The following is a 144179-nucleotide window of genomic DNA, read 5'->3' as shown; positions in this document are numbered from 1 at the left end:
TAAATAAGTAAATTAATTTGGGTAGGATTGTCATTTTTATTATGTTAGCTCGTCCCACCCATGAGCAATCAATGTTTTTTCCAATTTTTTCGATCTAGTTTTAACTGTGTGGAAAGTGTTTTGTAGTTGTGTTCATATAGTTCCTGCATTTGTCTCGGCAGATAGATTCTATAAGCATTTTCTAAAGACACCCCTGGATGGATTTGATTTCGAGAATAGAGATAACTAAGTCAGACTTGAAACATGCAAAGGAATAGGGCTATTCTGTAGACTTAAACTGCAGTTTAATACCCTTCTATTGCTAGGTCTCAATTAATGGGGGGGAAAATGAACCCTATGAAGTGGTTACATGTATTCTAATTTTCACTATTTGAATTTAAGCCCATGTAAAATTAGATCATTGGTTCCAGCAAAATGTAAATATGCAGTACAAATTCAAATAATGAGACCATTTCAGAAGATTCATTATACCCATTAATAGTAACCTAGAAGACACTGTGTATGAAGAGAGAAAATATGGCATAGTGGATAGAATCTTGACTTGAAATCAGTCAGACTTGGATTTGAACTCTGCTTCAAATACTTGCCAGCTAAGTGACAAGCTAATTCACACAATCTCCTTAAGCCTATTTCCTCATCTGTAAAATTGGATTCAGACAGCTAGGTAGATCGGTGGATAGAATATCAGGCCTAGGATAAGGAAGACTCATCTTCCCAAGTTCAAATCTGGCCTCAAACACTAGTGGTGTAACCCAAGACAAGTCACTATTTGCCTTAGTTTCCTCACCTTTAAAATGAGCTAGAGAAGGAAATGGCAAACCACTCCAGTATCTCTGCCAAAGACCCCAAATGGGGTTAAAAAGAATTGGACATGAGTGAAAAATGACTTAACAACAATAAAATGTAATTAATAATAGCACCTAGCTCACAGAGTTGTTTTGAGAATTAATTTTGCAGACCTTAAATTGTTATGTAAACATGAGCTTTTGTTATCATTGTACAGAAATCAGTTTATAAATTGGAAGTTCTTGGTTTCTACCATGAGTATAGGCTACAGCTATTTGTCTGTTTCAGAATGTATATGTTTATATCTATAGCTAAGCTCAGGAAGTGAGGAAATTAAAAGATGATAGGAAAGAGAAGCAAAATGGAGAAGGTGACAAAAAAAAATACAGAGTGGTAAAGAGTCTTGAAAGAGAGAAGTCTTGATATGGAAGACAATGAGAATCTGAAAGATGCCAGGGTGGATTTTTAAATATTGTGAAAACAGACAAGGATCACACAAGATAAAAAGATATGAAAGGTTTGCAAACTACACCACTGCTAGGCATACCCAGATATATGAACTCACAGATCTATTTATTAATGAATAAATTCTGTAGTAATACCAGTTATATAATTGTAATATCTAGTAATAAAGTTTAATTTGGGCTTTGTTTTCAGGTGTGTGATGCTTGTATATTGTCACTAGTTTTAGCAGGTAATAATTAAAATAGTGGAAGAACTAAACTGTAAGAGTTAAAATAGTTTATGGCTGATCACGAAGTTGGTGAAAAAACCCTCAAAAGACTTCTGTGAAATCTCTTTCCTTTATCTCATTGCTTTATTACTTGCCTTTTTTTCTGTTTTAACTTGGCTTCAAAATTACAGCTGCAAGAACAGGTGAGTAAAAAACCTTTTTTGATTCGCCTTAAATTTAAGCTGTCTTGGATCTTAGCAACAGGGCCCTAAAGTCCTGGCTAGGAGAACTTTTTCTAAATCCTTTCCTTTAGGGAACAACTGCCTAAATTAAGATTAAGACAAACCTGGGAAGGATTTTGGCCTTGTTCTGCTTCCCACATGTTTACTTTAGAAATATGGAGTCACAGACAGTTCAGAACTTAGTTAACAACTGGCATTTCAGTAAATACTTTGTTCTTTTCTTAGTACAAAAGCATTGGTCTTCAGCTTACTTAACAGCTGGCTCATCAGCCCCATGACCAATCTTATAAATACAGAATTCCTTGTTTCTCTGAAAGGGCTCATCCCATGGAACTTATGGCAAAATCTAATTGACATACTACTTTCCATTGAGTTTTTGATTGTTGTAATTTTAATATTGTATTTCCTTGAAGAACTCAATTCTCAGACAAACCAACCAATTGCTCCCTCTAATATTCAACAAATTGAAGAACTAAATACTTGACAGGAGCTTATAGAGGAAAGTCAGGGAGAGATCATAACTTTTATAAGAAGCATTAACAGAGAGTTAAGAACATTATCAGAATCCCTGTCCCCCCCCCCTGCTTCTAATGAACACACCCCTGCCCCTGCCCCCTCAGCCTCAGAAAACCCACCCACTCCTCCCACTGCTCATGCTTCAACTCTAAGTTCACACCCCACCCAGGCTTCCGACCCAACACAATCAACTCTAAATTCACACCCAACCCATACTTCTGATCTTAATCCCTCTACTTCACACCTTACTGATTCCTCCAATCCAAACACCTCTGTATCCTTTCACACTTCTTCCTTGGCTCCTCCTTCTCATCCTACACAATCCACTTTAAGTTCACATTCCAACCTAAATTCACACCCTACCTCTGAATTTTCTGGCACCATGGGACAACAACAAACCCTTCCTTTTAATGTGCCCAACTCTTCTATTTCTCAGACTTACCCAATTGAAAATGGAGCAGGAAGCCTAGAAACAGGAGTACCAAATAACTTAGATAGCTTATTTCCTTTAAGGGAAGTACCCACTTTTAATAAAAATGGAAACTTGGTATCTGTAAGACATCATACACCTTTTACCCCTGAGGATTTAAAAATTGAATAAAAAAATTGAAGGAAGATATGCCATCATTTGAGGATGAACCAATATTAATTATAAAAAAAAATAGAGAACATATTCAGAACTTTTGACCCCACTTGGTTGGATGTTGAGAATATATTAGAAGCATTATTGACAAAGAGAGAGAAAAATAATATCGTCTCTCTGGCTAATGAAAAACAAGGTAGAAGAGGACATTATTGGCCAACTGAAGATCCACATTGGAACCCCAAAGTTGAACTAGATTACACAAAACTAAACCAGGCCAGAGAAGCGTTATTGACAGCCATGAGAGCTTTCTCTGATAGACCTGAAAAATGGTCAAAATTTGAAAAAACCCAATAACATATTGATGAAACACCCTCCCAGTTTATGGACAGACTTATTGACGAAGGGAATACATATATGGACCTTGATTTATCCAGAGAAAGAGACATTAGACAAATGCGTAGACAATTTGCTAAGAATTGTTGTTCATTGCTAAAAGACTACTTTAGAACTAGCTGTCCTAATTGGGACTCTATGGACCTCGAAGAATTGAGGAAAGTAGCAACCTATGTTTATAAAGGTCGTGTAAAAAGACCTGAGGAAGACCATACACCAGTGGAAGATTTAAAGAAAGAAATTGAAATGTTAAAGAGACAATTAAAAAATAAGGGAGAGACTATAGCCCCTTTGCGGGAATTCACAAATAAATCAGTAACTTGCCACTTCTGTGAGAAGAAGGGCCACAAGATGATGGAATGTAGAACCTTTCTTAAGATGACTGGAAGGAATATGCAGTTTAATAATAGCTTTAGAAATAATAACTATAGAAATTATGATAAGGGTCATAGAAACCAGAACAACTATAATGAAGATAATGGTCATAGAAACCAGAATTTTAGAAATTTTAGAAATTATAATAATGACTATGGAAATAACTATAATGAATATAGAAATAAGAACTCTAGAAACCAGAATTATAGAAATAGGAATTGGGAAAATGACAATGCTCCAAATGAAGAAAATGATAATACCCAACAACAAAATATAAGAAATGGAGCTCGTCCAAAAAATAGTCGAGGTGCCCTTCAGGGGGGTGCCCAAGGAATATCTCAAACACAATGATGTAGTCTGGGAGGGCTGGGGCACAGGAATCAGAGGATACAACCTTTGATTTTTTGGACCCTGATGTCCTACTACCCTTTGTCCCTATCCACTGCCCTCCCCATACTAATGAACCCCATGTTACCTTAAAGTTGGGTAACACTTATTATGATTGTCTATTAGACACTGGAGCTACCAGGTCTGTATTGAAGAATGTACCAGATTTAAATTCTTTTTCCGTTGATTCACAAAGTGTAATAGGGGTATCAGGAATACCCCAAAGAGTTGAAAAACTTGCCCCTAGAATGGTGTCTGTAGGACCCCTAGATGTACAACATTCCTTTCTTTTGATGCTTGACTCCCCTTTAAATTTGCTGGGGAGAGACCTTCTATGCAAACTCAGAGCCACAATAACTTGTTAACCAGATGGTTCTTTATCATTGGAAGTACCAGAGGAATCTTTAAATTTATTCCCTGTACTTCTCTCGGAAAACCAGGAGGCAAAAGAGCCTTCCATTTTTGAAATGCCTAAGGATATACTGGAGTCTCTTTGGGCCACATCTTCTTCCGATGTAGGCTTATTTAAATCTGCTGTTCCTGTGCAGATAAAAACTAAATCTAGCCCACCTCCTTCCATCCCTCAGTATCCCCTCTCAAATGAGGCAATTGAGGGTATTACACCAGTTATTAACTCATTAATAGAACAGGGAATAATAATCCCTTGCAAATATGAATACAACATGCCCATCCTGCCAGTTAAACAACCAAAAAGAGGGCCCGATGGCAAGTACCTCTATAGATTCGTACAGGATCTCAGGGCAGTGAATAATCATGTTATAAAGAGACACTCTGTAGTTTCTAACATAAATACTATTATTTCCTCTATTCCTAGCAGAGCTTCATACTTTATAGTAGTAGACTTGTGTTCAGCTTTCTTTTCCATACCTATACATGAGAACTCCAGGCATATATTTGCTTTTACCTGGAAGGGCTCAAGATATTCATGGAGTCAACTGTGGATTATGTGGAAAGTCCGAATTTATTTGAGCAAATTTTGAGCCAAGACACAGACAATATAACATTTAAAAATAGCAAATTAATCAAATATGTAGATGATCTACTCTTGGCTTCAACAGACACAGAAACATGTCAAGAAGATAGAAAACACCTTCTTTTGGAATTGTACAAAAGAGGACATAAAATCTCGAAGGATAAAGTTCAGTGGTGTCTCCCTAAAGTAGAACATTTGGGATTCATCCTGACTCCGGGTGCTCATTATATTTCTCCAAAACAAATTGACAATATTCAAAATTTAAGTGCTCCTACTACTAAGAAATAGTTGAGAGCAATTTTAGGAGCAACAGGGTTTTGCAGACAATGGATTTCTTGCTATGGGGAAATTACTAAACCCCTTATAGCATTAACAAAGATTTGGTTCCTGAACCCCTAAAATTAGAGCCTGAACACTTGTCACCTCTATCAGATCTCAAAAAGGCTATCATGTCTGCCCCTGCTCTAGGCATCCCAGATTACAACAAGCCATTTACTTTGTATGTGCATGAGCAAAGAGGAGTAGCTTCTGGTGTGTTAACTCAGACTTTGGGACTTCTCAGCGCCCAATTGCTTATTATTCTGCTCAACTGGACCCAGCAGCAGCAGGAGCACCACCATGTCTTAGAGGAGTAGCTGCTACAGCCTTACTAGTAACAAAAACTCTTGATTTAGTATTGGGATGTCCATTAATAATAATGTGCCCACATGAGGTAGAAGCATTGTTGATAAAACATAGGACACAGGCATTCTCGGATCAGAGAATTACAAGATATGAAATAACCTTATTAAATAGTGAAAACATTACTTTAAAACGTTGTACTACTCTTAACCCTGCCACCTTGCTTCCAGATTTACCAACTTCAGGAGAATCATTACACAATTGTGAAAAATTAGTGTCCATGGCAGAAAAGCCTCGAGATAATCTCTTGGACACTCCCTTAGACAATGAAGATCTGATTTTATTTACCGATGGTTCCTCTTTTATGAGGGATGGCATACATTACACTGGAGCTGCCAGAGTCTCAGAATTTGCCACTGAATGGTCAGCTTCACTACCTTCTAACATTAGTGCTCAAGGAGCAGAACTCATAGCTCTGAAGCAAGCTTGTATAATTGCCAAGGATAAAAAGGCAACAATTTATACGGATTCTAGATATGCTTTTGGCATTTGTCACTCAGTCAGAATGTTATGGCTCCAGAGAGGATTTTTAACCTCAGCTGGAAAATCTTTAGCTAATGCAGAAATTATTAATGAAGTTCTTTCTGCTCTCCAGCTTCCTGAAGCCCTAGCTGTAGTTCATTGTTCTGCCCATACAGGTGGCACTGACCCTGTCGCTAGAGGAAATGATCGAGCAGATGCCGCTGCAAAGCTACCAGCCATAGAAGGACCAGAATTAATTTTAACATTAACAACCACTAATGATTTAAATCTACCACTTTCCTATAATGAAAAGGAAGTGGAAAATGGAAACAAAAATTTAAAGCAAAACAGATTAATGGAGTATGGGTGTCATCTGAAAGAAAACCCCTGCTCCCTAGAAGTTTCGATAACCAAATTTGCCAATCTATTCATAAAAATAGTCATTTTGGCACCCAGGGCATCATGGACCCTGTCAAGAGAGTATGGATAGCCCCTGGTATAACTACTATAGCCTCTAAAGTATGTTCAGCCTGCTCTACCTGCCAGGCATATAACCAACATGCATTTCATGGAAAAGCCTTTGGTGGACATCCTCTGGCTTATACACCTTTTGAACATCTACAGATGGATTTCATAACAATGCCAAAGGCTGGACTTTATAAATTTTGTCTAGTAATTGTAGATCAACTAACCAGATGGCCGGAAGCATTTCCTACGACCCGAGCCACGACGGATTTTGTTGCAAAGATACTTTTAAAGGAAATTATTCCTAGCTTTGGACTACCAGCACATATTGATTCAGATAGAGGAAGTCATTTTACTGATTCTGTCCTAAATCAGATATATTCTTGCTTGGGAATAACTCCCAAATTTCATGTTCCATATCACCCCCAGAGCTCAGGCCCAGTTGAAAGGATGAATAAAGAACTTAAAACTATGATTGGAAAATTATGCACTGAGACACATTTAAAATGGCCTGAAATCCTACCTCTGGCCCTATTTAACTTAGAAGCAAGCCTAGAGGAAACTTACACATCTCACCATTTGAGATGCTTTTTGGACATCCGCCTATACAGGCTAAACCTTTTCCCCCTGCATATACATCAGTATTAGGGGGAGATACTACTATTGCTTCCTATATACAGGAGTTACAGCACAAACTACGTGAACTACATGAATCCGGAGCTGCAGTATAAGCTGGACCACTAGACTTTTCTCTGCATGACTTGAACCCAGGAGATAAAGTTTATATTAAAAATTTCAAGTGAACTAGAGCAACTCAACCTTCATGGGAAGGACCATTGTTAACTACTCCAACATCTATAAAGATTGGAGAAAAAGACTCTTGGATTCATTGCTCACATGTGAAGAAAGCATCTTCTGCTGAGACTGATTGACTGTAACCTATCACATGAATTGGAGATAATAATCCATAGACAAATGGATGCTGTTTTTTTTGAGAACACATTGAATTATTGATTTTTTCCTTATTTTTTATTATTTCTTTTCTTTATTTTGATTAGAATAATTGATTTTTTCTCATTTTTTTACTAAAGGTACACATAATTAATATTAATATTTTTCTGCAGTAATACAAGTTAATATATATATATATTCTTGCTATAATGTCAATGCACAAGCTTTAAACTATGGGAACCTGCCATTTATTGATAAAATATTATAGGACTGTGATTAATGTTTGAATCTGATTCCAGAAAAAGGGATAAAAAACAAGGAGCACAGACTTAACCTGAATAGTGCCAAAAAGAGCACACAAGAAATACTAATGTGAGACTCGAGGTTGCGACACTTGACATACGTTAAGTCATAGGACTTCCTTGTATCTACACTCTTTGTGAAGTACTCATACAAGTACAAAATTTGACTATCATGCTGGCTCCCTATATCCCTGAGAATAGAAAAAAAAATCAGACAAGGGAATGACGCTTCCCTATCAAAATAGAATTGTAATTCTTTTCTTCTTATATTATGGCAACTTCCTGTAGTCTTAGCTACAAATGATTAAGTGAATTATTACTGCATTCTGTCCTACATACTTGTGGGATAGAAATTATTTTATATTGGACCTATACAAGGGCCTATTTTGAATTTTTTTCCTTATGTTTTTGATTGTTTTTTTTCTTTTCTTTTGATAATTGACTCATACACCCCCATAACTGAACATTGCATTCTGAGCTAAACTTGATGTTTTTTAACACCTACTTCAGGGGGGATTGTATTTTAACTTAAAATCTAAGAATTTTTGAATTTTTTTTTGTTTGAGATTGTATTTTTATAAAAATCCAAGAATTTTGATTTTTTGTTTAAGATTGTACTTTTATAAAAATCCAAGAATTTTTATTTTGTTCAAGAAAAGATCTTCAAAAAAGAAGCTTGAAACTTTTATATCCAGAGAATGAACTGTTGCAGAAAGATGCCGGAAAACCTACACTTCATCAAGAAGATCAAGAATGAACTTTGGACATGGTTGATTGAACTGAACTTTGATTGAACATTTATTGTAAATGTACACATTTATGCCAAAAAGGGACTGCCCCTAATTTGGCTTTCTGTCAATGCGCCCAGCAAAACATTGGTTTTGCTTTCTTCCTTTTCTATTTCCTCCCTCCCTACTCTATTTTCCTCTTAGAAATTTGAATATTGTGTATATTCATAGTTAAAAGTGCATTTAGGATTACAAATTGATTATGTTAAATGGTCAATGGGGAGACTAGTCTCCCAATGATCATCAGGGGGGATTGTAAATCTTGAAGTTTCTCAGACTTGTGAATGTTAAAAATTTCCACATTGAGAAATCCTCCATTGGAACAAATTCCCTACTGGAAACATTCCCCATTTTGATGTGAGAACTCACCAGGATCAGAAATGGGAGGACCTCTACTCCACCTGTACTTAATACTGCTTTAGGGGAGAAAACTCCTTGCTAAACAATGAAAGTACTTAGATCCATGCTTATGATGAGGCAGGGAGTTCTTTGAGCCATGCTTGTTTTTAGAATTGATACAATGGGATGCTAGGTACCTGAAAGGTTTGGGCAAATTTTCTCTTAATGAGATTAGTCGACTCAGCTGTGTTTTCTCTGGTTCAGATTTACTGAGGGGATTAGTTGACACAGAAGCATTTTTTCTGGTTCAGACTTACTGAGGAGATTAGTTGACTTAGCAGGAATTCAGATGGGCTGTCCTTTAGGAAACATCTACGGTGATTGGTAGATGGAAGAACTTAGGGGAGGTGACATAGGAAAAAAAAAACCCTATATAAGAAAAGGTATCTCTTGAGCAAGAGAGGCTTAGATCCTGAGAGGCTTGGAGATCCTTGGATCCTTGGAGATAGATCCTTTTGGAGGAGGCCCTTTGAAGATCTCTTGAGAAGAAGTCCCTTGGGAGGCTGACTCTGGCTGGAACTCCTTCTGGGGAGACTCTGTTCCCCAGACATCCTTGCTTAAGACAAATCTTGTGGTGAGTGATAAAAGACTGACTGACTGATCTCTCTCTCTTAAGACTCAGGTCTAGGCCATGTTGGCTTAAGGTCCTTCATACTTATTTCCTTTTTCTCTCTTTCCTTTAATTACTCATTATATTATTAATTAAATTCTCTATAAAACCCAGTTGACTTGGGCATATTCATAATTTGGGAATATATTCCCTGGCGACCACCTTATATTTGATTTAAAAACCAAGACACTGTAGTGAAACATATTTTCAGAGGTCAAATTTACTCACCCTCTCTTATATCTATCACAATTTATATCTTCCACCTTTTTAACTCACTACAGTTTACAACTTCTAACCATTTTAAAGCCACAGTTTATGGCTTCACTATTTTAAATCTTACAAGCATGACCCACAGTCCATCAAATATAGATGTTTAAGCTATACAGTTCTCCCTATTCTAGTGAAGCTGTATAAATTAATTGTTCCAATATAACCTATGTTGGAGGGAAGGAGAATACTTAATAAGGTGAATCAACAAGCATTTATTAAGTACTTAATATGTTCAAGGTATTTAGGTAATATGTTCAAGGTGCTTATTATAATAAGCACCAAGAATATAAATTCAAGCAAAACAAAATTCCTTGCCCTCATGGAACTTACAATATGTTTGGGAAGTGGTAGGCATAGGAAGCGTAGAGAAAAAAGTCAAGAGACATAAATTGAGCCCAAAGAATAATAAAGAAGAGATCATAGTTGTCCTGAGTCCTTTCTAAAAATAGAAGTTACAAAAGGAACTTAATAACTAAGATGAATTTAAATGTATTGTTTTAAATGCTGTATATTAGAAACATGAACAAAAATTCTGTCAATGTCATATCACAAAAACTATATAGTACATATATCTCTGAAGGATATACATATATCTTAGTTATAGTCTCCCTTGCACTATAATAATTTTCCCTATTAGCTATCATTCAACCTTTTATTACCTCACTTATTTTTCTTGAGTATCTTTCAGACAATGGCATTTTTCTCCTAAAATTTTGCCTCTTTATCAGTAGATGATCTCATCCATTTTTCTGATTTTCAGTAGGATCTCAATACATGTGTTCTAAAATCTTTTTTGTACCACTTACTATCCCCAGTGTCTGCTATTTCAATTATTCTACTCCCTTTTAACTCTTTCTTCCAAAATATAACATTGTGATTTTAAATGTAACACGAGAGAAAACTAGCTCATTATATTACCTCCTCAAATTTCAAAGTGACCTCTTTTTTAGTGTCTCTTTACTGTCTTCTTTTCTGAAACTCAAATTCATAATGTGTTTCTTTTTCTTTTTCTTCCTTATTTCAGGATTTTCCTCAGTTCAAGAAAAATTTTCCTCCATAAATTCTACAAAATTGTTTCCTTCCCTTTTCCCTCTCAGTTAAAATCTTTGTTTAAGACTAACAATTCCTGGGTAGCTAGGTAACTCAGTGGATACAGTGCAAAACCTGTATTTGAGAGGACCTGGGTTCAAATCTGACCTCAGACACTTCCTAGGCAAGTCATTTAAACCTGATTGTGTAGCCCTTGCCACAGTTCTGTATTAGAATTAAGGTAAGGGTTTTTTTTTTTTTTTAAGAAAAAGATTAGGTGCAGCTTGAGTGGCTCAGTGGATTGAGAGCCAGGCCTAGAGATGGGGAGTCCTAGGTTCAAATTTGGCCTCAGATACTTCCTAGCCATGTGATCCTGGGCAAGTCACTTAAACCCCACTGCCTAACCCTTACCACTCTTCTGTCACAGTATTGATTCCAAGACAGAAGGTAAGGATTTAAAAAAAAAAAGATTCATGATTCCTAAGCCTAGTTTTTTTCAATACATCAAAGCAATTAAATATTTAATAGGGTAACAGGAAATATCCAAAAATTCTAAATGTAGCTAAGTCCTAAGGGTAGAAAGGTCTACTTCTGGTAAAGGTTCAAAATGACACAGAATAGATATCTCAAGTCTCTTTCTTTTCCATGCTCCCCCTTTTTCAAAGGAAAACTCATTCCTACCAGTAGGGGAAACAGGAGGTTTGTGCCAGATGCTTGGATACTCTGCTCTCTTAAATATTATTCATCAAGGGGATATGATCAGGTTTATGGCTAACTTCTGATTGATTGTCATTATTGGAGGGAAATGAGGCCCTCTTCTCTACCAAATACCAGTTCCACAATGAGCACACATATTAAATCGCAAAGAAAATCCATTTATCCAATTCAATAACAAAATAGGAATCAGAGAGAAAATGTGATATATGATTTGGGATATCTTTCTATGGCTAGGGGATATATATCAGGCAATATGGAGTAAAGGAACTCTTCCGCTAGGTGAAAGATAACACAACCAAGAGAGGGAGAGAATTCTGTGTCTCATTTAAGGGGTAACTTCCCAAAGTCTCTAATGCAGCTAGCTGGGAATAGCAACATGATGAAAACTTCTAGTTCCTTTCATGTCAGCTTCTTCTGAGTCTTTTCCTTCAGCAATCTGAAGTGGGATTAGCCTCTGTCATCTTCTAGAACGACCTGAAGAGGCTCAAAGCTTGAAGAATTTCTAAGAACTGTAGAAGGATGGAGCTTTTCAGCTCTTAACAATGTTGCTCCACCAATGAAGAAAGTTCCATTCACATGGGCTTCAGGGCAAAAGTTACATTCCTCTCCTGGACCAAAATTCTTTGCAGTCACTGGCAAAAATCAGATGAGGAAAATCCCAAACCTATAAGTACATAGTATAAACACAAACATCAGCATTTTAAAACAACAGGGATGATTTTCCAGGCATCTATGATAACCAACTTTCAGTACCATGAAAAATAAAATAGAACAAATGTGCTGAAGACATGGCATTATCACCTGTAGGGATACTGTAGACACACACACACACACACACACACACACACACACACACACACACACATATATATATATAATATACATATATATATACACATATATATAGAGAATATATATGCTTCACTACATATAGGATATAATGCATGCATATTTCAAAAGCATACATATATCCATAATACCCAGAAATCAAACAAAAATGATAAGCATGGCTAACAAGGCAAAACTAGCTATAACAATAACACCATCAATAAGCTTATATACAAAATATAATCAACTACAAACAGTTGTAATTTTCTTTTTTCCTACAACTATTATATTTTGTCTTAGTATCCATTTTAGGAGAGAAGAGTAGCAAGAGCTAGGCAACTGGGGTTGAGTGACTTGCCAAGGGTCACACAGCTAGGAGATGTCTGAGGCCAGATATGAACCCAGATCCTTCCAACTTCAGGTCTGTCACTCTATCCATTAGGCTACCTAACTATCCCTCAATTATTGTTTTCAAAAAAATGACATCACAGGTTGATTTAGATTTAAATGAGGCAGAGATGCACAAAATCATTAACCTTGCTCCCTCTTCCAGAGTCGCTGAAGTCTGGCAATTGTCAGGATGATTGGGAATGGTCAGGATACAGACCTTGGCATCTTCAGTGTCTGACCGAGCTCAAAGCATATGCCTTAGCTGTCTTTAGGGTCATTGGAGCAAAATTTTCTGATCTGCCCATTCTACCAGGAGGCTACATGCTTGGGGTAGATATCATGTCTAATTAACTGACAAGTTTGAGGCCCATCAGTTACCCTCTACCTAGTGTAGCCTGTCTATCATGACAGAGTGTAGCTGCAGCTCATGATATAGCTTCTTAGAACTACAGGTAAGAGTTAGGTGACAGATGGACACTAAAGTTGGATGAACAGCCTTGGAAAGAGCTCAGCACATCCTCACACTAAAGATACTAGTCCCTTGCTGAACACCCAATATGCCTCATATACATAGTAGACACATCAGCAAACAGATATTTCTATAGCATAGACATAATACAAAACAGTCAAAAACAAAACAGAAGGGAAAAAAGCAAATGCAAACATGCAGTAATTTACATGCATAGCAGTAAGCCTATATAATTATAAGCAAGGCAGTTTTCACATGAACTATCTCCAGTATTGTCACCTAAGGACATGTGTGACTATATCTTCAGGTGTATCTATAAAATCATAAGTTAGTCAAGCAACTGATTTAACAAACCTAGTTCTGCTGCCTGATTTCTCTGCTACTATACCAGAGCTGGCCACTTCAGAATATTATAGACTTGTGTGTCTACAACTGGGTCAACAACTACTCCAAATTGACTATCAGCATTTTTTAATTCTGAGGGTTGAATTGTGGGTCTCATATCCTATGAATCTCTCCAGCAATGTTGGGCAGGAAAGGAGTTGCCTCTGAGTTCATTTCTTCTACCCTGTAATAATATGCACAGTTTTCTTCACTAGGTACACTTTGTACAGCTGTCTGTCTCTATTCCTAGGTGAGTGTCCTTCAATTCTCTCTACTTGCTCATTAGAAAATCCAACTAACTCTCTATGGGCAATAGGTGGTTGCAATGAATAGTCCTGACAGAGCCCCCTCTATTCTTTGGAGCTATTTTGTAAAAAGGCAAGCTGCCAAGTCTCTCGATTACCTTGTATGGGTTAGCTTTCCAGCAACCAGCCAATTAATAAGTCCCTGGATAGATGAAAGCAGTCTTTTCTTTGTCTTCTCAGACATAAGAATCTGGTAGTATCCACAGCACCTGTCTAAGTCTGAAAACTGACTGCCTAAGAAACTATTCAGGGCTATGGTACAGTGGACTGGCTCATTTTAATCCTTTTATACAATATCAATCAATATTGAGCAATCAATGATCAATCAATCAATCAAGAATCAATAAAATGCATATGTTTCCATTTTTCTTAGGTATCATTAATATGAGAGAGGCACGGGTTTCTGAGATTATACATAAGAAGTAAAGGAATCCTCCTAGATTTTTATGTGAATGGATGGAAATCAGTGAGCTGGAATCTGTGGGGTGCACCCTGAGCAAACACTTTGATATGTATTTGATGCCAAAGATGCATATGAAGTAATGCAAAACACATTTCCATATTAGCCATGTTTCAAAAAATCACATTTCACTCATGAAACGAAAAAATACCTGTCCTTTTGCTGAGTTCCAGCCTCCACTCATGCTTTTACTTTTATAACACAGTAGAGTCCCCCAAAGTGAAATTTCTCAGGATCCTGCATAGTAGATGAACTGTTGTGGCTTTAGTGGTGTTCACTAGAACTTCTTATCTATTTCCTCTTATAAGCCACTGCAGAGACTGCATGGATGGTCAAAGTGTGTAAATGCTGAGTTTCAGCTTTTCACTTATAGTATCCTACTAGGATTTTGAAGACGAGAATTAGTTCCAAATAGTACTGAGACTCAAATCAATATTGGAGGGACTAGACACACTAGAGCCAGTGTCCACTTTTCCAACTTTCTTGGAAAATGTCACACTCACTTGAATGTGTTCCAGGTGTGGCTAGTCTTTATCACTCAAGCCATCTGTCATAAACTTAAAGATATTTTATCCAAATACCTATCATAAAAAAACTGAGGAAATGATGATACATGATAGCATTGCAGTCCCCATTCTCAATTTTTACCATCATTTCAGCACAAAGTCCTATGAATCCAAGATTAATAGACCCATAGGGAATTTTCAAAAATTATTTTTATTAACTATCTCCCAAATTTTTAGTTCTCATGGGTTTTTTTAAGATTTTGAATTCCAAATTCTCTTCCTCCTTCCCACCCTTTGAGAAGGTAAACTATTTGATGTTAATATTACATATGAAGTCATGCAAAACATTTATTTCCAAATTAGCCATGTAGCAAAAGAAAACACAAAGTTAAACAATAAAAATAAAGAACATGAAAAAGTATGCTTCACTCTGCATTCACAGTTTATTAGTTCTCTGGAAGTAGATAGCATCTACCATCATGGGTCCTTTGGAATTAATTATGGATTATTGTCTTGGTCAGAGTAGCTAACTGTTCTTCATGTTTGATCATTCTTACAATATTGCTGTTACTGTGTACAATGTTGTCCTGACTGTGTTCTCTTCACTTTGCATAAGTTCATGTCTTTTCAGATTTTTCTAAAATCATCCTACTCATTATTTCTTATCGTATAAATAGTATTTCATGGCAATCATATACCACAACTTGTTTAGCCATTCCCCAACTGATGGACATCCCCTTGATTTCTAATTCTTTGCTACCACAAAAAGAGCTGCTATAAATATTTTAAATACAAATAGGTCCTTTTCCCTTTTCTTTGATCTCTTTAGGATGCAAAAGCAGTATATTGCTTTTGTAAGTAAAAATAGCAGTGATATTGCTAAGCCAAAAGATATGTAGAGTTTTATAGCGCATTGGACATAGTTCCAAATTCCTTTCTAGAATAGTTGGACTAGTTCACAACTCTACCAGCAGTGAATTAGTGTCCCAGTTTTCCTTTTGTGTCATATTAGTCAGCCTGATGGGTGTGAGGTGCTATCACAGACTTGATTTAATTTATATTTCTTTAATAACTGATGATTTAGAGTATCTTTCATGTTACTATTGTTAACTTTGATATCTTCATCTGAAGGCTGACCATTTATATTCTTTTGACCATTTATCAACAAGGAAATGGATCTTATTTTTATAAATTTGGATTCATTGCCTATATATTTGAGAAATGAGGCCTTTATCAGAGAAACTTGCTATAAAAATTTTTCCCAATTTCCTGCTTTCCTACTTATTTGGACTGCATTAATTTTGTTTGTGCAAAAGCTTTTAAATTTCGTGTCATTAAAATTATCTATTTAACTTCATGTAATCTTTTCTTTTTCTCATTTGGTTATAAACTCTTCCTTTATCAAAAGAACTGATATTTTTCTTCTAACTTACTTATGATATCACTATTTATGACTAAATTATGACTAAATTTATCCAGTTTGACCTTATTTTGTTAGACAGTATGAGATATTGGTCTATGCTTACTTTGTGCCATACTGCTTTCCAGTTTTCTCAGCAGTTTTTGTCAAATGGTAAATTCTTACTCCAAAAAGCTTTCATTTTGGGGTTTATCAAAACCTAGAATACTATGGGCATTTACTATTATATATTGTGTATCTAAACTATTCCACTGATCCAACACTATTTCTTGATCAATACCACATTCTTTTGATGATTATTGACTTGTAATATTGTTTGAGAACTGTTAGGCTACAATCCTTACCTTTTTAAAAAATTGATTCTCTTAATATTCTAGACCTTTTCAGATAAATTTTGTTATTATTTTTTCTACTTCTATGATACAATTCTTTGGTACTTTGATTAGTATGACACTGAATAAATAAAGTAACTTACATAGCATGTTATTTTTATTATATTGGTTCAATCCACCCATGTGCCATTAATATTTTTCCAATTATTTAGATCTATATTTGTATGGAAAGTATTTTGTGGTTGTGTTCATGTAATTTCTGAGTTTTTCTTGGCAGATATATTCTCAAGTATTTTATATTATCTGCAGTTATTTTAAGTGGAATTTCTTTTTCTATCTCTTGCTGCTCTTTTCTGTTGTTGTTACTACATAGAAATACTGATGCTTTATGTGGACTTATTTTATCTCCTGAAATTTTGCTTAAATTGTTAATTGTTTCAACCAGTTTTTTAGTTGATTTCTAGGGTTCTAGAAGTTTAACATCATATATATCATCTGCAAGGAGTGACAGTTTTGTTTATTCATTGCCTAGTTTTATTCCTTTAATTGTTTTTCTTGTCATTGATATGGCTAACAATTCTAATATAATACTGAATGATAGTCATGATGATATTGATCTTCTTCGATGATTTATTTTCTTTCATGACTGTAAGGATAAATTTAGGGTTGAAACTGAATATAAATTTAATTGGTCATGAGGGATTTAATTCAAATCTCTAATAAAATATTCAAGTCAATTTGGAAATTTTATGGTGGTTTAATTAATATAGAGGGAAGGAATTAAGAAGAAGAGAGAGGGAAAAGGGTATAGGATTTCTCCAGCCTAGCCTGAGCGAAGAGGAGTTCAGAGACCTTCCAGCCACAAGGCCTCCTCCAAGAAGAGGGCCCTCCTAAGAGGATGGCATTTTTAGGAGGTAAAGGAAAAAAAAAGAATCAACCTAAACTCCAAGAGAGCTCAATGAAGATGCCTCACCTGAACTAGGTTACTAAGCTTCTCCCATTATTGTATCAAGGATGCTCACCATCAAACCTGGACAATAGCTGCAGCCACGCCAAGATGCCAAGACACTCAGCACCATTAGTCACCTCTCCACCACAAGAGCCAGAGCCACCTCTCCACAAAAAAAGCCCCGAGAGAAGAAGTGATGCAAAATATATAGACCATTTTTACATTACTTCCTGCATCTCACATGTACCAATGGTAGCTGAAGCTTGACTTAGGACAGATTGTCAGTTGTTCCTGATTTGTCACTTCCTAGCACATGTCTGTCATAGGCCATCCTTCTCAACACTTAATCCTTAAGTAGGGGTGTAGGCATTCCTGTTTTGTTAGACTAAGCAGGGCAGAGTAAATCTAAAATTCACAGCTCCAAATTGTAGGTATTTCACAAAAACATTTTTAACCTTGTCTCTAGTTTCACCTAGCCCCGTGGATGTGCTCAACATGAAACTGCCAGAGAAAAGGACAATTCCCTTCTCCACATTTATGGAACCATTCTTACCATCTAGAGAGCTACATTCAAGAGCATACCATCTGGAAACTTCCTCTTCTTCTAACAGAGGTAATACTTTCCCTCCCCTGTTGCTATCATGGGACAGCAAGATAAACAAAAGATTATTCACCATCTTTCATGTCATATTATATATAAAAGCCCTTTAACAATGGGCTTTAACATGACCAGAAGCAGCCAAGAAGTCTGTCATCCTCAAAGGTCAGATCCTTGAGTCAATATATTCTTGGAATTTCTAAAAACTTCAAAGGGAACTCTAGTCATGTGCTCCCTGACCTCTATAGGTTCATTCAGCCTCACCAAATCTCCCCATTTCTGCCAACTGAAATTCTCTATCTTCAGGACTCCTTTATTTAATTATTAATAGAATTTATTCACAAGTGCCCTAGTGGCTCCCTACCACCCCTGCATCTTTTTGACCAGGAGACCAACATGTCCATACAAATTAAGTCTTCCATGTTTTCCCTTTAAGTCTTCTCTATGGAGGTAACATTCACAATTTATTTTCCTGGTATTAACACTGTGACTGTGTATAATGTTCTCTTGATTCTATTCATTTCACTCTTCATTATCATATGTAGTTCTTTCCAGGTTTTGTTTTTTTAATTAGCCTGCTCATCACTTCTTATGGTATAGTAGTATTCCATCACAATCACATTCCCCAATTTGTTCAGCCATTCCCCTGTTGATGGGCATTCCCTCCATTTCCAATTTTTTGCCACCACAAAGAATGCTGCTAAAAATATTTTTCGAACATATGGATTCTTTTCTTTTTCCCATGATTTCCTTGAGAAACCCATTAATGGCATTGCTGGGTCTAAGTGTATACACAGTTTTATAACTCTGGGTGTAATTCCAAATTTCTCTCCAAAATGACTGGATGAGCTCACAGCAATACCAACCATGTTTTTTCCTATACCCATATATGGCTTTGATTTCTTCATCTGAAAGTTGTCTGTTCATATATTTTGCCCATTTGTCAATTGGGAGATGGCTCTTATTCTTATAAATATGACAAAGTTTTCTACATGTTTTAGATATGAAACTTCTATCTGAGAAGCTGTCTTTAAATTCAGGCCTACTTTAGATGCCACTACTTTAATGAAGCCATACATGATTCCCCAGATTGAAAGTAATCTCTGTCCTCATAATCCTTATCACATTTTTATATCTTTCCCAGCTTTTATCATACTATAACTTGTATCTTTTTCATTTGTATTCATTTCCTAGGGAAAACAATAAGAACAATAAGAATCCATTTTTCAATTATATAAGGGACTCCCAGGTAAAGAAATTCTCTGTAACAATGCAGATTGGCACTATATTTGAAACATAATTGAGGGGTAGCTATGTGGCACAGTGGATAGTGCCAGGCCTGGAGTCAGGAGAATCAGGGTTCATATCTGCTTTCAGAATCTTCCTAATTTTGTGATCCTGAGCAAGTCACTTAACTTCTACTTGCCTAGCCCTTGTGGCATTTAAAAGAGTGGGAGCCATAAACTGTAGTAATTAAAATGGTTGAGGTTATAAATTGTGATAGATATAAAGAGTGGATGAGTAAATTTGTGACCGCAGGAAATATGTTTTCATTTACAGTGTTTTGTTTTAAATCAAATATAAGGTGGTTGCCAGGGAAATATTCCCAATTATGAATATACCCAAGTCAACTGGGTTTTATAGAGACTTTAATTAATAATACAATGAGGAATTAAAGAAAGAGAGAAAGAGAGAAAAAGGAAATAAATGAGAAAAGAATAGGCTGGCCCTGGCCAACCCAGGCCTAAGCCCTAAAAGAAAAGATCAGTCAGTCCTTAATCACTCACCATAAGATCTGTTAAGCGAGGATTCAGGGGGACAGAGTCTCCCCAGAGGGAGTTCCAGCCAGAGTCAGCCTCCCTTGAGAGACTTCCTTAGAGATTGTCCTTTTCTCAACAACCTCGTTAGAGACTCTTTCTCAGGAGACCTTTTTTTTTCAACAGACAGTCCTTTTCTTATATAGGAGGTTTTCTCCTATGTCACCTCCCCTAAGTTCTTCCATCTACCAATCACAGTAGATATTTTCCAAAGGACAGCCCATTCTGAATTCACACCTGAGTAGACTAATCCTTTTAGTAATCCACACCTGGGTAGGCTAGAATCTCTGAGTAATTTTTTTTTTCCTTTTTGCTCCTTGTAAGTTCACAAGTTGCCTGACCTTTATAGGTACTTAGCATCCCTTTGTATTAATTCTAAAAATAGGCATGGCTTAAGTATGGGTTTAAGTATTTTTCATTGTTCAGAAAGGAGTTTTCACCCCTAAAGCAGGCTTAAGTACAGGTGGAGTAGAGGTCTCCACATTTTTGATCTAAGTAGAGTTCTCAATGTCCAAATGGAGAATGTTCCCAATAGGGAATTGTCCCAATGGGGAATTTTTTTAACATTCACAAGTCTGAGAAACTTCAAGATTCACAATCCCCCCTGATGATCATTGGGAGACTAGTCTCCCCATTGACCATTTAACATAATCAATTTGTAATCCTAAATGCACTTCTAACTATGGATATACACAATATTCAAATTTATAAGAGGAAAATAGAGTAGCGAGGGAGGAAATAGAAAAGAAAGAAAGCAAAACCAATGTTTTGCTGGGCGCATTGACAGAAAGCCAAATTAGGGGCAGTCCCTTTTGGCATAAATGTGTACATTTACAATAAATGTTCAATCAAAGTTCAGTTCAATCAACCATATCCAAAGTTCATTCTTGATCTTCTTGATGTAGTGTGGGTTTTCCAGCATCTTTGCAACAATTCATTCTCTGGATATAGGAGTTTCAAACTTCTTTCTTGAAGATATTTTCTCAAACAAAATCAAAATTCTTGGATTTTCATAAAAATACAATCTCAAACAAAAAATCAAAATTCTTAGATTTTAAATTAAAATACACCCTCCACCTTCTGTCTTGGAGTTGTTACTGAGACATACATAATCTTAAAACATAATCTTAAGAAATTACTTAGACCACTAAGGGATTAAATTATTTGCCCAAGAAAACAAAGAAGATATATGTGAGAGTCAAGACTTAAGTCAGATCTTCCTGACATATGTATTATATGCTTGTTAAGAGTGAGAACTGGGTTGTCTATCATCTTTGTATCCCCAGTCATTTATTGATATTAATGTTTATTGAATGTAATGGGAAATGTAAGTATATTCAAAGTATTTAAAGCTTTAAAAGATCATAAAATGTTACATATGCATTATTTGATATTAGGCAAAGAGAAAGACTAAAACTAATGATACTATTAGAAATTTAAAATAATTAACCACGTTTTCCTTTGATTCCTAGAATCTCTCCTATAGCTTCTAGATATATAGGTCCTTAACCAGAGGTCCATACACTTGTGGGGTTTTAAAATATATTTTAATAACCAAATTTCAGTATAACTGGTTTCCTATGAAATACTATGTATTTAATTATTTTTTAAATTTATTTGTTTATTTTATTTGGTCAATTTCAAACATTATTCCTTGGTTACAAAAATCATATTCTATTCCTCCCTTCCCTCCCCCCACCTCTCCCATACCCAATGCACAATTCCACTAGGTATTACATATGTCCTTGATCAGAATCCATTTCCATGTTGTTGGTGTTTGCATTAGGATGTCCATTTAGAGTCTACATCCCCAACCATATCCCCTCAACCCATGTAATCAAGCAGTTGTTTTACTTCTATGTTTCTACTCCCACAGTTTTTCCTCTGACTGTGGAGAGTGTTCTTTCTCATAGATCCCTCCGGGTTGTTTAGGAACACTGCATTGCCACTAAAGGAGAAGTCCATTACATTTGATTGTACCACAGTGTATCAGTCTCTGTGTACAATGTTCTTCTGGTTCTCCTCCTTTCGCTCTGCATCACTTCCTGGAGATTGTTCCAGTTCCCATGGAATTCCTTCACTTTATTATTCCTTTGACCACAATAATATTCCATCACCAACATATAGCACAATTTGTTCAGCCATTCCCAATTGAAGGGTATCTCCTCATTTTCCAATTTTTTGCCACCACAAAGAGCGTGGCTATGAATATTCTTGTACATGTCTTTTTCCTTATTATCTCTTTGGGATACAAACCCAGCAGTGCTATGGCTAGATCAAAGGGTAGATGGTCTTTCAGCACCCTTTGGGCATAATTCCAAATTGCCCAGCAGAATGGTTGGATCAATTTGCAACTCCACCAGTAATGAATTAATGAATCAACTTTGCCTCATCCCCTCCAGCATTCATTACTTACCTTTGCTGTCATGTTTGCCAATCTGCTAGGTGTGAGGTGATATCTCAGAGTTGTTTTGATTTGCATCTCTCTGATTATAAGAGATTTAGAACACTTTTTCATGTGCTTATTGATAGTTTTGATTTCTTTGGCTGAGAACTGTTCATGTCCCTTGCCCATTTGTCAATTGGAGAATGATTTTTTTGGACAATTGATTTGTCTCTTTGTAAATTTGAGTAGTTAAACCTTTGTCAGAGGTTTTTATGAAGATTGTTTCCCAATTTGTTGCTTCCCTTCTGATTTTAGTTACATTGGTTTTGTTTATACAAAAACTTTTTAAGTTGATGTAGTCAAAATTATTTATTTTACATTTTGTGACTCTTTCTAAGTCTTGCTTGTTTTTATAATCTTTCCTTTCCCACAGGTCTGACATGTATACTATTCTGTGTTCACATAATTTACTTATTGTTTCCTCTTTTATGTTCAAGTCATTCACCCATTCTGAGTTTATGTTGGTGTAGGGTGTGAGATGTTGATCCAAACTAAATCTCTCCCACACAGTCTTCCAATTTTCCAAGCAATTTTTATCAAATAATGGATTTTTGGTCTCAAAAGCTGGGATCTTTGGGCTTGTCATAGACTGTCATGCTGAGGTCACTTACGCCAAGTCTATTCCACTAAGCCTTCTTTCTGTTTCTTAGCCAGTACCATATTGTTTTGAAGACCACTGCTTTATAGTATAGTTTGAGATCTGGTATGGCAAGGCCACCTTCCTTTGCATTTTTTTTTCATAATTTCCCTGGATATACTTGATCTTTTGTTCTTCCAAATGAACTTTGTTATGATTTTTTCTAATTCAGTAAAAAAGTTTTTTGGTAGTTTGATGGGTATGGCAGTAAATAAGTAAATAAGTTTGGGTAGGATTGTCATTTTTATTGTTAGCTCGTCCTACCCATGAGCAGTTAATGTTTTCCAGTTGTTTAGATCTAGTTTTAATTGTGTGGAAAGTGTTTTGTAGTTGTGTTCATATAGTTCCTGTGTTTGTCTCAGAAGATAAATTCCTAAGTATTTTATTTTGCCTTGGGTGATTTTAAATGGAATTTCTCTTTCTAATTCTTGCTGCTGAGATGTGTTGGAGATATATAGAAATGCTGATGACTTATGTGGGTTTATTTTGTATCCTGCAACTTTGCTAAAGTTGTTGATTATTTCCACTAGCTTCTTAATTTATTCTCTAGGATTCTTTAAGTAGACAATCATCATCTGCAAAGAGTGATAGCTTGGTCTCTTCATTGCCAATTTTAATACTTTCAATTTCTTTTTCTTCTCTAGTTGCTACTGCTAGTGTTTCTAGTATAATGTTAAATAATAGAATTGATAATGGGCATCCTTGTTTCACTCCTGATCTCATTGGGAAGGCTTCTAGTTTATCCCCATTGCAGATGATGTTGGCTGATGGTTTTAGATATATACTGTTTGTTATATTTAGGAAAGACCTTCTATTCCTATACTTTCTAGTGTTTTCAATAGGAAGGAGTGTTGTATTTTGACAAAGGCTTTTTCTGCGTCAATTGACATAATCATGTAATTTTTGTTGGTTTGCTTGTTGATATGGTCAATTATGTGAATGGTTTTCCTAATATTGAACCATCCTTGCATTCCTGGTATAAATCCTACCTGATCATAGTGAATAACCCTCATGATGACTTACTGGAGTCTTTTTTGCAAGAATTCTATTTAAGATTTTTGCATCTATGTTCATTAAGGAGATTGATATGTAGTTTTCTTTCCCTGTTTTTTACCCACCTGCCTTTGGAATCAGTACCATATTTCTGCCATGAAAGTAATTTGGTAGAACTCTCTCTTTGTTTATTATGTCAAATAGTTGGTATAGTATTGGGATTAGCTGTTCTTTAAATGTTTGATAGAATTCACTTGTGAATCTATCAGGCCCTGTGGATTTTTTCTTAGGGAGTTCTTGGATGGCTTGTTCAATTTCTTTTTCTGATATGGGATTATTTAAGAATTCTATTTCTTCATCTTTTAATCCAGGCAATTTATATTTTTTGTAAATATTCATCTATATCACCTTGATTGGCATATTTATTGCCATATAATTGGGCAAAATAGTTTTTAATGATTGCCTTAATTTCCTTCACATTGGAGGTGAGGTCTCTCTTTTCATCTATGATACTGTTAATTTGTTTTTCTTCTTGCCTTTTTTTAATAGATTGACCAGTACATTGTCTATTTTGTTTTTTCAAAATACCAATTTTTAGTCTTATTTATTAGTTCAATACTTCTTTCACTTTCGATTTTGTTAATTTCTCCATTAATTTTTAGGATCTCTAATTTAGTTTTCTTCTGGGGATTTTTAATTTGTTTGCTTTCAAGTTTTTGATTTGCATATTCAATTCATTGATGTCCACCCTGCCTAATTTATTAATATATGAACTCAAGGATATAAATTTTCCCCTGAGTACTGCTTTGGTACATCCCATAGATTTTGAAAGTATGTCTCACCATTGTCCTTTTATTCAATGAAATTATTAATTGTTTCTATGATTTGTTCTCTACTTAACCGATTTTGGAGAATCGTATTATTTAATTTCCAATTAATTTTTTATTTGGCTCTCCATGTACCCTTACTGAGCATTATTTTTATTGCATTATGATCTGAAAAGTTAGCATTTATTATTTCTGCTTTTCTGCATTTGTTTGCCATGTTTTTAGAACCTAGTACATGGTCAATCTTTGTGAATGTACCATGTGCTACTGAAAAGGTGTATTCCTTTTTGTCCCTATTTATTTTTCTCCATATGTCTATTAACTCTAATTTTTCTAAGATTTCATTCATATCTTTTACCTCTTTCTTATTTATTTTTTATTTGATTTATCTAAATTTGATAGTGGTAGGTTCAGGTCTCCCACTAGTATAGTTTTACTATCTATTTCCTCCTTCAATTCCACTAGTTTCTCCTTTAGAAATCTTGCTCAGCCTTGAGCCAGAGTGTGGTTCTGAATGCAGTGGAATTGAATTGAATTGAGCTGATCTTTTCTTGATTGTCACTTGTGTATTCCCTAGCATTTTGATATCCTCTCCTCGTTCTGCCCTTTCTTTTTTAATCAACCCCCCTAATCACCTCCCTTAATAAGCTTCCCTTTATGTCACTTACCTTTTTGTTCCCTTCTTGTTTTTTTAGGTTCTGTTAAGTTCCCTCTCTTTCCCTCCCTTTTTGTATTCTCCCCCCCCCAACTCCCTTTAGTTTTCCCTTCTCACTGACCCTGTAGGATAAGATAGAATTCAAGACCCCAATAGATCTGGATGCTCTTCCCACTCAGAATTTATTTCACTGAGAGTAAGGTTTAAGTATTACCTATTAGCACTCTCTTCCTCTCCTTCTTATAAGAGTATTCTTCCCCTACCCTTCCCATGTGTATCTTTGTGTGATAAAGATTATCCTATTTATTTTATTTCTTCAAGTATCTCTTGGTTCCATTTTTATTCCTTCCTCCCTTGTTCTTTTTTGCATATCATCTTATAGCTCTTAATGCCCCCAATCTCAATTTTTGAGAGTTATAAATAACATTTTCCCATATATTAATATATATAATTTGATCTAATTGTAGCCCTTAAAGAAGAGAGTTTGAATTAAAAAAAAAAACATTTTCCCCTTTTCCCTCTCTTTCTTATTTACCTTTTCATGTTTCTCTTAATCTTTGTGTTTGGATATCAAACTTTCCACTTAGTTCTGGTCTTTTCTTTACAAATACTTGGAAATCTTCTATTTTGTTGAATTCCCATACTTTCCCCTGGAAGTATATAGTCAGTTTTGATGGATAGGTGATTCTTGGTTGAAGACCCAATTCTCTTGCCTTTCTGAATATCATGTTCCAGGCCTTGAGGTCCTTTAGTGTGGAAGATGCCAGGTCTTGTGTGATCCTGATTGGTGCTCCTTGGTATCTTTGGCTTCTTGTAGAATTTTCTCCTTAGCTTGAAAGCTCTGGAATTTGGCAATTACATTCCTGGGAGTTGTCTTTTGAGAATTTAGTGTAGAGGGTGTTCTATGAACTCTTTCAATGTCTATTTTGCCCCCCTTGTTCAAAAACATCAGGGCAGTTTTCTTGGATGATTTCTTGTAGTATAATATCAAGATTTCTGTTCATTTCTGGCTTTTCAGGTAGACCAATGATTCTCAAATTGTCTCGTCGTGATCTGTTTTCCTGATCTGTCATCTTGTCAGTGAGCTACTTTATCTTTTCTTCTATTTTGTCAGTCTTTTGACTTTGCTTTATTAATTCTTGCTGTTTTGCAAGATCATTGGTTTTCAGTTGCCCAATTCTGGTCCTTAAGGCCTAGTTTTCTGTTATAATCTTTTGATTTTCTGCTTTAACCTTTTGATTTTCTGCTAGAGTCTTTTGAATTTCCTTTTCGGTTTGGTCTATCCTGCTTTTTGTGTCTTATAGCTGTTTCTCCAGTTGGGAGTTCTTGTCCTTTAAACTGTTATTTTATCTTTGAACTATTTCCCACTTTTCTTGCCAGAAGGTTTCCACCTTTTTGTTCAGCTCCAATTTAAATTCTTCAAGAGCTTGTGGACAATTTTCATTTTTTTGGAAGGTTTTGGATTTGTTTGAATTTCCTCTGTAGCCTGGGTTTTTCCTCTGTAAAAATTTTCCAGGGTCAATGACTTCTTTTTGGTTTTTTTGTTTTTGTTTTTGTTTTTTTGGTGAAAGGAGGTTGTAGCTCCTGGGCACAATTTGCCATCACTGTGGAGGTTTTTCCTTCCCTTTTTAGTCAGAAATCTGAATGAAATGGGCAGGCTCTCTGTGTATGGAGTTAAGGAGTGTAATATTTATTGGGAAAGGAAATAGGAAGATTGGAAAACAGGGGATAAAGTGAGGTTTGTATGGGGTATGGAGGAGGTATGTCTTTTTAAGAATCTTATCAGTAGACAAAGCAAACAAGAACAGGTCTAACCTTCAGAAGCGATTGACTTCCAGCTGAACCAAGAAGAGCATGCCACTCCAGACTGGGCTGACCAAGCTCCTCTCTCCTCCAACACCAGGCAGCAAGTCTCCCTCCCCCCCCCCCAAGGAAGTGCTAGTCACAAGACCCAACTGCCACACCCAGCAGGAAGGAAGTGCTAGTCACAAGATCCAACTTCCACTCCCATTTGGCTTTTCCCCCACAAACTGTTAGTCTAGTTTCCTTTCCACAGGAGCAAGGATTTGACCTGAGGCAAGCTCTCGAATCTCCACAGCTTCTGCTGTCTGCTGCCCTTCTCTGCACCATCTTCCCAAAAGCGCTCATGGTCTGAGCTCCCCAGCCCCCCAGGATTTCAGGTGTAGCTGCTCTCAGGGGTAGGTCTTTGGTGGTCTTAGTCAGCTCCCAAGGACCTAGAGGTGCCCCTTACTCACTCTAGAGGTTCCCCTTGCTCACTCGCTGATTCTGGCATGTGCTGGCTCTGACTCTGGCTCTATAGGTGGGGTGGGGGAGGGTAGATCAGTTCATGTTTGGGTGGGAGCTTTTTCACCCCCTTATAGTGTGGAATTGCCCAAATCCCATGTACCTTCAATGCTGCACCCTACTGTAGAGTCCCTTTGTTCTTATGAATTTTTTTAATCTTTTGAGGTTCTCTATATTGGTGGGTGCTAAGGAGAGAAAGAGTCCCACGTCTAGATTGCCACCATCCTTACCCATAAATCCTATTTAATTATTCTTAACAAGATCAAGAAAGGTTTCACAAATAATTGGCCACAAAGTATTACTTTAAGTTTTACAAATTTGCAGGGCACAATTAGTGCCATAAGAAAATCATTCTTTTTTTATTTTTTAATATTTTCCAAGTTTATACGATTCATTTTCTTTCTCTCCCCTCTTCCCTCCTCCCTCCCAGAGCTGACAAGCAATTCCACTAGGTTATACAAATCTTATCACTTGATACCCATTTCCATATTATTTGTTTTTGCAATAGAACAATCTTTTAAAACCAAAACCCTAAATCACATATCCATATAAACAAGTAATGAGTCATATCTTTTTTCTTCTGTGTTTCTACTCCCACAGTTTCTTCTCTCAATGTGAATAGCATTCTTTCTCAAAAGTCCCTCAGGACTGTCCTGGATCACTGCATTGCTACTAATAGTAGAGTCCATTATGTAGATTGTTCCACAATATTTCACATGTACACTTGCTGTGTACAATATTCTCTTGGTTCTGCTCATTTCACTCTTCATCAGTTCATGGAAATTCTTCCAGTTCATATAGAAATCCTTCAGCTCATCATTCCTTATAGCACAATAGTATTTATTTCATCATCATCATATATCACAATTTGTTCATCCATTTCCCAATAAAGGTACAACCCCTCATATTCCAATTTTTTGCCACCACAAAGAGTGCAGCTATGAATATTTTTGTACAACCCTTTTTTATTATCTCTTTTTAGGGTACAGACATATTAGTGGTATTGCCATATGAATGGTACATCTCAACCTCCCTCAAGTTGACCTAGTCATACCTGGTGCGGTAGAAATGTATTCCACTTATGTTCTGTCAATTTCCAAATTTGTAATGTTTTCTACTTCCATTCCATTCTCACTGGCATCACCCTATTCCACGTGACCCTATGTTTATTTCACTCCAACCACTCCCAGTCTACTCAAACCCAAATAAATTGGACATATATACAGCTGCCTAGAAGAATTTTCCTAAAATATTGTTTTTGGCAAGTAACTTCCTTTCCCCCTTTTCTTAAAAATCTTCAATGGCTTCTCACTGTCTAAAGGATAAAGTACAAACTCCTTAACTCACGATGCATGATGTGGCCCCTATTTACCTCTTCAACATTATCTCCCATTTCTCCATTTCATGAGTCCTATGTCCTAGCCAAACCCACCTACTCATTTTCCTCTTGTAGAAGTGTGAATTCCTGTCTGTCTCAGCTGTTTATGGGATTATATATGGAGAGCTTGAAGGGATCTTCTAGAAGTCATCTAGTCCAACCCTTGAATTTTACAGATAAGGAAACTAAAATTAAAGAGATTATGACTTTACACAGGCAATAATAAATAGTAGAACCAATGAGAACTGGGCTATGGAACTCTAGTCTATTTTGATTATAATTTTGTGTCCTTCCTGTCTGAGAATTTTCCTCTCTTGTTACCTAAATCTTTTCTTTTTCTTAAGTCACAGCTCAAGACCAACCTCTTCTATGAGGTATTTTCTAATCACCTCACACCACATGCTTCTATCCTTCCCTGAACTCCTATGAAGGTTATTATCTGTATCATTCATTTGACATTTATCATACTCTATTTTAGGGCAGCCAAGGGGCAAAGTGGATAGAGTAATAGTCCTGGAGATAGGAAAATCTGGTTTTTCAAATCTGGTCTCAGATACTTACTGGCTGGGTGACCTTAAGCAAGTCACTTAACCCTGTTTGCCACAATTTACCTCAATGGAAAAAGCTGGAGGATGAAATAGCAAGCCATTCCATTATTTTTGCCAAGAAAACTGCAAATACGGTTATGAATAGTCAGATATGACTGAAACAAATGAACAACAAATGTTCTATCTCTATTTCTTAGTTATTCTTTAGGAATACAAATGTAGAGTGGTAAAGGTCTTCAAAAGCCATCTCATTCAAACTCATTTTGCAGATAATGACACTGAGGCCAGGGAGGACATGTAACTTGGCCAAGATCCCATAGATAATAACATCAGAAGTGGAATTTAAATCCACATTCCACTACTCTAGAGTCAGTGTTCTTTCCACTCTACCATAATGTTACCTTTTTGTTGTACTTTACTAAATACAATATAAAACCTGTAAGAGAGGAACCATGTTTTACCTCAATCAGCAAATACTTAGCAAGTGTTTGCTATATACATATAAAAGAGGCAGCTAGGTGACTCAGTGGCATGTGCTGGGCCTAGAGGCAGGAAGACCTAGTTCAAATCTGGCCTCAGACACCTACTAGCTAGCTGTATGACCTTGGACAATCACTTAATCTCTATTTGCCATAATCTACTGGAGAAGGAAATGGGAAACTACTTTAGTATCCTCACCTCATAGTTCATAGAATCACTAAGAGTCACATATAACTGAATAACAACAGTGATATCAAAACAAATGCAAAAAATGAAAGAGGCCCTGCTTCTTACCTTCAAAGAACTTACATTCTAGTGGGGAAGTTAGCATGTACACATTGGGTATATGCAAAGCAAGTGCAAGATAACTCAGAGGGAAAGGCATGAGCAGTTAAAGGAGCTTAGTCTTAGGAAGCTAGAGACTGCATAAGGTAGAAGTGAGAGGGAAAACTTTCCAAGTGTCAGGGATGGCCATACAAAATCATAGATAAAGTGTTATCTGTGTATTGCTTTGTAGATAAGTATTGAATTCAATTATTACGTTCAAACATTTGAAGGATGTCATATGGCAGAATTAGACTTGTTTTATTAATGAAGACAACTAAGTACAAACAAGGGGTAGATGTTTTTCAAATAGGGAGATCTGGCTTCCATATTGAGGAAAATAATTTCCTAACAATTAGCACTATGCAAAAGCAGAAGGGGCTGCTTCTAAAAGTACTGGAGTTGGGGGCAACTAGGTGCCTCAGTAAATAAGAGCTAGGCCTAGCGACAGGATATCTTGGGTTCAAATCTAAACTCAGAATCTTTGCTGTGTGATCCTTCCAAGTCACTTAACTAAAACTGAGTATCCCTACTGCTCTTCTACCTTGTAATAAATACTTAGAATTTATTCTAAAATGGAGGATAAGGGTTGGGGTTTTTTTTTAATAAAATGAAATAAAAGTATTAGAGTTGCTTTCACTGAAGGTGTTAAATGGAATGTTTGGGATGATATAGTGATTCTTGTTTAGGTTTGGGTTGAACTAGATAGATGATCTCTGAGACCCCTTCTAATTCTCAGTTCTGTGATTCTGTATTCCAACTTGGTAACAGTATCTTGGATATAGTGCATATGCAATAAATGTTTGTTGGCTGACTAAAGTATTTGTGATTTTCCTTTTCTCTGGGTTTTCAGTGGAGTCCTGCATCTACCTTTATTTTCTTCCAACCTTCTAACTCTTCATAGCATTCCATTTCTAGTACTATTCTGAAAATGTTTTTTGTATTGCCCCATGAATCTGAATACACTTTGTCTACTGGGAGATTTTCCCATAAGAGCAAATAGAAGAAAGCATGCAGTATAATAAAGGGGAACCCTAAAGTAGCACAGCTGGTGTTTTTGTCTGAATTGTTTCTAAATGAGACTGTTAGCCCCTAGGGCAGGACTGCTTAATAATTATATATGATAAGTAAAGAAGTGGCAGGCAACCACACAGCCATTGTTAGCATATAGATACTTTTTTAAATGTAAAATTGAAGACAAAATTCATGCTCTATCACAAATTTCTATATTTAAAGACTATTACACCCTTCCTTTCAAGAGCTGAGATCTCATAAAATATGGGATTCTCAACAGCTGTTCTAGTTTTGCAATGTGACACTTCTTAAACTCAAACTATGAGTTACAAATAATTCACCAAAATCTGCTTATAAAAGATATGGTCTCTGTTTTCTTATATTTTGAAGTTGATTCAAACTGAATTTAGTCATACTCAAAGCAAGATAATAAAAATGGAATGTCTTAAACAGTCCCAATTATATTTCCTTCATACACAAAGACTTGTAAGCATTCTTGTTTTTTTTTAAATTTCACTTCCATTTTAAAATGATATTTAAACTTCACCACTCTGAATCACAGAAATCCTTCATGGGTTTGAAAAGTATTTTTTCATAGTTGAAATTATTTCCCCTTGATTCAGACTAGATATACTTACACAAAAGAAGAGAATAGAAATGGTTTTATGGTAACAATTATTTTTCTCTCAAGTAAAAATTGTTGATACTCTCTTTCATACCTAATTTGATACTGGCCTAAGTAGTCAGCTTTCACTGAGTCGCTGTGACCAAAAATACTTTTATCACCTAGTGATGCACTTTCCAAGGGAAGGTTTATATATAATACCAATAACCATCCCATTCTAATGCCTAAATGAAATTAAAACATTTTATAATATTTTGAAAAGAAAGATTAAAACAAAGGTAAAAATTTAAGGCAGCAAAGCAAATACCCCCTTAATGATGGTCCAACAGGCATTAAATATTAAAATCTTAGGCTATTTACTAAAATGGACATTTCTTCACAGCAGCTATTATAAGATTAAATTTAAGAAAAAAAATGAAGAGGAAAGAGAGAACAATGATTAGCTCATGTGCATTTATTGGTTTTCCTTTCTCACTTGTGAAAGCAATACATCTTCTTGCTAATCTCAACTTTAAGGTAAAAATCAACCTTATTATGGATCAAAGTAGCAAAATAGTGAAACTACTAACTGTGGCTCTGAATGAATGTGCAACATTTGTTTCTACTGCTTCACTGTTACCCTATTGCCAGCTTCACAATTCTTCACAATCTCTTTCATCTTCCTCTTCATTCATTCAAGAAATATTGATTAACTGGCTACTTTTATACTATTAATAATACAATGAAAATATATAGTTCCAATTTACATCGTTTACAATCTAGTAAAAGAAATTATATGAAATTTGTAACCTAAGTCTGAGCCTTAGCCACCCACTATAAGAAGTCTGTACTTACAAGAAACAAGTCCAATCTTGGGTGCTTGATCCCTAAGGATCCATTTACCCTCCTTTCTAACTAGTTGCCCTGACCTGGATTAATCCAGAAAAGGCTCCAAAATTTAGAAAATACAAACCATAACCACACATCTTAAGTATAACCTGTTTGATGTTTCCCATTGGACATTGGCAGGATATCCAGATCCTACACTGGCATTCAATGTTTATATAGTCCTTGGGTATAGTACATTCTTTATTTTACTCCAGAAAAAATATATAAGATGCAACTTTAAGCAAATACATAAAATGAAAAAATTAAATGGCCTATCAATCCCCACCTTTACTGGGACCCAAATGGACCTGAATTTGGGGTAATACATCAGCCCTCTGCCTTCCTGCTAAGTTCCCTCTTTCCCAGAGTGTACCTATACAGTCTCCCTTAGGCTTGTAATACTTTCCTGTGGTTTAGAGACTCTTAAAAGGCAAATATGCTTTGGAGATTACAGAATAAGTTCCTCATCAGACCTGTACTGTCTATTTCACCCACTGGCTTTGCTCTCCAAATAGAATGTTATGTAAGAACCATATGGACCATCCTCTTCTTTTTTCACGGAGTATACTTCACTAGGAAATCACTGTTTGGAAGACACAATTCTTGAACTTGGAGTTATTTTCAAAGTGATTCCCAAGGCTGGTTTAGAAATTTCTGTCATGTCTGACTCTTCATGATCCCATTTGGGGTTTTCTTGACAAACACACTAGAATGGTTTGCCATTTCCATCACTAGCTCACTTTATAGATTGGGAAACTAAGGCAAACAGAGTTAAGTAACATGCCCAGAGTCACATAACTAGTGTCTGAGGTCAGATTGGAACTCAGGAAGATGAGTCTTTCTGACTACATGTCCAACATGCTATCTATTTTGTCACCTACCTGCCTTCCTAAAGCTAGTACCAGCCAAGAAATCACTATTCTCTTCTAGAAGGCTATATTCCAAGATCACAGTGCCCAATGAATTCAAAGTTCATTTCCCCCACCCAAAATAATTAGATACACATACTAAGAGATAGTTGGGATTTATTAGGAATGTCCTTGAATTTCTTTCTCAGATTATATGCACAAGCATATGTCTTCCATAAACATAGACTACTCTTATAAGCCTCCATCATTGCTTCTCTTAGGGAAAGGAGGAGGGAGAAAAAAAAATCCCCTCTCCTTGCTGCATTCTGGAAGATGGTGTATGGAAAAAAGTAAAGAGTCACTCAAGAGACCTCTAGAGAGTATGAACACTGATTTATAGGTCAATAGCATGGAAAACTGATCTTATCAGGTATTGCCAGTGTCCTGTCATATCTCCATATCCTAGTTCTTGCCCTGTAATTTCATTGTGTATGTGTGTGTGTGTGCATATATATATATATATATATATATATATATAGTTATATTTAAAGCCATGAAATTGGGTACAATTGTCAAAGAAGAGTTTGCAAGAAGGAAAAAGGAGTGCGCTAAAGTACAGAACCCTAATGAATATGAATATTAGGGAGTAGGAAGAGAAGTCAGTGAAGAAAATAGAGAAGCAACAGTTCAGGAGATAAAAGGTATAGATTCAAATGTATCCAGGAGATTAAAGCAGATAAAAGCTCAGAAAGTACTATTGTATTAAACAAACAGATTGTTTGGTGACCTTTGAGAGAATTATATAAGGGGAATAGTATGGCAGTTAGGTGACAAAAAATAGAGTGCTACATTGGAATAAGGAAGACCTGCGTCTGATCTGCCTTAGTCATTTTCTATCTCTGAGGCTAGTCAAGTTCCATAACCTCTTTTTCCTCTCACTCTCATCTCTAAAATAAAGAAATTAAATAATATAGTCTGTAATAAATCTATGATATGTAGAATATAATTCTATATATAAAGGCATGTTGAGGGATTAAGTAGTAAAGAAAAGGAAGTGAAATAGACTTTTCTTTTCAACAATGAGTTAAGGGAAGTATTTAATTTAGCTATGACTATTAACATTATTAGCATCTTATCTATGAAAACTGAAGTCTCCAGATATGATTGCTTGGAATTCTCTGGAAAAGAGTATTATAAGTCCTTAAGTTTCTCAAGAAATCATAGCAACAAAAATAATAATTGCTTACATTTTCAGGTTTTTAGTACTTTATACTCCTTGTAGTTTGGTGTTGAAAGTACTATTATTTGCATTTTACAGATGAGAAAACTGTGGCTCATACAGGTAAAATAACTTGCCTCAGGTCACATGGTTCATAAGTGAGGGAGTAGGAACTCAAGTTTGAGTCTTTTAAATCTAAATCCACATACTCTTTCCACTGTGCCACATACTGAATGTTGGTAGATAGATAATAAAAGGATAGCTAAATAAAATAGATAAAAAACAGGGATAATAGAAATAAAAATAACTGATATTTATATATCACTTTAAGGTTTTCAAGTTTAATAACCCTGTATCATCCCGTTTTACAAATGGGTAAACTAAGATTCAGGGAAAATGGCAGCATAGTATTATTATATGTTGTCTGAAAGCACGCTGGTCTTAGAATCAAGAGTACCTAGATTTATTTATTGCTTACTACTTCTGTAACATTGTCATTTAGTCACTCTGGGTCTCAATTTCCCCATCTGTAAAACTGAATAATAGATGGACTAGATTATTTCTAAAGTCCTTTACAACTCTAAATTCTGTGATTCTGATTTGCCCAATCCAGGTTAGAAAATTAATTAGAACAGAACTGGGATTCAAACCCAAGTCCTTTGAAATCCAACTTCAGTAAAAAGAGTGCAAACTTCAAAAGAGGAGGCACTGTTAACAGATGGTGGAATAACAATTAGGAGAAAGAACAACTTTGGAAGAAAGACTTCAGAAGGAAATTTTCGTTGAAGAGAAACCAATTAAGGAAAAGAGTGAAAGGCACATGGTCATATTAAAGAGGAGGGTACAGGAGAACTTGTTCACAATTTAACACATGTTTCGGAAAGATAGTAATAAGGACTCCCAGAGTAGTAGAGGGGTAGAGAGTCTGGGGATAGCTTTGAGCTGGAAAGGAATATGAGGGTGGGATAGGTGGATATAACAGATAAAAGAGGTAAAGGATACCAGATGTTTGAAGTAGATGAAAAATTGATCAAGGAAAATGAGGGTATTGAGAGTAGAGTTGTTAAATATATTGAGCCAATGTGATTATATTGAAAAAGCTTGCAGAATAGCCTCCTAAAAGTCCTAATCAAATTATGTGTTATCCTAGTCCCAAAGCCCATTGATATCGGACTCACTCCTCAAAGGTGATAATCAATGTCTTATACCTCTGTCATCAGTGGAGAGGATAATCAGAGAAGGAGAGAGCTCTGATCTCTTTTGTTTTCTAATCTTCTTCAAGTTTTCTTTAAATTGCTATGTCTTTTCAAACGTCTACTTTAGGTTTCCAGCATCAAGAGGTAAAGATGGACAAAAAACAACTCCAATTCAGGTTGCTGAAGGAAAATATTTGGAAAAAGCTAAAATGAGAGGATCTGGCAATCTGTATCATAACCTTATCCCTACATTGCTATACTAGATTTTGAGGAACTTCCATTTGAGATCTAGTATTCTTTCTTGGTTGAGTTGAATTACCATGTTTCCAATGGGAGAGCTTTATTCTGTATTGTCTGGTATATATTCTCAGATGTATATATTCTCTGATTTCTGTTTTGCTATTGAATTTGATAACTGGATTTTCTTTGATATTTGCTATGTGTGTTAATTGTGGAACTGGTACTTGGAGAAAAAGGGAGGTCAAACCTTGGACATAGAGGTAATAGTGATCAGAAATTAGCTTGAACCTGAAAAATCTCATCCCCTATACTAACAATTTTTAAGGGAGCAGATAGTTATAAATAGCCCAGTACTCACTTTCTCTCAGAGGAGCACAATGCCAAAGAGCCTCCAGCCCCAACTTCCTGCTTCCTCTCCTAGCAGGAATTAAAGTCTTCCATGGTGAATGGGGTGGGGAAGAAGAGGCTAGAGATAATTTATACCTCCTTTCAAGACACACAATGACATGCTACATACTAAGGACAGCCCTGGCAACACATGAGCCCTCATTACATATAGTTTCAGCTAATATAGGCTTTTGAAATTTTTCCTTTCCAGTAGGTGACCTGGATCTGGTGAAAAGACAAGTGAACACCTTGGGAGTGGATATGGGGTGGACAATAGGTGAGTTGAGTAATAACCCTCAGCAACTTACCTTTTCAAATACTTGGCTAGATCTGGTAAAAGCAGCAGGTTCTTGAATGGGACAAGCTGATAGAGAGAAGGAAACCTTACAAAATAATTTATATATTAATATTTTTGGAATGAAAATATGAACCATGAGCTTTGAAAATGGGTAATCTATATAGTGGTACCTTGATACACAAGCAATTTGAGATATGAACAATCACAATCAGGATTTTTTGCTTTAAGTCATGAGGGAATATTTAAATCAGAAGCTTCTGCCTGTGGGAGGAGCCCAAAGTGAATGAGGTAATCAGTACAAGTCAGATTAAGGAAATGTTGAGGATTTGAGAAAAAAATTAAACAGTTTATTGAAAAGACACAACCAGAAAAAGTTGCATCGGAGCTCTGTGCATTGTTGTTGTGCATTGGAGCTGTGTGATGATACTTGTTTCACACATTATTGAAATGCTCTGAAAGCGAGAAAGAAGCAAGTTTCCATGGAAAGGTTTTTGTTGAAATGGCCTCTAAGTAAAATCAAGGAAAGTGTGACAAAACAACCAAAATTCAATGAAGAAATTATGATACTTAAGTAAAGTGCTAAGTAACACATAATACAATAAAATATAACTCCTTTAGCTGACAGTGACCTGTTCTCTGCTTTTTATCATATTAAATCCACTGATGATTCTCAAGATATAATTAAGATAATTTTAAAAATAAACAAGCCAAAATGATTCTTAAATGTAATTTTAGGGAAGGGTATTTTTGGAAAGAGATATAGTATAAAACCAAAAAAATCAGGAAAATGTCATTTTAAAAAAACAACTAGATCAAAACTACACAGATCAGGCTGAAATATAAACACCTCCTTTAGGATATCATAGATCACAGCATACAAAAAAAACTTTTTTTAAACCAAAGCATTCTTAAGATGTCAGTTCTGTAAATGGAAATAAGTGATTTGCTATTGCTTTTTTTTTAGTTTGTTTCTATGTGTGACAAATAAATTAAACTATAAATGGTAGAACAGTTCTAAGACTAAAGGGTGCCACAAAAAAAAATTAAAGGGGGATAAGAACTGCTCTATTTAGGGAGGAAACCAGTTTCAAAAGAGGAGAGAAAAATTGGCTTCTGCATTCTCCTTGCTGTACTGCTTCTCAGATCAAACAGAACACCAAAATAGACAGGAATGTCTCTGATCTAGATCTGGTTTCTCGTCCATCCCACACCAATAGAAATGGAATTATGGCTTCACTTCAAATTATTAAGTTCTATTCTCCTAGGGCCTAAACTAATATCTAGTTCTGTCCAGGATGCTTAGTAGAGATGCATTAACTGATTTAGTTCATGGGAATAGTACTACTACCATACTTAACAAACCCACAGTTGTTTTGGCAAGTTGTGTTCTGATGAAAGTTCCAAACTTTCCTTGCTTGTTTGCTTCTTTGTCCATTAAGATTTTCTTTCAGTATTTCAGCAAATCAAACAGAAATAGCCAGCTAGTTGAGCTGAAGTTTACAGGGCCAATTTCCAGTTCCTTTTCTGGTAGGTTTAGTCTACTTCTTCCCTGCTGCCTTCGCTGACACCTGCCCTTATATTTTTATCTGATTATCAAATGTCTGGTGAGGGAACACTTGGCAGCATTAATGTTCATCCAGTCATCCAAAGGCCACAGAGCTGAAGGAATAACATGAATACTCTGCAATGCAATGTCCTTGAAAGTCTGCCTCCTTAAGCCCAATGTGACACATCAAACTCTTCCTATGTACTTTTCTTGCATAACTCAGAGATTCATATCAGATATTCTAGTACTTATTACAAATCCAGAGAATTAAGATCCTGTTGTTCTTCAGAAGACCAGTATAACACTTTCTCTCATCTAATATCCTTCTCATGGTCCAGTTTAATTCTTAACAGATCTACAGAATAATAATGAGGTTTTAGTTCTATATGGCATCATTCACTCAGCAAATATTTATCAAGCACCTATGAAGGATAAAACACACAAATAAATACCATGAAAATATAAATTCATATGAGAGATACAATAAATAGATGATCACTTTTTATCATAAGAGGATTGGAATCAGGAAAGTGTCATAGAACAGCAGAAATTTGAACTGCACCTTGAAGGATGAATAGAATATCAATAGGTGGAAATGGAATATTGGTTAAAAAGGGCCATTGCAGATTTAGGAAACCACATTAGTAAAGGAATGACAATAGGAAAGAGCATGAAATTGTTTAGGGATTGGGGTTAGAGTTAGCATTACTTTCATTCTTCTAAACTTGATATTCCAGTTCCCACCTCCATGCATTTGCATAAGTCACCCTCCAAGCCAATAATGCACTAAGGATCTTACAGCTGAAAATTTCCCCAGAGGCCATCTGATATAAGCACACCTGAATGAGAATCCCTGCTAGATTTAATTTAACAAATAGTAATTCAGGCTATTTTGAGGATCTACAGTAAGGGGGTAGGGGTCCACTCCCCACAATCATGAAGAAGTTTTTCTTTACATCAAGCCTAAAACTACCTCTCTGAAATTCCAAATATTGCTCCTAGTTTGGCACAACAGAAGCAATCAAAATAAATCTTCAAGGCTTAATGCCATCAGAAAATTAGAGGCAGCTACCCTGCTCTGCTCACCATTTTGGCTACTCCTCAAATTTATCAATGTCTGTCCTAAAATGTAGTACCTAGAACTAAATACAATACTCTAACTGTATAATTATCAGGGCAGAATACAATACAACAATCAATAACACAGCCCTAGACACTATGCCTTTTCTTTTTTTAACCTTTACCTTTGGCAAGGGCTACCCAACTGGGATTAAGTGACTTGCCCAGGGTCACAGAGCTAAGAAATGTCTGAGGCTAGATCCTCCTAACTCCAGGTGTGGCACTCTATCCACTCCCTGTGCTACCTATCTGCCTCTACTATACCTTCTTTAATGTGACTTAAATTGAATTGTCATTCTGGACCATTTTCCCATCAAATCCAAAAATCTTTTTTTAGATGAGATCCTGTCTACACAGAACTCCACCTTTAATGTGAAAGCAATCAGCAAATTGATTATCTAGTTATGTAAGAATTTCTATGCACTGCTATTAAACTTCATATGATCAGAACTGGCCCAACATTCTAGACTATTAATATATTTTTGGATTCAATTTGTATCTTATTCCAAGTCAGTGATAAAATAATATTAAGAAGAGGGTCAAGCATGATTCCCCGGTATACTCCAATAACAACTTCAAAGTTGACATGGAAACATTCATGACAACTCTAGGTTTGGTCAGCCAACTAATTCTGAATTCAATTAACTTTACAATTTTCTAATACAAATTTCTCCATCTTGTCCATAAGACTAGCATGAGAGACTTTGTCAAATTCTCTGCTTAAAAATATATCATATATAATATTTATATAAGTATATGTATAGATAAATTTTACATGTATATGTTTATAAACTTGTATACCTATGTTTATAGATAGATAAACATGTAGAATTTCTCTCTTCAACCACTCGGAAACTATTTTATTTGAATAGTACTTGAATATTCAAGTGACTCTGTGATCATATCTATTTGGAAGTTTACTTCAGCTATGCACATCACAGCCCTCCATACCTGCCATCAGCCAACAAACATTTATGAAATGTCTGCTAGGCACTATGCTAAGGGACACAAAGAAAAGCAAAAGACAGTACTTGTTCTCAGGGAGCTCCCAGTCTATTGGAGGAGACAGCATGCAAACAACTATGGACAAACAAGCTATAAATAGGATGAATTGGAGATAATTGACATAGGGAAGAATCTAGATTTTAGGGGAATTAGAAAAGGCTTCTCATACCAGGGGGCAGAAATGTTGAGAGAAAGTTATAGGCATGATGGACGGTCAATGAAAATGCTAGGTATCCAGAAAAGTGTGTCTTATGGTAAGAACACCAAGCAGACCAGTGTTAATATGGCAGTGGGAGCTGGGGTAGGGGGAAGAGGAAAAAGGAGGAAGTGGAAGAAAGCAAGATATAAGAGAACTAGAAAGATGGGAGGGGGCAGTTTTTTTTTAAGTACTTTGAATGAAATAGTATTTTATATTTGATTCTAAAGCTGATAAGGAGCTGATGGAGTTTATTGAGTTGGGGGAGGGGCATTGTCAGATCTGTATTTTAGGAAGATTAATTTGACAGCTAAATGTAGGATGGCCTGGAATAGAGAAATACTTGAGGCATAGAGACCAGTTAGCAGGCTGTTGCAATAGTCCACATATGAAGTGATGAAGGTTTGTCCCAAGATGATTGCAGTATATGAAAAGAAATGTGCTGTTAAATGGTTAACAACCTCCAGGGGGGAAATATTCAGATACAGCTTTAAATTTCTTCTGAATTACTATTTTTCTCCATCATTTTCTTAAATCTAGACAAACAAAACAATAAATCAAGCCTTGTTTACAGTATTTGCTGATTTCCAAGATGTAAGTGCTCAAACTGAAAATTTAACAATCATTTGTCTTAATTCTATATGAGTTAGCTCTATCACACCCTTTATGAGAAATGTAACAAAGGCAAGAATGACAGGCCTCGACAACTGATTATATATGGAGAAGGGTAGAGAAAGTAAAGAGCTGAAGACAGGTATTTTAGTTATCAACTTGAGGGCCTGGAAGGATAATGGTTTCTTGACAGTAACAGGAAATTTGGGAAGGAGAAAAGACTTAGGGGGAAAGATAATGAATTCAGATTCAGACATATTGAGTTAAAGATTTCCAAAAGACATCCAGTTTGAAAAATAGGCAATTGGAGATGTGAGATTAGGACTAGATAAGTACATATGAGAATCTTTATAATGGAATTAATAGAAGCTGTGAAGATCACCAAGTGCATCAAGAGGGAAAAGTTCCAGGATAGAGCCCTGAGAAACATTCATATTTATCACATGTGTGATGTAGACAAAGATCTAGCAAAGGATCTGAGACTCAGTCAGAGAGTAGTATACCCAAAGCTTAAAGAGAAGAAAATATCAAGAAAAGCAGGGTGACTGACATTTGTCAAAGGCTGTAGAATGGTCAAAAAGGATGAATATTGGTGGGAGACTGTAGAGGGTTAAGGAGAGAGAAAAGTGGTAGCAGTATTGTAGATAATTTTGTCACTCCACTCTCCATCTGCAGCTCTGATTGATTTCAACTCCAAGTAACAAGATGCCTTCCCCTCACACCCACCCCACCCTGGCAAGGATAAACTGATAATTTCTAATCACCATGCTCCAAACTCGTCTGGTATACTCACCTCAGCCTCCTCTCTGACTTGGTTGAGCACTTAACCCTTCCCAAAGCCTTCCTTTTATAGAAGGCAGAAATTGGATTTTTCAGCCCACTCTACTCTCTGTAGTTCTGTTTGGTTTCAACTCCATGCTACAAGAGGTACCCAGTACTCCCAGCTTCCAGTATTCAGTACTCCCTTCAAAGCTTCTTTCCATGTGTTGCCTTCTCCATTAGATTATACATTCCTTGAGGGCAGAGGCCATCTTCCTTTTTCTTATTTGTATCCCCAGAGCCTAGCATAGTGCCTGGCATATAGTGGCACAGTGTTTATTGAATTTTTGAAGAAATTTAGCTACAAAAAAGGAAGGGAGATACTGGATGATAGCTAATGATGATTGATTGAAGTGAGGGTTTTTTGTTTTGTTTTGTTTTTAGGTTAGAGGAGATGTGGGCATGTTTGTAAACTGTAGGAAGCTGCTAGTAGACAGGGAAAGATTAATAATAAGTGAGAAAGGGAGGGTCGCAGAAGAGACAACTGCTAGGAAAGCCAAGATAGAATGGGATCAGTTGTGCTTGTAGAGGGGTTAACCCTGATGAAGAGAAGAGTTACCTCTTCATGTGAGACAGAAAAAAAGGAGTTACTTGCAGAAGGCATCTAGATGAACCAAGATGAGGAAGAGGGGGAAAGATGGGACTCTCCACAAATTGCTTCAGCTTTTTATCAATGAAATACAAATGGCAGGTGGGATAATTGTGGGAAATTTAAGGAGGAATTAAAAGATTTGGAAATGCCACAATAGTGAGTTAAAAGATGACCTCACGATTGATATTGTTGAGTCATTTCATTACTGTCCAACTCTTCATGATCCCATTTAGAGTTTTTTTGACAAAGATAGTAGTTTGTCAGTTCATTTGACAGATGAATAAACTGAGGCAAACAGGATTAAATTACTTGCCATGGGGTCACACAGCTAGTATCTAAGACCAAAATTGAACTCATGTCTTCCTGACTCCAGGGCCAGCACTCTATCCTCTGTACCAAATGAGGTAATTACAGAGGCATAAATTGTCTTGCCACAGTAAGGGCCCAGTTAAGATTATGTAACATAAATTTTAACCAAACATCATATTTTTATAATTTCTTCAGCTTCATTCAGTGGTACCTGAGTAGGAGGGAGGGTAGCAAATTGTGCAAATAATACAAGGATAAGGCTTGGCAGGCTGAAAAATGTCTTTGATAAGACAAAGAGGGAAGGGACTAGAGAGAAGAGGAAAATGTAGAGCTGAATTGGGTCCCTACGAGGTCAAGACAGGGAAGTAAAGGATGTACAACTAGTATAAAGGTAATGAATGGCCTGTGGAAGAACTGAGAAAACAAGAGATTGGGGGTCCCTGTGAGGATGAAAAACAGAGTTTGGAGTTGCAAGGCAGAAGAGGTAGAATGACAATAGATTACTATTAGAGAAAGATATTTCAGAATTTATCAATTCTGGCAATGATTTGTAGATGATGGAAAGATCTTTGTGTATAGCTGGAATAGGTCATGTGAAATGGGAAAGTGGAAGAATTAGGAAACCTGGGTATTCAGCTGAGGGAGTATCATCAATTTGTATGTTGAAATCCCCTGATATGAGAGCAGGAGTTGGAGAGGAGAGAAACACTGTTATTGAGGCACTAAACTCATTAAGGAAAGAAGTGAGAAGGGATTATTCCAGAGGCAGAAGAAAAGTAGTTACCAGAATTTTGATTGGGTAGTAAATGTGAATGGAATGAACCACAGAGAGAGGTAATGGAGTGCTAGTTTTAAGTAGCAAAGAGGTACAAGTGCATGGAGTATTTCAACTCTCTAGCCTCAACCACTGAGTACAGAAGTTTGAGTGAAAATTATCCATTAGGGAAGATATGCCCAGGGATCCTCAGGAGGCAACTAGGTTTCAGAGAGAGCCAGAAATATAGTCATGAAAAAGAAAATAATTTAAGATGAGAGTAGGTTTTTTTATAGAGCAGTTATTTCAGAGAATAGTGAAGGGGATGGTTAGACTTAGAGTAGGATTTGGGCAGAGGTGCTGAGGGGAATGGGAATAAGGGATTATCAGGGGAAGACAGAAAATAGGGTTTGGATGATTACCTATAGGAGTTCAGAAATACTGGGATGGGGAGGATAAAACTTGGTGAGTGTTTGCTAATCACTGAGGAATGAGTTCAACTAGGTAAAGCAACATCCCTAGGGAGTTTAATAAAGGTGGAGTCCTCTACAAAGCCAACTCAGATAAGAGTACTAGTTGATGGGAGTTGGGGGGGGGGGTGAAGAGAGGAAATGAAATAATGAGATTTCTCCTTTTCCTTCAAATCCAAGAAACCAAGTGAAATAGAATGACCTTTCCATCCTTTCCTATTTATCCTTGTGCTCCCATAAGTTTGCCACAGAAGACCCACACTCAATGTGCTGGAGATTTTCCTTTCATCTTCCTAACATTTTGAGGATAGCAATCAAGCTATCTGGTTCTCCATCTGTCATCATTATTGCTGGGTGAGCAACCTATCTTCTTATACAATTCTTTGATATCTTTTATTCTTGGACTTAGTTAGTGTTCTTCTTTGATTATATGTGATATCCTATTCACATCTCCCATGTGCCTCCCCTTTGAGTTTAAAGTGATATTTACTTTTATTTATGTGCAAGCAGTTGTAATTTTTGTCTCATTGCCATGTAACAACAATGGTAGAATATTTATATTAAAAAGTTGGGCATTTGCTTTCATGAGCTTAAGATCCATAAAGAAGTTTCATAATTTCTCAAAGGTAGCACATACAACTCTCCTGATGCTGTTCAGCTCTGAACCCAACTCATTATGTATCTGTATTATATGTCTCAGAGACAGATACATTCTAAGAGTTTGAATTTTTGGAATTCCATTCAAATATGTAGAAATTTGAGTAATAAACATTTTTATCCACTTAATCTTTTCTATAGGTCAAATTCCTTTGAGTTACTACAGGTCTTTTCTAGGAGACTGCAATGTTCTGGGGCTTGAAACATTCATTTACAACATCTTCCTCAAATAGGAGCATGTGGTAAGCCTTACCATTCACAAGGTTCCTCTTTAATCAAATAGTTACTTTGACTTATCAAAAATGGAAATGAGGAAATAATAGCATGACATATTCTTGTTAAAGTTATGTTGGTTCTTTGTAATGAACTTTTCATATCAGTGCTACATAAGTGTTAACTATTATTGTTAGGAAATAAGTGTAATTTTCTCCATGAAAGTAATTAAGTGACTTGTCCAAAAAGTCAATTCAATAAACCAACAGGTTAACTTCTGCATAGAACCCAAATACCAAAGTTTTATAGATCATAGTTCTTCTTTATTAAGTCTACCTCTGAATTTTCTTCTGTTGTAAGCTTCTCTTTTGTTTGTTTTTTAACCATAAACCCATGTGAAAAGTAACAAATAAAAATCCTAAAGTTATGTAATATGTGGAATTTAGTGATTTGATTCTGGCAGTTCTTTTGGTACTCAAATTCAAGCTAAAAAAGTTTCTAAGGTTATTCTATGTGTAACAAATATTAACAGCCTTTGGAAAGGAATAAAAAGCCTGCATCCCTGAAAAGTAATGCAATTATTATTACTAAAAAATTAAGTCCACAGAATTTTTCTGTGACCAATCATTTTTTAATGCAATGAGAAATACATTCAGCTATACATACTTTGAAATAGGTAAGCCTAAAAGATAGAACTAGGAGCAATGTGTGGGAGTTATGAAAGCAGATTGTGTAAAAACTATTACTTTAGGATGGACTTTTTCCTTAAGATGATATAGTAGAAAGGAAACTGATTCTGGAATCCAAAGACCTAGGTTCAAATATTCCACTTTTGACCCTTACTACCCTTATGACTTTGGGAGAATCACTTATTTTTCTGAACCTATTTCTTCATTTCAGTCACTCAATGAACATTTTTTAAGTGCCTATATGCCTGGCTCATAGGGCAGCTAGGTGAAGTGGATACAGTGATGTCCTTGGAGTCAGAAGGACTTGAGGATCAAATCTGATTTCAGAGCCTTACCAGCTGTGTGACCTGGGGCAAGTCACTTAACTCTTTTTTTAACTCAGTTTCCTCATCTGTCAAGTAAGCTAGAGAAGGAAATGACAAACCATTCCAGCATCTTTGTCAAGAAAACTCCAAATGGGGTCATGAAGAGTTGAAAAATTACTGAAATGTACCAAGCACTGTGCTTGCTTCTAACAAGCACTGGGGATACAAATGGGGGGGGGGGGGGATAGTTTTTTTTTTTTTGTCCTCAAGGACTTTACAATATAAGGGGGAAGGCAGTACACAAAAGGAAGCTAACAGTGTGGAGTAGAAAAAGGTAAGGAGAGGAAGGATTATGGAGAACTCCAAAGAAATCCAAAAAAGGGCAGAGGTAGGTGGGAAATGAAAAGAGTTGGATAGCTTGCCCCAGCCACCTGAAATGGAGGATTTGGAGTTCCTTGTTATACCCTCCAATCAGAGAGGCAGAGGGTGAGGTATAAGTACTAAGACTCATCTCTTAAATGAGGGGCCCCTGAGATTTTTTCCAGCTCTAAACCTATGACTGTAAGATTCTAAGAGTTACCGAGTTTCCGCCTTGGGTATAGATCAAGTCTAAGCTGGACAGCCCCAAGGAGGTAGGAGGTGAGAGGGAGGAATTCTAGAGGAGATTTCTGCCAAGGGTTTAGTTTGGTATAGTTATATGTTACACTTCCTATGTTAGACTGCAAGTCTCTTGAGGGTAAGTAATGTCATCTCAACTTTGAATCTTCCTCTGATTACCTGATTGTGCACAACTTGACGATCCCTTTTGGGGTTTTCTTGGCAAAGATACTGGAGTGATTTGCTAATTTCTTCTCCAGCTCATTTTACAGGTGAGGAAACTGGGGCAAACAGGATTAAGCGACTTGCCCAGGGTCACAAAGCTGGTGAGCGTCTGAGGTCACATTTGAACTCAGGAAGATGACTTGCTGAGGTCAGGCCCGGCACTCCATCCACTGCGCCACCTAGCTGCCCTGGTTACCTGGTTACACTTCATAAATATTTGTTGAATGAACAAAAAATTTATTGCATTTGATTAAATACGAAAACAGCTGCAACCATAAGTGTATTGAAACACCAAAATGATGTAACTAAAGCCTTACACAAAGAGTTTGCATTCAAATAGAGACCGTAGCCTGACGTGGCGCCCCTCATAGGAGGTGTTTAATCAACATTCGCGAAGAGATTAACCTGGCGCAAACGTCCAAGTCAGTACACAGAGAAGGTTCCTCCGCCTCCCCGCTCCAACACATAGAGGCACACGTGCACACCTACAAGCACAAACACCAATTCTTACTCGTGACTACACCAGACACACTCTCGTTCCCACTGAGGCAACAGAAGAGGTGAAAGCAAAGGCTGGCAGCAGGAACCAGTTCGACCACTCCCGCCAGGGAGGCGACAGCCACCGGAGGGGTTGGAGCTGGAAGAAGAAGCGGACTGAGGGGTGGGGGCGCAGAAGGGCCTGGCCTGGGAAACTCGGGGAGGGGACGAGGGGCGGTGCCCTGGTTCACGTGGGCGGAGAGCAGCTGAAGGTCGGTGTTTGAGGCTTGGCTGTCCTCTTGGGCTGAAGGCTGGCTGAGGAGGTGGCTTGGGAAGAGGAGGAGGAAGAGGAGGTGGCGGTGGCTACGCCCGCGGTGCCGGAGGCAGGAGGAGGAGACGGTGGCGGGGAAACGAGGGAAGACTAGGGTGGACGGGGGCAGCGTCGGACTGGGGACTGAAGAGGCGCGAGCTGCCCGGGGCGGTGTTGTCGGCTCGCCCACCCGCCCGGCCCCGGCGTACACCCTGCAGTGCCCCGTGCCCTCGGTGTCCGTGCCCCAGCGCGGAGCGCGCCTGGGCAGCCCCCTGAATGACGGGCGGAAGGTTCGACTTCGACGATGGCGGCACCTACTGCGGCGGCTGGGAGGAGGGCAAGGCGCACGGGCACGGAATCTGCACGGGGCCCAAGGGGCAGGGGGAGTACTCGGGCTCCTGGTCCCACGGTTTCGAGGTTGTAGGTGGCTACACCTGGCCCAGCGGCAACACGTACCAGGGCTACTGGGCGCAGGGGAAGCGCCACGGGCTGGGCGTGGAGACGAAGGGCAAGTGGATGTACCGGGGGGAGTGGTCGCACGGCTTCAAAGGGCGCTATGGGGTCCGGCAGAGCCTTTGTACCCCCGCCCGCTACGAGGGCACCTGGAGTAACGGGCTGCAGGACGGGTACGGCGTGGAGACCTACGGCGACGGAGGTGAGCTGCGCTCGCGGGAGTTCTGTGTGTCTGTGTCCATACGGCCGTGTGTATGTCCTCAAAAGGTGCTATGGTACAAGCCCAACAGGCACTTCGCTTCCTAGTCTCGGAGCCAACTAAGGCGGCTGGACTGGGAGTGAGGAGGGCTCGGCGCGCGCACACACATACACACACGTGCCAGGAAAGCTGCCCCAAACACCTGAATCGCCTTGTACTGCTTAGCAATGCCCTGCTACCCTCCTCAACATCCAAGAAAAAAGGTGGGGGGAGAGTTGCTTTGGTTTGGGAACGGTGCACTTGGGGTTATGGTCTATATACCTTTCCGTCCTTCCCTCAATCCTGGAGGAGGCAGTGTGTCCACTCCTTGGGGTTACGTGGCTTGAATGTACCTGACATAACGTCAGGTCCTCACTGCCAAAGGGAAGGCTGGAGGGCCAGCCTCCACCCCCGCGCAGAGCTCTGGCCCGGGAGAGCTGATATGGAAGGGGACTGTCACTTGAGATTGTCACATTACGTTCCCGATCTGTCCCAAACCCTCTCCCAAGCACTCTTCTGGAGAGAGATCGAGCGCACTTGAAAGCCCGAGGGCTTGGCGGCCCCTAGGCCCGGCATGTTGCTCTGGAGACCTGTAGTCTTTCCCAGACTAGTCTGGCTTCAGACAATATTTCAGTTCCAGCCCTTGTTAATACTCCGAAGTGGGAAAAAGAGCCCAGCAATGGAGGAGTGGAGCCTCAGATATTATGCCTTATTGAGTACCTTGTGCCGTATTGTAGATATCGGGGAAGAGAAATTAATCCCAGCACACTTTAGAGGAGGGGGGAAGAGGTCCCAAATATCATTTAAACTTAGTTCGCAAATTAGTCTCTTAAACTAGCATAATTTATTGCTGTACTGGAGCTCTAAATAGGAATTACCTAATTAAAAAAAAAAACAATTTTTAAACCTTTATCCTCTGGTGAAAAACAAAAAATTTCCGAAGTAGGAAAAATATATATCCCTATCCCTTGCCTAGGGTTGTAATGACTGAATTAGAAAGAATCCAGATTACTCATTCAAAATGCCAACAGTGAAATCACTAATATTTTTCTAGTCGTAGCCTAAATGCCATAGAAGGCAATGAATAAACTTATGTTAACGTGCATATAAATACCCTTCTTGTTGATAAGGCAAATTATTCCTTAACATTGGAGTTAAGAAAAATATAAATCATTAAGGTAAATCAATTGTCTGTATTAGAAAGTTTAGCTGGAGAAATCTCCCATATAGTCTTAATAACGTAATAGTCTGAATGATGATAAATATTACCAATTTTAACCAATTATTATTTTGAGGCCAAGTCATATCTAAGAGTTTATGTTAAGCATTAAGAACTCTTGGAAATTTTAGATATTGTTGTGATAGCACCTCAAACTCCTTTGAGCCTCATTCATACTTGCCTATGTGGAAGCTTATATAGTTGCCACTTACATTAAGAGAAAGGCATTAGCCTTTAAACTGGAAGTTCAATTCCTTTGCATGTTCCATACATAAACTATCTAACCTTTACTTTTTAGGTTATTGTAGTTATTTAGGGCTAGGAAATTATTTTCGTGTATTTGGGGGATGAGTAAGAGAAGGATTGCGAAAGAGGGGTTCCATGGTTCCTATAAATGGCATCATTTTGTAGGCTTATAGGTGGTGCAATAGAGACAGCACTGGGCCTGGAATCAGGGAGAGCTGAGTTTAAATACAGCTTCAGATACTTCAGTCACTGTGTGACCCTGGCCAAGTCACCTAATCTCTGCCTCGGTTTCCTCTTCTGTAAAATAGGGACACCTACTTTTCAGGATTGTTGAGAGGATCGAATGAGAAAATAATTGTAAAGTGCTTAGGCTGGCACATAGTAAGCACTATATAAATGTTAGCTATCAGTTCCCTTTTATTTGAATTCTAAGGTCAGATGTGTACACTCTGAAAATGGATGCTCAAATATCAATTAAGCCATTACCAGGTAGTTTTCTATTCAAAGCTCCATAATTGAATGTGAGATTTATTTACTAAGTGTATTTCATTACTCTAATATTCTCATACATTGTTAAAATTTTTATGAGTTATTTCTTGTAGTTTTTCTAATAATTAAAATTCTTAGGAGACAGTAAAAAAAGATTAGTGATTGGAGGAAGGAAGATATAGTTCCTGTTCCTCATTTTTGAAAAACATGGTTATAAACTATGAATTACTCTAAATGAATTTAAACTGATACGAAAGTGTATTCTAAAGTCTGTAAATTTAGGCCATTATGATCTCTAAAATCTGTATCATTTTCTAGTAACTACAGAACAAAAAACATAGGAAAAATTTTAATATACATAATATTGAAGTAGGTATTCAATGTAGCTTTTTATTAAGTCTTCCTATCTACATTAGTACTGTTTATTGTTTAATACTAATTTTGGGACTTTTATATCAGACATCACAGTATCATGAAACTTAACTTCACAACATGGCTCAATCTCTTGAGGGAGAGAGGCAGAGACAGAGAAGAGAACAGATAGATCAGATGATGTATAGCAATAACATACTTGCCATAGCCACTGTTGCTGTGTACAAATTCAACTGGTGTGTCTGAACTAAAGAATACTGACATACCTTTTATAAAAGTTTTCTCAAGATAAAAAATATAATCAACCTTGAAAATCTTTTTCTAAGACTTTCAGCTCCTTCCAAATATTATTTATAAACAGAATCAGAGTAGATATTTCTGTTTTTGTCTTTGCATATGCTTTACATTTGTGTCTTCAATCATGTAAGCACTCAATGACTTTTATTAAGTTTTGTAATTATTTTGGTTTTCCATAAAAGTCAAAGTCATCATGATATGGTGGGAAAAGTTCAAGTATTATCAGCATCTTCATCCTATAAATTAGAAAACTAAAAATCAGAAAGGTTAAGCTATTTATCCATGGCTAAATAAGTAGTAAGTGGCTGAACTTAAATTCAAATCAAGGTCCTTTGATTCTGAATTCAGGGCTCTTACCTCTCTGCTGTGCTGTATTTTATAGTAGTTCTATACGAAGACTATCTCATTACTTTTCTTAAAAATCAGTAACATATTCGTGAGTATTGTTGAGTCTAGACCATTTTATCTAAAGTAGGAAATGTTCTCTAAAAACTCAGCATGTTAATTAAGATAAAATTTCACTAATTAATTACTTAATTTTAAAGTACCCCTTTTCTTAGATGTCCTCTTACTGACTTTCACTTATCAGGAATCATAGATCAAGAACTGAACCAGAACTCTAGGACATCTAATGTAGTTCAATCCCCTCATTTTACATATATGAAGGAACTGACGTGACCAAATTCCTACAGGTAATCAGATCAGAGGTGGAACATGAGCTCAGGTTCCCTGACTTCAGAGCCAGTGTCCTTTCCACTGTACTACACTACCTAATTATCTATTACTACTTTTGCACATTTTGTCTTTTCCTTTGGTTTCTACCCATCATAAAACATTACTGTTGAGAAAAAACTTTCAAGAAGCTATTTCTACTCACTTGTGGCATACATATATGTTGCAGAGAAAGTTTAAAATCAAACTGTGATTAAAATTGATTTGAACCAGGTACCTGCCATAATCAAATGAACACAATTAGGAATGGTTTAAAATAGGGGTCAATGAAACAGCTAAACTAACAGTATTGTATATAATTTGTAATATTGTTATTTTTCTAAAAATGTTTCTAATTAATTACTTAATTTTAAAGTACCATATAAGCACTTAATACCTTTCATTAAGTTTTGTAATTATTTTGATTTTCCACAAAAATGTTGTAAGTCTGAATAGGAGAAACATTTTTCCAGGGTATCTTGTTCAAGAACCACAAACTGAATATTATTGCAAGAAATATTTAAAATATTTTATAATCACTAGATTGGCCAGGTTTTACTGTTAATCTAGATGTCTTCTACTCTGTACACAAGCAAAGGAAAATGGTGAGTTAAATTTTCTAGATAATGTTGCCCTCATTCCAAAAAAACTCTAGCATGAAATAGTGGATTCTAAATTACTATCTCCAGTGATAAATTTCCTAATACAAATGCTTACCTCAGCCCATCATTTTCATGATGTTAATGTGTATATGTGACACAAATTCTTTCATGAGAATGGAAAATGCAGTTGCTGAAGAAGACAGTACATGCAGTATTTTGGAAATGTATAGTCAAACTATCCAGAACAGTGACAGAAATAATGATTTTACAGTTAGGAGTCAAAAGGAATTTTGCTAATTAAGACTGAGAATTTTTAAGTTATGATTACAAAACTAAAGAAAGCTAGACCTTTAAGACTATATACATAACATATTTATGAGCTAAAATGAATAATATGGTTAGAACTGTTTTTTAAAATACCAAAAATATCATTAAAATTTTATTTGGGGATGGATAGGAAAGGCCTTGGAGTGTAATCCATGTGTAGGTTTTCTCTGTCCTATTTAGAAGAGTTGACTTTGATTTCATCACCCTAGTAAAAAAAAAAAAAAGATTCTGATCAACTCATGAAGATAATAGAATAATTGCCCTGGTTTTTACATTCTCATGGGTATCCATTTCCTTCTAAGAATCAAAAAATATGTCACATTTTTTTTATCTCCACTGTTGATTTTCACAAATAGAAGACACTAGTTTTAAGTTAGTAACAGAATTTAAAGTATTTCAGATAAAGCTCAGTATTTAAAAAAGAGCAAAAAGCATTTATTTAAAAATTGCTAAAACCTTGAATATCCATGAAGCTTCCCTGTATTGTGTTTTGTAATGTTGATAGTTCATTTCTTTGTTGTACTTTAGATATAGTGCTACATTACTTTGTGTTGGGTGGTTTGAAGTATATGCATGTATAACTTTCTTTGATGTTTAAATCAGGTGAAAAAGTAGAAACATGAGCATTTTCAGTGGCTAAATATTGAACTAAATATGCATATCATGAATTAAGCTTTTCTTAGGGATTTAAGGTAAGTTATATTTGGGGTAATATATTTTCTATTGAGCTACATTTATTTAGAAGATTTCAAACTATAATAAGAAAACATATTTATGATCACATTTATTGAGTACTTATAGATAATATGACACCCAACTAAGAACTATTTTATATTAAAAAGAAGTGATTCCTGTCCTCAAGATGGAGAGGTAAGATGAAAGGAATAAGACAGATGAAAATGAATTAGCATACCCATAATTATATCTAAACCTATATCTAAATATATACATATATTCATGAATGGATGTTATTAAATAATTTCAGAATGCCTCACAAAGAGAGGGAATTTGTAATAGCTATTAGAAGGACACAGGGTATATGATTCTGCAATGGAATATTAAATAGACTTTTATCAGAATTATGAAGGAGAGGAAAGAAGAAAAAAACTTAGGTACAAAAAGAAAATAAGTATTTATGCATGAACAGGTGGGAGATGAGAACCAGGACGTGAGATAATTTAATAGTTGGTTCTGAAGAGATTTGAATAAGGGTATGATTTAAAGGGAAACTGTATTTAATTGCTATGTATGACCCCGCAAAAAACAAAGAGAGGTTTGGAGCAGATTAGTGAATAATGTTATCCATTCAACAAATATTTACTAAATGCCTTCTATACATCACGCACTGGATTCTTTGTAGACACAAGAGATACAGATGCAAAAATAAAACAATTCTTGCCTTCAACGAGCTTGTGGGGAAGGGAACGTGTACAAATATAAGTAAATACAAAATATATACAAAGTAGTTTCCAAGGAAGAGGGCACTATGAATTGCAAGATTCAAGACAACTGGTGATGCTTGAGCTAAGCTTTGAAGGATGTTGTTCCATATGCTAGGAGGCAGAGGGTGAAAAAGGACAGCATTCCAGGCTTAAGGAACTGTGTAAAGCCATTGGGCTTGGAAATATAGCATCTTGTACAGTGAATAGATAGACCTGTTTGAATGGGATTTAGACTATCTAAAGGGAAGTAATTAAGTCTGTAAAAGAAGGCTGGATCTAGATTGTAAATGACTTTAAACGCCAAATAGAAGAATTTATATTTGCTCCTTGGGGTAATATGGAGCTACTCTAGTTTACTTAATGGGGGAATGGCACATCTGAGCTTTAGGAATATCACTTTGGGTTGAAGAGAAAGATTAGAGGGAGGGAGATCAATTAAGAGCCTATTGCAGTAGTCCCTGTGAATTCTAAGAACCCAAACTAGGATAATGTCATTATGGGTGAAGAGAGGGGTTAGATAATAAGTGGACAAGAGAATAATAGTTTAGTAGATGTTTAAATGAAGGGGAAATGTGTTCTGTTTGGTGATACCAAAGATATAATCTGTTAACTTGAGATGACTATGCTAGTAACTTTCATTTGAGGATACTCTATAGATAGTAAAGGGTGTGGTCAAGGCTGGAGGTATATTTCTGGGAGCTGCTGTGTGCTAGTGTATTTGAAGCCTTGGGAATGAACAGATGAAATATCTGAAAAAAAGAAATGCTTGAGAGACCTAATATTGAATTCTGAGTAAGAAAGACTAATGGAAAAATGAAGAATCAGCAAAGGAAACCTTCCTTTAAAATACCAGAATTGAGACACTCAAACCAAGAAGTGTGTTAAAAGAGAAGAAATTCTTTATGATTTAAGCTAACCTAAATATTTAACTTTCTCACAATGGAGCAAAATAATTACATAACTCCCCAGATATATTTTGCATAAATATTATAGCAAAAATGGAAGCTGAGCCTTATTGTTATGCCTCAGTAACATTAAAAAAAACCCGCTCTTGGTTTTGTTGTTATAATTTCATTTTTTTCTGATCTTTGTCATCCCACTTGGGGTTTTCTTATCAAAGATACCAGAGTGGTTTGCCATTGCCTTTTCCAGATACTAAGCATTGGTTCCAAGACAGAGGTGTCAAGGTCTAGGCAATAGGTTTAAGTGACTTGCCCAGGGTCACCCAGCTAGTAAGGACATTAGGCAAGACAACATAAAGGAAACTGAAAAGGCAGAGAAGGGAGGTGGAAAGGGGGAAAAGATGGCTTGAGGACATAATGGAATAGTCCAAAAAAGTCCAAAATCATTGAAGCATTGTGTTGCTTTTGTTCACTTGTTTCATGTTGGATTCTTCCTGACTCCTTTAGGGGGTTTTCTTAGCAAAGATACTGAAATGGCTTGCCATTTCCTTCTTCAACTCATTTGACAAATGAGAAAACTGAGGCAAACAGGATTAAATGACTTGCCTGGGTCACATAGCTAGTAAGTGTTTGAGGTCATTTTTGAACTCAGGAAGATGAGTCTTCCCGATTCCAGGCTCTACACTATCTAGCTGCCATATATGCCTGCAAATTGATACCTGATAAATGTTTATTGAGTGACTGAGACAAGGAAACAGAAATTCAGGAAAATCAAGCTGCCCCAAAAGCATTGTGGCTAATGAGAAATCTTAATCCTGGTATCCATGTGTAATCTTAACAAAGGGTTTGTTTTCTAATGGAATTAGCACAATACAGTTCAGACAATATATATTTCCTATTCTGTTATTGTCCTTACTATCAATCTTGGAGATGATTCTGCAGAGGGATCTGGTCTTTCAAAGTTACAGCTTCATAATTTGAAAGCAGTTTTTCTTCTGTAGTTCATTGTTTCCCTACAAATGTTTTAAGACACTTAAGGCTGTTCTCAGTGTATGTATGACTTTCTAATATGGCAGCTCCATTCATCACATCTGTAATTTGCAGAATTAGAGATTTGCCTGGTTTGATGAAAAAGTAAATGACTTTCCCCATAGTTACACAGCTGGTACCTCTTAAAAGCAGAATTTAATCCCAGATGTTCCTGACAGTAAACCAGTCTTGGATCCATTGTTCTATGCTGCCTTTCAGGTTTAAAGTGATATATGAAAAGGTAGCTATAGGGTTTTTGAAAATAAGGACAGTTTCTTAAAGCATGAAAACTAAAATTTGAAATCACAAAATTTCATAAAGTAGACCAGAAAGCTGAGTAGATATTATAGTTTAACATGAATTTTTTAATAATACCTCAAGGCCTAGATAAACCCATTTTCTTTTTCTCCCTGTATACATTATAAATTTGTATTGGCTCATTGTTACTAAATCTAGTAAAAGTAATAGTGTCTTTAGATAATAATTTTTTTCATTTCCTTTATCTAAACTAACTCATTCTGTGCTTTGTTTATTTGCCTTGATTTTTCAAAGGTACTTATCAGGGACAATGGACTGGAGGGATGCGGCATGGATACGGGGTGCGCCAAAGCGTGCCCTATGGCATGGCTACTGTGATCCGCTCACCCCTTCGAACATCTCTGGCTTCTCTGCGCAGTGAACAGAGCAATGGCAGTGTACTCCATGACATTACCTCTGATAGCCCAGCTGGAACAAGAGGTGGGTTTGTCTTGAATTTCCATACTGATGCTGAATTAATGACTAGTAAGAAAAAAGGAGGCTTATTTAGAAGAGGATCCCTCCTTGGTAGTATGAAACTTAGAAAATCTGAATCCAAATCATCCATCTCAAGTAAGCGTAGCTCTGTCCGCAGTGATGCAGCTATGAGCAGAATTAGCTCCAGTGATGCCAACTCAACAATTAGTTTTGGAGATGGTGATTGTGATTATTACCCAATGGAAGACCATGTTGATGCTACTACAACAGAAGCTTACATGGGAGAATGGAAGAATGACAAACGAAATGGTTTTGGCATTAGTGAGCGCTCAAATGGAATGAAGTATGAAGGAGAATGGCTCAATAACAAGAGGCATGGTTATGGATGTACAGTGTTTCCTGATGGCTCAAAAGAAGAGGGAAAATATAAAAATAACGTTCTGGTCCGTGGAATAAGGAAGCAGCTTATACCAATAAGAAACACAAAAACAAGGGAGAAGGTGGACCGAGCCATAGAGGGTGCACAAAGGGCAGCTGCTATGGCAAGAACTAAAGTGGAAATAGCAACTTCAAGGTATGTAATAGTGAAACAAATATTTTTACAAGTCAGTAGAATATCACATGCTATAATTGTGATTCTGCTAGGGACATCATCAAAAAGATCCTAAAAATACTAACTACAGGTAGAAAATAATAAAATCAATATTCTCAAATAATAGAAAGGTAAAAAATGTTCTTATACCTTTAGGAAATTAGGTTTCCATTGTCAAAGATATATATAAAATAAAAATTCTCTTATTTTAGATTGCCAGGTTACTAATTAATAGAGTGATAAAATTTAATCATGTTTCATTTTTAAGTTCTGCTACCAAAAAGTTAACTTTCTAAACCTTTGGAACACTGCCCAATAGAGAACATTTGAAACACTACACTAAAGAGCAAGTATTATATGTTCTAAGAACACAATATTGATATATTTAGGAAAGTATTAAATATAAAAATGTATTTTCAGTTTCCTGCCTAAGGATGGAGCTTAAACAAAGATCTCTGTAAAATTACTTGAAGAGAGTATTCATGTAGCCCTAGTGGATGGTGAACCTTTTAGAGATGGAATTCCAGGCCCTGCCCCCACCCCACTCCCCAGATCATGTATTGTACCCCTTTCCCCCACCAAGTGCTAGGCACAAACTCTGCTCTACCCACAGGGGAGGGAGAAAGCACTCCCATTGGACTGCTGGGTAGAGAGGCAGCAAGTGTAGAGAGGGGAAGGGGTGTGGCCCAAGTGCTCTGTTCCCCTCCAGCTCTGCCTCTTGTAGCCATTCACCTTACCCACTATGTGCTCTCATTGGGCTGCTAGGCAGAGAGGTGGGTGATGTGAAAAAATGTCACCAGACATGGTGAAGAGGGGGAAGGGAGCAACTCTGCCCAAGTCTCTCTGCCTTTATAGTAATAAACTGGGGTCAGAGAGGCGAGGGCAGCCACATCCCCACAGAGTGTAGTCTGTGTGCCATCTTTGGCACCCACCTATGCCATAGGTTTGCCATCACTGCCCTAGTGGAAAGGCAAATACCTTGTCTTTTATTTATAGAGAAGAAAATGGTTGATGATATTGAGAAATTTTGGAGAATAAAATATAGGAGGCCAGGTTGATTGACAGTTTTCACAGTGAAATATAAGGTTTTAAGTATGAGAGTAAAGTTAAAGAAAATGAAAAAAGATTTGGAATGTTGGGTGTGAAAAGTTAGAAATGGCATTTGGTGAAGTTAGAATTGTTGTTGAGTAGCAGTAAAGGCCCACTTCAAGCTTTGTACACAAATTTATGACAGCTGCATTTAATGATTTCCTCACTTTCCATAATATTCTAAAGCCCTGAGAAGGTACAGAAGAATGTGATGTTAGGGGTAATAAAAGAGATGAGGATCTGAAGCCCAGAAAAGTAGGAAAGAGGGGCAGGGAATTCTAGGGCAACAGAATTAAAGTGGAAGATCACTGATTACAGCTGAATATAGGGATAAATTAAATCATACTAAGGGAGATGGAAAAGAAAAATAGGGATGAGGCAAAGAAAAAGATGGATATATATAATGTTAAAGAATATACATTTACTGTAGGTCAAAGAGAGAGGTAAAAGAATAGAGAATTGTGGTGAGAATGAAGAATTTCTAGGTTCTATATATTACAGATTTTTCAGTTCTGGTTAATAGCAAGGTTTAAGGTATCACTATACTCTTTATAAGACTTCAGAACATGTATAGAAATCATTAATGCTAAGGAATTTTGTGTTCAAATTGTTATGGGATTGTCAATATGAATATTTAAGTACCCACAGAACAGAGCAAAGGATGGAGTGGGGACAAAGACTGAGTCTGGCAGTGACTGATGTGAAATGGGAGTACTTGGTACTTGGAGGACTTATCTTAGAATTGTTGAGTCACTCAAATGAAAGGATGTACCTAAATGCTTTAAAAACTTTAATGCTGTAAAGGCATTTCATTATTGTTACTTAACAGCATGAACCTTAAAAGAGAAAAGGTTATGGAAAGTTTGTGCTAGAGGAATGGTCTGAAAATAGCAGTTAGGAGTAAGGAGTAAGTCTACAGCTTGTTTTTGTTCTTAGTTTGGGGAGGTCAAAGAAGAAAGGGGCACTGTTGGAAAGAATGTGATAGCTTAGGAGACATTCAGGTTTAAATTCAATGGAAGGAAATTCAAAAGAAGGTAGAAAGTGAAATATTGGAAACATGATTCAGACAGACCTCTGACACTTAAGTTGTGTGATAATAATCAATTTATTTAATTTATCTGAACATCAGTAAAATAGGGATACTTACAGCTTTTGACTCACAGCAACAGCCAAATGAGAGAATTTAATTAAAGTGCTTTACAAACTTGAATGTGCCATATAAACATCACTAGTATTACTTAATGAGACTTTCTGAAAAGTAAAAGAGTTATAGGGAACTTTGAGAATATGATGGGTATCCCAGGAAGGCACATTTTAATGGATTAGGAAATGAAGTAGTCCTAGAGAGAAGCAAGATATTAAAATGGTAATATGTATTTAAGGAGGGTAACATATGGGCATATGGCTTGCAAATGAAATTGGTGAAACCAGATGACTAGGATTGGAAAGTCAGTACAATGGGAGGTGTAACATCCTGCCATATTCCTCTGGTAGAAATTAAACAGAATGAGACTTGGCACTGTTAATCCAAACCCATTGCAAATTCAGAACAGAGTGCTATTTTGGAGTATTTCTGACCAGCATCTCAAACCTAGGCAGTTTTCTGCCCATTAATGGTTACAGCAGAACTTTTGGCTTCTGGGCAGGTGTAGTCATACAAGATGCTGCTGAGAAGTTTTTATGATATGGAACTTTTTAAAAAGTTGACTAAATTACATTGCTTATAATTATTAGAATGAGAATAGTAAGATGATGAAGCTTCAAAATCCACTGAATTGTGTATCTAAAATTATTAGTTTATTAAAACAAAATAGCATCAAACACTTATCATGAGTCTATGGAATTGTAAAGATGCTAAGAGTATAATAGAGTAGAATACTAGAAAGGTTGAATTGAGTAGGTAGAATAATGCAAATAATAGAGTGAAAGGTAGGGTGCATTGAGTCCATAGGAATATCATCTACAAGAATTTAAGAGAGGTGGAGAGAAAATGAACATATCTAGAGATTATTTTGAAAATTGTCCCATTATTTTCCCACTGTAATTATCATAAGTTTACATTTAGAGGGACTGGTCAGGGTTTCTTAGCACTTAGTTGGTAGCAGTAGGAGGAAATGAAACATTTTATTGCAGGAGCTGAGGTCCTTAATGGAGGTGAACTTGTTCCCTGTTCTCTGAATCTCAGGGGCATATATTCATGAAGTTTCTCAAATTCTCCATCTCTTTATTTTTATCTTAGCTTGTCATTTAATTTTCCTGCAATAAAAAGATTTATATTGATTTCCTATGGTAAATTTCACTTACTTCCTTAACTGCTCATTAATGCTTTTAGTTTTATATTATCATTGCTTTTTGCATTAAAGCAGTGATTACCAATTACAAACAACATTAATCTTTTGATTATGTTAGTACTGTATCTCTTTTTTTTTTGCATCTCTTGTTAAACCTAATTTCAAGCTTTAACTGCACACCTCTAAATCTTTCATTTGATTCTCACCCCATGGACCTAATGATATATTAGAAGCGGTGAGTTTTCAGTATTTGGAAAAGATTTATGTGGACAGGAATTTAGCTGAAACATTCTTTATCTTTATTCTATTTACTTGCTTTTTAAAAGATTAACTTAAATTTGAGGAAACTAACTTGAATGAGGAGAACAGATTAGAAAATGATCATCCATGGTATTTAGATATGTATTTCAGTCTTCCTTAATATCATGAAAGTATAGTACTGGCAGCATTGCCTTTTTGAAGTGATGGGCACAGGGACTATGTTTTAGCCTGTTAGATGATCTTTGGTGTCAGATATAAGATATGGATCAGGTATGCCAACATACTTCTCAGGAAGCATTCCTATTAGCCCTACCTCTTAAAGAAAAAAAAACTAAGACTACTTTTAACATGGAAAATTTTTTGTAATAACAGAAAAATGTCATTTCATGAATTTTTTTCATCTCATGATTAAGCTAAATATATAATTGGCTTGAGGGAAAAGGAAAGAGTCAATAGAAATGTTCCTGCACTGATGCTCACACATCCAGCTCATATTTTATGCCCACCTATGGTTCAAAGTAGAAATGTCAAGCCAACAAAATTCCCTAGTGATGCCTGAATTAGATTCAAATGTAACTGAGAAATGTTTGACAAAATTAATAAAAATACAATATAATATAGATAATGTTAATTTGTGGTGTTTTAAGTTGCTTTGCAACTAACAGGGATCCACTTCAATTTCTTAGTGCTGATGTAAGGTCTTATATTTTTTCCTATGGCTATTTGTTTTTGACTATTAATTGGGAAATTAATAATTAATTGGGGCAAATCTATTTTTTTAGTTCTTTTTAAATTTTTTTAAATATTTTTCCATAGTTACATGTCCTTCCCCTCTCCTGGAGCCATAGAGATTTTTTAAAAGAATAAATATGGGGAGCATCTGAGTGGCTCAGTGGATTGAGAGTCAGACCTAGAGATAGGAGATCCTAGGTGCAAATCTAACCTCAGACACTTCCTAGCTGTGTGACCCTGGGCAAGTTACTTAACCCACATTGCCTAGCCCTTACTGCACGTCTGCCTTAGAACCAATACACAGTATTGATTCTATGATGGAAGGTACAGGTTTAAAAAAAAAAGAATAAAACTTAAAAACCTCATTCTTTATATTTGACTCATTTTCTTCATTTCCATTTTCTCCCAGATTCCTAGCCTTTATTATATACCACAGTTATGAAGGGATTTTTTATGTCAGCTATTATTTTTTCTATTCAATTTCTCTGTGCAATGTCATAGCCTTTATATTTCTGTGTTTTCCAAAACTTTCTTAATATGAAAAGAGAAAGGGAAAAAATGTCCTGCTAGAATTTCTGAAAATATTGCTTAGAGGGAACAATCCCATGTACATTATTGTCATTATGAATTAGTATAGCATTTTGTTGAGTTAGAATTCATAGTTAATTCTTCTCCTGCTCCTCTATTAGTTTGAACTTTGTTTTGAAGCTACAGAAAGATTAAGGACTTCAGATGACATAGTGACAGAATCAGAGTTAGAACCAGACTCTCTAGCCACTGATTAAACCAAGAGGTCATTCTCTCAGTAAGAGAGAGGGAAATCAATTAGCAGCTATTGATTAATTTATATTTTACAATTCACCCAGTGGTTGGATATTTTAGCTTTGACCTCCCCTGCACTCCAAGGATTTTATAATTCCTAAATTCAGAGAAGAGCCTCTTCTATACTTCCTTTCATATTTGTTTTGGCCTGTAGTTGAATTTTTTTTCTTTTTAAACCCTTGCATTTTGTCTTGGAATCAATACTGTGTATTGGTTCCCAGGTAGAAGAGTGGTAAGGGCTAGGCAATAGGGGTTAAATGAGTTGCCCAGGATCACACTGTAGTGAAATCAGAGGTCTCATAATACAAGAGGGAAAAGAAGTATCTGTGGACTGCAGGAAAATAAAATATTGAACTTAATTCTCTCAATTCCTACTCCCTGTTATAATAGAGCTCATTTGCATCCCTGGACTGTTGTTTGGTGTACTGTTACTATGCCGCTACCTTCTAATGTGCCAAATTTATTAACTGAGATGCTTTAGGAAATCATTTGTTTATTTGTTTTGTTTGTTTTTTGTTTTAATAAAAAGCCTTATTTACCATCTTAGAACCAATACTATCTATTGGTTCCTAGGCAGAAGAGTGGTAAGGACTAGGCAATGGGGGTTAAGTGACTTGCCCAGGGTCACACAGCTGGGAAGTGTCTGAGGCCAGATTTGAACCTAGGACCTCCCCTCTCTAGGCCTGGCTCTCAATCCACTGAGCTACCCAGCTGCCCCCCATTTGTTTTGACATAGATAACATAGGATTGATGGCTAATGTGGATTGGAAACAAGGATAATCATAAAATCTTAAAACTACAGGGGATGTAGTTCAACCCTAACATTTTCATGTCTCTGTTCTTCCCTGATTCTGCTCCTATCTATTCAACTTCTCAGTCTCCTATACTGGTTTTTCTTATACCAAAACAACCAAAAGTGTCCCACTAAGCTCTATACTTGGCCTTCTCTTTTTACTCTATCTCACTTGGTGTTGTGGATAGAGCTGACCTTGGAGTCATCTGGCACATAACAGCTGTGTGACCCTGACCAAGTCAACTAACCTCTCAATGCCCTCAAATTCTTAGAAACCATAAATTACAAAATAGATGTGGATCTTCATTAGTAGAGTATTGCTTACTTAATTGGCATTTCCTACACTGATAAGATCACAGGTCCATTAAAAAAAAGGAATGAAGATAAGTTAATGAAATGATTATAGTATCATCTGAATTTATATGCTTTGAATAATAGGTTACAAATATTCATGGTAGAAACAGGGTTACATAGTAATAGAACTTAGAGAGGGGCAGCTGGGTGGCTCAGTGGATTGAGAGCCAAGCCTAGAGATGGAGGTCTTATGTTCAAATCTAGCCTCAGACACTTCCTAGATGTGTGACCCTGAGCAAGTCACTTAACCCCCATTGCCTACCCCTTACTGCTCTTCTGCTTTGGAACCAATGCATAGTATTGATTCTAAGGCAGACGGTAAGGGTTTTAAGAATAAAAAAAAGAACTTCGAGATCATCATCAAGCAACTTAGAGCTTCTTGATTTGGGCTATGGTGTCTTGGTTGTTCTAGAGAACCTAATATTGAAAAATAAGCACAATGGTCTTATTAGTGGGGGAAAAAACAGCATTTTCCAATTGAAGAAAGAAAAGTGAATACCACGTTTTTTAGCAATAAATTTGTTATTTAAAGGGAAAAGAGGAAGTATTAGGCCTAATGTGTCTTACTTGGGCCATGTGAACATTATTTAAAATAAGGCTTTTATTTCTTCTTAGGTTGTAGTTCTTTCTTTTCAATAATGAGCCAACTGGCAATTGGAGGCCAAGCATCCCGAATGTAGTGTTGTGACTAGATGGCCTGGTTTCTAACTCTGATTCTGCCACTGTGTCATCAGAAATCTTTAATTTCCCTGTGTCTTCAAGAACAAGATTAAAACTAGTAATCATTAGAAAGACATCAAAATAATGAACTGGGAACACTGATTACAAAATGCTATAATAATCTGTAATGACAGTAATGTACATAGGGACTTGTTTCTCCACCCATATCTTCAAAAACTCCAGTTGGACCTTTATTTTTCTCCTTTTTCAAATTTAAAAAACCCTAATTAAACATATAAAGTTGGGTGAAACCATATCAGTTTACATTTTTAAAAATATATATCATATCTTTATACCTAAGGTAGACAGTAAGGCAAAGAATCTGGGAAGAGAATTGAAGAAAACAAGTCAAATATAAAAAGCTAAATGGAGAGGGCTTCTGAAATATTGTAATAAAGTAAATACAGCTTTTAGTAGATAAGAAAATACATTTTAATTTCTACATTTAGGTCTACATAATTAAAGCAAAGTGGAAGGATATTGCATTAATCATTATATTCGAGGAAGTTCTAAATAGTCATTCCATTCAGAATTTCCCAATTTAGTCACCCTGCCTATCTAAATAGTACTATTTTTTATTTCACTCTGCCCTACAGATGTAGCCTAAATGATCAAAATCAGTAGAGTTGAATAATGTACATGTAACATTTTAGTCTGTCAAAAATTATGGCAGGGCTTGGTCTTTTTATTACTGTTATAAGCTATCAGTGTCAGTGATAGAGCAATTGATGCTATGTGCTATGTGCTAACAGTTGTATTTGGGAAAATAGAAAAAGAGGTCTTATTGTCACCCCTACCTCCATTCATGTTATGGTTATTAACTATGTCTGAAGAGCAGAAGCAAGAAATGGTCAAAAGAGTCAGGATAAAATAAACTGCCTTGGTTCTAGTGGGTTTGTCCTATAGGTAAACTTTTTAAATTACCAATTCATTTTTACCTTTCCTCAGAAGTCATCGAATCACATGAATTAAGCTTTAATCATTGTAGACTAAAGTGTAAAAAGTATAATTTTTTCTGAAGCATTTAAAAAATTCTTTTAAAAGATTCTACAACTTTCCATTATAATTTACCTTTTAATTAAAAATGACTTTAGAATGAATTTTAAAAAACAATTATATATTGTGGCCTACAGGAAATTACAATTAAAACCAATAAAACCAATTAAAAGTTCTCTGACTAGAGACCTTGTGCCTCTCTAGTTTGATCTCGTATTGAATACTTCTAATTTTTTTGTCAGACATATAAATTGCTGTTTTAAAGTTAATTTCTTGGTTATAATAATTCATTTTTCATGAAATTTGGCATTCTTGATGAATAGAAAAGATGGAAATGAATGTTAAAGATACAGTTTTCCTTACTATAATGACAATATATATGAGCAAGCAATGACCCAAGGTTTAAGCAGTCATCATCTGCTTTCTTTTAACAGCAATGAAATGCCTACTAGTTACCATTTATATGGATGATTTATTGAATCAATTTTTTTCCTTTCATTTCTTAACTTAAACTGTGATAACTTCAGTTCAGCCAACATTTTTAACTTCAAAATATCATTTTAATATTAAAGAACAGTCTGAAGGAAAATATACCAAGCTAATACTTACACTAAAGAACAAATCTTATAGTCTTTTAAAAAATCTAAGGTAGAACAAGATGAGCAATTTTTATCTTTTTGAAAGGTTTCTTTATGAGATAACTTTCTTTTTTAAAAAAAAATCTATGATGATGATGATGATTTAACATGTGGAGGCAATTTTAAAAGGTAAATACAAATCCCTGGAAAGAGTAATATGCTAAATTTATTTTTCATTTATTATTCATCATTCAGACTTTCTAACATTCAAAGCCATTACTGAGTCAGCATACATTATGGATCCAAATTGAACTTACTATTATTATGATACAGGGAACCAAATCTTGTCAAATTATTTTCTTTCTTAACCATATTTTCATTGATATATTTTGTTTCTAGATCATACTCATTTCCAAATATATACTTCTCCTTTTCCTTACCCAAAGAACTATCTTCCATAATAAATTTAAAAAAAGGAAAAATAAAGGTATGAAGCAGCATAACCAAACTAACAAATATATTGAGTCTGACAGTGTATACACTATTACAAATCTATATGGCTTCCCACTTCTACCAATGAGAGGAGGCACTCTCAACTCTTCTGGGTTTTTTGTTGTCATTTTTTTTTCAGTTATGTCAAATTCTTTGTGACCCCGTTTAGAATTTTCTTTGCAAAGATACTGGAATGATTTGCCATTTCCTCTAATTTTACAGATAAGAGATTAAACAGAAAGAGTTAAATGACTTGTCCAAGGTCACAAAATTAGTAAGTGTCGGGGACTAGATTTAAACTCAGGAAGATGAGTCTTCCTGACTCCAGACCCAGCACTGAGCCACCTAACTTCCCCCATTAAGGTTGTTTGGTTATTTGATTATACAAAGTTCAGTTTTCTTATTGTGCATTCCATTTGTGATGTTTAGTAATTGTGAATATTTTTTGTTGAAATTTTCATATTAATCATTTCTTACTGTACAATAATATTCTATGACATTCTATACCACAAACTGTTTAGCCCCAATCAGTTGACATCAGTGTAGTTTTCAATTCTTGATTACCACAGAAAGTATTGCACTGACTATTTTGGTGTATATATCTTTCTTTCTTTGACCTCAAGATATATACCTACTAGGGTAATCTCTGGGTCAAGGGAATATTTTACTCACTTTTTTGGTAGCATAATTATAATTGCTTTCAGAAATGATTAGGCTAATTCATATCTCCACCAATAGTAGATTTCATGTGCCAGTCTTCCTGTAGTTATTCTAACTTTCACCATTTCCTTTCTTTTTTTATCTTTGCTTAATTAGTTCAGTATGAAACAAAATTTAGAGTTCTGATTTGCATTTCTTTTATTATGATGATTTGTAGCTACCTTTTATAATGTTATATTGGAATAGTATTATAAAATATGCTGCTAACTATTATCTGTTAGACCTTATACCATTTCCATTCCCACCACAATTAGAAAGATAATCTACAAGTGATTATGTTAGAGAACAGAGAAGATATTATTACTAAAAGTGGTATTTAAGATAGTGCTTGTGAAAGCCTTCCAGACATAAAGGTGAAACTTCAGGTAAGGGAGAGTTGAGAAAATTGTACTTATTCTTTTCTTATCTCTGAAATTCCTGGTGATACTCTGGTTCGTGCTGGGATGAATACATAGGTGTGTGTTTTAAATACAAAAATTCTATTGATTCTGTGTAAAAAGATGTGAACATTGCTAGGAGTCCCTTAATGAGCATATCCAAAGATTATTCTTTAAAGTTGCTATTAGATGGCAGTTAGTCTGGAAAGATCTGAAGCTTTTGGTGGACTCTAAATCTAATATGAGATAACAGTGTGAATATGGTAGTCAAAAAAGATAATGCAATTATAGATTATATTAAGAGAAGCGTAATGTCTAGGATTAGAGGATGGATAGTCTAGCTGAACTCTGTTCCGGTCAGACCATATATGAAGTATTGAGTTTATTTCTGGCACCTCATTTTAGGAAGGAGATCAATCCTCAGGCATAGTGGAGCATGCTCACAATCCCTGTTGAGAAAGTCAAGGTTGGTGAATTGCTTGAGCTTAAGAGTTCTGATCTGTAGTATAGCTAAAGCTAATCACATATTTACTGTCTGGTTTTAGCATGGAAAGCCAATCCCCAGAAGTTGGAGATGGGACCACTGAGTTGCCTGAGGAGGGATGTATTGGCTGCAGTCAGAAATCAAACTCATCAAAGTCTATGTTCTGTTCAACAATAAGATCAAACTCATGAGTGGCTACTGCATATTCAGCCAAACAAGATAGCCAGATCCAGTTTATTTATTTTTATTTTTTTAAATTTTTTAGAATATTTTTCAATGGTTACAAGATTCATGATTTTTCCTTCTCTTCCCTCCCCCCTCCTGGAGCTGACAAGCAATTCCACTGGGTTATACATTTGTCATTGTTCAAAACCTATTTCCACGTTACTTATATTTGTAATAGTATTCTTCTAAAGCCAAAACCCTAGTCATATATCCATTGAACCATGTAATCAATCATATGTTTTTCTTCTGCATTTCTGCTCCCACACAGTTCTTTCTATGGATGTGGATAGTGTTCTTTCTCATAAGTCCCTCAGATTGTGCTGGGTCTTAGAAGTCCATTACATTTGATTATGCCACAAATGTTTTGGTTCCCGTGTACAATGTTCTCTTGGTTCTACTCATTTCACTCTGCATCAGTTCCTGGAGATCTTTCCAGTTCACATAGAAATCCTCCAGTTCATTCCTTAAAGCACAATAGTATTCCATCTCTATCAGATACCGTTCAACCATTCCCCAATCAAGGGATGCCCCCTCATTTTCCAAGTTTTTGCCACTATAAAAAGCACATCAATAAATACTTTTGTAAAAGTATTTTTCCTTATTCTCTCTTTGGGGTACAGACCCAGTAGTGGTATTGCTGTATCAAAGGGTATGCATTCTTTTAAGGCCCTTTGGGCATAATTCCAAATTGCCTTCCAGAATGGTTGGATCAATTCACAACTCCACCAGTAGTGCATTAATGTCCCAATTTTGCCTCATCCCTTCCAACATTTATTATTTTCCTTTGCTGTCATGTTGGCCAATCTGCTAAGTATGAGGTAGTACCTAAGAGTTGTTTTGATTTGCATTTCTCTAATCAGGAGAAATTCAGAATACTTTTTCATGCAGTTATTGATAGTTTTGATTTCTTCCTCTGAAAACTGCTTATTCATATCCCTTGACCATTTGTCAATTGGGGAATGTATTGATTTTTTTTGTAAATTTGACTTAGTTCCTTATATATTTGCAAAATTAAACCTTTGTCAGAGAATTTTGTTATTAATGTTTTCCAAGGTATTGCTTTCCTTCTAATTTTGGTTGCATTGGTTTTGTTTGTACAAAACCTTTTTTATTTAACATAATCAAAATTATTTATTTTACACAGTTTAAAAGAATGGGATGAGGCAAGAGACAGTGGTGTGGAGAGAAGGGTACTGAGGAGGTAGATAATGTTCAGAAGAGGGTGGCTACAAAGATTAAGGATTTCTAGTCATGCTATATGAAAACTGGTTAAAGTAACTGGGGATGTTTAGCCTAAATAAGAAAAGACTCAAGAACATGATAGCTATAATGTAGAAAAGGAATTGGTTTGTTCTTGGCCCTCGAGGGAAGAACTAGTAGCAATACCTGAGGCAAAAGTTACATATTAGGGCTATATAAAAGTGGAAAGTTCTACTTTAAGATGTAGCAGGCTCTCTTCACCAAGAGTCTTTACAAAGGTGAGATGGCCATGTATAGAAGGCTAATCAAGGAATATGAATGATAGGAGATAAGTTGAATTAGAAAGCATGGGAGTAGGGGTGGGAAAGAGAAAACAATGAAGAATGAAAAAATTGTAAAAGATATAGAGAAATAATATAAATGGAGGCAGTTACGTCACCCAAATAGGACCAAAGAACTATCTGTGGACATGAATATATCTCAAGTATGTAAGATTTTAGCCCTACCCCATTCCCACATGACTCTATGTGAAGTCATTTCTCAATATACACAGTAAATCCCCAATAGTATTTTTCTAGACATAGGGATAAGGAAACGAAGAGCAGGAAAAAAAAGTTAAACCATAGACATTATATGTTAAGCATGTATTAATATGGGCCTTTAAAGCAACTGTCAGCAACAGCTTTGAGTCCATGATGTAATGAAGGGATACTGTATTAAACACAGCTGACATTGTATTGGGGATCACTGTTTATCAGCTTTTGTATGTGCTATAAGCTTTGCATTCAAAGATATTATTGAACTTATTTCTCTTCTCACTAGAGACTGTTCATTTTGCAAGGAAAGTATAAAATTAAGTGTAATCTAGATCTATCCCAAGTATCTCCTGCAATTGAAATGCAGTATTATGCTTTAGGAGAAACTCATTTTTCTATCTGTGTATTTATATTTTGTCCCATAGAAAGGGCTTCATTCTTGACCATTCTTCTTAAAGGAAATTATACTTGTATATAAAGTTGTGATCTAGCAATGTGTGTGTGTGTGTGTGTGTGTGTGTGTGCGCGCGTGTATGAGAGAGAGAGAGTATGTGTGATAGTAACACGGGAAAAGACGATATTTTCCTGTCTCATCCTTTCAGCATAAATTTTCTTGAGCCTATTTGTCAAATCATGTTGATAAATTTGCAAGAACTTATTATATTACCTGATGCCTTAGGTGTTTTTTATGTATATGTGTGTATACAGCATCATCTTCTGATACCTTTTGTCACAAATCTGCCATGAAGAAATTTCTACCAAACCCAATTTATTGATAATCATGCAACTCCCAATTTACAAAACCAGTTTTAACATGGACACTTGCCACATTAATTAGAAGGGGAAGCCAAAATATATTCTGATACAACAACAACAACAAAACAATCTTGGATTAGAATTCTTCAGAGTTATGCAGTTATCCACATATTTAGGACATTTTAAAAAACATACTTTTATCTTAATTATGTAGACACAAACTTTCATTTCATTTAAACAATGTATATATCTCTACTAAGAGAGCAAAGAACAAAATACTCTGCACAATATGAAGACTGTAACTTGACAATAGAAGACTTAGAAATTTACATAGTAGAAGAATTCAGCCATAGAGGCCCAAGCTTGTTTTTAAAAATACATCCTTTAGCAAAACACATCTCATTATGTCCAAGGGTTTATATCATAGTCAGAATTTAATTTATTTTTATTTTCAATTAAATTTTTTCAACTGACAAAATCTGTTTTCTCCCTTTCACCTGCCACCTTTGCCCCATTGAAAAATAATGAGGGGGAACCCTTTTGGTAAGGTATTCATAGTTAAGCAAAACAAAATATCTACATTGGGCATGTCCCAAAAAAAAAAAAAAAGGTCTCGATCTGTACCCCAAAGTCCATTACTTATCTGTTAAGATGTAGGTAGCATGTTTCATGAGTCCTTTGAGATTGTGGCTGGTAATAGTTCTAATCAAAGATATTGAGTCAGAGACAATATTCCAAAAGTTATAAATATAAGTAATTAAAATGTATAGTGGGGCAGCCAGGTGATTCAGTAGATAGAGAGCCAGGACTGAAGATGGGAGGTTCTGGATTCAGATTTGACCTTAAATACTTCCTGACTGTGTGACCCTAGGCAAGTTGCTTAATCCCTTATTACTCTTCTTCCTTGGAAAAAATGTAGCCTTTACTATATTTGTAATGTAAAAAATCGACATATAGTGCTTTCTGTGCGATTATATTAACACTTAATCACAAAGCTTACTGCCATTTATTTGAAATTCAGCTTTGGGTCATAGAAACTATAGTTTCCTAGGAGTAGAATTTGGCATGCATAATCACAGAGGTTGTACTCTCCTCAACACAGCAGCTGCTGGTCAGCCAAACCATGCTGAATTATGTGCTCTGCACACAACTTTCCATTATGGATTAAGCTGACTCTACCAATCTCACTTTACTCAAGAAACCAAACTGGACACTTGCAAGACTAGTGCCCTGCAAATCTTTGAGATGCTTTTCTTATTATAGATGAAATATGAACATTGTGTTTAGGAATAGGATCCAACAAATGCCAAAGGTATTTATGTAAGTCATTCAGCTTTAGTACAAAGACTTCTTGAGTATAAAACCAAATTAGATTTTTAATCATTTTGCTCCTTAATTTTAGTTGTTGTAATGTTTCATGCATGTGTTAAATTCAAAATAACTTTTTAAATCAGGATTTTAGTTATAAAGGAGTAAAATTATACCAAAAAGAACACAATTAATATTGAAACTAAATTAAATTCATATCCTCTATCTTTTCTGTGTATGTAATAAGAAGTAAACTGATTTAGCCAATTAAGTTTTATAATTTAGACCTTTTTATGATACTCTAGATTATCCTAGAGATGAGCAATCATTTATTTTTTTAAATACTATAGTCAATATTTGGAAAGAGAATGTTTTTCTTATTAAAATGCTTTTTTTTTTCAAAATGTGCTAGGAATTTGTATTGCCAGATTTTGTTCAAACTCATTTTGTTTTCTTAATTAACTGTTTATTCTTCTGCATCTGTGGCTGGCCAATTTTCTAAAGTGTCATGCCAGGTCTTAATTTAATCACTTCTCTCTGGCTGTTTCTGGGGCTGGGATATTTGAAGAGCCTGAACTTATTGGCAGAGGGCTATTAGTCAGTCAACAAGCATTTATCAAGCATTTACTATGTATCAAGCACTATGATACATGAAGAGGTTTCAAAGAAAGGCAAAATGTGTACCTACTTTCAAGAAGTGCACATTGCAATGTGTAGACACCATGTGAATAACTAAGTTACAAGTAAGATACAAAGAGATAGAAAGTAATCTGAGAGGAGAAGGCAGCAGCAGTGGGGGAAGGGAGAGGGAGAAGGAGAGGATTTTGAATGTTTCTTGACAGAAATTAGTTTGAGCTCCGTCTTGAAAGAAGTCCCGGAAATTAAGAGGTGGAGGTGAAGGAGAGGAGCTTCCAGGTACAGGTAACAATCAATGCAAAAATGTTCCATAGGGAATAAATGACATATTTGAAGAATTGCAAATAGGTGATGATGTGGTAGATAGCATGCAGGACCTGAAATCAGGAAGATTCATCTTCCCAAATTCAAATACGGTCTCAGACACTTACTAGTTGAGTGACCTGGGGCAAGTTACTTAAAATTGTTCTTGGACAGCATAGGAGCAGTTAGTATAGAAAGTTTGCAATGGAATTGCTTTTGTCAAGGAAGGTATGTGACGCAAAAGGATATTTGAAGGAAAGTTCTCTGCCACTATTACTTTTCCCTCCTCCTATTACCTAAATGTGAAGGAAGAAGTTGACTCAGAAAGATTAGTGAAGCTTGTGTACAGAGATGATAGGCAATTTTCAAAAGGATCCACTTTTCACCAGATCTTCCAATTCACTTTTATGACCTGCAGAGAGTTTCCCTAGAAAGCTTTACCTTCCCAGAATTCATAAAGGAAGAGCTGACTACATGTGTTCTATTCCAGTGGAAGAAGCCACAGAGAATGACACAATTCAAACAAATCAGGATTCTGGTTATCTTAGAACAATGAGACCAGCTTAACTAATCATCATCCCCAATGAGACTGGTGTACCTTTTTCTGTTGCCTTTACTCACTACCCTGAAGCCACAATGGAGACAGACCAGCATTTCCCTGGTACTCCACTACAAACTTTGTATATTGACTGCTCCTCTGATGTCTCAGAACGGGACACATCCACCCCAACTTTATGCAGCCAATTAGAACAAGTCTAATCCCTCTTTCACATTGTAGTCCTTCAATTACTTTAAGATAGCTATCATTCCTAAGTTTTCTCCAGGTTAGTTCTCTTTGGCACATAATTTCTGTTTTTGAGAGGTTTGAGAGGTCAGAATGATCAGAGAAAATGTCTAGTCCTCCATCTTGTTGCTCCCATGACCCAGAAGTTCCAGGCTAATTCTCATTTCCTTCAGTTGACCCACATGTGGCATGATCTCAAAACCTTTGACTGTCTTCGTCATACTCTCAATTTTATCAATATCAACCTAAAATATTGTGCCCCATACTGAATATATTACTCCTTATGTGTTCTAACACAGTTAGCAAGATTATTACCTATCCTTTCTCCAACCATTCCAGTCCTTGATACTGTTTCATTTAATGTAGTCTAACATTATATTACTTTTTTGTGCCTGACCTATCACACTGTGAGCACCTATTGAATTTGGTCTATTAAAACCTTCAGATCATTTTTCATATGAGCTTCTATCTAACCATGCCTCTCTAATTTCATGAATTCAGTTTTCTGAAGATGTCACAATTATCTGTTCAATTTCATCTTACTTGATTGAACCCAGCATTTAAATTTTTTTTGATATCTTATGGTATCCTTTTACAGTGAGTAAGCTATTCCTTCCTGGCCTTATGTCATCTGTAAATTTGATAGGCTTCCTTTATTCGGAATCACAAAATCTTATAGCTGAAAGAGAACTCAGCCTTCTATTCTCTCCCATATCCAAAAGGAATGCCCATTATTAAATAGCTGTCATTTGGTCACTCAGTCTCTGATTAAAGACTTCCAATGAGAAGTAAACCACAAACTCCAGAAGCAGGCTACTGCACTTTTGGACAGATCTACTTTTTAAGAAGTTTTCCTAAAAAGGCCCATATTTGCTGTGTCTCAATTTTCATCCAGTACTCTTGGCTCTACTTCCTGAGGTCAAACAGAAAGCTCTAATCCTTCTTCCACATGTCAATCCTTCAAATACTTAAAAAGTCAAATCACATTCTGCCTTGGCCTGTTAATTAACTCTTTAAAAAAAAACCTTACCTTCTGTTTTGGAATTGATATTAAATAGTATGCAGAAAAGCAGTAAGGGCTAAGCAGTTAGGGTTAAGTCTCTTGCTCAGGGTTGCACAGATAGAAGATGTCTGAGGCAAGATTTGAAGCAAGGAGGACAACCCCTCTGTATTCCAGGCATGATATTCTATCCGCTGTGATACCTAGCTACACCTGTTAATTACCTTTTGAGGTCTGCACATTCAACGAATTCTTACTTCACCTAACTTTTCTATTGTCTAGTCCTCTTTCCTCCATCTTGTCCAAGAGAGTATCATGTCACACTGTCCAACACTGCTAAAAATCTAGGTAAGCTATAACTATAGCAAAAATTCTATATTATTTACTTGTTTCCTCGTCTATATTTGGGAGTTGAACTAGATGATACAAGCTGTGTAAGAAGCATGTATTATGCATCTGTGTTCCAAACACAGTGCTGCCTTGTAGCTCTTACTTTTCTACAAATGTAGTCATCCTTCAGATGTAATTCTGTATTACAATGACTTGGGTTGCAAATTAAATTCAAACCTATTCTGTGTCACTGTCTTCATGAAGTTTTTCAAGCTTCTGTAACTGAAAATGATCCCCAAATCTCTCACAATACTTGATTTTGTACATTATAAGCTCCCTAAAAGCAGGTACCATATCACATTCATCTTTTTATCCCTGAACAACAAGCATAATTCATCTTTATAAAGAGGACCTTTAATAAATGATTGCTTTAATAAAGTATAGGAGTTTTGTTTCTTTTTCTCTTTATTTTTTTAACAGAGGATTATGTATTATTTACTTCAGAATTGTTCATGACTTGAGTGGGAAAAAAATTCAAGAGAAAGCATTGAGATATGCCAAACAACATTTTTGTATGTGTATAGGTCAATGAAAAAAAATAGCATAAAATATATGATGAGGAAATTAATTTCATTTTTATGTTCCTCAAGCAAGCATTTCATTGTCTTCTATTTTGATTCTTGACTAAAATTATTTGAAAACATGTAACAAGCATTAAAGGGAAAAAATGTGATGCTTTCTATATTGATTACCTTTACCACATGGCTGCAAATTTGGTTTGTTCTTTTTTTTTTTAATTTATTTAGTCTTAAAATATCACCTCTAGCAGGCCCCTTACTTTACTTTTTATTTGAAATTTTTTATTTAATTAATTAATTTAGAATGTTTTCCATGGTTCCATGATTCATGTTCTTTCCCTACCCTTCTCTCACCCCCTTCCATAGCCAACAAGCAGTTCCACTGGGTTTTACATATATCATTGATCAAGACCTATTTACATATTATTAGTATTTGCATTAGGGTGATTGCTTAGAGTCTACATCCCCAATCATATCCCCCTTGACCCATGTAATCAAGCAGTTATTTTTCTTCCGTGTTTCTACTCCCACAGTTCTTTCTCTGGATGTGGATAGTGTTCTTTCTCATAAATCCCTCAGAATTGTCCTGGATAATTTCATTGCTGCTAGTAGAGAAGTCCATTACATTCGATTATACCACAGTGTATCAGTCTTTGTGTATAAGGTCCTCCTGGTTCTACTACTTTTGATGTGCATCACTTCCTGGAGATTGTTCCAGTTCACATGGAATTCCTCCAGTTCATCATTCATTTGAGCACGATAGTATTCCTTCACCAACAGATACCACAATTTGTTTAGCCATTCCCCAATCAAAGGGCATGCCCTCATTTTCCAATTTTTTGCCACCACCAAGAGTGTAGGCCTCTTACTCTAAAAATAAAGATTATTTTATTATTTTTAGGTAAACATTGACAGAATACTTTTTTATTCTGTTTCAAAAGCCAGATCTTTTAAAAACAGATCTTTTATAATGTTAAAGTGAAGATCATGATGTTCAACATCTTCAAAAACGTTTTCAAATAACCTACTAGAAAACTGTAGTACAGTTCATTTGCATGCATTTTGAACTTTAAGAGATTTTTAAAATATAATTTTGATGTATGTATTAGTAATAAGAACTAACACATACTGTTAGCAATTTGAGTAAGTTAGCTTTATAGCCATCAAAGCTGCCACCTGTTTCATCATAAGCTCTAGGATTTTCATCAATAAGATTATGTGCAGTTAAGGAGCTTAGAGATCATCTGGCACAATATCTTCATTTTATAGATTTTCTTTAAAGTCTTAAGGTGCTGACAGTGATAGCCCTAGAAAAAAATCAATCACCATGCATTTATTAAATACTTACTATGCTCAAGCCCTGTGCCAAGTCTTAAATAAACAGACAAAAGTGAATCAATTGATGCTATAGATATACTTAAGAGCTTCCTATAGTACACACAAAGTAACCCTGACTGGGAAGGCAGAATAGCACCTCCTGGAAAAAGTAGCACTTGAGCTGAATCTTGAAGGAATCTAGGAAGTTCCAGGAAGCACAAATGAGAACAAGTATTACCTTCCAGGGATGAGGGATATCGTGTATACAAAGACAGAATAACAATACTTGGATAATTGTATGTGAAGAAAAGGAAAGTCAATATGGTTTTAACATAGAGTATGTGTAAAGGCCTGTAATATAAATGAAGACTGGGAAGAGAGGGCCAGGTGGTAAAGACCTTTAAATGCCAAACAGAAAAGTTCTTCTCACTACCAATGTAGTGTTTTTTTCCACTAAGCCATAATGGACATAAAGCAATGAAATAAAATTATATTATGTTAATACAAGCATTTTCTGCCTTCAAATCATGCTAGTTATATATGCTTAGAGCATTTTGATGGCTTTACTCCCTCTCAAAAGGCAATATGGGGCAATTTTTATTAGTATTATTTAATAACATTAGTTCAGGTTTATATAGCTTTTGAAGTAGGCAGAATGCTTTACATAAATAATTTCATTTAAGCTATACAATGATCTCATGAAGTAGGTACTATTATGTATTTTATGATTTCAATATTATAAGAGTAAATATAAAAAGTCAGAAAAAAGATTTAACCGATTTAACCTCTTCTTTATGGAAAGTAGTTTTATATTTGTTTATAATCACTAGATTTTTTTAAATGTGGAATTTATATTCTTTCTATAATATTACAAACTCTGATCAGAAGTTAAAGTAAACTACTTAATCTGGGATCTAGGTTCTTTACAAATGGACTCTCTGGGCCTGCTTTTTGCTGTAGCCCTGCTGGGTAAGGTGCTCCACTGTAAGATATCACTAATGGAAAAGTGAAAGAATTCTCTCTTCTTACCTGATAGACTTCAAAGAAGGAACAAGGGAAGAGATAAATAAGAAGAAAAATTTTCTCATGAATAGATAAATTCTTCTCCATAGCTGCTGACTACCTTCTTCCAGAGAGGATTCCTCAATTGACTCCAGAACTGACAAGCTTGCTTTTGAAAGGTCACCATGATTGATCACTCAGACAGTGGCTAATGACAAATAATCTATTGTTTAATTACAGAGCATTTTACATTTCCCAAATTTGTGAACACTTAAAAAAAATCTTATCTTCTGTCTTAGAATCAATATTCTGTATTGGTTCCAAAGCAGAAGAGTGGGAAGGCTAGGCAGTGGGGGTTAAGTGACTTTCCTGGGGTCATGCAGCAAAGAAGTATCTGAGGTTATATTTGATTCCAAAATCTCCCCTCTCTAGGCCTGGCTCTTTCAATCCACTAATTAATCTAGCCACACCCAGTGAATACTTTCATATTTCTGTAATAATACTCTATTTTACAAGGTTGCTATAATGTATAAAGCACTTTGCAAACTTTTAAACACCATGTACATTCTCATTGCTATGCTTAAAAGTGTTTACTATGTGATTTTAAAATGTTCTTAGATTCCTAACACCTTGCACATTCCACCTTCTTTGACTGCTTTTATGCCTTCATTCATATAAAATCATCACCAGTGTTTCTTCAAGGAAGTATTCCTTAAGAAAATGCAATAAAAACCTCACTGAGAGAATAAAGGGAATTAAAAGGAAACATTGCCTCTCCCATATAACTTCTCATGATTCCCTCTTAATCCAAGAAAGTATCTGTATGAACTGTCAAAACTGTATTTACCAAGAAACTATAGACAAGTCTTGTTTGCATTGTCAGAAGCGATTAAATTTCCCTGCTTTTTTCAGTATCTTTAGAATCTGAGAATAACGAGTCATCCCTGGAAATTTCCCTTCCCTGCTAGTCAACAAACATAAATCTGGTAGTGCATTTGATGAAGTATCAATCTGGGCACACTAACTTTGTTGTTGAAGAAACACTGCACATACCTGTAACTTTTTGTCTTTTTTTTTCTTATGGGTGAATTTTCCAACTTTGTTTTTATTGTTTTTTTGTTGTTGTTGTTGTTTTGTTTTGTTTTAAACCCTTACCTTCTGCCTTTGAATCAATACTAGGTATTGGTTCTAATACAGAAGAGTGGTAAGGGCTAGGCAATGGGGGTTAAGTGATTTGCCCAGGGTCACACAGCAGGGAAGTGTCTAAGACCAGATTTGAACCCAGGCTCCCATCTCTAGGCCAGGCTCTCAATCCACTGAGATACCCAGCTGCCCCCTATTATTGTTTCTAAAATAAGGAAAATATTACACTGATGGTTAGAACAAATGTATTGAAAAATGCCAGAACATTTTCTTCATAAATTTTTCAGATGTCTGACAGCACTACAAAATCTTGTTGCTTTAATTCGTCATCCTTTGTAATTACATATGTCCACATATGCATTTGGTGTAAACAAGATAAGTAAAACTTCCAATTATTGTGAAGCCATAAAAGAAAACTTCTTGTTGAGCAAAGCTAGAAATTTGAGGTTAAATTAAATTGACAGTGTTTATTTTTCATTATCCTTTATAGATTTAAAGCTTGGTGGTTTGTTAACCTGAAAGAAATATAATATAATTTGGTTTCATTACAGGATTAACAGATCAGTTATGTTTCAGAGTTGAAGGCCCCAAGGAAAGCAAAAGTGAAAATTTGGGGAGGAAAAAATTTTCTTTCCTAATCTTCTAGTTCACTTTTTTAACCCTTTCACCTGGTCTTTGTAATTCTGAATTTAACATTGAAAGTTTACCTTTTGCAAGCCAAGGTCCACAAATTGATTTTTTAAATACTATACCCATTAATGATTTAAAGATAGGGATTCACCGAAAGCCCAGTTTAAAAAGCTACAGTCAATCCTAGAATTCAGAAGACATACACTTAAGAATAAAAGCTACTTGTGGACAGCAAATTTTTTTAAAACTCCTAGACACAGTCAGTTTTGGAACATAGTAAGTGTTCCGGAAATATTACTTTCAGTCTTATTTGGACAAAGTTCTCTGGCTCTATTTTTTTTTTTTACTGATAGAGAAAATGTAGTACAAGAAACTTTAGTGCAGCTGTAGAAAGTATAATTACTGTATGTCTAGTGCATATATTGAAAATCTGCCCATATAGTAAAACCTAATAGGAAAGAAACATGCATTTGTTAAGCATCTATTATGCATCAGGCACTGTTCTAAGCACTTGGCATATATTGTCTCCTTTGATCCTCACAGCAATCCTGAGAGCCAGAAGACATCATAGCATCTAGAACAACCTCCTGATTTGATAAGGATATACCTGAAGTTTGGGCAAGCCAGGTGGTACAATGGATAGAGTATCAGGCCTAAAGTCAGGAAGACTCATCTTTATAAATTCGAATCTGACCTCACACATATATTATTTGTGTAACTCTGGGCAAGTCACTTAACCCTGGTTGCCTTAGTTTCTGTATCTATAAAGTGAGGTAGAGAAGGAAATGGCAAACTACTCCAATATCTTTGTCAAGAGAACTCCCATTTGAAAAGTTGGACTGGTCTAAAAATGACTGAATGATATAACTGAAGTTCAGAAATCACAAAGATAGAGAGTAAGTCTGCCCACCACCCTGATGGCATGGCATCATAGCCACAGAGCCAGGAATACCCAGTTTCAAATCCCACCTACCACATGAGTAATTTATGTGTTAATTCATTTCTTTGTACTTCAGTTAGATCCCTAGGACTGATCATCTAGGTCATAGAAACCTGGATTGGTAGAGAGATTTCCTTCTCAGGAGTATACTTTACTCATGAAATAACAGGATATTCTCTACCTACTTTTCATATTTCTATCAGTTGCACCACCATATTTCAAGTTACACAGGTCCAAAATCTCAATCATTCTTAATGCATCACTTTTCCTTACTCAGCATATCTAATCAGTTCCCAGGCTATATTGATTCTACCTCCAGAGGAGATCTCATGTATTCCTTTATTTCTATTTATATGATCACCATGCCAGCATTCATAGCTTCTCATCTGGACTATTGCCTTAATATCCTAATTTGGTCACCTTGCTTCTAGTCACTCCCATCTCAAGTCCATCCCCAGGATGATATTTCTAAAGTACAAGCATCACAATGTCACTTCTGCTTAGCAAATTGGTGTTTCCTATTAAGTGAAACGCCTCCATTTGACTTTTAAAACCCTTCTCATCCTAAGTCTAATCTATGTTTCTAACCTTTAATCCTCTTTACACTGATTTATCCAATCAGACTGACTTTCTTGCTGTTTCTCACACATAACATACTCTTATCTCCTATTCTAGTTCTTTGTATGGACTATCCCCATTCTGGGAAAATAATCCCTTCTCCACTCTCTTAGAATCTCTGACTTCCTTCAAGATTCAGCCTTCATGAGGCTTTTCCTGATCCTTATAGCTGCTATTAATACTGCCTCAAAGAATACCTGTTTTTATTTTGTATATATCTCTTCTAATAGAATATAAGTTTCTTGAGGCCATGATTTGTTTGATTTTTGTCTTTCTCTCCATAGCATCTTCCACAGTATGTAGTAGCATATGTTAGAAGCTTTATAAATTCTTGAAAATTGTTATTACATACTTCTTAGCCATTTAAGACTTTCTAATGTTATATGATATTGGTATGGTCAATGGAATTCTGTCAAATGAACCATTCTAAATAAAAAAAAGTCTGAGTCCATGAAGTACTTGTAGCAATTCATTTTTCTTGAATCCTGATAAAGCTGAAAATACCAAACCCATGTTTCAAGTGATACAGAATACAAGAGTTCATATAAGTATATTTCATGAATCATCTTGAGATAACTATGAATTTCTAGCAGATAAGTTAACACTTCTGCCTGTAGTTCCCCAAACTTTCTCCAGCATTCTAGTAAACTGTGGATATAGATAAAGACAATTAAATTAGAGAGAGTTTTCAACTCAGATTTTTGTAACTTGTGTTACTCTGTTCTTTAGGTGATGAGAATAGCATGATCTACTTGGTCTGCTTTGAAAGTTTAAATAGCATCATGCTTAAACATCTGTTTCATTATCTCAGTCCTCAAATTTGTGAATAGAAACTGATTACACTTCCCTTTTCAGCAGTTTCCCACTTCATTTTGCCTTTCAGGCTTCCTATCCCTCATTTTGCTCAGTTAACCTGTTCTGATGAAAATCTGTTTAAAATCCTGGAAAATTTTAAATAGAAAGGTAGGAAAATTTTCATTCTGCTGCTTTTCTGTTAAATTTTTATTAAAACCAAATTGATTGTAAAGGCCAAGAGGTTTTTAGGTGACTCAGAAGTGTTCATGTGTTCTTTTTTTTACTTTTTCTCTCCAAAAATTCACTTAGGGACATGACTAAAAACAAATTCCCATTACACTATTGTGGAAAGGAACAAATTAGCAAATAATAAATAAAAAGAAAAAGGGTCTGATGAGTATAGAACATGCATGTAAGCTGTATATCAGAGACCCTTTCACTACGCACACACATCTTTCTGGACTTCTTTGATCTATCTTCCTTCCTTTCTTTTAGGTGACAGCAGCATTATTATTTTGCTGGCCTAGAATAAAAATCATAATTTTTGCAGATTGTGTCAACTCCTGCTATAATACTAGAGACATTTGAAAATAATAATAGGAAGAATAAAATTATTTCCTAAAATTTTTTTGTTGTAATGTGTTTTTCAATTTTCATTTTAGTGGAAAATATAACTAATGGAAATAAGGAGACTTGGTATAATGAAAAAAAGTAAAAGATTTTTAAAAACAGGATTCTAGCTCCACTCACGCTGGAATCCACTCAGATTCTACCTCTGACACTTCTTTATGATCTTAGGCAAGTCATTTACCCAAGGAGGGCTTTGTTTTCCTCATCTTTTAAAATTAAGAGGTTGGACTAGTACTGGCCTTTGAGGTTCCTTCCTGCTCTAAAAACTGTGTTTCTCCCTACCAGCCATGTGGCCTGGAGCAAGTTTCTAAATTGTAAGCTCTGGATTCCTCATTTAAGAAATGAGAAATTATCTGTCTTGCCTAATTCACAAAATTTTTATGATAACTTGGGCAACTAATACAATTTTACTTCTTTGGGAAAAACATGTTTCCACTTTATAAAATCCCTCAGTTTAGTCTGCATATAAAGCATATTCTTTAGCATATTTAGTATATTTCTGAGTCTACCTTTGGAAAAGAATCATACATATACTTAAAAGTCCTTCCAGTCTCATAGGATCTGGCAAAGGTTTTTTATTTTTTTGTGCCTTGAAATTTTTTATTTAATTAATTTAGAATATTTTTCCATGGTACTTGATTCATGTTCTTTCCTTCCCTTCCTCCCAAATTAGCAATATCCCTGGGTTTTACATGTGTCATTGATCAAGACCTATTTCCATATTATTAACATTTGCATTAGAGTGATTGCTTAGTCATATCCCCAACCATATCCCCATCCCCATGTGTTCAAGCAGTTTTTTTTTCCTTCTGTGTTTCTACTCCCGCAATTCTTTCTCTGGATGTGAAGAGCATTCTTTCTCATAAGTCCCTCAGAATTCTGACAAAGGTTTGTGCTATGGTCTGCAACATTGGAATGGGACTTTAATGTAGAAAATTATATAACCTCCTAATGATTTGGGGACTGGATTGCAAGAGAAAGGGCTGATTTATATCTGGAATTTCTTGAGGTCTCATAGTCTTATTTTTATCAAACTAAGTTAATTTAAAGGAAAAATTATAAATTATTCTTCAAATAAGAAAGAATTTGTTATTAAATGTATCTACAGGAGAAATGAGCAAAATTGCAGCTTTCAATGACAACTAAAATATCTACATCTATTTTTTCATGGACATGATGAATACAGCCTAATTTGCATCCATTCAGGTTATATAGAGTCAGTGGAAAATATGAGAACACTTTTAAGAACTTTAAAAGAGAGTTTAGTATTAAGTATCCAGAGGTACAGCAGGTTTATTCTCTTAAGAATTATGCAAATCCTTTGTTATTATATACATATAAATTCATCCTTAGAAATATCCACTTGACCAGAGGCAAGGAGCAGTGTGTTCTAAAGAGGTAGAAAATGATATGAGTTGTAGTTCTTTTACACTCCTTAAGAAACAGCATTATATTTGTGAGGGAGGTTTAATATTATTAATGATTATTAAGACTGTTAAATTGTGTATAGTTTTTTTAAATGTCTGTTGATAAAGATTATCTTCAGGAAGCTGCCCAAAAACTGCTAATTATTTCCCCCACCTAACTCTTCCCCTAACACTCTCAATTTGGGAAGTTTTAAGATGAATCTTAGGCATTGTATATATAAGGAGAGTTATCATATACTGAGATACTATATTCTCCTGGTTCTTCTGAGACCAACTACTCTCTCTTTCAGGGAATTCTCCTGGCCTCTTAAGAGAGAGGATTCTTTTTTGAGTTTTGTTTGTTTGCTTGCTGCCTTTTTCCTTTCCTTCTCTATACTCATTTCCTTAGTAAATTCATCTGCTCCTGACTTCAACAATCACTTTTATGTTTATGGCTCCCATCTTTCTATTTCTAACCATGACCTCTCCTCTTACCCCTAGGCACATACATTTTCAGTTGTCTAAAGTATACTTCTACCTTGAATTCCTAGAAATAGTTCAAATTCAACATGTTTAAATGCAGTCTTCTCTTTCCTGGAAGAAATGATTACTTCTTCCTTTTGACATCAACATTTCTGTTAGTGACATTATTATTGAATTTCCATCATTCAACATTTAGATGTTTTCTTTAACTCTTCTTTACTCAACTTTCATGTCCCATTGATTTCCAAATTCTACACATCAGTTCTAACTCTGTATTTGGATTTCCAAAGCCATTACTCTAGTTTAAGCCCTCATTATTACCTAATATTAACTAATATTAAAATTGCCTTTTTTCTTTTTCACAAATATTTTCTAATGGAAATTCTTGCCTCTACTATCTTCTTACTTCCAATCTGTCATTTATTCTACTTCTAGATTTGTTTTATACATAGATCAGATCACCTAATTCCTGTGGAATATAATAGTAGTATTTACCTTATTGGGATGATTGGGAGGATTAAGTGAAATAACTTGTATAGCACTTTGCCAACTTTAAAGCACTGAAATGCTAACTATTATTTATTATTCAAGTTTTTCTTTAGTTGACATTCCAGCCCTTCTACCCTGTCTTTCTGGTCTTATCTTATGTTACCTAACCCCTCAGTGTCCTCTGTTCCAACCAAATTGAATCAGTTTTCCATGCCTAACCTACTCTCTTACTGTCATGCCTTTCTTCATTTTTATTATTATTATTATTATTATTTTTATTTATTTATTTATTTATTTATTATTATTATTATTATTATTATTATTATTATTATTCACATTTAAAAAATAAGATCTTTACTTATAGGAATAGCTTTCATAATGCAATATCAAGTTCATACTAGTCAGTCACCATTTATCATGTGCCCACAGTGCTCAGAGAACTATTACTCACATGACCTGCCCCTCTGCCCAGCAGCCCAAATGTGGGCACTTCTTCCCTCCCCTGTCTGGGGTAAGGCAGGGGGGCTCACATGTGGTGTGAGGTTTGCAATTTGGGCACTCAGTCTCTAAGGTCTCTAAAAGGTTTGCCATCACTGTCCTAGACTATCTGCCTAAGATACTCTTTTCTCTTTACCCCTCTGTTCCCTCTATATTGAATTGCTATTGATTCCAATATCAATTACCTAGTGATATTCAGCTTTCTACATGTGTCATGACCATTTCCCCCAAATCTCAGTTAGTACTTGATTTGTACCTCTTGTTTATGCACATAGGCATTGTTTCATATTATAGTTTTTGTATAGAAATAACTGCTAGAATGTGAGCTACATAAGATCAGAGATGATGTTTTATTCAATTTTAATTTGACCACAGTGCCTAGTATAATTACATATAGAAGATGTTAAATATTCAGTAGATATTGAAAATGCAAACTTAAGTAGTCAGAAGATCTAGATTCTAATGCTATAGGATACATCATTTCAATTCTAAAATTCAGTGATGCTGTGATTCTTATTCCCCTGCTTAGTTCCCTCAAAATCATGCTGATTTTCTTTGACCATGTCTATGTCATTGAAATGAAAAGGGTTTTTTTATCCTAAGTTATATTTTTATTTACTTTAAATGTTATGAGCATGGTTGGAAAGTAACTTTTTATGACAGATGATCTAAAAGGCAAAAAAAAAAACAGATCAAGTGGACAGTGGCAAAATATATGCTAGTGATAATCCTTATGTTTGTATTTATGGGCATCTATTCTGTAGGTGGGAATTGTGCTAGACCCTGGTAGCATCTCAAAAGTATGATCGTCCATTAAGAAGGTTGTAATCTTAATAGAAACAAGACAATGATTTAAAATAACTACATGGCAATTGCTAGCTTTCTGTCTTCAGTTTTATCTTTGTAGTCAGAATATTTTTTCAGGGAATGATAAGCTTTTTGCAAGTAGTAGTTTTTTTGTCCTTAATTTTCCAGGATCTAGGACAGTGCCTTATACATAATTAGAGCTTAATAGATGTTTCTTCTTGTCAACTTTCAGGGCAAGAATATATCTCCAATTTCCCATTTTCCCACTGTCCATAAAGTATGCAAAACTTGGTCTTCTTATCAATGAGAACAAAAAAGTAAATCATTAATGTTTAAAAAATAAGATCTTTACTTATAGGAATAGCTTTCATAATGCAATATCAAGTTCATACTAGTCAGTCACCATTTATCATGTGCCCACAGTGCTCAGAGAACTATGAGAGGTTGCAAAGGAAATCAAACACTCTCTCCCATTTGTTGGTGAATTTCTTATCAATGGAGTAGATAAATCAAATATAAAAGATTATATCAAAAACAGTAACAAATGAAAATTTGTATATCTCTCCAGTTTTAAATTATAAAGTCCTTTTCAAAACTAAATTTATGACCCCAATTATTTAGGTGTACATCATTTCTGGGGTGTCTTGGGGAGGAGCATAAGTGGTTGGTGCCCAGTTTAAGGTTTTAAATGGAGAAAGATTTGTAGAGAAGGTGAATCGTAACCTTGTCTTGGACAAGGAAGCATAAGATTAGGGGCATTTGTAAACATTTAAAAGCATAAGGGAAAAAGCCTGAGGGAAGCAAGGAGTTTATAATGGTAGAAAAGTGGAAAATGAGTAAAAATTTATGGAGAAATAGAAAGTTAAAATATTCTTCAGTTATCTTTCCTTAATCATTCCTTTGGAAGTAGGTATGAAATATGTTACATATTGAAAACATCTTTTCAGAAATCTATTTTAAAATAGATCTGACTGGTACCATATGCTTCGTAAGTAGTACATTCTTTTTTAAGTAAGATTGGCCCAAGTACTAGACTTTGGGCGGGGGGGAGAATGTATGATTCATATATACTCCTTACATAAACTAGGTACTCAGTATATTTGTATTTATTTTATTTTAATTTTGCCTTAATACTTCTCCTAGTCCAATTCATTTACTTTTTTACAGAAAAGGAAATAGACATAAAGAAGTTTTGACTTATTCAGTTCATTTGTGATAGAATCTAGAATCTACATTTCTTCACTTCTAATCCAGTGCTCTTTCCATTTGATCATACTGTCTTTTCCTCAGCTGGATAGGAATATTCAGAAGTAATATGTCTATAGAGAAATACTCAGAATAGATTAATTAACCCAATAAATTCAAAGCAAGGTGGTACATTGAAAAAGATACTAGATCTATTCTAGAGTGATGTCCTGGGTTTGAATCTCAGTTCTCCCACTTATTAACTGTGTAAACTAGGGGAAGTCATTTCATATCTCTAAGCCCCAGTCTCATTTATACAGTGAAGGCATTAAACTAAATGATCTGAGCCCCCTTCTAGATCAAAATTATAACTTAGTGTCTTATATTGTCAAAGTAAATTTAAAAAAAAGAATAGTTATACTCTAATTCTTATAAGTAACGCTTTTGCTAAGTTACCATGCTCATATTTTTTTAGGATAATGCTCCATAGAAAATTTGAAGTGAAAGCAATGAGGCCATTTAAATGAACACAGATAAATTTCAATTTAATGTGGACGTGTGTACTACTGAGCAAAGGAGACAGGCTTAAAGACATCATATGCACATGTTACTGTGGCTGGTGTTTCAGCAGAGGAGTCTGACTAAATAAGGCAACACACAAGTTCGCCTTATCAACATTTGACAGGAATATAGTCTAACAGCTGATACATAGAAGCCCATCTTTTCTATGTTATCATAAACTTCCTCACAGATCAATTTATTGTTTCATATCTAACATTTATTTGAGCTTTCCAGATTTATATTTTATCCATGTTTCTCATTTACTTGGAAATTCCAATTAAAATGTAATGCCAACCTCAGTGAAGATGACATAAAGGGTTTTGCTTACAACTCCTAAAGTAATATACATGTACTTTTCATAGAAAGTTGAGCATTTATTCAGATCCACTGTGTCAGTATTTCTCTTCCTTTTTCCCATTAACCAATGACCCTGTCCTAGGTCATGTGATCAGGGGACTGACTGCCAAAGGCCTTCAAAGTCCTGGAAGTGAACAGATGGAGTTGCTCTCCTGTGGTTCCCTCCTTTGGTTCTGTGTGTCAGGGTGATGGGAGAGAAAACCGAATTCAAAATTCAGAGATCCACATGCCCAGCTCTGTTCTTGGCCACTCTGTATATATAGAGTTGCTATTCCATATATAAGGAAAGGATTTCACTTTCTAGGAATATCAGCTTAATTCCTTTAATATGAGAAAAGTGTTTAAAAGGAAGGAAATCTAAGAATTTCATTCTTATAATGAATATATCACTAATTGTCATTTTGGTCAGATTAGAATCAGCCTCTTAAAAAACAAAGAATTCTATTCTAAAGCTTTAAAAAAAAATCTTGGCAATTATATAGCTATTTTACCACTTTAATACTTTCTTGTACTAGATCAGATCTGTGAATTCAGGGAAAAGGCTTTGATCTGAAAATTGAATTTCAATTCACTTTAATCTTAAAACATTTTTAAATGCCAAGATTCATTTGATTAAAACACCACTAGTTAGTGAGCTGTAGGAAGCAAGGGATTTTACTCACATGTTCTTTATGGATTTTGGAGTTTTAGATGTCATTTAAATTTTATTTTCCTTAACACATCTCAGAATAGTTTACAATGTTAATGGTTCCCATCACACCATCCTAATTCTCTTATCCTCTGGACTAATGGCATAGGAAAATGGAGCATTTGTGGGGTGGGGATGAAATGACTGATACAGAATGTCTTATCTTGCTAGAGAGACATTATTGGGCAAGCTTTCTGGTAACAAACAGTTGCCATGGCTGCACTAAGTTTAGTGTACCATTTTAGAATGAAATTCTCACTTCTGCCCTAATGCTATGTCAGATCTTTAATACCAGCACAATAGTGGGAGGAAAATGTAAACCATTAAGTCCTCTTGGAAGACCATAACTCCTTTATACATCATAGAGGCAGAGAGCATTTTAATATTATGCCAATATATCTGGTACATGCTCAGGATACATAGATAGATATAGGAGATTGGTGGAAGACAAAAGGGGGAGGGAAGGGAGTAGTTTCTTTTCTTATCTATTATTTTTTTCTTTTCATTTACAAGTAGAAACATTTTTACAATTGTCATCTGACATTTTGAGATACAGATTTTCTTCCTCCCTCCCTCCACCCCCTTCTTCAAGATGGCAGATATTCTGATATAGGTTATACCAATACTGTCATGCAGTATATATATTCCCATATTCCTCATGTGATGAAAGAAGACATATATCACACTCATGAAGGAAATAAAGTGAAAAATGGTGTGCTTTGATCTGCAACCAGACTCAAGTTCCTTCTTTGGCTTTGGAAGAGCATTTTTCATAATGAGTCCCTTGGGTTTATCTTGGAACCTTGGTTTCCTGATAAGTTTAGTCTTTCATATTTGATCACTGTACAACATTTTGTACTGTATACAGTATTCTCATTCTTCTCCCTAATTATTGTATGCTCACTGCATCATTTTATGTCTTTCCAGGTTTTTCTGAATTCATCCTGTTTGTAATTTCGTATGACACAATAGTATTCCATTACAACTATATACTACAACTTGTTCAACCATTTCCTTAAGTGATGGCTATAAAGAGAAGATAGTTTCAAAAACTATAGAATATTACTATGAGAGAAAATTTGGTATAGTAGATAAGGCACTGAGTATGGAGTCAGGGAGATCTGGGTCCAAACCCTATCTGCAACACTTACTCTGGTTCTGTGCTCCTGGGCAAGTCATTTAACTCAGTAAATTCCTATTAAGATAAGTTATTGTTAAGCTAGTTAGTATCTAATACAGTGCTTTCAACAAAGTAGGAATTTATTAACTGTTTGTCTGAATGGAGGCTGGCCAATCTGCAAATTAGAGTTAAGGAGAGAACAAGAAGGAAGAATTAGAACCTACCTTAGAATGTCCATCTTAACAGAGGTTTTTAAAATTTGTGTGTGTGTTTGTGCATGTTTGTTATTTTGGTTTGGTTTGGTTTCTACCCATGAACCAGGAGCATACTTAAATGGTTTCAAAAGACTAAGATTGGAAAAAAATAAGAATTCTGGATTGACTATAGTACAGTTTAGAGGATAATATAGGCAAAGATGGGGTAGAATATAGGAAATTTTAGGGAAGAGACAAAGGACACAAGATGATACAAAGTTGGAAACAGCAGATTTTAAGATTAAAATTATGACTATACTAAAAATATCATAATTTTTAAGAACTGAAGAGTTATAGGGAATTTTAAAAGCCATCTAGTCTAACAAAAACGCACATGAATCTTCTCTTCAATGACAGGGGAGTCGAGTTTATTCATCCACTCTCTACTTAAAGACAGAAAGTCTATTCCATTTTTGTACACTTATAATTGTTAGGTAGTGTTTCTTTTTGTTGAGCTGAAATCTGCTTTGTAACTTGGCACTTCTTAGTCCTCATTCTTCCCTGTGGTTATAAGGGGAACAAGTCTAATGTCTTTTATGTTTATAGTCTTTCAGGTATTTAAAAGAAAGTTAACCAATCTCCCTCAAATCTTGTCTCCTCCAAGTGAAATATCTTTATGTCTTTCAATCTATCCTCATTTGTCAAAGATTTCAGTCTCTCACGTTCCTAGTTATCTTCCCTTGGATGAGCTCCAGCATCTCTCTTTGAATATGTAATATAGAGAACAAAGCATAGATATATTTTGGCTAATGCTGAGTAAAGAAGGACTTTTCCAGGCCCCTTCCTCTGGACACTTCTGTACTTCACAATGGCTCTGCTTTCATCACTACAAGTACTGCTTCCCCTGATGAAATCACAAACAACCCCTTCATATCTCATTAGTGTAGATGTGACCAAAACATTTAGCATCTTTTTACAGCTCTTTTAAAAGAAGTTTTAAAAAAAACTTTCACATTTTAAAAATATTTATTTAAATTTTTATTTATTTTAAATGTTTTTATTTCATATAGTATAGTTCCATCAACTAAAGCCAAAAGGTCACCTTCAAACACTTGCTTTCTTCCCTTATACCCCTCTCTCCCTGTTTTTCTGCCCCCACTCCCTTTCTCTTCTCTTTCTTTCTCTCCCTCTTTTGTATTTTCTATCCCTCCATCAAATTGGCTTTATGCTACATTGAAGTCTTTTTTAAATTTTATTTTATTTGGTCAATTTCAAACATTATTCCTTGGTTACCAAAATCATATTCTATTCCTCCCTTCCCTCCTCCCACCTTTCCCATAGCCAACACACAATTCCACTGGGTATTACATGTGTAATCAGATCCCATTTCATGATCAGAACCCATTTCCATGTTGTTGGTGTTTGCTTTAGGATGTTCATTTAGAGTCTACCTCCCCAGCCATATCCCCTCAACCCATGTAATCAAGCAGTTGTTTTACTTCTGTGTTTCTACTCCCAGTTTTTCCCCTGAATGTGGATAGTTTTCTTTCTCATAGATCACTCCAGGTTGTTCAGGATCACTGCATTGCCACTAATGGAGAAGTCCATTACATCCGATTGTACCACAGTGTATCAGTCTCTGTGTACAATGTTCTCCTGGTTCTGCTCCTTTCTCTCTGCATCTCTTCCTTGAGGTTGTTCCACATTGAAGTCTTTTCTAAAGGATCTCCCTTTTCTTTCCATTAAGTCACAATTGGTCCAGTGATGAGACAATCTTGTTTTTTACTCTTCCTAATTATGTAAAGATAAAAAGTCCTAACATCTTCATGCAGAAGAAACCCAAAGCTGTTATCTTTTTAAAACTCCAGACCTGCCTCTCCACTGGCTATCCCTTAGGTATATTAGCATTTTCCCAACAGAGCTTATTTTCTTTTCACTTAAACATGTTCTCCCTTCTTGATGTGTGTGTATAATAGATATATATATGATATACATATTATATATGTGCATATATAATTTTCAGGGTTATAAAAGTTTTATTAGTTCCTATTTTTATATTAAAGTCATTTCTGATATATGCAAGTCACCACATTAAAGCTTCTTTTTAGAAGGAAAAAAAAGCAGTTTAACAAAAATCACCCAGCAACCAAATCTTATAGTGAACAGCATTACCATCTGAAGTCCCTGATTTTTCTAGGTGGGAGCCAGGAAGTAAGTCTCATCACCTATAGAACTCAAGACCAAGAATTATCATTACATTTAATTTGAATTCAGGTGCCTTATTTTTGTTTGTGTTATTGTAGTAGTTGTATAATCATTCTCCTGGTTCCATTTTCTTGCTCTACATTTGTTCATAGAAGTCTTCTCACATATTTCTGAATTTCTTATATCATTGTTTCTTACATTGTTCTTCTGTTACATTAATATTCCACAATATGCACATACCATAAATAATGCCCTGCTGTGGTATATGTGCAAACTTTTTTTCTCTCTTTAACCTTCTTTGGGTATATACCTAGTAGTGGAATAACTACATCAAAATGTATGAACAGTTTAGTGACACTTCTCGCAAATTTCCCAATTATTTTCAAGAACATCTGGACCATTTGATGGCTCCACCAATAGTTTGTGAGGATGCCTCCCTTCTTGCAGTCCCTCCAACACTGATTCTCTTCCATATTTTGTTATTTTATTGGTACTAAAAAGGAAGATTTATGCATGTGTAAGAAAGATTGACTAGGATAATGTTGGGTCAGAAAACTAAATTATACAAAAATTTGGAGGGGAAGTTGTTTAATTTAGGGAAAAGGAAATTTAGAAGGGTTTATGATTACTACCATTAAAAAAATTTTAACTACCATGTAGAAAAGGAAGTACTGGGAACCAATTATAGGAAGGCAGCTTTATATTTGTTAGAAAATTATTTATATTAGAACTGCTTAGAAATGGAATAAGCTGTCTTATGAAGTAATGTGTTCCCTGTCACTGAGAATGCATGAGCAAAGGCTAAATATCAATCAGTGATATTGTAGAATGAATTGTGTGTTGATTGATTGGACTAGATGGCTCCCAAAGTCCTTTCAAAGTCATTGCTTTATAAAAATATAAACATAGAGCTAGAGGGAACCTTAGAAACTATCTACTCTATTTCCTTCTCCTTTCAGAGATGAGGAAAGTAAAACCCAGTGAAGTAAAAATGACTTATCTAACCTCAAACAGCTGTGATTTCAACCAGGTTCTCTGAATTCTAGTATTCATTCATTCCACTATAAAGTGCTGCCCTTTCCCCTAAGTTCTCGGAGTTCCTGCTTTCTTTATAACCAGCTCTGTTTTCAGTCTCCAAAATGGTCAAAGTCATCCCTGAAGTTACTGCCCTCCAGGGCATATTTAAATATATTATAGCATTATACTGCCCTAGTTTTAAGCAGATTGGTGAACCTTTTTCATACACTGCCATGTTTTTGTTAGTAGATATCACTGGTTGCAGTGACCGAAACCTTTCTACTCAGTTTTTCACCATAGCATCTTTGTTCCTGTGACTTCTGTTTCTGATTGTACCCTCTCCTTTCCCAATTGTGTCTGCCTCACCCCAGTTAGACTACTGCTTCTCACAAGGTAAAGAAATGCAGACATAGCCTTTTTGGATATTGTCTTCCTAGCCTTTCTAAAGACTGGCTTTGTGGCTGAATTGCTTAATGGGTAAATAATAAAGGCGGAAGAATGGCATGCCCTTCCCCTATTGGAATTAAATAGTAGATTGTTGCTATGGTGATATCTCCTCATCAACTACAATCTGGTTTTCCCTACCAATTGTATTGTTCTAAGATAAGCATGGTCTGAATTTTATTCATATTTATTTCTTTATAATGCTTATAAAGACTCTCATTTTTTAAGATACCATTTTTTTTTACATATAGTCTTTTAGAGTTTAAGATCAGAGAGCTTAGAATAAAGTAACAACACCTTAGCATAAAAGACTGTATTATGCTGAGCTTATCAGAGTGCTTGGCTCTCTTAACAAGAAATTTAAAGGGAATCGGTTTTTCTGTTTCCATTATTATAGAACATGGACCTTTTTTCTTTTAAATTTTCTTTACTTTTCCCCAAAATTACTTGTATAAACAATTTCTGACATTAAAATTTTTTTGAGTCTTGAATTCTTTCTTCCTCCCCCCCAAACTGAGTTGGTAAGCAATCTGATATAGATTTTACATGTGCAATCATGTAAAACATTTTTCCATATTCATCCTTTTGTGGAAGAAAACATGAACAAAAAATAATTAAGAAAGACCACCCAAATTAATATACTTATTCAGTGCCATACCTATCAAACTACCAAAAAACTTTTTTATATTATTAGAAAAAATTATAACAAAAGTTCATCTGGAAGAACAAAAGATCAAGAATATCAAGGGAAATAATGGGGGGGATGGGGAATGAAGGATAGAAGCCTAGCAGTACCAAATATTAAATTGTACTATAAAGCAGTGGTCATCAAAACAGTATGATACTGGCTAAAAGACAGATGGGTAGATCAATGGAATAGACTAGGGGTAAATTACCTCAACAAGATAGTGTTCAATAAACCCAAAGATCCCAGCTTTTGGGACAGGAACTCACTCTTTGACAAAAACTGCTGGGAAAATTGGGAAACAGTATGGGAAAAATCAGGTTTGGATCAACATCTCACACCCTATACCAAGATAAATTCAAAATGGGTATATGATTTAAATATAAAGAGTGAAATAATAAATAAATTACGTGAACATAGAATAGTATACCTGTCAGATCTGTGGGAAAGGAAGAAATTTAAGACCAAGCTAGAGATAGAGAACATTACAAAATGTAAAATGAATGATTTTGACTACATTTAATTAAAAAGGGTTTGTACAAACAAAGCAATACAACCAAAATTAGAAGGAAAGTAACAAACTGGGGAAAAAATTATAACAAAACTCTCTGACAATGGTTTAATTTCCCAAATATGTAAGGAACTAAGTCAAATTTTACAAAAAATCAAGCCATTCCCCAGTCAACAAAGGGTCAAGGGAAATGAATAGGTAGTTTTCAAATGAAAAAATCAAAACTATCAATAAGCACATGAAAAAGTGTTCTAAATCCCCCTTGATTAGAGAAATACAAATAAAAACAACTCTTAGATACCACCTCATACCTAGCAAATTGGCTATTATGACAGCAAAGGAAAGTTTGGATCAACATCTCACACCCTATACCAAGATAAATTCAAAATGGGTATATGATTTAAATATAAATAGTGAAATAATAAATAAATTAGGTGAACATAGAATAGTATACCTGTCAGATCTGTGGGAAAGAAAGAAAATAAATGTTGGAGAGGATGTGGCAAAATCGAGTCTCTAATACACTGCTGGTGGAGTTGTAATATGGTCCAACCATTCTGGAGGGCAATTTGGAACTATGTAAAAAGATCTTTAAAAGACTGCCTGCCCTTTGATCCAGACATATTACTGCTGGGTCTATATTGCAAAGAGATAATAAGAAAAAGACTTGTACAAAAATATTTATAGCTGTGCTTTCCGGTGGCAAAATGGAAAATGGGGGGGTGTCCATCGATTGGGGAATGGCTGAACAAATTGTTGTATCTGATGGTGATGGAATATTATTGTGCTGAAAGGAATGATGAAATGGAGGAATTTCATGCGAACTGGAATGACCCCCAAGAATTGATGCAGAGTGAAAGGAGCAGAACCAGGAGAACATTATACAGAGGCACTTTGGCACAATCAAATGTAATAGAACTTTCCTGTTAGCAGCAATACAATGATCCAGGATAATCCAGAGGAACTTATAAGAAAGAATGCTATCCACATCCAGAGAAAGAACTGTGAGAACAGAAATGCAGAAGAAAAACATATGATTGATCACGTGGTTTGGTGGGGATATGATTATAGAGTTTTGACTTTAAAAGATCACTTTATTGCAAATAAGAATAATATGGAAATGGGTTTTGAACAGTGTATGTATGTATGTATGACCCAGTGGAATTGCTTGTCAGCTCTGGAGGGGAGAGAAAAATCATGAATCATGTAACCATGGGAAAATATTCTAAATATTTAAAAATAAGAAAGAAATCGGTAAAAGTTTGCTTTGGTCTGGATTAGATTCCATCATCTCTTTCTTTGGAAAAGACAGCATTTTTTTATCTTGAGTACTTTGAGATAATCTTGGATCATTGTATTTCTGAAAGTCACTAAGTTATTCATATTCACCAGCTATTCATTGTCCTGTCATTGTTTACAATGTTCTGTTCCTGCTTACCTTGCCTTGCTTCAGTTCCTATAAATCTTTCATGTTGTTTTTTTTTCTGAGCTTCTCCTGCTTGTCACTTCTTATAGCACAAAAGCATTCCATGACGATAAAGTACTATAACTTATTCAGCCATTCCCCATTTGATGGATATCCCCTCACTTTCCAATTCTTTGCCCCCCAAAAAAATCTACTTTAAATATTTTTAGACATACACAACCTTCCCCCTTTTTTTATCTCTTTGGATTACAAACCTAGGGTATTGCTGGGTCAAATGGTATGTACTATTTTATAACCCTTGGGCATAGGTTCAAATTGCTTTCCAGAATGGCTAAATCAGTTCACAACTCCTCTGAGTGTCTTAATTTTCCCACATCCCATCTGAGTCTTGTCTTTTTTTTTTTTTGGTCCTAATAGCCAAACTGATAGATGTGGGGTGGTACCTCAGAATTGTTTTAATTCACATTTCTCTAATTAATAATGTTGTAGAGCATTTTTCACATGACTATAGAGAGTATTAATTACTTTGCCTGAGAATTGCCTATTCATATCCTTTGACCATAGAACATGGACTTTTTATCAATTGTTCTCTTTCATTAAAAGCTAAGTTAGGGGACAGTTAGGTGACTTAGTGGATTGAGAGCTAGGTGTAACAGAGAGGGCAAATCCTGGATTCAAATCTAGCTTCAGAGGCTTCCTAGTGGTGTGACTCTGGGCTAGTCATTAGTCTCTACCCCCAGAATTGCCTAGCCCTTAGGATTCTTCTGCTTTGGAACCAATACACAGTATTGATTCTAAGACTGAAGGTAAGAGTTTAAAAAAAAAAAAAGCTGAGCTGGGTGACAGAAACCAAAATTTCCATATTGGGAAGTTAGCAACCTTTGGTATACATGCCAGAGGGTACACATGAAACCATCCTGCCCATTTCTGGCCAGTCACCCCAATGTCTCATTTGACTCCCTCCTGAGAGACCCTGCAATTCTTCCCTTGACCTCCTTCTAGAGCCCTTCATTTTCTTTCCACTTTATTCTTATCACTTGTCCTTGCTGCCACCTATTCACAAGTGGCATAGTGAAAGCCAATCCCATTGCATGTAGTTCAGGAAGTTCCTATTTCCTACTCCTAGCCCTATTTAAATGTATTTAAAATTAAAATACTTAAAGACAACCTATAGTTAATAGGGTTTTTAATTTTTTTCAACAAAACATTAAAGTACAGTACCAATTAAGAAAATATTTTGCTTTGTTGGGCTATTTGAAACACAGTTGGGAAATATTTTCATTATTTGAAGCTGAAAACACTGCTAGCTAGTAAGTTGTAACATGTTAAAACCACGGAAAACACTTCCTAACTTTATGAACCTGAGCAAGTCACCCACCATTGCCTAGCCCTTCCTGCTCTTCTGCTTTAGATCTAATAGATAGTATTGCTTCTAAGATGGAAGGTTAGTGTTAAAACAAAAAACACAAAAGAAAATATGACCTAAAGATTAGATTAGTATATTGGGAATATCAGACCTTTTCTGGACATCGGTATTAATCCTTTGGCAATTCATTTAAAGTCACATTTAAGTTAGAAATTTCAATTTTTTAATGTATTAATCATTCATATTTAAATACATATGTTGCATATATATAATATAGATAACAGTCAAGTCACGTAGTACAATAGAGTGCTAGGTCTGGAGTCAGGAAGATGTGTCTCTCTGAGTCCATGTCTGGCATCAGACACTCACTTTGTGACTCTGGGCAAGTAACAACCCTGATCACCCTCAGTTTCCTCATGAACTGAAGAAGGAAATGGCAAGCTACTGCAGTATTTTTGCCAAGAAAACCTCAAAAGGGGTCAAAAAAGTCAGATATGACTAAAAGACTGAACAAATACAAAAATATATGAGTGTCAAAATATTAATATGCTTGGTTGCCTCAATGTATTCCTATCTGTAATGTTTACTCACTGAATTTACTTAATACTGTCCATATGCCCCAGTTTTTTATCTCAGAGCTAGTTCAGATTGTAAATAATAATAGCATAAGGATTGTTTGTTTTATTCATTTACAGAATAATGCTATAACATATGGGCACCAGCCAAATAAATTTTGCAAATATTATATAAAGTACTTCCTGGATGGGATAGTTAAAAGCATCTCATTTAGAAGCACTCAGGTGATCATTACAGAAGAAGATTGCTACATGGCCAAAGCATCCATATCCAGGAATTCAGGTTGCCTTGGAATAATATTCCAACACCACTTATTCTCGGACTCAGTTGGATCTCTAGATTCAGAGCTAATGGGGAAAAGCTACTGGGAGCTGTTTACATCCATGGGGAGTAGGGAAATGGGGACAACCAATGAAAATGTCTTATTGGGAGAGGGAATGTCTTGTGAAAGAAACATCAGGAGGGACAAAATTATGAAGCACTTTCAAGTGTCAAACAAGGGAGTATATATTTGTTCCAGAAGGTAATTGTAGTTCATTGAGAATGCAGAGGGGACAAGGGAGGTCAGGTAGTTGACATGGTCAGAAATATGTTTTAGAGGGGGCAGCTGGGTGGCTCAGTGGATTGAGAGTCAGCCCTAGAGATGGGAGGTCCTGGGTTCAAATTTGACCTCAGCCACTTCCCAGCTGTGTGACCCTGGGCAAGTCACTTAATCCCCATTGCCTAGCCTTTACCACTCTCCTGCCTTGGAGCCAATACACAGTATTGACTACAAGAAGGAAGGTAAGGGTTTAAAAAAATATATGTTTTAGAAAAACCACCTCCACAGAGTAGAGGATCAGTTGGAGAGAGGAGAGACTTGAAGCAGGAAGACCAGTCAGAAGAGTGCTAGATTCCCCTTTATGGGTTATATGCCACTTCTGAGGCAGCAGGGCATCCTCAAAAGTCCAGGCATAACCAGACAGAATTTGTCAACATTTTATCCATCTTCACAGATTGCATGGAAACTTCAGCAGCATCTCAGGGCATAGCTTAGAGAAAGGGTGGGGTACAAAAATAACATGCCTTTGCACTATTATTGTGGGTTGAATTCTGGAACCAGAATCATAGTTTTGGGCCCCTTACCTTAAGGAAAAGCCACAGATGCCTAGGAAATATTAGTTGAATTGTTATAGCCAGCATAGCCCAGAGAAGGAGAAAAAGGCACGAATTTAGGATTATGTTTGTTTATTTTAATGAAGTATTTTTTGTTGGAGAATTCATTTCCACAAAACATTTTGAGTTCCCTATTGAACTGTTGGGATTATCCATACTGAATACTCTTTGTGTTGTTACCCTTTTATGTAATCTGGCTGATATTATTCCCATGACAATTTCTTGACCCATATTTGTAAATGTTTAACCAATTCTGTTAGAGATAAGCTTATCTTTGTGAGGGAGACATTTCCAAATGAATTGTGAAACCTATGCAAATTAGACTGAATAAATCTTAAAGCTGTATTAAGGAAGAATATTAATAATTTTCTGACTTGAAAGTAAATTTTTCAGTAAGCAAAAATTTTCTTAGACAAAAATATTTTTAAGCCAAAAAGCTAATATAATTTTGAGCTGCACAAATACCAAGAAAAAAAAATAAAAGACAATCCTATAGTACTCTGCCCTCACTAGATCTCATCTAGACTATGATGTTGAATTATGGGTACCACATTTAAAGCAGGACATCAATAAGTTCTGGAGAATGTCCAGAGGAGGACAGTGAGAATGGTGAAGTGGCCTACAGTTCATATCATAGGATCAGTTGAAAGAACAAGGGATATTTAATCTGTAAGAGGCTAAGGAACAGCATGATAGCTAGCACTAAGTATTCGAGTGACTGACTTGTGAGGGAAGAAATTAGCCTTGTTCTTTTGGCTCCAGAGATAGAAGTTGCAGAGTAAAATCTGGGTTTAATGTTTTCTTAATCATTAGAGCTATCCCAAAATGGCATGGATTATCTAAAAACATGATAAGTTCCCCCTCCTTGGAAATTTTCAATCAGACAGACATTGAATGGCTACTTGTCAGGCATGATATAGTAGTCATTCCTTTTGCATATGATTTAGAAGATGAGCCCTGAGGTCCATTCCAACTCTAAAATTCTATAATCCTTTGAATTACAGCAAGAGACCCAAATAGTTCATTCAGACAAGAATATGGCACCTTGTTGAGTAAAAAAAAAAAGCAATTAACTTTCTATAGACAGTTGAACTCTTTCTCTTCATCTGTACCCAGATGAAATAAATAAATTCAAGAGACAAAATCTGGAATAGCAGCAGTGAATTTGCCATTATATCTCAAATCTGAATACTTCATAATAATAGTCAGATGAGAATTTGTGTCTGAACAACACTGGTATAACTACTAATAAAAACAGTATCACCTGTAATCCAGTCTGACCAGATTTGAAGAGGACTCATATTCATTTACCAATTCTCTGTCAGCCATTCTGCCTATTACAAACTGTCCTTTACCTTGTAAATGGAACTTCTTTGAGCACTTAAAAGAAAATTACTGCAACTTGATAAATTTTAATGAGTAAATCCTGTATAACTTTCCCCTAATAATCTAGAAAATACCCTAAAAATGTGTATTATTTGAATACTCAAGAGGCTAAGTCTATGTAGCAAAACAAAGTTGAGATTTGACAACCTTGGAGTGAATTTAAGACAACATAAATAATGAGTGTGGCTAACTTGGTCACAAAAAAAGCAAGAAATTCCAGTTTTGTTTAATTCTAGCTATATAAACCAGCCTGCCAAATGACTGGAAAAATCTGCCCATACTTTAATCTTTCCACAGGCAAAATGAGGATTCTAATGCTTGTCACTAACAACAACTGAGATAATTACCTAGATAGCAATTTGAGGTCATTATTCAAAATATTAGTTTTTTTTAATGTACTTTATTAAAAGCCAAATTTTAGTGCATTTTCAACAACATGTTAGTATTTATTATTGCTATGTTGTGAGAGTTAATGAAATATTATCTGGAAATTGGTATTTTAACTTTAATGATTTAGTTACATTGTTGATCTAGCCAATCTTCTTCACCCGCCCACCTTTTCTCTTCAGCCCTATCTCTTCTCAAACTAAGAACTAGACTTAACAAACAGAAAATTTTTGGAAATGTTTGAACTAGGAAGAAAAAACTTTTTGAAAAAGGAAATACAATAATTCACCATGAAAATAGTCTTGAGGAAATAAAAGTATTTCTGAAAACACCTGCTTCCAGTATCTTCAAAAGCTGAAATGGAGATGACTTTTTGATGCTCTTGAAGGCATCTTACATGGGAGCTATTGGTTGTTAAGAAAATTGAAGGAATTGATTGTCTCAAAGTATTATTGAACTACAAGTCTAGTGCTCTACATAGATTCCCAAAACCGTGAGTTAGAAGTCACAGAAGTCTTAGTGGTTTTCTTTTCCCACATTCCATGGCTTTCTGGGTACCCTTATAGGTTCATATTGACAGAACACTTCTGTTCTTAATAGCTCACAGGGGCAAGTTCTACTTATATGTATCCATTCCAGTTTACTACTGCCAGAGCAATGATAATCACTACATGATTCTAAAGGATAGCATTCATGATTCTACCTCTCCCATTTTAGCAGTAAAATAAGTAGAAAGACGGGAAGGGCAGCAGGATTATTATGCCAGTAAATGTGGTATAAATATACACAAAGCTTGCTTTTAGGCCAAAGTACAATTTGATTATGTAAAAAAAGGTGATGCCTCCATTTTCCATGTTTCTCTACATAGAGCTGTCCAGTTTAAATATAGCCTACTACCACAACTTGCCCAGAATAAAAATAGCCTAGAATGAAGTTACAACAAATGGCAGTGAGAAGAACTCATTGCCAATGGACAGCTAACAGATGGGAAAAGATGGCTCTGAGGTAGATGTTAAAGGCTGGAAAAATAATAGTAGGTAGGACATCCTGGGTTCCTGCCATATAGTAAAATTCATAAGTCAACAAAAGAGCACCAGAGCTTAAGAGAAGAATGGAAAAATTGGGCAAGAGTTAGTAACCAGAACCTGAATAATTGTTTAAATTATTATTCGAGATAAATTCAATAAGCATATATTTAGTACCTACTATGTGCCAAGCACTGTGCTAGGTTTTAGGGATACAAAGAAGTGGAGGGAGAGGGAGGAAAAACCCTATCCTCAAGGAGTTTGAATTTTGTTGGGGTTTTTCTTGGTGTAACAGGCAAGGAAATGCAGAACCATTTGACTTTTGAAAGAAAACAAGAGAATCAAGGAAAGTCTCATGTTAGGAGATAGTACCTGAGTTGAGCCTTTAAGGAAGATAAGTATTTTAAGATGAGGGAAAAGAGGGAGAAAATTTCAGGCATATGGACAGTTTTGTGTGAAAGCACTAAGGCAAACTATACATTTGATTATTGTCCTGATATCAAAAATAAAGAATACACATTTATTAGACAGATACTGCTTTGTTATAATGGGAGAAGTGTTATATATTAATAGCATCATATATATATACATATATATATATATATTTAATGGGACATGGGAAAGAAGCATAATAGTCAATGGAATAGTGAAGTGCTTCGTAAAATAATGTAGTTCTACCATGAAGCGTTTTAAAAATAAGGTTAGATTTTTGACAAATTTTCCCAAAGAAACTAGGATTTTTGCCTAAAGTTCATATTAATCAATTAATTCCTGAAGACCTTTTTTTCACTGTTTCTTTTTGTTTTTTTCTCTAGTATGTATCAATAGGGCCCAGCTGCCATGTTCAGTCTTTTTTCAGTCGTGTCCAACTCTTCTTGGCCCCATTTGGGGTTTTCTTGGCAAAGATACCAAAGTGGTTTGCTGTTTCCTTCTCCATATTCATTTTACAGATGAAGGACTAGGGCAAACAGAATTAAATTACTTGCCCAGGGTCTCAAAACTAATGTCTTCCTGGCTTGAGGTCCAGCAATCTTTCTGTGCCATTTTTTTCACTGAGTTTTTTTTTTCTAATATATAACAAAAAGATCCAGCTTTACCAAAAAGCTTAACAAGACTTCAGAAATCTAGGAATTCTAATTTTCTTTCTTTGCAGGGTGGGAAGTATCCACACTTGTAATTTCACCTGTTGAGAGAATTCTTAGTAAGGAAATTCCTTCTAACAATGTATATCAACAACTATTGTGCAATTTAAGAGTATCAGAAATTTGCCTGGGACAGAGAGAAATTAAAACCAGGAGTAAGGAAGACTTAAGTTCAGATTCACATACTTATTATTATTAGCTCAGTGACCCTTGGCAAGTAACATAATCACTATCTACCTCAGCATTCTTGCCTGTAAAATAGGGACAAGAATAGTGCCTTTTCCCCAAAATTATTGTGAATATCAAATGAAATGCTAACTTATTATTAAATGCTAACTCTTAAGTGACATGCTGGTCTCACAGATAGTATCAGTTCTAGAGTTGGAAATAACAAATTCCAAATAGCAATTACAATTTGTGTGCACTTGAATATTTTATTTTAACATTAATATTTGTGAGACTTAAGACTAAAAACAAAAGAACCTGTATTCTACAGCCAATTTTTGTGTGACAAAAGGGACTTTGTCACCAGGGGTACTGTCTCTATAAAATAACAGCTAAGCCCTCAAAGTAAATTTCTCGGTCTTTAGTTAGTCCTCATTCATGTTTTTGAAATGTCACAGGAAATAGACACTGCAGCAATAGACTTTGAAGTGTTAAAAGTAGCTTGCTATTCCTCAGAGCTCTGCTAAAAATGTAAGGAAAGACTATCTACAAAGTAAGCAGTAGCTTCTAAGCTTTAGGAAGACTTTTAGGTAATTAGCTTATTGTTAGGAAATATATATTTACAAAAACAATAATAATGAGAAATAACTATTATGTTACTTCACAAAAAGATTATTTTAATTTCAATAAGTTTACATGTTTTACATTCAAATGCAGCAGACAGCTATGTCATGAATCTTATAATGATGGTGGCACATTGCTCCTTGGTTGACTGGTGCCAAATTATTTGACCTCATTTAGAGATATCATAATCTCCTCACTGTATTCATTACTATTATTTGGAATGATTTAATTGTATGTTTCACTTTAGTTAGACCTTGATTTGAACTTTGTTTTTATTAGGGGAAAGCAAATTTATTTGTCAAGAAGTTGTTCTAAAAATCTTAAATAATTCCGGACTTTCCTTCTTCCTTTTTCTTGGAAAAACTCTACCATGAAAGGAAAGCTCATTGTTATCATGAAGGGTAGTACTTACTCCTCTTACTTACAACTCAATTTATTTATCATTTCTTTCAGCCTAGCTCCTCAGGAAAACTTATGTAGGAATTTTTGCAAAGTATTCTCATTTCTTGGGATCCTAGAATCACGGGGATAGAAAGGACCTTCATAGTCATCTTCTCCAATTCCCTCAGATGAGGAAACTCATGCTCATGGAAGCTATAACTTACCCAATTTCACTATTGTAATGATGGGCAGAGCTGGGATGAGTCCAAGTGCTCTGATTTCAAATCCAATGCTCTTTCTAGTTTACCTTGCTGTCTCTCATTTATTTTATTGGCTTATGCCCTTCCTCTCTTCTGGTTAGTTCCCTAAAGCACAATCTAGAGGTTGTGCAGATCTTTCGGCTAGTTCCTTTATGCATGAGAGAAAATAATGCCTCTTTCATCTTCACCTTTTCTTTCTCAATCATGCTTCCAGGTAGGCCTGCCCATTCTTAGCTGTTTAGTACCAATCAAGCCTGGTTCACAACCAAAGAGCCAGTAGAAACTAGACACCGTTTTCTATCTTTAGGTAGGCATCTAGTCAACTTCCAACTACCAGGCAATGTGTTAATGTCCCTGTTTGGCCTCTCATCCACGAGTAGATCCTACAATCTGCATGTCTTCATCCTAATTTATCATATCAGTGTACACTCCTTTTTTCCTTTTTCTCTAAAAACTTCATGTTTCTACCCAGCATCAAATATTTTTCAGTCAGTGCTCTTTTTATCCTTGACAGTGCCTTTTACTTTTTATTCTTTTTCTTTCAGATTCCACTGTTATTATTCCACTTTTGACCCGTTTCACCTCCTGCCTCACTAGACTACTTTAATAGCTTCCTCTCTTCATGCTTCTAGCAGCTGGTATCACCATTATTAATCTTCCTCAAATACCATTTTGATTCTTGTAAATTGAATAAAGAAAATGAACCCCACTCCCCATGCACAGTCATCTTCAGTGTTTCCTTCTAGGATAAAATTAATGAAAGAGCTAAATCATTTTTAGATATTTATTTTGTCATGCAAGATCATTTTCTACTGCTGTTCTGGGCTAATCTCAGAAAAACATAAAGGAGTAACTTCAGGTTTACTTTTATCAGTTGCTGACCATGACAGCCTATGAGGGAAAAAATACTGTTTTATTTCATCATGAGAACTGGGAGAAGGGTGTGGCATACAGAAGGAAAATGTGTGAGAGGGAAGCTATGTAGGTAAATAATGGTATTTACACTCCAAATACAGTTACAGGTCTTAGAGAAACCCATCATAGATTAACATTTGCCAAGGAAAGGGAAAATGGTAGCAAGTAAAATCTTCAATAATAAAAACTCTTGTACAGAAGTATTCTTAATGATGAGATGATTGATTTTTCTTAAAACTGAGGCAGAAATATTTCTCATAATAAAGGTAAGGGTCCAGTTCTGGGTCTTTTGACATCATACTGATAGGCTAGGTCTTTTTTTCCCTGGTATTATTAGTAGCAGAGAAACAAGTAGGATTTGATTCAAGTCAGTAAGCATTTTGCTAAGAATTCATTTTGTATCAGGCATTATGCTGAGGACTGAAAATACAAAGATGAAATAAGAAATAGTCCCTCCTCTGAAAGAACTTGCAATCTTGAGAGGAATTTACATCTCACATTACTTCTTTTACAACCATTTACATTGATTTACAACCATTACTTCTTTTTCCTTTTCATATTCTACAGTAGTATTTGGGGCTCCAGATTATATGTGCTGCCACCCCCCCCCACACACACACACACACCCTTCCCCAGTTAAGGGCTCTGCACTTCAGGACAGGAAAGCTTTCTCTAGCAGCTTCAAGAATAATTAACAATAACAATAATAATAATAACAATAATAAAATTTATGTAGTTGTTTAACTTGCAAATATTTGCAAAGCACTCTTTATCCTAACAGCCACCCTGTGAGTTAGGTACTTTTATTTGTTTAGTGTTATTAAAAAAATTTTAAACCCTAACCTTCCATCTTAGAATCAATATTGTGTATTGGTTTCAAGGCAGAAAAGTGTTAAGGACTAGACAATGGGGGTTAAGTGACTTGGCCAAGGTCACACTGCTATGAAATGTCTGAGTTCAGATTTGAACCCAGGACCTCCCATCTCTAGACCTGGCTCTCAATCCACTGAGCCATCCAGCTGTCCTCCAATATAGATACTTTTAAACCCTTAACTTTGTCTTAGTAACTCTAATACAGATAGATAAGGGTTAGGCAAACAGGGATAAGTGGACTTGCCCAGGCTGAGAAGAATGTGAGGCAATAAGTACCACCATTATTTCCTTTATAATTTGTAACTTCCCAATTTCTCTAGAGTTAATGAATGGCAAAGCTAGGATTTGAATCCACGTTCTCTGATTCTTTCCATTGTCATTTTCCATGTCTCTCTTTTGTTTTATTGGCTCATTCCCTGTTTCTGTCTCCATCTCTGTTTCTCTTCATCTCTCCCTCCCTCCCTCCCTTTCTCCCTCAAAGCACAATCTATCTTCTGGGTCTTTTGGTCAGTTCTCTTATTGATGAGGGGGGGGGGGAATGCCTCTTTCATCTTTACCTTTTCCTTCTCACCTGTGCTTGCAGGTAGGCCTCCCTTCTTCCATATGAAACAAACTTAGATGACAGCCAAAGTTGAGGAAACTGAGTCTGAGAAAAGTTAAATGAGTTACCTAAGCTTTATATAGCTTTTAACTGGCAAAATTTGAGCCCACATCTTTGACTCAAGTCCAGCTGTCTATCACTATGTTTTATAGCTTCTCCTATACTATTATCAAGCTAGATGCTTTCTCAGTAGCATTTGAATCCACAAGTTCATTCTAATTCTGAGACGTGTTTCAATGCTCATTCTCCTGTTCCTGTGTGTTCAACTTTAGAATGTGGGTCCCATCTACAATCTCTGCATTGAAGAAGTGTAGCTAGAGAGCCTACAGTTGTGCACAATGAAGGCTTGTAAGTCTTTTGCTCAAGGATCACCCAAATGAAGATCACAGAAGTTTATTGGTAAATTGGCCAGTGATGAATTTTTTGGTCAAAGCAATTATCCTCTAAGAAGGAATTGAGAGGTTATAAATTTAATGATAGAGGAAACACCCACATCAGAAATGTTTGTTTGAAGTATTGAAATATCTACATAATAGGGAAGCCCCAATAGATTTTATTTGGTGGACAGAAGGAAGAGAACCAGCATTTATTAAGCATCTACTATGTGCTAAGTACTATGTGAAGTGCTTTACAAATGTCTCGTTTGATCCTCAACCCTCTGAGGCAGGTGCAATTACTATTATACCCATTTTGCATTTAAGGAAAGTGAGGCAAACAAAAGTTTAAGGGATTTGCCCAGGATCATGCAGCTAATTACTGTCAGAAGCTGGATTTGTATTCAAGAAAAGAACCAATATAGGCAATAATGAAATGTATCAGGCAAACTGGCCCGTGACGGTTTTTCTGGGTGGTCTATAGTGATAGTTCTGCCTCAATTTCCTTGATATTGGACAAACTACTAAATCAATTTTTGCCTTTGCTTCCCCTTCTCCTACCTTATTGGAAGATATTCTAAAACCCAGTAGAATCAAAATAGAGAATTTTGAGAATCTCAGGCAAAAATAATTTAGAAATGCTTAAAGGTAATTTTGTGAATTTAGATAACATGAAAAATAGATGATCATTTGTTATTGGCATTTGAAGATGGCATAGATGTTTCAGTTCAAATCAATGGGAGTTCAAACAACTTGGAAATGACCACTTTTTTTTCCATCTTGAAGAGGGATAATTTTCAGTGACATTTCAAAGCTGCCAAAAAGATATTATTGTAAAATATATAAGCAGTAGGGGAACAAAAAATGTAGATGTATAGAGAAGTCATAAAAATAAGTCCATAAAAAGAGAATATACATAAAGGTAAAGGATGCATAGGAAAATAATACTTTGAGACCAAAAAAGAAAAAAAACCTTTGACATTAAAGAGAAATTTACTTGGCATGAAGAATATTCATGTACCATAGAAGTAAGAGGATAATGGTGAGTGGATTTTTTAGCAGAATTGTTCTTAAAATGTAAATAGATATGTAATTAAATAATAGTGTGAAAGAACAATGAATCTGGAATCAAAAGATTCATTCTATACCCTCATTCCCATACTCCTTTTTGTTATTTATATGTATATATATGATGAGCCTGAAGGGACATTTAAAGACATCTAATTCAGTTCTTTCATTGGTGTTAAACAAAATTGTCCACAGCTTTTGCATTTAAATCCAGCATACCACACAATTACAGTGATTGTTCAAATGATGGTTCTGTGTCACAGCAAAATCCTTGTTAGAGAAAGATTTGCTTATATTGTGTGGAATGGTGTACTTATAATTTTTAGGAAGATTTGAATTAGGATTGAAACAAAAAGGGATTTTATGGTAAAACTCAGTTAACTAGGTTTTTACAGCTAGATCAACTAGATTGTAACCTTCAATGAGATGAGGGTACTATGTATTGGGCATTATGTCCCCTAAATACTTTACATATTTTACACAGTGAACTATATTTTTGTTTCTCCAAAAAAAGAAAATTTCTAAGGTGATACAAAAAAATGACAAGAGAATATTGAAATGTAAGTGGAGGTTTGAAACATCATGTTTGAAATATCTTTGAACAGAAGCACTTAAACATGAGTGGGATAGTGTAAACACTAGAGAAGTGTTATAAGTTTGGAGTAAAAGGGCCTAGCTTTAAATGTTAGTTTATATCAGTTTACTATTTTTATTGTAGACAAGTCCCTAAACCTCTCTGGCCTTAGTTTCTTCTACTATAAAATAAGGGAATTGAATTTGATGGTCTCTGAGATTTCCTCTACTTATAAACCTACGAGACAATGAAATTATAGTGAATTTTGATTGGAATTTATCTATATGTAGAGAGATGCTACCTTATATTCATTAAAATGTTAGCAAAAAATGTTCTTTATTCATTTACAAAACTAGAAATGCAAAACCATACATTATACAGATTAGCTAACATTAGGCAATTGACTATGGAATAAAAAGGCTGTTGTTGACTTAGGAAATAGCATTTAAGCCACCAAAATATTTTTTTCTTAGCTCTTTAAAATTTTCAGTAATTTAGCAAAAGTAGTATGTGAATTTTTAAATATAAAAAAACTGACTCCCTATGACATGACCGTACAGACCTTCAGAGATGAATATTTGATTCTTCATTGGTAAGTAAGTAGGACACTAACTTTATAGGGTTTTCCACTAGTAATTATAGATTTTTATTGATCCATCCTATTTTACCCTTGGTCCCATTTGTTACCAATAGCAACAGCTACAAATTGACTGATAATTATAATCCTTTTATATGCCCTTGGATGGGAATGGAATAATGCTAATTCATTCATATATAAGTTAAATCACTTTAATCCATATGAACTGCATATTCCATAAAGTAAACTAATCCAGGGGGAATCCAAAAATTCCGAGCACCAGTCTACATTGTAATTTTACTGTGAACTGTTCAGATCATAGTTTTTTAAACCGGGGCTGCCATGTCCAGTAACTGAATTTCAGTAAGTGAGTCCCTTGAAGGATTAAAAAGAATTGTGGTCTCTACTTGGGTTAAAGAAGCACTTGAGGCATACACTCTTGCACATCAATTTGTCTGCTTTCCCCATGTCCATACAAAATCTCCAGCATACTTCATCAGTTTTTCAGTCCCAGTTGTTCTCTTCTTCATTCTGGATACACTCTGTTTGCTCACTTAGCAGGTTGCTACAGTTTGCCATTAACTCCTTAGATCCAATTTTTGGTAAGACATGTTCTCCAGATCCTGAAATTCAGCCCCTCAGGGATAAGAGCATCTAGTCCCAGGCTCATTAGACTGGTTGTGTATTATTGGCATCTTTGTATCTAAAAATCTGGTCAAGTTGCCACCAGCAGCAGTCATAGTGATAGAAGCGCTGAGTCTTTTTCTCCTTCCCTATTTATACCTATATAGACAATCAAGAAAACAAGCAGTAATGAAGTCTCTGGGAAAGAACATAAATATTGATGAGGAAGAAGTCACTGTTTAGCCTGAGTGGAGGCATTGGAATGGCAAAATGTATTCTGGGAAGGGATAACATGAATGCACTAGTGGAAAAGCCACCAAAAAGAAATTGAAAAGAAGAATGAAAGAACAGAGATGAAAAGTTATGACCACCTTGCAATTCTAATGCCTTAATAACTGCCTCAAATAGGTTTTGGTATAAATAGAAATTCTCAAATAAGAAATGGAAACTATGGATAAATTTCTTCTGGGTCATAGATAGAATCAGAGAATTTCAGAGTTAAGAGGAATTTTCATTTCCAACCCATACCTAAATAAGAATTCCTTTTTCCATCATAACTTTTTTTTTCATTTTTACTCCTTGACCTGTCTGTTTGGTTTGATGCTACTGACCTCTTGGTCTCCTTGGTTGTCCCTCCTAGTTCTCATTTACTATTTTTTTATTTTAATTTTATTTTTTAAAAATATATTTCCATGTTTACATGATTCATTTTCGTTTCCTCCTCTCTTCCCTCCCCACTCCCAGAGCTGACAAGCAATTCCACTGGATTGTACAAATGCTATCATTTGATACCCATTTCCACATTATTCATTTTTTCCATTAGAAGAATGTTTTAAAACCAAAACCCCAAATCATATACTCTTATAAATAAGTGATAAATGATGTCATAAGATTTTCTTTTGAGATTCTATTTCCATAGTTCTTTCTCTCAATGTGGATAGCATTCCCTCAGAAATGTCCTAGATTGTTGTATTACTACTAGTAAAGTCCATTACATTGGATAGTTCCATAATGTTTCACTTTCGGGATACAGTGTTCTCTTGATTTGTTCATTTACTTTATAAATTGTGTGATTTTGGACAGGTCATTTATATTCTCAGGCCTCAGTTTCCTCATCCACAAAACCAAGGAGTTGGACTAGATAAGTCTGTGATCCCATCTAGCTCTGAATCAGTGATTCTTCTACCGGCCTGCCCATTTTTCATCTATCTCCTTTGCTGGATTGCCATCCTAGGGCTTTGTCCTGGACCCTCTCTCTCACTGAAACATTCTAACAATTCTAAAAGGTTCTACATTCAGATACCTTCCAGATGTATATATCTGTTTCTAGGTTCTCTCCTCTACTCTTATCAGGCATCATCAATTGTGATGGACATTTTGGATTGATTTGTTTTAAACGCCTCTGTCTTAGTATTAATTCTAAGACAAAAAAGAGGCAAAGGGTAGGCAGTTGGGATTAAGTGACTTGCTCAGCATCACAGGGTTAAGGAAGTGCCTGAAGTCAAATTTGAACCCAGGTCCTGACTCCAAGCCAGAGCTCTATTCACTGTCCTAACTAGCTACCCCTATGATGGGCACATTGGAGTTTGAAATTAGACATTTACAACTGGATGCAACTTAATTTCTCCTGCAGTCCTCCCAAATCCTCTATCTTCCCAACTTTCTTATTTCTGTTGAGGGCACCATTACCCTCCCACTCACCTAAATTTATAACTGCAAAGTATTCCTACACTCTTCCCTCTCTTTCACTGTCCCTTTAATCAGTTGCCAAGTCTTGTTGATCCTACTTCATCAATATATAATCTTTTTCAAGTCTCTCCCATTGTTTATACTCACACAGGCACACTCACAGGTAAGACCCTCATTGTCTTTTCCATGGACTATGCAATTGTCTCCTGATTTGTCTCCCTGCCTCCATCCTCCCCTTTCTAATTCACCCTCCACACACTTGCCAGATTGATTTTCCTAAATCATGAATCTGAGTATGTTACTTTCCCCCTTAAGAAATTCCATTGATTTCTATTTAAAAAGAAGCCTTTCCCAGTCATACTTATTCTTAGTGCTTCCTCTCCAAAATTATCTCCAACTTATCCTGTACATAGCTTATTTATCCATAGTTATTTGTATGTTGTCACCTCCATTAGGTTGTGCACATGAGAGGTGGAATAAGGGTTTTGTCTGTTTGTTAGTTTGTGGTTTTGTTGCCTTTCTTTTCATACCTAGCACTTAGCACAGTGACTGGCACATAGTAAGCTCATGCTTGTTGACTGACTAGGATAATATACAAACTGCACTATTTGGCATTTAAAGCTATTCATGATTTTAAACCCCTTCAAATGCCAGCCTATCTTTATAGATTGATTATCCACAGTTCTCTTCTTTATATACCAACCAAAAAAGCCTACTTGCTGCCTTATCTTCATACCTTTACTTAGGCTGTTCCTCATGCCTGAAACATATTCCCTCCACTTTAGCTTGGAACATATTCCCTCCACACTTCTCCTTGTAAAAGCCTTAGTTTCCTTAAAAGTTTAATTCAAGTATCACTTTCTAAATCAGGACTATCCTGATGCCTATAACTTTTAGAAACCTTACAACAGAAAATTATTATTTTGTATGTACTGATCTATGTATATGTTATTTCCCACAAATAGAATGTAGGTACCTTTGAGGTAGAGGTTATTTCATTTTTGAATAAAAATTGTATCCTAAGCACCTAGGACATCACCTGGATTCTTTATTAAAAGGCCTTTCAATGAGTAATGATAGGTCGTCATTTAGCTTTTGACTTACTCAATGATCTTTAGTAAAGAGCAACACATTACCTTCTAAGGTAACTACTTCCATTTCTACCTTCCTTTGCACAAAAACATTGAAAGCTAAAATAATCTTAAGATTTGACCAAGAAAGACCTAAAAAGTTGACCCACAATCTTTCTTTACATACCCTATTTTTACTTTCATTTCCTGAATAGGAGTAGAGAAAGGAAGTTATGGGAATGCAAGGATAGGGTCTTTGGATGTTTAGGATAATGTTAGATGTTCCTTTTCATGGGATTATAAAGGATTCGTTTATTCTAAGTGAGTTAATAAGATGGCACCTTTGCTGACTCCTGACTTTTGTGCCCTGCTTAGGACTGCACATGCAAGAGCAAAAGCAGATGCTGCTGACCAGGCTGCCGTTTCTGCCCGCCAAGAATGTGACATTGCAAGGGCTGTTGCAAGAGAGCTTTCACCAAATTTCTATCAACCAGGTAAAAGCCATTTGTTCTTCTTTCATGAAGAAGTGTGGGAAAAGGACATTGGCCTTTCAGTTGATTTGATTTGATTCTACTTTCCATGGAGAGTATTCTTTGTTAAACTAAATATTCTTGTCTTTTGAATGCTTACAAAAACACAAAACAAGCAAGAGAGAACAGGAATAGAGTTGTCTAAGTACTGACTTAGGGGATTTGGGATTTCTTTCCATTGTGGTTTTTTGTTTGTTTGTTTGTTTCTTTGTTTTTGCCTTGGCAACAAATAACCCACACTCTTTGGTACTAAACAACTCAAACAGGTAAGGGACCAGAACCTGAAAGAGAGTGGGATGATTATGACCATAAATTTAAGTAACAATTGAGATGACACTGCCTCTCTATTTATAAATGTCTATCAAAATTATATCAGTAACAATAATAGTAGCTAGCATCTATATAATGCTTTAAGCTTGCAAAATGCTTAATAAATAGAATATCATTTAATCTTTACTATAGCCCTGGGAAATAGATAATATTAATTATCTTCACTTTATAAATGAGTAAACTAAGGGAGAAAATATCCAAACTTGCACAGTAAGTGAGACTAGATATGAATTGAAGTTTTCCTGATTCCAAAGGTCAACACTATATTTCTGTGGATACTCTATCTCAATAGAAAAAGCTAGGAAAATTATTTTACCTGATATATTTGCTAATCGATTTGTAAGGCTGAACTACATATCTGATTTTATAAGAGAAGTATCTTAGTCATAGATTTATCTGTAGGCAGTACTTTAAATTTGACAGCACAATAAGTTAAAATATGTAACAAGATAACATATAGCCTCTTTTCTGATAAAGATTTTCTAGTTTGAAATGTGTTTTCATCTCTATAGCATAATTCTCTTTAGCTTTTCCTATGTTAAATAAAACAAACCCCCTAGCTTTTCCTATTTGTTTACATAAAACTGCTTTGTCCAGTATCATAAACTTCAGCAGATGCATAGGTGAGAGGACATATTAAGTCAAACTTAAAATTCTAACTTTTAACATGAAAAAGGGAGAAGGGATGAAGTTCTGAGGAAACTTTTGAGTAGTGTTACTTTACAAAGATTTTCTGAATTAAAAGGTCTGCATTTTATGCATTTGAGTTGCTTGATAGGATCCAATATCAGCTATTAAAGTACCTGGTTCAATCTAGTACAACTTCGACAAATGTTTGTGATTAGTGATCATAATGAAATATTTTTTATATTTTTATTCTAAATTTAAGTACCCTTAAAATAAGCATTTCTAGATACATAGTGGAACAAAAAAAGATATTTGTCCCTTAAATGCTTAAGTCTCTTATAACTTGCTTTTCTTTTTAAATAGCTCTCAAATCTGTACTGCTTGTATTTCTTTTCACTTTCTGTTTTCTTCTTTTAATTTTCAAAGAAATCCCTCAATCACTCTTTTTTCCTTCTTTTTATTTTGTTTTACTACCATATCCCTATAAAAGTACAAATTTAGAACACATGAGATAAAACCAATGGGACCAAAACAAGGAAGACAAACAAACCACGCTAGAAATAATTGAAGGATCAAGCCTAAAAGTGAGAGGGATGGCTTTTGTAAAGATTGAATAGATGTAAGATGAATACCTCTGGGTGTTCTCAATTTGCCCACAAAGAAAATAGGAAATGAAAGACTGCTAGAGAAGACTAGTCTTTGCTAAGAGAAAAGGGTGGTTAGGCTGAGGACCACAGGAGATAGATATGAAAGTTATACTGTTAGTATACAATGACTTTCCTCTAGTGTCTACAGTTCAGGATTCAACCAGTGATAGAGATATTGTTTTCCACCTGTATTCTTTTTTGATTCTTTTTATTTCTTGTGGAAAATGTAGATTAGTCCATCTATAAAACCTAAAAAAATTTTTAATGCAACCCCTCATAAACCATGTTTATACATTTAAAATAAATAAAAGCCCATTAATTCTTCTACAGTATCAGAACTCAGCTATCACACTACTTGTCCTAGCATACTTAGTGGAATCTGGACCTTCTGAAGGAGTTTTACTTTCCCCAGTGATTCTTCTATTCTTTCCTTCCAGACTTGGCTCAACAAAGGAATGGGCCACTGTAGAGAATCTCTTCAACCATAAAACAATGCATCTTTGCAAAACAGCACTGGTTTGTGCCACATTTGAAAGGAAACAAACTTACTATTGTTGACCCTTAATGGTAATTTACCATTTCTGTTTTTAAAGTCTATTGGTGCATGATGTCCCTATAGATTTCCCCTAGGTGCTACTAAGAAGTAAATGATAGGTAGGGTCATCTCAGTTTCCCTGACTAGATGGTTTTAAAAGGTCCTTTATGGTGCAAAAAGTGTTTGGGAAAAAAATATTGTGGGAAAATGTAATTCCACCCTTTTCTTAGCTAAAACAGTCACCTATAAGTAAGCTGTCCTTCTTGTAATGAATACATCACAGAAGCATGAAAAGACAACAGGGCTATTTAAGAAAAGAAGGGTGGAGACCACAATCCCATTTGACCCAGAGCCAACTCTTTTTTCAAACAACTATATAGAAGGCTTTTCCTTTGCTGAGGTATTATTGATGTCCCTGAGGGAATAGCTCATGCTTTCTACCCTTCATTTACAGGATGATCAAACAAGATAGACATTTTCTAAAGGCACTTTGAATGGTTATTTCTAAGTTATATTGCTGAGCTAATTTACATATTTCAGATGCAAAACTCTCAGTTATTTCAAGAAGATATTATTTTTAGTAGAAAAATTGTTAACCTTGGGCAGAGGAAAGAAGGGACTTCAACTCATAGCTTATTTTATCTTTAACTAGTTTCAAAATTAGAATAAGTAAATTCTTCTTTGTACTATTTTTTTTTTCATTTTCTTTTGTCTGAACACATTAGTTTTACCTAGGTACACAATTGAATGACTGTGTTTTGCTCTGGGAGAATAGTTGTTTTATGATCACAAAGAACACCATTGAATACACCCAATCCTATCTTACTATACTGTGTGTGTTGGTTATTTGTTTCAGAAATTGCAACATTTATATTTTTTTTTCAGTGATGATGGCAGATTAAAGGGAATAACTAAATTTATTCAGTTTCAGGAAAGGCTAAGGAAAGAGTGCAATGCACACACACACAGAGCACTTTGCTTACTTAGTATTACATGCCATTAGACAGTTGACACACACTGGCAAACTTAACACAAGTTATGTCTGCTTATGTATTATATATTTGACCTTGATTCTAAAGAACAGCACAAAAAAGAATGCATGTCTTAGCAACATGTGTGTGTGTATGTGTATATGTAGGTTACTATATTCAGGACTCAAATGCTGAAATGAACCTATGTTCTCAAATGGATATTTTCTCTTCAGTGTGTTTTCCTTCAATCATAGCCCATCCATTTCTGCCCATCTGGTGAGCCTCTCATCCATTTCTTCCCAATAAGTTTACCATGTGGGGGGGGTAGTGGAGATTAATATGCTGAGGGCTTTCCTCTCCTCTTGATATCATAAAGATTCACACATTTACTCAGCTAACATTTATTAAATACCTACTATGTGCTGGGCACTGTGGTAGGCACTAGGGACACAAAGGCAGAAATGGTAGAATTGGTACTCTTAAATTTATATTCTATTGGAGAATACTGCTGGAACTTGCAGGTTGTCTATCACTCACTCTCACCATGGGACTAGCCCTTCTTTTTCTGTCATATATTCTTTGGCAATATCCTGTGCCTCCCATCACCTTTGCAATTACTTGTTTTTAATGGTTTGCAGTCTGCTCACACCTTTCTTTTATATTCCTAGAGATATTTATAAAATTTAGTGCATTTTATATTGAAGTTTAGTTTTACACTTTACCTAGTTAACCATTTTGTGCCTACAAGAGTGTTTTCTCATATTCTTAGTTTATTAAAATTGAATTTATTTTTAATTATCTGCTATTTTTTCATTCAATTCTAGGCAAACAGGTATATGTATATACACATATATGTAACTGAGTTTTTATAAATTAAATCAGATGTTTTGTATTCTTTCTACCTCATAAGGGACTTGGAGCACCTTATAGATTAAAGTAAGGTATGACATTGTAAAGAATAAAACTGAACAGAGATCACCTAGAGGTTGTTAGAAATAAAGCGGTATTTTCAGGGTCCTGAATTGGACTTATTATTATAACAATCATGCAATGTATTTTGTTTCAAGTTTTTCAACAACTGAAGAAAAGAGGAAGCATCTTAGATTACAGAGTTTTGATTTTCTGACTTTTTATAAACACATTCATCTCCAGTGCCAAAACTCTTCCCAAAACTAAACCCAAGTAGAAATTTATCATGTGGGTGTAAATGATACAAAAACATAATTTGACCAAGAGAATATTATACCAATGCTAGGTAAAGGCAAAGGGGATAAACATATCCAAATACTACTAAGTCCATTAATATGGAAAATATATCACTGCAGATGAGAAAAATTCTTATTTTTCATCCCTTGCTGCTAAATTTTTTCAACTACTTTAAGGGTTACCTTGTGGAGGAAGGATGAGATTTGTTATGTTTGGCCATAGAGGTCAGAATTAGGATCAATGGGTAGAAGCTTAAAAGGGGGCCTGTTTAAGCTTGACAACAGAAAAAACAATTCCTGACAATTAGAGTTGTCCAAAAATAAAATAGGCTGCCTGAAAAAGTTGCAGATTTTCTCTTTCAAGAGGTTTCAAGGAGAGGGTGAATGACTATTACTTGGATGTGTTCTAGGGATGTTTCCATCAGTTGGATTAGACAGCTGCTAAGAATCCTTTCAGATCTCAAATGCTCTAGTAGCTGTCCTCAAGTATATTAAAAGCTGTCACATGGAAGAAGGATTAGATTCTTTCTTATTCAGGCATTGGAAGGAACTTGCAGCTTCAGATGCATTTTTCTAATGATTAAAGATTAATTAAAAGGGAAAAAAGGAATGAGCTGTCCTTTCCCCAAAAATGTAGCAGGTCCCCTTTTTGTTAGCAGTGTTCAAACAGAGGGATGGAGTATGCTGTCAAAGGAAAACTTTTGCCAATATAGTACATTGGAAAGTGCACTAACTCTGGAATCAGAGAGTCTAGGTCCAAGTTTGCCATTGAGACTTGCTATCTGCATGACCCGCATGATCTTGCACAAGCTACTTCCCCTATTCTGGCTCTCAGTTTCCTCATATGCAAAATGAGGGAACAGAGAGATAGCTTCTAAAGTTCCTTCCATGACATTCTCAACTTTATGCCACTGTCAAGTGAGGGCCTTTTTTTTTAACCTTTATTTTCCATCTTAGAATAAATACTATATCTTGGTTCCAAGGCAGAAGAGCTGAAAGGGCTAGGCAGTTGTGGTCAAGTGATTTGCTTCAAGGTGAGATGAACACAAAACCTGTCTCTAGGCCTGGCTCTCTATCCACTGACTGTCCCAGGGCCTTTATTTCTAATAGATCCAGCTTAAGGTCTTTGTGCTAGCCAAGAAAACCTATTTATTTCCTCCTCTTCATCCCCCCCAATTGTAGTTGAATCCTTTCCACCTCTACACATCATCCCCCTAGATGCCTTCCAGAATGATGCTGTCATCTCCCTATGCCAAACCATTTCTTGACTTTCCTTCCCAAACTCTTCAACTGTTCAAATTTGTCTATATTACTCCCATCTCCAACCATATTCATAGTTCTTAGTACTTTTGGGCTTTTCATGAACAAAATTTCTTGGGGGTGGGGGAGGGGGTTAAAAACATTTTTTTGGAACTCAGACCTGGGAAAGTTCTAAAAACATAATCAGTCAAGATAGATCTATTACAATAATGGGAAAGTGCCTGGGCCTGTTAATACCATTTGCCAACAAAATAATTAGCTATTTTTGAAAGGTTCACATCTCCTATCAGGTATTTTGGTTCTCTCAGCACTTTATAAAATACTTTATAAAAGCACTCTTGGCATCAGCTGGGTGGATTAAGACCCAGACCTAGAGACAGGAGGTACTGGGTTCAAATATGGCCTCAGACACTTCCTAGCTGTGGGACCTGGGCAAGTCACTTGACCCCCATTGCCTAGCCCTTACCAGTCTTCTGATTGGAACCAATACACAGTATAGATTCTAAGATGGAAGGTAAGAGTTTAAAAAAAAAAGAAAAACAACAGTATTCTTTTATTGGATGTTTTTTGGTTTGGAATTGTTGGGCTCTTTTTCCTTTATATTTTATAATAAAGAGTCCATTAAGTCACTCTATGAATTAGAAAAATAATGAAAAATTAAAAATAAATAGAATATTTTAAGCATTATGTTTTTTCTTTAAATTTCCATTTGTGTTCACAAAATGATCAATATGATAAGAAAATGGCAGCTATGTCATAGTGTATTGAAAACTTTCTTTAAAGTCAGGAAGATCTATCACACAGCTACCTCTGACATATACTGGATACAAGTGGTTTTTTTCAAGTAACTTAACCTCAGAACCTCAGGCAGTTGTAAGTCATAAGTTGTCTAGTAGATGCTGATATTGGTAGATGGAGTTCTCTCACTGGAAGTTGACTATATAAACAAAATGATAAATTTGATTCAAATAATGAAAAAAATAAATATATTGAATTACATTGTAAGAGAAATAGGAGGGATGGGTAGAAGGGAGAAGGGATGCTTCTGCTAATATCAGTAACTCAATGCTTTCACTATGGTGTGCTGTGCTGAGTAAGTAATAGATGTGATCTTTGAAATGCAGAAGAAACAGGAAAAGTTCCAAGAAACAGAACAATACCTCGTGTGTGTGTGTGTGTGTGTGTGTGTGTGTAAAGTATTTAATGACATCAGTAGTCCTTTAATCATGTAACTTAAAGTATGAATACCCAATTAATTGGCCAGTCCACATTTAAAGGCTATGCCATAATGAAATGATCCATCAAATTAAAGTTGGTGGTACCACATTGTTGCTATTCTGTTAAAAGGTATTTTTTCAGTTCATTTGTTTAGTATTGTCTTATTCATCATGTTTTATGCATGCTTTAATATGCAACAGGAAACTTGAAAACTCATAGTGGAATATTCTTTAATTGCTTTGATTCCAGTTCAACAGGTTATAAAATTTGTGGGACACAAAAGATTTAAGAGTAATTGTCCTTCAGAAATGAACATACAAGTTTTTTGCTTTTTTATTCAGCTTTTGTCTTGGGACATGCAAATGTTTTTGGCATAGTAGAATTGTCCTAATAGTTCAAGTATTAAAATGGATTAATGTAAGATCTTATAATAGTCAAGTCAGCACAACGACATAGATTTGTAATGAACTTAGAAGGCTCTTATCATTCAGTTTGAAATAGGAAAATGCTTGAAGCATTTCAACTTAAAATTGCCCCTTGTTTGAGAGAGAGAGAGAGAGAGAGAGAGAGAGAGAGAGAGAGAGGATTGTCCCTTTATTCTAATATCACTTTTAAACCTATCAGACATCAAAATGGAATTTTGGAAAGACAAATTAGTAGTGTGGGACCAGTTGCCCCTAGCTTGCTAAAAGGTACTAAATAGCAGCAAGTCTATTACTTGGTTGTCACAATATACAGTCCAAGTTTACAAAAAAAAAAAAAAAAACTGAATCCAAAATATCTTTCCACTTCTGCTTTCATAATCTGTTTTGTTGTTATCCCTTGAAACTAATATCACCAGTGACTGCCAAATAGTTCCCAAGCTGGATAAAAATCCATTTTAAAAGGAATTAGTGTTTAATGTTCTGATGTTCAAATACTGTTTTAATGTTTCACTGAAAAATGAGATTTCCTGAATGAGCACCTTTCTCACATAATGAAAGTACTTTTTAAGTGGATATTTTGAAAAAGAGTATGATATAGTTGACTGAGTATTGGACTTGGCATCAAGAAGTTTCAGGCTAAAATACTGACTGAGCTCAGTGCTACATGACTATGGGCCTTTGTGCCTCAGTTTCCTCATCTATGAAATGAAGATAATATCTGTAATACCTCTCTCATAGCCTTGTTGTAAGGCCTAAGTGAAATAATATAATATAAAGTACTTTGTAATTTTAAAGTGCCATATCAGTAATAATTACTATTTAATACTGAAAAGTTTTAATTATCTTTATGGAAAGTTTTCTACATTTCTTTAATGCCTTAATAAATAGTACAATAAAGATCTTATTTTTTGTTATTCAGTAATCATTTTGAGCATCAATTATTTTATTATAATTGTATATACTCATAAATACTGTTGTAAAAATGTAATGGATAACATTTATATAGCACTTTCAGTATAGGTAGATGCAGTCATTATTATAGTATCTGTTTTCCAAGAATAAAATGAGATAATATTTTAAAGTGCTTTGTAAATCTTAAAGCACTACATAAATACTAGCTGTTATTATAATTCCTATTTTATAGCTGGATAAACCTAGGTTTACATAGCTACTGTCTGAGGAGTATTTAAGCCTGGGTCTTCTTGACTTCAGGTCCAGTACTCTATCCACCATGCTCCTTAGCTGGTACTAATTATAGGTTGTAATAGTGCCATATTGGTGTTACACACTGCAGTGGTCACCTTGGGTCTTGGGTTATCCTCTAGGTCAGCAATCCTGTTCCTTCCCCTACCCCTTCCCCACCCTGCCAGTTTGTACCAGACTAAGTCTTAATGCACAGCATGAATTTAAGTATTCTCTCTGCTATTTATTCCCTGTGTAATGATGGTCAAGACACTACCTCTATAGATGAGTTTCCTTTTCTGTAAACTGGGGATATTTTAACTAGATAATCTCTAAAGGCTCTTCTACCACTGAATATATGATTTTATTAATCCCCAGCTCTGCACTTGCTCTGGTACACACAAGCTCATTTACTCTCACCCTCAGAGATACTCTCTATAGTCATAAACTGATTTACTTCCCTCTCCCCTTATATATTTACTTAATTTGTTTTTTATTATGAATGTATGTTTTACTGCAAAGTAACAAGTAGTCCCCCAGTACCCACAGTATAAACAACTTCTTTGCATATTCCCTGGATCACTCCTTAAACTGTCACCACAAGCATTATCATTCTGTCAAAATCACTCTTCCATTATTACCAAGTTTGTCTCTGTTCATTCAGTTGACCTATTACCAGCCCCAAGGTAATTTCCTGATACTCTTAAATAAACCCTCAAGATTTCAGTCTCCTTCCTCCCTTTGGAGCTTCTAAGACATAGTTAAATCTTTCTTCTCCCTTTGGCATAATTGGTCCCTATCTTTTGACACATGCCAACAGAAATTATCAAGTATGTAGGGCATTTTATTCCTTCAGTCTGCTGTTTTTCTAGGTGAAGAGGTTTCTCGGTTTCCAAATTGTACCTTCTCTCACTTTCAATAATCATTAGGTGTGCTTCAAGCATCTTCTATCACCTTTTCTCATCTGTACTTCCCTTAAATAGCAAAGCTTATTATATGAAGAGCCATTAATTTTCTACACAAGTCTTCATATGTCTCTTACAAAATAAAGAGCATGGACTTCATAACAGACTTTTCCCTCAATATGCAGAGGCAGTTTTTCATTACTTAGTGGTTCTTTTCAGGATGATTCAGATGGTCAAAAATCTAGCTGCTAAATTTAATCAAGCGTGACTTTTTAATACTGTTTCTTTGGAGGGAAGAGGGGGGGTGATTTTAAAATGTTAAAGACAGTTTTTACTTAATTCAACCTAAGACAAACCAAATTTTATCAAGACTTCCTTGCCTATGTAGTCATTGACCATTTTCACATAGTAGTGCCTTGTATGCTGGCCACTTTGTTGCACAGTGTAAACTCTTTATAATGTATGTATCTGGTGTTTCATTTTCTTCCTGTTCTTTATACATATCCATATACAGTGTCCTTAAGGGCTCAGAACATGATTTGATAAATTAATTTTATATATAATTTGCAATACCACAATTAGGCACTTTTTAAAAGGCCAATGGTATGGGCCATTGGTGGGAAGCTGGGAGTTGTAAGAAAAAAGAAAAGGCATCTATATTGTGTTTTGTTGAAATAAATCTAAAAGGTAAAGTGGCCTAAATGATAGCTGTATGGATTTGAAATCAAAGTCTAGCTATTAATTCCTGGTTATGCCCCCATACTATGTGTTTCTATCTGTTGGGCAAGCCACTTAGCTTATTTTAGCCTCAGTTTCTTCATCTGCATTAAAGAAATAATTTTATAGCATCTACTTCAGGGTTGTTATAAGGCTCAAATGAAATAATATAGATCTCTTCATAAACCTTATATATATATATATATATATATATATATATAATATATAGAAAGAATTCCCTGAGTTTACAGACTATTTTTCACTTGACCTACCCAGTGCTTCACACTCTGCCTTGAACAAAGTAAGAGCTTAGTAAGTGTGAAAATAAAGGTGCTCACTATTTAACTGGCCTCTTGAACCAGGATGATAGCTTGCCTTTCTATAAAGAATAAGGAATGAGATTCACCCATAAATTATGTTTTATTAAAAGGATGTTTATGAGAAAATATTATACTCAATATTTTTATTGATGTGACCTTCGACTCCTACCTACTGGAAACATAATCTCTATTAAGAGGTTAAATGCTTATTTGTTCTGTTGTTTGAATCATTTTCATATGATACAATTCTGTGGGAATAATTTAGAAATAGAAATGCTTCATGTCTTCTATGATTTCTACTGCCTTGTTAAATTTCCATATTGATGTGCCCCCACTCTTGTCTCATGAATATTTATACCTATTCCTTGCAGAAGGATCTGAGACACAAATACCAAGCTTTTTTTTTAACCATTGCTCATCAAGTTTTGACAATAATTCCAGTTCATAATATATTTTAAATGGTAAAATAAGTTCCTACCATGTTATGAAAATTGCTGAGCCATCTGGTCTTCATATCAAAAGAATTGGGAGTGGGATAGCCTAAATCAACAAATCCAATGAATAAGTTTTTTGACAAATTTTAAAGATATCTAATCTCTGAGAAGGAATATTATCCTATACTGTATAAGGCCTTTAGGAGTTATATGATTGGGAATTACAAATTTACCCAGCTACAGAGCCACATTTCCTCTGAGTACCTGTAGGGTAGCATATGGCAAGCATATGATTCCATGGAATAGAAATAATCTCTGTTAATCCTCTGTGCAGAATCTTTAGTGCATATATTTGGAAAATGGGTGATGCCAGTGGACATTCCACTGGAGGACACAAAAGTAACTTAGAAAGTAATTGGAAGGGAACAGTCAACTTTCCTTCCCAAATGTTTGACTACTCTTATGGGATTGAGCTTTAATTGAGGAATCAAGATTGTGGTGGCCAAAGGGAATATAATATGCACATTTGAGAAGGGGAAGTTCCTGAGAGAAAATTATATATGAGTGAGAAGGGAAGATATAAAACAGTTGTCAAAATACTATAGATTTAAGGATGGAAGGAACATTAGAGGTCACTGAGTCTAGCCTTCCTCCTTTTATAGATCACTTATTACCTATGTGACTTTGGGCAAGTCACTTTACCTCTGTTTGCCTTTTGTTCCTCAACTATAAAATTGAGATAAGAGTACCATAGCATCAAATGAGATAATATTTGAAAAGCTCATAGCACAGTATCTGACCCATAGGTGCTTAATAAATACTTGCTTTTTTCCCTCTCTCCCTCCCTTCTTTCCTTCCTTTTTTCTTCCTTCTTTCCTTTCATACAAACTGCAGAGGTAGTTGAAGGTGGACTTGACCCCAGGTCTTCTAACTCCAAAGTCAACTTATATACTATACCATGATACCAAATATATAGCCAACTTTGGATTAAAATGTGCAGCTTTTCTAAACATAGCTCTGCTTCACATCTAAAGGTAGAATAAGTGAATTTAATCCAGCAGAAAACTGTCAGCAGAATTAATAAGGCATTACATCCTATTTTAGTCACATTTTTCCATTGTCATCTCTTACAGGTCCTGATTATATCAAACAGAGATTTAAGGAAGGCATAGAAACTAAAGAAAATCCAGAAGAAAAAGTCCCAGAAAAGCCACCTTCACCAAAGGAATCTCCTCATTTTTATAGAAAAGGCACAACTCCTCCCAGATCTCCTGAGCCAAGTCCAAAATCAAGCCACTCTCCTCAGCCTTCCACTCCATTGAAAAAGCAAAACCCAAGCTCAGGGGCAAGACTCAATCAAGAAAACAAGAATATTGCTGATGAGCATGTAACAGCAGTTGTCAACAAGCCCCTACTTTCAAAGGTACCCCCAAAGGAGGAGGTAACAGTATTGCCTCAGTCCAAATACTCTGGCCAACAAAATACCTCCTTCCATCCTGGTAATGGGGAGTTGCATTCACAGTATCATGGCTATTATGTGAAACTGAATGCACCATTGCAACCATCAGAAGACAAGGAGGAAGATGGAAGTGTGAACCAGTCTTCTTTGGCACTGGTACCGAAGCAACCACATCAGAAGTCAAGTCCCCCTAAATCCATGACAAAACTAGTTGCCAAAGAAAGCAAACCTGAGCCAAAAGTGAAGAAGTCTGAACTTGCCACACCAAAGAATCCAGCAAATGATTCATATTCTTCTTTGGGAAAAGAAGATAATTCGGTGAGTTTTATAGGAAATCTCTTCCTCTGTCCTAATACATTCTCTTAGGGGATTTTCCTTTCCACTAACAATGTGAAATGATTATTAGCCAAGAGATTATTGAATTACTTAAACCAAGGTGTAAATGTACACAGAATTGTTTCTAAAGTTCAGCATATTATTTCAAAACCAAGGACTTTCAACTCAAAGATCTTCCAATATTCATTTTCCAGTCAAATTAAAATAACTCAGAAAACTAATAGTTGCCTACCCACATTTTTTACCTCTCTTATTTTCCAGTACTAGAAGCAATGTTTTAATTACTAAGAAGAAGTTATAGCTGTTATTTAATGACTGCTATTAACACCTGCTATTCAAAAACACTGTCATAGGCTTGAAAGAATTTAAGATAGAGATGGTACAGAAGCTGCTTTCAAGAGACTTAAAATCTAGTAGGGAGTAAAAGGCATGTGCACTAAAGACTTGGATACTAGAGAGTCTGTTAAGTACAAAATAGTAATATGCTTTGAGAAATTTGAGGGGGAAACTATGACTTTCCCATGGGAAAGTTCCAAGAAGGAAGTATTGTCTAGGTTTAACCTTGAAAAAAAGAGAACTTCAGGGTTGATAAGGGATCCATTCAAAAGGACAGTATGAAAAAAGTGAGAGGTGAGAGGAAACAAGATGGAAATAGTCCCTGAGACTTGGCTGGTTTTCCTGGAAAGTTAAGTACATGAAGAAAGGCAGTATTGAAAAGATAGGTTGAAAGTCAGTTTTAGACAGCTATATGTTCTAGGATCAATTTATATTTTATTCTCTAGGCAATGAGAAGCCACTGAAGGATTTTTAACTAGAGGACTGATGTGATTAATCATGAGGAAGATGCATGAGAAAGATTCTGCACTAAGTAATGTGAAGGACAGTTTGGGGATCAATTAGGAGACTTATTTACAGTGATACAGCAGAAAAGAGGTGAAGGCCTGAACTAGGATCATTTCAGTGGTAGCATGAAGAAACAGGTGATTGTGAGAGGTGCAGGGGAGAGAGGATCAATGGAATTTGGTAATTTCTTGGACCTGGAGACCAAATGAGGGAAGGAAGAATTAAAGATAACTGTGAGATTACTGGGATGCATGACTGGGAGGTGATATCAACAGAAATATAGAAGTTGAAGGAAGGACAAGCTTTAAGGAAAAGATAAGGAATTAAGTTCAGGGTATATTGAGTTTTCAGTGCCATCAATTCATGTAGTAGAAATATCCAGCAAGACAGATATTGATCTCTGGGAAAACCTTGCCAGGGAAGGTAAAGATGTAAGGATAGTATGTATACATGTTATAATTTAAACAACTGTAAGTTAATAGGCTCAGCTAGAAAGAAAATAGAACCCATGACAGAACCACCTCCTCCTCCCACCTCCATGTAGAAAATGATCAGGAGTCAGCAAAGGACTAGTTAGAATGGTAGGAAAAGATATATAGGAAAATGGTAACATGAAATCAATTAGGAGAGAAGGCATTGAGAAGGAGATTGATAACAGTGTCAAATGCATTAGATTAATCAAAGATTGTGAGAGTGGAAAGAAAGCCACAGATTTGGTATTTAAAAAGCTATCACTCTGGAGGGAGAACTTCTTTTTAACCCTTACCTTCCATCTTAGAATCAAAAGTATGTATGAGTTTTAAGGCAGAAGAGTAGTAAGGGCAAGGCAATAGGGGTTAAGAGACTTGCTCAAGGTCACAGAGCTAGGAAATGTCTTGAGATCAGATTTGAACCATGGAGCTCCCATCTCCAGGCCTGGCTCTCAATCCCCTGAGCCATCTAGCTGCCTCCAAAGAGAACACTTTTCAGAGGAATGGCAAGGATAGAATCCATATTGCAATGGTATAAAAATTGGGTCTAAGACAATGCTCCTAGGTACTCCTTTGTTACCAGAGCTAATCAGCATCCTTACACAATATAGGATCTCTTTAGTCTTCAGTTTCCTCACCTCTAAAATGAAAACGGTGTCATAGCCTATTGGCTAGAGGGTTAGTCAGGAAGATCTGGGTTCAAGTTCAATTCTCTGTGTTCCCAGACAAGTCTTTGAATCTATAAGTTATAGATGGGCTCCAGGTCTACATCAAGCCATCAAGAATTCCCCCTGCCAATGGAATCACAAGTCCAAATCTCCAACTGCCCCCTACACAAAATATGAGAAAGTAGATTTTCTCAATATCATGTGATTTTTAGAACCAGGCCTATAACTCTGAAGACATTTTACATGGCTACTTTGTTATTCTGTATATAATGTTGCCTTCACATATACCTCTTTAGAATTTCACTTTGCAGCAGAATGCCTTTCCTTACTAGCAGTTTCCTAACCAGTGACTAAAAAATTCCATCATTTTACAAAAAAGAACTTTGTCCATGCAAGGAGAATATCATACTAGAATATTCTTAGACACCCAAGTTTTCTAGTGGATGATTTTTCTACCTGTTGTTTCTACTACTTTAATATCCTGCTCCTAATTTAATATTAGTCAACATGAAATCTGTATTCCCTATGCCTGACTGTGTTGCTGGCAAATTCTAATCTATATGTGTATATATATATATATACATATGTGTGTGTGTGTGTGTGTGTGTGTGTGTGTGTGTGTGTGTGTGTGAATGATTCTCCTCTATGGCTTGTGGAGCCTGTCTTCTCTTTTTTAGCAATATCAGGTACACAGTGACAAGGAAGAAAAAGTGTATTCCCAGACTTTGTAGAACTTACAGAATCTGTAGCTGTTGTTAGTGATTGACAGAAATCTGCCCAGCAATTACAAAGCAGCCCAAATGCCTTGTGGGTGGAATAACTGAATTTCTGACTTAATTTAAGAAAGAGACTAACAATTTCAAAATGACATTTTTGTATTCAAATTTGGAAGAGATTAATTGAAAAGAAGGGCAATCTGACTATGGCCTTGATGGGATGATAAAAGAGTTGATGCTCAGTAGTTGAAATTAAAATATATTTGAAGTCTTATCCCATTGAGGCTTCTTTTCTCTAGGGAGATAACAAATATTTATGGCATGTTAGTTATCATCATTATAAATCTGGTTTATTTTCTCTAAATAGGTATTTTATAAATTGCCAAAAACAAATTAACCAGATGAACTATATCACTTCCTAAAATGTGGTACATATTGACAATGTAATTGAATTTAAATTTAATTTTAATGTAAATAAATTTACTTTTATTCTCCAGCATTTATATCCATATGTTGGCTAATCTTCAAAGACTCATGAGTGATGAATAATGTACATGTGAAAATATTAGAACCAGTGATGTGTAGGTACTTTTTTTTTTTTTGTATACCTATGAGAGAAAGTTGTTCCTATTCCTTAAACTTCTTTGAGGGGCATTTTATTTCAGCAGTGTAGTTTAATAGAAGTACTGAGATCAGAGTTGCAAGAAGGTAGATTTCAACACAATGGTTGTGTTAAAATGAAATGGGTTGTCCCCTGAAACGGTAAATTCCTATCACTGGCTACAATCAAGTAGAAGTTGGATGAATTTTATTCAGAATTTTGTAGAGAGGATTCATGTTTTTAAATGGGGGGAGAATAAAACTGCCTCTAATTCTTTGATATTATGATTTTAAGCATGGGCTGTGTTTTTTAGTCAACATAATGTAGTAGGTAGAGAACTAGACTTGGAGTCAGGAAGATGGATTTAGATCTCATCTGTAACTTTTAAGCTTTGAGAAGTCCCTTAGAGCCTCGGTTCATCTATGATTGAACTATTATACAATACATGGGACCTACCTCACAGAGTTAGTATAAGGCTTAAATGGGAAAATATGTGTTCAGTGCCTGACACATAGTAGACATGTAATAAATGTTTATTGACTGCCAGTGCTTTTTAAACTTTAAAACTCTATGTAATGTTGATTATTAGTAGCCTTTAAGTTAAGAGACAAGTTCTGTTGTTACCATAAATTTAGTGTGAGTTTAAAATAAATTACAATCTTGCTGTCCATAGTATCCTTTCTATAAAATGACTTTGTAGAAGATTGTAGAAGATGGAGGCACACCCATCTTAGCTGAAGAAAATATTTATTTGACTTTGAAAGATATTTCCTGTATACTGTAACACATTCCTTGCTCCAATTCATTGTATTACTCAATGAGTAGGTTTCAGGATTGTGTTTTGGTTTTCTGCTGCCAAACCCTTGGTTACACTATTCTTCTCTTCACCATTAGGCTTCCTGATTCTAATACCAATTGTCAGTAATCTTTTTTTAAATAACTTGTACCTTCTGCTTTAGAATTGATACTAAGTATTGATTCCAAGACAGAATAGCAGTAAGGGCTAGGCATTTGGGGTTAAGTGACTTGCCCAGGGTCACACAGCTAGGAAGTATCTGAAGTCATATTTGAACCCAGGTCCTCCTGACCCTATGCCTGGTATTCTGTCCACTCAACCACCTAGTTGAGTTATATTTGATCTATAAAGATTTTGTTGTAAGTACTATATTTTGTCATCTTTGAAAAAAAAGAGCTGCTATTCAGATCCTCAGTAACTTTTTTTTTTGCACTCCCAAATCATCATTCATTACCAGTATCCACTACTTGGTGTCTTTTAATACCAATACATACATTTGGTGTCTTTTAATACCAATACATACATTCCCTCTAATAAACTGTGCTAGCAATCAACCTGACACCCAGATATTTTGTGTCTGAGATATGGAAGTTATCTACCATACTTAGAGAGGACTTGGGATCACATAGCACAAAGCAATGCTCCCCATACATTTAAGAAGGAAAACCCTAAAGAACTTTGCTACGGAATATTTGTCTCTCTCCAGACATTAGGAAAATGGTCGGAATAAAAATCAAAAACTTTTAAAACCAGAAAGTTAGTGCTTTTGGTGAACCTACTGAAAATATTACTCCTGTACACAAGATAGACTTAAACCAGACCCAAAGGGATATTTGCAGTAATTGGACCAGTTCTACAGATAAATCCTAAGGAATACCTTAGTTCTGCAATACTACTTTATCCATCTGGAGGATCATCCTGAGTGCTGCCTAAACCTGCTAGATAATTCTCATATCTCAGACACAGAAAATCTGGGAAATACATTGGTTGTTAGCATCATGAAGGGGCCTGTATGTGTGGGGGGAATGAGAAGGTTGGGAATTACCTATGACAATTGTGTATCATATGAATGTGTGACTACTCATGTGTAACCTTATTCTATAAGTATGCATTTCCAATTGATATACAAACTCATTAGATTTTTGCAACATGATGACTGGTATGGGCCAGTAGAAACAGATTTAAAGATACTGGCTCAGAATAAGCTGAGAGGTTTCCCAATGAAGAATCCTAACCATTTATCTTTGAAAATTACCTCTCATTTTTCCTGGTTTCTTCCAGCCATTACTCTGATCTTCTTCCAGAACACTTTTGAGTATTACCTAAATAGAATTCTTCCTCAGGTCATACATAGTTTCTTTTGAATTGAAGTAAGCCCTACATAATCCCCAAATCAAATCAGGCTTGAACCTGGAATAATCTGTTAATAATTATTTTTAGAGAGAGATTTCAGGTAATAAAGGGAGGACTGTTTTATACATTTTGTTTTGTTCAAAATAATTCCTTTTTACTCAAAGGATAATAAACAGTCTCTCTAACACTAGAATAACAGAGAGGAATTTGTATATTTGTTTTCTCCAGGTCTATTTGTGATTATCTTTGATTTACTTTTCTTTATTTGTTACACCAGAAACTTTCCTTCCAAAAGAAAATTCTTCCTAATTGGATACTCATGAATAAAACTATGCTTCCTTAAAGTTAAATTCTAATTCCATATTTTGACTGGCCCACATTTTGTTATGTAAGACATTATGTTGGTTCTAATCAAGACAGACCCTTCATGCTGCTACTGCTTCTCTTACTGCACCTGTCCTGATCAGTCTTGAAAAGCAAAGAGACTGATTTTTCGTTTTGCTAAGTTAAGCTCCTACTGAGCACAACAATCATATTTCTGGGACTTTTCCTTTCCCTGCACATAACTCAGATATTTGAAGAATGAAAGGGTTACCCACCGGCACCTGTCTATATAGCACTGATCTAGAGCTAAAAGGGATAAAGTAGCCTTTTTTCTTCATGTTGCTTCTACTTAGGCTTAACAATACAATTTTACTGAGGCTTCTTTTTAAAGAGTTATAGAAAATATTCCAAAGAGTAACTTAACTAGTGGTATATTTTATAACTTAAGGAAAGATTTATAATATGATTTGTAGACTTAACAAAATCTGGAAATTGGAATAGTAGGTTGCCATGATAATGTATCCCAAACATCACATTTCTAGGATTTTAGAGTTTGTTGATAGCCTATGTATATATCCATATCATTGGAACTTAGGACAACCCTGTGGTGCAATCAGCATGTGATTATTATTCCCATTTTCCAGATGAAAGAAGCTGTGGTTCAATGAGTTGTTTTGTTTTTTAACTCCATCTTCTATCTTAGTACCAATTCTAAGACAGAAGAATGGCAAGGACTAGGCAATCAGAATTAAGTGTCTTGCCAATGATCACACAGTTAGAAGTATCTGACATCTAATTTGAATCTAGATCTTCCCATCTCCAGGCCTGGCGCTCTAGCCACTGTGCTACCCAGCTGTCCTGGCTCAGTGGGATTCAAAAGACTTGTCCAACATTATATCATCAAAATCCAGATCTCTTATCTCTAATTTCCTTCATTCATCCCCTGTAATCCATGAGGCCTCACACTACTAAGAAGCATGATTTATGCTATAGAGACTAAACAAGTAAAAATGCAAAGGAAAAGTTTTTTGACAAATTCATGGGTAATTCCATAAGATGTGTTAAAAGAAAGATGAAGGATTCGAGATTCTGAGGGAGAAGCCATAAAGACAATATGATATAGTGGGAAACATACTGGACTTGACTAAGGAGGAACCTGGGTTGAAATCCTGCTCTTCCACTTACTAGTTGTTTGATCATGAACAAATCATTTAACTTCAATTTGTTCATCTTATAAAGTAGGAGTATCAGTAGCACTTCACAAGAAGTTCGTAAGAATCCAAGGCTTTGCGAGCCTTGAAGGGCTCCAGAAATGTAAGCTTTTCCTCTTATAGGGGATATTTACCAAACCCTGACATGGTTATTAGTGCCACCATGGTTATGTGGGATGTGGAATGTTTTGCCCATTATTACCAGACTCCTGTTGGTAGATATTTATATTGTTATATATATACATATATATAGGGGGGGGGGTCATTTATTTCACTTTAGAAGAAATGTATAAATTCCAGTGTCCTGAAAGGATTGAAATGCTTTGCAATATAACACACTCATTGACAGACTGCTAATTGAAGTAAATTGAAATACAGCATTGAAGTAGTCTCCATGGTGAATGATGGCAGAGTCCAAACTAAGATCACCTGAAGATTTCATTTGTTCATTTATTAATAATATGGAACACATAATTAGCATTAATATAAGTCAGGCTCTTTTTGTACTTGTTGAAAACTGCCTTTGAAATTATATGTGAGAAGAGTTAATTAGTTATTATCAACGCATCTTCTTTTTCCCATGGTCCTAAGGAGATTACAGTATGCAGATAAAGTGCTGCTTTTAAAGAACTTGGCAGCATTCTAAAATTGCTTTGTTGCAGTCTAATTTTATGTAAATTAAGATCAATTCCTACTGTATTATCATCCATAAGTACCATTGTTCTTGCTACTAGATGCCAGCTCAAGGCCTGCCCCATTTTCATTTCTTCTTGATTTTGCCAGGCCCATTTTTTATCTTTTAATTGTCTATTCTTCTTGTCCTGAGAGAATTTCTCTCTATCAACACTTCCTAGGGGGGGTGGTAGAAACATTTTCCAGATAAAATCTGTTGTTTAGTTAGGGTTAATTTACATTCCATTCAAATACAGTTCTACTACAACTAGTTTCCTCATCTTTAAAATAAGGAAGATCATTTCTATACCCTGTTGTGAAGATTAAATTGAAATAAGAGGGTGTGAAATATCCTTTAAAAAGTATTTTTTAAAAATCATATAGACCGATAGAGTCATTAGCAGGACCAAGAGAATAATGAACACAATAATGCCAACAGCATAAATGAAAAGTAATTTGAAGACTGAAAAAGGGAAAAATCAGTGAAGATCCCAAAAAAGAGATCATGACACCTACCTCATCCCTCCCAAAGGCACAGTAAAGGTTTTTCAAAATGCCATACACATGGTCAGACAATGTTTCTGCATCACATGGTTTTACTTAATTTTTTCTCTTTATTCCAAAGGAGGATTCACTTTGAGAGAAAATTGGGAAATAATTGATGTGAAGGGGAAAGACATATTTTTTTAATTTAAGTTTAAAGCTCTGTATATATGAAGATATTATTATTGTTTAAGTTTATTTAATTAACTAATTTAGAATGTTTTCCATGGTTCCATGATTCATTCTCTTTCCTTCCTCTCCTCCCATCCCCCTTTTATAGCCAATGATCAATTTCACTGGGTTTTACATGTATCATTGATCAAGATGATATTATTATTATTAACCATTCAATCACATACATTTATTGAACCCTATTACAGAGCAGGCATGATGGTAGACCCTAGAAACAGAAATACAAGGAATGAAATAATCTGTAATCACAAGAAGATTCCATTCTAATAGATACACACATATATAAAGAATAAATACAAAATACTTCAATGCAAGGTTGTTTATTAGGAGGGAGGCCAGTGCCAACTGGGGAAGGTAAGACGAATTAGATGTATGTAGATAATGATGCTTGAGCTGTGTCTCAAAGAGAATGATTCTATGATAGTTTAGAAGATATGGTATTCCTGTACTGAAGAAGAGCCAATATAAAGGCACAGAGTTGAAAGATGGAGTGTCATGTGAGAGGAACAAAGAGAAGGCTATTTTGACTGGATTGCAGAGTATGAGAGGGGGGTCAATGTATAGCAAGGCTAGAAAGAAAGACAAGTGGGAGGTCAGGTTGAGAAAAGCATTAAAAGCAAAATGGTGGAGTTTATAGTTTCTCCTTGGAGCAATAGGGAGCCACTGGGATTGATTGAGGATGGGAGAATCATTTAAGGAGAATCACTTTGGCTGCCAAGTAGAAAATGAATTGTAGTGGGAAGAGACTTAAGTAGGGATACCAAGAGGAAAATTTACAATTTTCCAGGTGAAAAGTGATGAGGCCTTGAATCAAAATGGTGTCTGGGTAAGTAGAGGAAAAGGGTCAGATAAAAGAGTTTCAGTCCTAAAAACAGCAAGGTTTGGCAACAGTGACTGAATGTGTGGGGTGAGACAGCAAGTAGTTATTCTGAGAATAACACAGAAATTATGAGCCCAAGAGGCCAAAAAAAAAATGGTCATGCCAAGTTCTCTTTGTATTTGAGATGTCTTTTATATCTCCAGTTTGAAATATCTTGAAATAAATTGGCTGTTAGTGACAAGGAATTGGATCTCAAGGGAGCCTGGAGGACTGGATATTTAGATGTGAGAGACATCTGGATAGAGATGATAATTGAACCCATAGGAACTGATTAAATGATCATATAAAAGAAGAGGACACCCGACACAGTCCTGGCGAACACTCAATGTTAGAGGGTGTGAAATCAATTATAAGCTAGCAATGGAGCCCTAAGAGGGAGTAGTTAGTTATGAGGAGAATCTTGAGAAAGTAGTGTCACAGGCACTCAGAGTTGAGGGAGTATCCAGGAGGACAGGATGGTCAAGATTGTCAAACATAGCAGAAAGGTTGGGTGGGGTGAGGACTGGAAAAAGAGCGTGTGATCTGTCAACTAAGAAATCATCAGTAATTTTAGAGTAGTTTCAGTTGAGGGTGAAAGTAAGATTGCAAAGAGTTGAGGAAGAAGAAAGAAAGTGAAGGCAACAAGCATAGACAGCTTTTCCTGGAGTTCTACTGAGAAAGGGAGGTGAGATACTAGATGAAACTCATGGAGAACAGTTCCTAAGGAAATGGTTTTTTGTTGTTGTTTTGGTGTTTTGTTTTGTTTTTTAAGGATAGGGCAGGTTTGAACCCAGTTGAAGGCAAGGGGAAGAAGTACTAAAGAAATTAAAGATGAAAAAGGGATAAACTCTTGTTAGAGAAAACACAAGAACATGAGCTCAATGGATTAGGTACAGGGTTTTGCCTTGGCAAGGAGAGAGCTATCTTATTATCAGAGACTAGGGAAAGGAAGAAAAAAGGAGAGATGAGGCAAGGGATTTTGAGGTATAGGCAGATGTGTCAAACGAACAGATGAATCAGATTTAAATTTAACTGGGAAATGTTTAACAAAATTAAAAAATATAATAGAACATAGATAATGCTAACTTGTTGTTTTCTAAGTCGCTTCACAGCCCCCAGGGATCCATTTGTGTTTGAGTTTGTCTCTACTGAATTGCAGAGAATTATAGAAGAGGGGAGCTCATGTTGAATGGTCTGTTTTCTCAAGTAAGAGGCAAATGCTTCAACTGAGACCATAAGGGAAGTGAGGTGGGTATAGGGAGCGTGAGGAAAGAAGAGAAGATTTATAATGCTTCTGTAAGAAGTGAGCCAGGGAGGAATGAATTTAGGGTATACCCAGTCAGCATGGTTTGTTGACTTCCTCCAACTCAGTTCAGCAGGAGTTTGTTGCAAAGGAGCATGGTAGGAATAATCCAAGGCTTGAGTTTGTCAAGGGCAAGGGGGAAAGGGATTCAAATTGATGACACTGTATGGAATTGAATTGCTTAACTATAGTGTCAAGATTGGGAAGGAAGGAAAGTAAAATCAGAGCAGGGGAAGTGACAAACGTTAGAAAATAGTGAGGAGTAGAAGGATTGTGACATTCATAATGAGCTCAAAGAATAGGTAGCTGGGAGAGGTGGAATGATAGGAGATTATGGTCAAATAAAGGAATGTCAGATTTTTTAATTAAGGAAGTGGAACGCTTGTGTAATAATGAATCCAGAATATGACCATCCCTGTGTATGACTAATGCAGAGTTAAGGACTAGATTTTGGAGTCTGAAGATGAGGAATTAGGAGGTTATGGAGTTTAAAGGAACATCAACATGGCTATTGAAGTCCTTTTAATATAAGATAAGTTGTAGTGAAGAGGAAGATACTGACCGAAGTGAAAACCCCTTTAAGAAAGAAGGGAGAAATAACTTGGGGGACATTAGACAACATACACCATGATTTGACATGGGTAGAAAATGATGCCGTGAATTGCATTCACAGTTGCTGAGTAATTGTGGGAGAACCTGGAAATAACAGTGGAGACCAATCATTCCATCTGGTCTTAAAGACCATAGTATGGGGGGAAAATAGAATGGGAATAAAAACATAGCCAGTACAAAAGACTGATTCCTAACTGGACAGTGGCCAGTGAGGAGATTGATTATGTAAGACTTTTTATTAAATAAAACTTTGTCATCAAACTAACAGAGTAGCCAGATGGCATAGTGAATAGAGAGCTGGGCTGGGAGTCAAGAAGACTCTTCTGTCAAATCTGGTTTCAGAGACTTACTAGCTGTGTGGTCCTGAGCAAGTCCTTTAACCCTGTTTGCCTCAGTTTCTTCACCTTTCACATGAGCTGAAGAAGGAAATGGTAAATCATTCTAGCATCTTTGCCAAGAAAACCCCAAATGGGGTCATGAAGAGTCTGACATAATTGTAACAATAACAACAAAAATCTAATCAATAAAGTAATTAGGACCAGCCATATAAAGAGCCTTATTAGGTGAGAGTAGTACCTGGTAAGGGTGTATGCTAAAATAGGATCCTGCCTTGAAAATCATCATGGAGCATGATGAGATTGGACTTTAGAGTTTGTTTCCTATGTGAGTATTTGAAATGAAAACTTGCATCTCCGAAGTTAATTCTGAATATGATTAATTTAAATCTGACCTACTATTACTGTCATGTATTTTTAAACTTGTCCCCTGTCAAACTGGCCTGGGGTTATGGACTTGAGGAAATTAATGTAAAAATGATATTTCCTACTTTATATATGTATATTTTTTCTTTACTTTGAGCTTTTTACTTTGCAAAGATGGTGGTATCCAAAAAGATTATCAGGAAAAGTAAGAGGCACAGAATTCCATTTTATCTTTCTCTAAATTCTTATTATTTAAAAACTTTGGTATAGAATAAAGGTTCTTAATCATTTTTGGTCAAGGACACATTTGGCAATCTGCTGAAGCCTGTACAACCTCTCTCAGAATAATAGTTTTAAATGCACAAAACAGAATCCATAGGGACAAAGAAGACTAATAAGATTGAAATAGTTGTCAAAATATTTTTTAAAGCAAATTTATGGACCTCATGTTAAACCTCTACTGTAGGAGGTTTTACTTTACCTGACTATATTCATGAGAAAGCAAATCTTCCTTAATGAAATTCCCAGTCAATAACATGCACAGGGTTGGAGAATGTCATCTCACATAAGGGTTCTATCTTTATAATATATATTCAGATGTTATGAGCTAGCTAAATGAATTTGTGTTATCAGTTATGAAACAATCTGCCATTAGAATAAATTCACTTGAGATACATCACTTAACCTTTTTTTCAGCTTTGGGGACTTGCATTTTAACATAGAATTGTTAGTTTGGAATTCACTTAATGGGCTAACTTTCTAGTTGATTTTTTTTACATTAAAAAAGTAATATTTATTTTGTTTTATTTTCAGGGTCCTAATTCAGTCATGATTGTCCTGGTCATGCTGTTGAATATTGGGTTAGCCATTCTTTTTGTTCACTTTCTAACTTGATTGGAATTAGGAAAGGTAAGACTAGTATCATTTTCATATAAACTCACAAGACATAATAGTTTTAATTCCCTTATTCAAATTTATAATCACAATTTTTTGTTTTGTTTTTTTTGTTTCGTTTTTGTTTTTGTTTTTTAATATCTCTGTAATGTCCTTTAATTTTGGCTATGCCTGAATGTGATTCAATGTAGTTACTTACTGATATCACTGTTTTGACCCTTCAGTGAAGTCATGACAACTAGTGGAATTAGCCCACAGTTCTCTGCAGTAGTGTCATCAGCCTTTTAAATGGCAACACACCAGTCATGCTCAGACACAGGGAAGGAGGCTTGGAATTAGGATGGGATCGCAAGAGAGATATCTGAGACTTGGAAAATTCAGCCAGAGGACCTGTTCAGTTCCCTTGGGGATGGTTTGTGGCTTTGGGGTCCTCTGAAGGCTGAAGCAAGCAGTGTTGGAGAGCAAAACTTAATCCTTTTTTTTTATTTAAAAAGCAAAAGCCAAACAAAACACAAAATCTGCTGCTGCAGCCCCCAACCGGTGAAGTGCATTGGCTACTCCATCTGTCCTAGCAGAATGTGACTAAACTGGAAATGTATGGAGCTGCACTTTTTGTTGATGGAAGCTAACAGCTGCCTTACTGTTTTACCATCTGACGTTTTTAGTAGGGAGCTGGGGAAACGACTGCCAGAGGAATGCGGTCAGAGGATACTGTTGCTGTGGAAGTGACTCCAACATTCACTCCTTTCTCATTAGAAGAAATAGTTAGCAGCATCACTCACCAGTCTTATGCCATTATTTGCTGCTTTTAACTTCTCCTGTGGTGTTCTGGGAGATTCCATTTTCTTTTGCTTGTGCATGACTGTTCATTTTGCTGTTAATTTAAATTTGATGTATAGCCACGATAATTCATGGTGTGAAGTCCTGGCTAGTGAAAATGTACTTACTTGTTGCATCTCGAGGTAAATGCAAAAGAGAAATCTAGTATAACACGTATATTTTGATAGGAAGGTTGAGCTCATCATAACATTCATTTTCCTAGCTGGTAAAACTGTTTCTCCTTCATGTTGATTGAGCAGAGTCTGGAGGCACTGTTGATGCCTTCCTGAGCAGTCCCTAGGTTTTACATGTTTGGGTCAGTATCACACTGAATTCTTTATAGAACATGGAGGCTCTTTGTGGGGATATCCTTAAGTGGAGAGCTAGACTGCAAAAGGATTCTGAGAAATAGAATCAAGGCTTTGCATGGTTTGAGGATTTGTTGTTGGGTTTGTTGTATTTTAATGCCTTCCTGTTAATAGTAGTAATAAGTGTTCAAAGGATTCAGTTTCATCACTGATGTCCCCTCTAAGTGAATAATCTTGTCAGAGGCCAGTTCCAATGAAAGTGAAGCTAAGATGCTAATAATAACTATTATTCATGGGGGAAAGACTAATTTTGTGTTGAATACATTCAGGTAGAGCATATAAATTTGTTTTTAAAATCAGTGCTTATCAAATTTATGCCTTTTTGTTGTTGTTTTTTTTCAAAGACCATATATAATTTTGTTTCAAGTTTAAAAGCCTTAGAAATTTTCATTTGGGGTATTTGTTTTTTGCGGTCTTTATTATTATATGAGCTACATTTATTTTGTGCTGTTAAACTGTAATTACTATATCCTTTATTACTTAAAAGCATGCATATTGACTTACAGAAACTGTGTATGGTAGGATACTTGTCCTCAAAGGAAACATTTTTGTTCTTTAAAAATAATTTGGAGGAAGAAAGAGACTCCTTTGCCTCTTTATTTCAAATATTTCATCCTTGGCAGTTTGGGAAACTTTTTGCAAACCCTCTTCATTTTGTGCACAATATGACAAGAATTATTTCCAACTTGTATGCTGTCTTTTCAGGACAGCCCTTTACAGTAACATGGGTGAGGACTTAATGCTTTGTCTCCTGAGCCAGCTAACTGCAGGGTAGTAACCCCGTGGTGTTTTTTGCAGAAGTATGTTGAGAATCCTGTGTGTGACCAGTATGGAATCAAGAAGAAAGCAGAAAGAGCAAATGAAAATTGCAACATGTGTATTTATTTTTTTAAGAAAATCATACTTTTACTTTGATATTTAGGAAGCAACATTTTTAAATGAAAAACAAGTAATGTTTGTCTCTATATAAACCTTGGTACTAGAGTTCACTGCTCCTTCCTGTCCCACTCCATGTCTCCTTACTGGGAAAGCTGATTTTTTAACTGAAATATTTAATTCATATTAAATGTTTATTTAAAGTACCTAATGCTTTGGAAATAATGAGTAATGGATAACTTCAGAAAATGTTTATAAAGTAAGCATGGTGGTTCCATTTATAAATATATGTATGATTTCTAAGCTTTTTTAAAAACAAAGCTCAAACAGAAATTGTTGGTATTTTTCTAAAATGTGCACAAGCTGTATTTTACATGAAAGGCTATTTATAATGGGTTGTTATACTGTACACTACATTTTGGACAGCACATGAAGTCTGCCATGTACTTAATATGTCACTTTGTTTATTTAAAGTTTCTTGCTGTGAAAGAACTCTTTACCTATGAGTTCCTTTATTTATAGTCCTTGACCCCAAAATGTATAATGTACAGTTTTCACAACTGTATTTGCTCTAATAAAAAAGTTGGTTATTAATAAAGTTGTAGACGGGTTTCCTTTGTGTTTAAATTAGTCTGTATAGTGTGTACTTTTTTGTTGTTGATCTTGCTAATGGAAATCTAACAGCAGACATTAAAATGGATCAAAGCAGGTCAATGTCCAAAGTTTCCCATCATATTATCTATTTCTTCATTTCTTCCACCTTCCCCCTTAAAAAGCAAACACAAACACAACATTACTTTTAGATGTTAAAATTTCATCACCTTCAAAAATTGGACTATACCACCTTATCAAAGGAATTTACTTTTACATTTAAAGAACTCCCTAAGTTAGTATAAACTTCTCTCCTACATAATAACCTTTCAGTTAATTAAAGTTGATTCAGCTATTTTGCTCCTTTTCTTAATGCCCGGAATAAATTAGTATGTTACCATAGTCTCCCAGTGCCTAAGCTGATAAGTGGCAATTTAGACACCTTTGGAAGCCCAATTAACTCTTGGGTTACTGAGTCTCCTTGAATTTTAAGCTTCCTTTTGAGCCCAGAATATTGCTGGTTTAAGACTAACCTGACATCTAAGCACACTGGACACCCAAAGTCCCTCTGCCACCAAATAGTTCCTCCATTTTCTTTTTCACAATGGCTACCTACAATTTCCATGTTAATTACTCCTTTGAGTGAAAGGATTAACGGTTCCTCTTCAAGGGTTTGAGCTATTATCACAACTAAGTGAATTAGCTGATTTTCTTTAGGTCTTTAGCAGGCTAATAAAGAACAAAGAAAAGGTATAAATTTTCATAGAAGGAATAAAAGACCCATACTACAAAAGGGCAAACTGCAGATAAACATGATACCATTGAGGGGGACAGGGAAGGGGTCTTGAGGAAACTGAGAACAACATAAAGACCTATGGAAGGTTACTACCAAAGGATGAGAGTAGCCTTATTCTAGGGTCTGATTTGACCCTCACTGAGCCAGATGCTAGAATATCTAAGCAGGCATAATTTTGGGGAATCTAGAAGATTCGTCACATCTTATTCTTAGTAAGTGATTTCTGGTGGGGTGAAACAAGTTGGACAACCAGGATCACTGAGCCATCTTGTCCAATTACAACATTTTAGAATTTAACAGGTGAGTCATGAATGAGAGCACACCTGAGTAATAGGCCTGGAAGCCAAGGGACAGAGAAAAAAAAGTGTTGGATGAGTTCAGGGAATAGAATCAACCAGTCTGGCTAAACATTAAAGTGAATGATGGAAAAAGAGGTGGCTATGAGGCCAGAAACAAAAAGCCTTTTTTTAAAAATCGCTCCTTCACCACAGACAGCTAGGGCAGCTAGGTAGTGCAGTGGATAGGTTCCTCTTCCAGAGTTCAAATCTGGTCTCAACCACTTCGTAGCTGTGTGATCCTGGGCAAGTCACTTAACCCTGTTTA

The 144179-nt window shown here is 35.6% G+C and overlaps 1 protein-coding gene across 5 annotated transcripts; it reads left to right on the top strand.

Annotated features, from left to right (window-relative positions):
• The first annotated feature begins 48398 nt into the window (after positions 1 to 48398).
• On the top strand, positions 48399 to 142787 carry JPH1 (junctophilin 1). Of its 5 annotated transcripts, none has more exons than XM_007486942.3 (6): positions 48399 to 48920; positions 57145 to 57901; positions 114643 to 114761; positions 126707 to 127350; positions 140046 to 140141; positions 142112 to 142787. In XM_007486942.3, exons 1-5 carry the CDS (start codon positions 48542 to 48544, stop codon positions 140124 to 140126), a joined length of 1980 nt encoding a protein of 659 aa, XP_007487004.2. In that variant the 5' UTR covers positions 48399 to 48541; the 3' UTR covers positions 140127 to 140141; positions 142112 to 142787. The 5 variants fall into 5 exon arrangements, with proteins under 5 accessions (XP_007487004.2, XP_007487006.2, XP_007487005.2 ...); XM_007486944.3 differs by having other exon boundaries at positions 140792 to 142787; XM_007486943.3 differs by having other exon boundaries at positions 140621 to 142787.
• The last annotated feature ends 1392 nt before the right edge of the window (positions 142788 to 144179 follow it).

Source organism: Monodelphis domestica, chromosome 3 (genome assembly GCF_027887165.1).
Source record: "Monodelphis domestica isolate mMonDom1 chromosome 3, mMonDom1.pri, whole genome shotgun sequence".
Classification (NCBI taxonomy): Eukaryota; Metazoa; Chordata; class Mammalia; order Didelphimorphia; family Didelphidae; genus Monodelphis; species Monodelphis domestica.
This window is presented reverse-complemented; position numbering and strand designations above follow the sequence as displayed.

Bases quoted from the DNA above. Each gene is read 5' to 3' on its own strand.
- JPH1 (XM_007486942.3), top strand. From the start codon at position 48,542: ATGACGGGCGGAAGGTTCGACTTCGACGATGGCGGCACCTACTGCGGC. The intron at 57,902-114,642 runs GTATGTAATAGT...TGCCCTGCTTAG, and splicing joins GTGGAAATAGCAACTTCAAG to GACTGCACATGCAAGAGCAA. The intron at 127,351-140,045 runs GTGAGTTTTATA...TTTTATTTTCAG, and splicing joins TGGGAAAAGAAGATAATTCG to GGTCCTAATTCAGTCATGAT.